Source organism: Microtus pennsylvanicus, chromosome 2, assembly GCF_037038515.1.
Source record: "Microtus pennsylvanicus isolate mMicPen1 chromosome 2, mMicPen1.hap1, whole genome shotgun sequence".
In the NCBI taxonomy this organism is placed as follows: domain Eukaryota; kingdom Metazoa; phylum Chordata; class Mammalia; order Rodentia; family Cricetidae; genus Microtus; species Microtus pennsylvanicus.
The window spans coordinates 142,782,145-142,916,799 of NC_134580.1; the positions used below are offsets into that span (position 1 = coordinate 142,782,145).

The 134,655-nt window shown below is 50.8% G+C and overlaps 2 protein-coding genes across 3 annotated transcripts; one reads left to right on the top strand and one right to left on the bottom strand.

Annotated features, from left to right (window-relative positions):
- Positions 1-1,124: 1,124 nt before the first annotated feature.
- On the top strand, positions 1,125-48,135 carry Ptpn1 (protein tyrosine phosphatase non-receptor type 1). Its single transcript, XM_075963145.1, has 9 exons — positions 1,125-1,327; positions 31,907-31,997; positions 34,425-34,525; positions 36,262-36,360; positions 40,635-40,772; positions 42,896-43,105; positions 43,414-43,575; positions 44,225-44,445; positions 45,208-48,135. Exons 1-9 carry the CDS (start codon positions 1,265-1,267, stop codon positions 45,419-45,421), a joined length of 1,299 nt encoding a protein of 432 aa, XP_075819260.1. The 5' UTR covers positions 1,125-1,264; the 3' UTR covers positions 45,422-48,135.
- An 898-nt stretch (positions 48,136-49,033) lies between these two features.
- Ripor3 (RIPOR family member 3) lies at positions 49,034-116,185 on the bottom strand. Of its 2 annotated transcripts, none has more exons than XM_075963146.1 (22): positions 115,696-116,185; positions 75,728-75,843; positions 69,744-69,890; positions 68,019-68,097; positions 65,647-65,670; positions 65,361-65,414; positions 64,167-64,316; positions 64,017-64,080; positions 63,670-63,713; positions 63,448-63,573; positions 63,226-63,371; positions 62,035-62,164; positions 60,218-60,766; positions 56,324-56,454; positions 55,501-55,624; positions 54,323-54,458; positions 53,736-53,897; positions 53,362-53,523; positions 52,711-52,913; positions 51,616-51,699; positions 50,160-50,250; positions 49,034-49,773 (listed from the first exon to the last, which is right to left on the bottom strand). In XM_075963146.1, the coding sequence occupies exons 2-22, from the start codon at positions 75,832-75,834 to the stop codon at positions 49,679-49,681; spliced, it is 2,808 nt and encodes a 935-aa protein (XP_075819261.1). In that variant the 5' UTR covers positions 75,835-75,843; positions 115,696-116,185; the 3' UTR covers positions 49,034-49,678. The 2 variants fall into 2 exon arrangements, with proteins under 2 accessions (XP_075819261.1, XP_075819262.1); XM_075963147.1 differs by having other exon boundaries at positions 49,534-49,773; positions 65,361-65,417; positions 115,696-115,862.
- Positions 116,186-134,655: the final 18,470 nt, after the last annotated feature.

A 134,655-nucleotide genomic window follows, 5' to 3' on the forward strand; every position in this document is an offset into this window, starting at 1 on the left:
TCTGGAACTCATCAGGTAGAACAGGCTGGCCTCAAACTTTGCCTCTACCTAGGGAATGTTGGGTTTAAAGGTAAGTACCACCACATCTGACTAGGATTTTCCTGAGAGGAAACTAGCACAGATCCCCTTCACTCATTCTTCCTGGGTAGAATGTTCATGAAATTCTCCTGTTTCACGAGAGCAAAGTGGACAGCTGGTTGTTGGCACATGCATGGAACCTGGGAGACCAGTGGATCGTGAGCTGGAGGCCAGCCTAGGCTACATAGGGAATTCCAGGCCAGCTCAGGCTACAGAGTGACTCACAGTCTAAAACAAACAAGATGCTGGGATGTGGCTCAAGTGAGCAGAGTGCTTCCTAGCATGCAAGAAGCTCTGTTTCCATCCCCCTGCAACACATGCCTGTGATTCCAAGACGTGGGAGGTGGAGGCAAGAGGATCATCCTTGGCCTGACAGCAAGTTAGGAGGCCAAACTGGTATAGTGGGAGGTGGAGGCAGAAGGATCATCTTTGGCCTGACACCAAGTTAGGCAACCTGGTATAGTGCAACCCTGAGTTAGAAATACAAAGGGGAGCCTGAAGTGGTGGCGAACGCCTGTAATTTCAACACTTGGGAGGCAGTGGCAGGTGGACCTCCCTGAGTTCGAGGCCAGCCTGTTCTACCAGGGTTGAGAAAACAGAAAAAACGGGACAGGAAATGCTGCTCCCCCTACACACACACACACACACACGCACGCGCGCGCACACACACACACACACACACACACACACACACACACCACCCCAACTACCACGCCTTCGCCACACCTTCGCCACGCCTTCGCCGCGTGACTCAACCGGCACGCTTGAGCCTCGAACTCGCGGTCCCGCCAATCCCGCCTCAGCCCACGCGCCTTGGGCGCGCCGCCAGGTGTCGCCTGGGCAACGGGCGCGCACCCGCCAGAGCGCGGAACCCGAGAAGCGGCTAGCGGCGCGCGCAGCCGTTCATCTCTTTCTAGCCCAGGCCTCTTCCACTAAGCTCCGCCCCGGCCCCGCCCCCGCGGAAGTGCCGGCGAGCCCTCTTGCTATTTGATTGGCCCTTCCGTAAAGAGGGCGGAGCTCACGGCGAGGTGGGGTGCGTACTTCCGGCTGCCGGCTTGACATGCAGAAGCCGCGGCTCGGGAGGCTGGGGCTGCGGTGGCGGCGGGCGGCGGGCCTTGGGGCGCGGAGCGACACGGCCTAGCGCGGCGGACGGCCGAGGGGACGTGGGCAGCCGTCCTGGCCCGCCATGGAGATGGAGAAGGAGTTCGAACAGATCGACAAGGCCGGGAACTGGATGGCCATTTACCAGGTGCGGAGCTGGGGCCCCTAGGCCGCGCAGTCTCCTCGGCCCTCCGGGAGCAGGAGACCCCTGTCTCGCTGCTCCGGCGTCTAGACCCCCCTCGGGGCTCGCACGTCCCCCCCTCCCACAGCCGCCTTCTTTCCGCCGACCGTGTCCTCTCCTGAGCCCCCACCCCCACCCCGACCCCAACACGGCCCAGCCACCCTTTGTCCCCACTGGTCCACACCCCCGCTGCTTCCTTGTCTGAACCGGACCACCTCAGGCCCTCTTCCTTTGTCTCCCGGGGAGGGAGGTGAGCTCGGCAACACCCCACCCCACCCCCGCACGTTTCCTTTGCTCTGGCCTCGGTGTGCGGTCGTGGAGGCCCCAGGATGACAGCCCCCTTACCCCTTCCTGTCCATTCATTTGTTGGTCGTGAGTTGGGGAGTCTGTTCGACTCTAGGCACCGGAGATGGTGTGTGTTGAACGCTACTGTAGTCTTACCCTGCCCCAGAGAGGCTTGGAGTAACAGACACTCAAATACAGATCATCGCAGCTGGTGACAAGTGTTGGGAAGAGAAAGACATGTTGAGGTGGGGGTGACTGAACCCAAAGGGTCTGCTGCCTTGGAGAGGGGGATTACGACAGGGTTGCTAGAGAAGGAGGCTTGCTCTTTGAACAGGGAGCGGCAAACCGTGAGATTAGACGACTAACCTAGGGGGACACGGAACCCATTCCTCCGGTTGCCAAACTCTTTCCCTTCCAGGCAGGGAAATGAGATGATTTTAGCGCTCTGTAGATGGCCGCGTTCTTTGATGAGTGTCTTTTATCCTTAGGTCGTGGGCTGAGATGGCCCTGTTTTCTGAGATCCGGTCTGCTTGAGGGTGTCTGGTGGTACATAAATAAAATATTATGAAAGTAGATTCTCTCTCTCTCTCTCTCTCTCTCTCTCTCTCTCTCTCTGTCGCTATGAAACAGCGAATTGAAAACACAAAGATGTCTTTACGAGCAACTAAGTCCTCTAAAGAAAATAAGTCTTCCGATTAAATGTCAGTGCGGGGGTTGTGAGGATTAACCAAAACCACACTCGCCCAGCATCTTAAATAAGCATGTGCAAAATAGATCCTGCTCCTTGTGTAAAGGGAACAGGCAGTTTATTCTGCTTTCAGCTTATGGGTTCAAAGGCAGCGGGTGAGACCCATCAGCTGGAGAATTGAAATCTATTTTGAGCTTCACTTGGAAAAGTAAAAAGCCTCAAGCTGCTGTGTGGTGTGCTGGACTGACAAAAGCTTTTTTTGGGTGGCCTTGATTTCCAGATTCCTTGACAGGGTTCTTTTTACTTGGGCTGTGTGTGATGTGGGTCAGCTTCTTTTGGGCTGATATTTATAGCTAGTGTAATCTGTGTAAGTAGAACAATCGATAGCAGCGTTTGTGTTCCAGGTCTAGTCTCTGAGACAGTTGGATGGATTCCACTAAGGAGTCAGATCTGTGGGCAGATTTTCCACATCAGATTGAGTGCAAGGATAAACCAGGATGACATGGCGTGGAAATTGCCGTGCCAGTCATTCTGAGTGCAGATGGTGTTCCTAAACCGACTGGCCCAAGTGGAGATAGTTGGGTCTTAAATACTGAAACAGACCGATCTGAACACATTTGTGCACTCTTAGGTCGGAGTGGCCCGCCTGGACATCTCAGCCTTGTTAAGGCTGTGTTAAGAATGCTGCTGGCTCGTAGTGGGCTGCCTTTGGAATCATTTCCCTCGTTCTCCAATTTCTCTACCACACTTAAGCCCCCACAAGTTAGTAAGAGGTCAGAGTCTCCACAGCTTGTTCCAAGTGTCCCCCCCCCCACCATGGGCTTTCCTGGTGTGAATATTTGTATTTTCTTAGATATGGAAGTATGTCCCTGTTTTACATTTTAAAAGTAGCTCTTTATCTTACAGTTGTACCTTTTTTGGTTGGCTGGTTGTTGCCCCCCCACCCCCCACCCCCCTGAGACAGCATTTCTGTGTGTAACACTCTGGCTGCCCTGGAATTCAAAGAGATCCACCTGCCTCTGTCTCCTGAGTGCTGGGATTGATTAAAGGTGTGTTGTCACTTAAAGGCCAGCTTACCCAAGCCATTATTTTTTTGAGTTCAAAGAAATGTGTTGAAATGGTAGTGAAGAAATTGGTAGAAAATGGAAGGATTTTTGTTTGTTTTGTTTTAATAAATGTTTGATAGTGTGTCAAAATAAGGGCAGCATTATCCAAAGTCCTACTTGAGCTTGTCACAATTAGAAAGGAGTGTGTGGCTTTGCTTACACTGCATAAGCACAGCAGCGAAATAATTTCTCCTTATTCTAATTTCTTTTCTACGTACACCAAAAAGATATACAGACTCTGTAACAAATGGGCAGAGAACAAACAGTAAAGTGGACTTTTGAGTGCTGGGGACTCAAAAGTGTGGCAGCCTAAGAAAAAAATATCTTCAGGCACCAAGTCTTGGGCGTTTCTCAACTTTACTGCTAGCTAACAAGTGGCTGAGGCTGTGGACTGTCTTAGGCCGGTAGAGTCGGGGTTGTTTGCATATGGAAATAGTCTTAAGAATTGCTTTCTACCGTTCAGAATTTGCAAATGTTTTAGTGGGAAACTTGGCTTGATTGTACAGAAGGAGTGTGGACACTGCCCTCCTTTGGTGGTCAGGGCTTTGAGTCTGCCGCTTCCAGTGAATGATTTGTTTCAGATGAAGAGCATCTCTCACCCCAGTAGCTCCTGACTTGAAGGCAAGACAACTCCTTTACAGGCAGGCATTGTATGGTGGGGCACTCTTCCCCCGACACTTGTTATAGCTGCCTCCATGCGAAAATACAACCCACTGGGTTAAAGTCCTGTTATATCTATCAGTAATGCCCTAAAATTCCTTACTGTTCTAGATAGCTTATGCTGTCATGCTCTAGGAGATGCCTTCCAATAATGTTTATTTAGACACCATTGACTTCAGAGGTAGGGGACGGTGTTTATAGTTTGTGTAGAAAAGAAAAACTTATACACCATGATTCATTTTGATGTATTTGTGTGGTGGGGATATGTGACATGGAGATTGGGAAGTTCTTATATTTTTGTTTGTTTGTTTTGTTTTATGAGACAGGGTTTCTCTGTGTAACAGTCCTAGCTGTCCTGGGACTAGCTCTTGTAGACCAGGCAAGCCTTGAACTCACAGAGATTTGCCTGCCTCTGCCTCCCGAGTGCTAGGATTAAAGGCATGCGCCACCACCACCCTGGCGAAGTTCTTAGACTTTGAGTGACCTCTGAGACCTAAATATTCTTGCTTGGCCTGGTTTGTATGAACTAAATTTAGGTTTCTGATGGGTACTTTGAGGAGATGTGAGACCTTTGAAATTGTCTGGGCTGGTAGGAAATCAGCAGGGAGTTCCAGCAGAGCCGGGAGGCGCAAACCCCCTTGGTTGCCAACCTGACTGCGTTTACAGTAGCTGGGCGCTCTGCGGAGTGAGTGGGACCCATTCAGTGTCTGATCCAGTAGCTGGGTAGTGGGAAAACAGGGAAGAGCAAATGGTTTTCAAGGACCAGATCCCTTGGCTAGGCTCCTGGCCTGCCTTGCTCCGTTTGCATTTTAGTAGGAACCACGGGACCTGGTATTTTTGAGTAATGGAATGAAATGCTGGTATACTGAGTGCTGAGATGGAAATGATGAGAGGCTCCCTGTGGAGGCTTTTTGGATGATAATCTACTGAGATAATTGTCTTTTCTCTTTGTTTTCTCTTTTGGTGGTGCTGGAATGGTACCTTATGCACTCTAGGCAAGCATTGTACCCCTGAGCCACCTCTCTGGCACTTAGGGATTTTGTTTGATGTTTCATGAGATGCATCTTGCAGTGTGGCCCAGCCTGGACTCTGATAGACATGAGCTGCCACACTCACCCCCCGCCCCCCAACAGTTTTCCTTTTCTAGTCTCTTCTAGAACCCTTCCTTCCTTGTGTATTTTGCCTTCCCTTCTTTCCTGCAGCACTGGTGCTCATCTCCAGCAGCAGCTAGTACTGGCAAGAAGACTGGGCATGTGCTAGATAGAAACCCAGAGTCCTGTCTGAGTCATTGCTTCTGGGATGACGTCTGCACCTATGGTGCCCTGAGTGGGTTTTGAGTAGGCCGGAGTGCTTGACTTGAGTAGCTCTGAGGGTCCCTCCCCTACCTTCCATTGCTTGGTCACCCTGTCACCCACCTTGGTGTTCTAAGTGCCCATAAGCCAGCCTACACTTACATGTCCTTCACACTGCAGAGATGACAAGCTGATTGCCTTTATTTTGTTGTGTGTACAGCCTGTGTGTGTTGTGTGTGTGCGTGCATGTGCACCTGGGCATGTATCTGTGCTATAGTGTACATGTAGAGGTCAGAGGACAAGCTTGGGTGCTGGTTTTGCTCTTCCATCTTGTTTATAACAGGCTGTTTCGCTGCTGCTTATGCCAGGATGTCTGGCTTATGAGCTTCTGAGGATTCTGGTCTCCAATCTATCTCATGTAGCAGCACTGGGGTTATAGGCAGCTCCCTGTCTCAGCTAGGATTCTGGTCTTCCATCTCATATAGTGGCACTGGGGTTACAGGCAGCTCTCTATCCCAGCTTTCCATGGGTTCTGGGGATCCAGTCCTCATACCAGTATAACAAGCGTTTTGCCCACTGAACCATCTTCTAGCCCAAACTGATTGCTTCCTAATCTGGCCTATCAGGTTCTTCACCCATAGACTCTGCAATTTATTGCTAATGTACTTTTTTTTTTTAATTCCCGAGACAGAGTTTCTCTGTGTAGCACCGACTCACCTGGAACTGGCTCTGTAGACCAGACTGGCCTTGAGAGATTCTCCTGCTGCCTCCCAAATGCTGAGATTAAAGGCATGCACCACCACCTCCTGGCTGACTTTACTTGTTTTATTAATAGCTCTGAAGTTGGGTCTGATGGTGCGTGCCTTTAGCCTTTAATCTGGGAGGCAGAGACAAGTAGATCTCTGTGAGTTTGAGACCAGCCTGGTCTACCTAGTGCATTTCAGGACAGGCAGTGCTACATAGTGAGACCCTGTTCAAAACACAGAACAATAGCACTGAGCCTGTCACTTCTGTGTGATTGCTTTGATGCTTTGATGACACCCGTTAAGTCCACACTCAGTGCTGTGATTCACACTTCATTTTAATTCTGGGAAATAAGACACGGTTCTCTGTCAGACTCCAGTCAGTAAAGGCAAGTGTTGTTCAGCCCATCTCACTAGACCATCTCAGTGTCAATCGAGGGAAGAGTGTAACTTTTTCCTCATCTGATGTTCTCGTTGGCTGACCGTGTGTTACAGTCTCAGCTAGAGCCAGGTGGCTCCCATCTTTCTGCCTTGTTTCTTCACTCCTCCTTTCTCTCCCTCCCTTTAATAAAAAGAACCTGAACTAGCTGACCATTAAATTCACCTTAAGTAATAAAAGTTCTTATTGTTCTTGAAATAACCCTTGTAAAACTGAAGACATCCACCAGCTCATACAGTTAGGCTCAGAAATTTATAGGCTTGCTAGTGTGGCTAGCAGCTTAAAAGAGTTGGTGGTTTTTTGGGTTTTTTGTTTTGTTTTTGTTTTTTCTTTCTTTTTCAAGGGACATTCAAGGTTCTCACTGAGAGGGCTCCCTGGAGTGAGCAACATGGGAAAGTGAGTGTCCCGCCACAGTTAGGCACCCTTCTCGAGTCAGTGCTTGGGTGGTTTTCCTGTAAAAGACAGAGGAACTGACTCTTGAGAGTTCACGAAAGCGGGGTGCACAAGGGGCAGCTGCCCTTATGTTGTAATTTTAGAGAGAGCCTACATCTGTTCTCAGCTTCATTTGAATAAGTTGAGAGTTTACACATCTGCTGGCCTCCAGGAGAAAGTACCTAAGTCCCCACCACTGGACAGAACCATTCACTCTGGAGACACCCTAACGTGCCACAGTCTCCCTTCCTCAGCTCTACTTCAGACACCTCAGCGGCTTTTCTTCTCTTCCTTTAGAGACAGAGTTGTAGGCATCCCAGGCTAACTAAGTATCAAACTGACCTTGAACCCTTATCCCCCCCCCTTTTCCATAGTGTGTGCTGCTGTGCTGAGTTTATGCAGTGTGCCTATGGTGGGGTATGAATCACAGGTCCCCTAGGCAAGCACTCTGCCAACTGGTCTTCCCTCCCCTCAGCCCCTAATTCTCTTTATTTTTGACACAGGTTTTCACTATGGAGCTCAAGTTGCCCCGAAGCTCACAACTCTCCTGCCTCAGTCACTGAATTCCTGGGACTACAGGCATGTACCATCATGTCTGACACATCCCAAGCCTTTGCTGACAGTCCATAGATTTTGAATGTCTGAAAACTGGCAACAAGGACTGCCATATCTCACAGGCTGCCTTTCCCCCTAATAGCTAGAGTCTAAGCCTGAGTCTAATACGCCTATGACTTTGGCACAGGTTACACTGTAGGTAGAACCATGCTCTCGTGTGTGAGTGGTGTCCAGCCTTGTATGTGATGGTGCAGTTTCAAATGCTCAGGAAACCATCCAGTCTGTGACTGGCGTTTCTTAGATGCCAATACTCATTAAGTAGTGAGTGCCTTAGGTAGACCTCAGTCAGCCCTTCACTGTGCACTCAGTCAGCATCAGCCTGTTGGCTGAGTGGTGGGTCTTGGTTTTCTCTGGGAAATATATCCAAGCCCATGCCACCTGGTAAAGGGGCCTGGGGGGCCAAATGGTCTCGTGTCCCCAGGTCCCTCTCTCTCAGCCAGATCTAGATTTTTGTTTGTTTTTTGTTGCTGTTTTGGGGGTTGTTGTTTTTGTTCGTTTGATTGGTGGGTTGGTTTTTTTATAGGGAGAAGCCTGGGCTGTGTCTGTGGCTTTTGTGGCTGATTGGTGGCACTGGCCTAGAGGATGAGTGCAGCAAACTGGGCTCCCAGAGTCCCATTCTGAAGATGCATTGATCAGAGAGAGGGGCTCCTTGCCACATCTCTGTCTGGAAACAGTTTCTTGTGCCTTTTTTCTTTTTCAGTGTTATGACACACCATTTCCTTTCCAAAGAGTGTTGTTTATTTACTTGTGTGTTCACCCATGTGTCAAGTCAGAGGACAGACTCAGGAAGTTGATTCTCCCCTTCCACTTTTGGGGTCCTGGGGATGGAACTCGGGTCACCAGCTTTGGCAGCAGGTGCCTTTACTTCTCAGGCCATCTCACTGCCCAGCACACCTCATCCCAAGGAGGAAGCTTACTTAAATAGTGACTGAATTCCAGCCACCAGTTTGCAGTTCATTCTGAGCAGACTGGCCGCTCGAAAGACATGTGCCATGGCAGAGTTGTCTACAGCAATGCACACGTCCGTGACGTCTCAGATGGAGTCCCTTCTGAGCACAGCCTTATTCAGTCGAATAAATAAGGAACTGACTGAGAGAGAGTGTGTCAGTAAGCTACACCCCCAGCCAAGCATTGTCGTGTTGTGGGTTTGCCCCTTGTAACTTGTGTACTGTTCTATCCCAGCAGAGTTTTTTGCTTCTAGAAGGATAAACACAAAGCAGGCCCTCTCTGAGTCAAACATGTGTGACTGGGTTCTAGAGAGAAGGGCCTGCGAGAGAACACCAGTGGTTGCTGTTTTTTTTTTTTTTTTTACAAGGTGTGTGCCTGTCTTCTTTCTCCATGTCTGGGTGCAGGTGAGCATATGTGTTGCAGGTTCCCACACAGGCCAGAAGAGGGCGTAATATTCCCTGCAGCTGGAGTTACAGGTATACCATGCCATTGGTGCTGGGCACTGTACTACAGGAAGAGCGGCCTGTCTCTCCAGCTCCTGGTGTTGCTGTGAGGACATTTTCTTGCGTAGTTATTACTTTGGGTGTTGCCATTGATTACTCCTTGGTGCAGCTTGAGTGAGACTCCTGCTGTGATTGCTCTCCTGTGCCTCCTGCCACCTTGTAGGTCGGTGAAGTCATGTGGCACTGAGGAGGAAGCTGTCAGTCACATGAGGCCACATCTCTGGGCAGCCCTAGTTACAGCAGGTGATTTAGCCTCACCAGCAGGTTCACAGTTCTTTTGAACTTGAGAATCCACCATTTCTTGAAGCTGGGTTTCAGAGGGTTCTGTGTCCCAGTCATGTGGTATCCCAGCCTTTCTAGATGCTGGTGTTACCAGCCTGTCCCTGACAAGACAGCAATGTCCATGGGTTGGTAAAGGGCAAGGAGATGGACCACTCCAGAGACAGTTTCAGGAACAGCATCCACTTTATTGTACGTGAGCAACCACTTACACCGTGGAAGCCTATCGGCTGTGATCTGATTTTAGCACATTACCTTGGACTGGACAGTGAACACTCATATACCAGGGTCTCTCTGCGGAAGAAGCACACTAGAGATGTGGAGAGTGCAGACTGGTCCACGGCTACTCGTGCTATTTTAGAATTGAGTGTTCTGACTTCAAGAGCATGATGTGCCAGGTAGGCTGGCTGCCAGGTGATGCCTGCACTAGCTACTGTGTCTTCTGTAGCACAAATAGTAAAAACCCAGAGGCAAATTGGGGTTCAACCCAAAAACCAGAAAAGCAAAGCAGTCAGGCCACTAGAGAATTCTTACCTCTAACAAGGCCGGCGACTCCAGACTAAACAAAGCTTCTCCTCTCATTACATTTTCCCTCTAGTGCTGGGATTAAAGGTGTGAGCGACCACCACTTGGAGTTGTTTCTGCATTGATTTTGTTTAGTCCAGGGTAGCCTTAAACTCACAGAGACCCTTCTGCCTCTATCTCCCAAATCCGCTGCCTGACCTCTAGTGGCTTTAGCTTTGCTTCTGGTCTTCAGGTAAGATTTCTTTATCAAAATACAAATAACATACCACTCCAGTCTTGCTGTGTTTCTCACGGGTAAATCCTAGAAGCATCAGCACCTCAGGCAGTGTGTAGTCTGTTACAGTGCAGAGGACTTCCCACATTCGCTCTTCTCTCTGCTAGTGGGAATGCTTTGCCAGTTTGGCTGACACCGTTGAAGCTGGCCAGGAGCAGACAGCAGGCTCTGTCTTCTTGCTTTATTCTTTGTGAACTTGAACCACCTCTCTTCATCCCAAATAAACGTATCACACAATTGATCAAAGCAATTATGGAACAGAGGGAATCACCATTCGAAGCCAAAAAGCAAGTGGCTTTTCATGAAGGGTTGCTCTTCAGCCAGTCTGCTTTTGCAACTTGCTCCACCCCTTAGTGGCAGCCACTATGGTCTTCTCAGTAAAGCTGTCGGAAGGTGTTGCTTTTGAAAGGTGGGAGTGCCCGGCCTTAGTAGACAGGCCTAGGGAGGTAAAGGAGCATGGCATTCCCCAGCTGCTGTTGCCACGCAATTGGAGATGGGTGTGGGCCGTCTTCCACAACTTCCTGTCTTAAGTGTGACGGGGTGGCGGTTCTCTAACCACTGAAGAACTGTGTGAAACGTGCTTTTTATTTTTCAGGGCAAACTGGGCTCTAATGGCTGCCCTTGGCTCACCTTCACATCAGTGAATTGCCACCCTTGGCAGTGTCCATTCAGTGTCCAGGGGCCAAGGCCCGTCTGGGCAGAGGAGGGGCAGAGCCAAGCCCTTCATCTTTCTTTTGCAAATGCCTTTACTGCTGGTGTTATAGATCATAAAGGAAGTGATGAGTATCCGTGGTCTATGCTAACTTTAGTCTCTTGTTCACGGCTCATTTTATGGCCTTCACCATTAAGGCTCACTTTCTAGAGACACATTTGAATGCAGGGCACTGCCTGTGTTCTGCCCTCGGCTCTGTTTCAGAAGCTGCCTTCTCGGTGCTCTGGGGCAGCTGCAAGTGGGAGCCTGGGGAGATTATTTCCACACCGACTCCTTTGCCCAGTGACACCCTCCTGTCCCAGCAAGTAGCTCTGCTCTTTGTCTGAAGTATGCAGCTTTTGCCAAGGGGATCAAAGGCAGTGTGCCACTCAGAGACTCTGCTGACTGATTGAGAGGCCTTCCTCAGCCTCCTCCGCATTATAGGCATTGTTTGTCTTTGGTTCTGGTTACTCTTAGCAGGACTCTGCGTGCCAAAGCTTTAGTCCCAGGCTGTGAGGCTCTTCTTCACCATCCACGCAGGACAAGCACTCCCAAAGATAAGAGACAATGAGATCAGGTTCCCACACAGGCTGCTCTGGGTCTTTGAGGAGTTACCTGGGGTCCAATCTGTGGCATGCAGGCTGAGAACAACCACAGCCTGACAGCATAGCCTGCATCTTTTGCCCCCAACTGTAGTCATTTGAATTAGAAGAGGTCTGGCATTTCTGGAAGAATGGAGACTTTGTGTTCTTACCCTGGGTTTGGCATCACTGTGGCTGCTTTGTGATCCTGCTCATCTCCAAGAGGGACATAAACTTTAAAATTTCACAATACCCCAGTTAGAACCATAAGAACCTTTTGTTCATCCTTAGAAATAAGATGTCCTTTGAGGTTGTAAATCAGTATGTTTTATAAATTCCTAAATGTAATGAATGTGAGTGAAGTTGCCTTTGACATTCTTGTGTCTGACGCTGCAATTGTTGGGTTTTGTCATCAGACCCCAGCCTCATTCTGCCTTATTCAGCACAGCACCCACCGTCTGAGTTCTCTTTGAGCCCAGGTTCTGTGCAGTGCCTTCCCACAGGGTTTGTAATAAGGAGTGTTTGTGGAAGACCGTTGGGTCATAGAGCCTCAGTGTTCTTCACCAGCTCCCCAGTGACTCCAGTCCATCTTTCCAGTTACTGTTAGTGTGGCCACTGCCTGAGCTTCCACGTGCACAGCCTCCCTGGGTCATCAGGATGATTGGATTGTAGAGCTGACTTTTGCCTGACTTTGTAACCTCCTACCTAGCTGTCACTAATTGACTACCCACAGTCATTTGTCGGTCTGCACTATTTTTAGAAAAAGGAGCCTAGCCGTTTGGTGGTGGTGCACGCCTTTAAACCTAGCACTCGGGAGGCAGAGGCAGGTGGATCTCTGTGAGTTTGAAGCCAGCTTGGTCTACAAGAGCTAGTTCCAAGACAGGCTCCAAAAACTACAGAGAAACCCTGTCTGGAAAATTAAAAAGAAAAAGGAGCCTATTAGGGGTTATATTTTGATGTGGCTATGGGGGAAGCATGATATGCCTTAGAACCAGGGTCCTGCTGTGTAAACTACCTTGGCCCTGGTCCTGGAGCCAAGGGTCACTGCTTCTTTGGTTGGACGTGTCTGCAGTCTTCACTTTGTCTCAGTCCCGTGGGCTTACGTTGTCCCTGGTGTTGTGTGCTGCCAGTCCTTGGGGCCTCGAGTCATGGCAGATTGGGGTTCTTTAAGTACATTGTTAGTGCTGGGACTGGCACGGTGTTTGGTTTGGAACATGGTTGGTGTGGTGTTACTAACAAAATCAGAGTAGAGGGGTGAAGGTGGCCCAAGGGGAGCTCCCCTGACTGCACAATACGGAGTAAGTAAGACCACTGTCTGCAGTGGCTCCTTTCCTGCCAGCCTCCCTTCATCCTCAGGTCCCTGCTACTTTAAAGGAAATTGGAAGCCATCATCACTGTTTTTCCAACACAGACAACTGAGTGTGGTTTTATTTTTGTCCTATATTCAGCTGTTTCCAAGAACTTTTTCTGTGTGCTTGTGGTGGTGTGTTTTATAGTCTCCTTGTGTAACCCAGAATGGCCTCACATCTCCTTATGCCTTGGCCTCCCCGGTGCTGGGATTGTAGTCCTGTGCTTGACTTCCAAGAATCATGTTTGGTGTCCAGTGGGCAGTTAAATTCGATGGGCCCTGTGGGAAGAGTAGTATGTCCAAGTTTGTTTGTGCTGAGAAATGCTAGACGCTTGTTTTAATGCCTGGCTCCGTGGCTTGTTAGGTAGAGTGCTGTGTGTCAAGTATTTGTGCTTAATGATTTCTCCAGTCTGTCCCCTCTGTCCAGGGGTGAAGTCAGCCTTGGAAGACTTGCATGGAGAGAGTAGTAAAAGCAACGACAGTCCCCTTAAGCAAATTATGGGACAAGCTTTCTCTGGAACACCTGTAACTCATAGAGATGTGTGTGTGCAACAAGAAAAAACAAACCATCGTTATTGGCAGTTCTTCACACTGTGAAACAGTTGGTTCTTTGTTCTGAGCTTTGTACCTTCCCTCACAAAGCAGAATCCCCGAAGGACAAAACCAGTTCCGCACTGGAGCACTCTGCACCACTGGGCAGATGGCACAGTCTCAGCTCAGGCCCAGCCTCAGGACTCTGGTGTTCTCAGCGGTGCTCTTCTAGCTCTAAGCCCCCGACTGTCAGCTTAGCTCATTGTCAGGTGCCCCAGCCGCTGGGCCCCCATGCTCTGTGATAGGCAGTGCTGGGCAGGAAGCTCCCTGCCCTTAGGAGCTTGTAGTCCAGGTGACAGAGTCCCAGGTCACAGTGAAAGGAACTCTGCTCCCATGAGAGCTAGGAATCCAAGTGGAGAACAACTCCTGTCTCTCCTTATGTGTTCACACACAAATGCCTTCTTATCTGTCCCCTCTGTTGGGGTGACATAATAGAGGTGCCAGCATTTAAAGACGGCACATTACTAAACAGGGCACCAGTGTCCATTGTGATAAAGTAGCCTCTCCTGCTACTCCCAGGAAGAATCAGGGCCTGAGGATTAGCTAGTCTAGTGTGCATAAAGCCCTGGGTTTGATCCCCATCTCTGCATGAAGCAAGTGTTGTGGCACATGCGTAGAATCCCAGTGCTGGGGAAGTAGAGGCAGGAGGAGCTTCAGCTCTACAGTGAGTGCCAGCCTGGGGTACGCAAGTTCCTATTGCAAAAGAAGTAAGTAAGACTTCAGACACTGACTGTCTTTTTCCTAAGAGTACACTGAAGGTGCGAGTGTTGTCGGCCCTTAGTCTGCAGCAGGCACTGTGAGTAAAGGTCTCAGGTGTTTGTGGGTTTTAAGGGATATTTTTAATGGTGTTGGGTGGCTTCTCCTAGCATATGGTCTGTTTACTAGTAGTTCTTGTTATCCACGTGGTTTTTCTTTGAGTGACTTTCAAGTATAGTGCCTTGTAAGAAGATTTAAGATCATTCCAGGGCAGGCGGATCTCTGAGTTCGAGGCTAGCCAGGTCTACAGAGCAAGTTCCTGGACAGCCAGGGATACACAGACAAACCCTGCCTCAAAAAATAAATAAATAAACAAATAAAAATAAATCAATTATAACCATCTATTTTGTTGTTGTTCCTATTATTACAGTGCTCTAGGTTGGACCTCAAGCTTCACACATGCTAGGCAAGCACTCTACCCCTGAGCTCTATCCCTAGCCCTCTTTCTGCTTCTGTATTTGGGTATGTATGTCTGTATCTGTGTGTCTGTGTGTGTCCATGTCTTCTGTGTGTCTCTGTCGTATGTATGTGAAGATCAGAGAACAACTTGCAGGAGTTGGTTCTCTTTCTGCCATGTGGAGCCTAGGAATCAAGTTCAGGGTGTCAGGCTAGGTGACAAAGTGCCTTTATATACTAGGCATTCTCCCCAATCTCCTACTTTTGTAATTTAGATAGAGTTATCTCACTTTGAATGTCTGAGTCACAGATGTTTAGGCATTTAACCCTTCACATAGGATTACAGCTTGTGAGACTTGTGGTTAAGTAAATTTAAAAACAAAAATTATCTCAAGTAGCTGTGGATAGCTTAGTGCTTACTGCCAGTTTTCTATTTACAGTCATCAAACTCCTGACCACATAGAAACAGTCAAAGCTCATTATCTACAGACACTATCCTTCTGAAAGCCTCGACTGTTTACTTTGGGGGTGTTGGTGGTGCTAGGAATTGAACCCATGGCCTCTCATGCGAGGCTAGTGTCCTACCACTGAGGTGTAGTCCCAGCCCTTCTTTCCTTCTTTTAATTCTGGTTATGAAGCTTATGTGTATGAGAAGCCGCAGAGCACATCACACTCTGTGTGTGTGTGTCTGTGTGTCTGTGCACAAGCATGCAGTGCCAAGAATGAATCCCAGAGCTTCTGCATGCCAGGCTTTACCACTGAGCCATATCCTCGGCCAGTACAAGTAGTTTTTAAAAAGCAATTCCTGCACCGGGCATGAGAACACACAGCTGTAGCCCCAGCACTTGGAAGGCTGAGGCAGGAGGATTGTGAGTTTGAGGCCAGTCTGGGTTACACACAAAGATGCATTCTCAGAACAGAAGCAAATGGCTGATTACTAATGGCTTGAAGACCTCAGAGAGGGTTTTCCCTACTGGTGGTGGACGACGACCTAGAACAAGCAGTGCTGCTTTGTCTTCAAGGTGAAGTGACTTGGGTTGTAGCTGTCCCCGTCTGGTTTTACTGTGCCTTCACATGTATGTCTGAGTAGTTATCTAAGCACATGTGGTAGAGCAGAGAAACTGTTCATAGTCCCACGCCTGTGGACCTGTTTGCGGAGACACATCTGTCCGTGGGCCAACACTGGCACTAGACAAATGCCTTCAGGAGAGCAATGGGGCTTGCACAGTACAAGCTCTGCCTTGCAGCCCAGTTCCTTGATTGCTCTCTGAAAGGAGAGGGAAACCCCTTGGGGTTGGAGAGGTGCGGGTGTGTGCGCTTGCCCACAGTCGTGGTTTGGGGCTCTTCTGAGTTGCTGGGCTGGGCTGGGAGTTTAGCCTGGCCTTGCTTGTGCTGCTTGGATTTTAAGCGTGCCCTTCCCATCGTTCTTTGTTCCTCCACTTTACCTGGCTCAGGGTCTGTCTTGTCTCCCTCTCAAGACTGCTGCACCACTCCTGGGCTGTGTCAGTGTCCTGGGAACTTTATGTTTCACATTTCCTTCCACATCTGGACTTGTAGCCCAGGTTGGCCTTAAACACAGGCCTTCCTGCCTCACCTCCCTGAGTCCTGTAACTGCAGGTAGATTTTGCAGTAAATTAGCACTGTACCCATTGTTCACCTTCCAGTTACTCCCAGGCACAGGGAAGCTGAGCTTCATGTTCCCAAGCCACTGACATAAAGTCTGACACAGAGGTCCTCTGTGCTAGCCATCTTCCGCTTTTCTCACCCGTGATGCTTCACATCCTGATTGAGCACCATTTAGTGTGGTTGACCTCTGTCTGCTTCCTCTCTCTCTCTCTCTCTCTCTCTCTCTCTCTCTCTCTCTCTCTCTCTTTTTCTCTCTGTCTCTCAGTTCTTCTGCCCCTCTCTCTTTTTTCTTTTTGTTTTGTTTTTGTTTTGAAACAAAATCTGTGTAGCCCTGGCTGTCCTGGAACTCGCTCTGTAGACCAGGCTGGCCTCAAACTCACAGAGATCCGCCTGCTGTGCCTCCAAGTGCTTGAATTAAAGGCCATTATGCTCTGCTCTGTTGTGTTTTTGACCATTGTCACTGTGGGGTTGGGCATTGCACTCCTCATGGATGTGGGTGGCACTGAGAGAGCACCCCAGAACTTCTTGAACATTGTCTTTGGTTCCCATAGCTTTCTTTCTCTTTTTTTTTAAAAATCTCTACCTCTCTGGTTTATCCTGGGCCTGGATCCTGAGTGTGTCCCTGTTTGTTCTTTAACTCCCCGATGTTGCCCCAGCCACTGCCCATCTCTGTCTCATATATATTTACCCTTAAATACTGGAGGCCTTGAATTCAGAGCACTGGACACAACATGCTCTGCCTTCCCCATATTGGGTGCAACTTCGAAGGCTCCATCCTGTCCTGAACTGATTCTGTCACTGTGAAACTTTGCATGTGCTGTCTGCCTTCCCTGGAGAGAATTCTCGTTCTTCCTCCCAGGTGCACCTGAGGCATCTCTCCCTGTACCCCCTCTGACTGCTCTTTCACAGATCTGTGTTGGGTGCCTGGCTCCTCCTACAGCATCAGTGTGACTGTGATGTGACTGATGGTTGGTTACTTACTGACGAGTCTGTCTGTGGTTTGTGTCTCTCAGGGGTAGCACATAGAAAGTTCCTAGGTGCTGGGCCAACAGGGAGGCCTAGGATTACTGTGTTCTGTGTGGTTTTTTTTCTCGTGTACATGCATATTATTAGTTTAGCCCCTACCAAGCTTAGAAACCCTTTCTATCTACACTTGTTGGTGACTCTCACAGAACTTTGCATGTGCCTACACTTCAGCTCAGAGGGCCCATCTAGGCCATGTTGATGTTCCTCTTTTGCACGCCCCTGGCACACACAGGCGCTGCCACTCCAGCTTTGTGTTCTAGGGCGCTGGCCCAGGGAGAGATGGCAGTGGTGGGAGCTGCGCTGAGCTGAGAGGAAGTGGAGGGACTGAGTCAGGCTGTCAGCCTGCAGGAAGCAGCTCCCTTAGCATATGAGTTTTGTAGCCGGGCACCTTCTAAACATGAAAAGCTAGTGAGAAGGGAGGCGTGTGTTCTCAGCATTTTGCCTATGTTATCTCTGTATTTTCATTTGTTTTGGTATTTCCTGAGATTTTGATCTTGCCAAAAAGTGCCCAGCAAAAAAGCTCTGGGCAGGCGAGGTGTTTATCTGCATTCGAAGTCTTCTCTCCTTTCTTGAAGTGTTGTCCTTGTCCAGTCCTGAAGACCAGTCGGTGATTGGCAGTTCTGGACTTCTTTCCCCAGGGCTTACGAAATGAGTGGTGTGAAGTGAATGGAGGAGAGGGAAGGCCTATAACAAGCTGGAAAGCCTTACTCTGTTGGGGGGTGGGGAGGGTGAGTTGTCTAACCAGTGAGGCACTCCAGTGTAGGAGGTTTTTCAGGGTGCTTGAGCCGCAGTGCATTTCAAACAAGGGGATTCCTATGTGATTGCCTTTGAAACAAAGGCCCTTACTGTCTTCTGCCTTTGGGATGAGCAAAACTCCTCCTGTGAATACCTGATACAGAGGAGAGCAGCTTGATCAGTGGGCACAGAGCAGGTGCTCTTCCCTGCCGGCGGGCAGCCTCTAATGTGCTGCTGCCCTAGAGCCTCAGGTCTCCTTTCTTTAGAGTAGCTGAGTACGAAGGGAGCAGACATTATCCGCTCTGCTGATGTGCCTGGCCAACAAGACCAAGCCTCTGAATCCTCAGAGCTTTGACGCCTAGAAGAGCCCTCCTTAGGATTCAGGCTGAAGCAGAGGTGGAAGAGATGAGAACTGAACTTTTGAGGACAGTGTTGTCACTGGGCCCACATAGAAGCCGGGCTAGGTTGTGCCTAATCCTTGGTGCCCTACCTAAAGTCCCCCTTTTTCTGCTGTTGTCCCATTCCTGTGGCCACTGCTGTGACCACTAGCAGTTGCAGACATGGAGGATGTTAGGGCTGCTTCCCTGTAAGAACACAAGAATGTGATGTTAGCCATGGGCATGGTAACTCAGCTCTGTGACTTCTCCTTGAGTGTATCTAGTAGTGCCTCACGGGCTGCAGGCTAGCCATAAGATGTTTTTTTGTCACTCTGGTCTGTCATGGCTTCTGTTTGCCTCTGTATTTGGGGATTCTCTGTACCCTGGTAGTGCCCATTGAAGGAGATGGCAGAAGCAAGCAGAGCTTATTGCCACAGAGATGAGGAAATGCCAAACAGGGGATGATAGCAACCTTCAGAAACAGATTTTAAATAGCCTTGTGCTGAGAGAGGCTTTGGTGAAAGCTGTGCCAGGTCTTAGTGTCATGGGATACCTGACCTGTGGGGCTCTGTGTCTATTACTTGCTGCACAGCACCTTAAATCTTACTTGGATCAGTTCACAAAACAATATTCAGATGGATTTTTTCAGCTGGCATAGGGTCAGAATGGTAACCATGCATGCAAGTCCAGACAGTTCTCATCCACAGATGTGTCACGCCCCAGGAGCTCAGACATTGGTTGGCATTCTGGCTGTGTTTTCCTGTAGAAACAGTGCAGGGAGTGGAGGTTACAGTACACACCCTGCACGCAGCTGTAACCGCTGCCGTGTACCTGAGGGGTTCTGTTACTGCCATAGGATTTCACTTGGCAATGGTTCTTATGAGTCAGCATCATTGGAGTTCTGCCTGGAGGATTGTGTCTGCAGACCCCTTCCCAGACTCCTAAGCCACTGGAGGCCATCTTCCTTCCTTCCTTCCTTCCTTCCTTCCTTCCTTCCTTCCTTCCTTCCTCCTCCCCTACCTTCCCTCTCTCTCTCCCTTCATCCCCCCTTCTTTATTCCTTAAAATCAGTGTGATGCTAAGGGATTAGAGTACAGGCTACATTTGGGGTGCAGGAAGTAGGTTTGAGCCCCAAAGACTATGCCATCAGGCTGGAGTTTGTAGGAGTGGAGAACAGTGGCAGGCCGTGCCTAGGGCATCTGCATGGCCTCCATACTTTCTGGATTCCCAAGTGTAGGCATCTTGGGTTGCCTCTGGTCTACAGAGACACCTGTTTCTGAAATATATGGTTTGTTTTGGTAGCCTAGTGCAGATTTAAGTGCTTTGCTAGGTTCTCACGAGTAGTGCTGCCATGAGGGCTGTGGAGCTCAGGTGACTCATCACAGACATGCATGAACTTGGTGTCATTCTCCTCCCTGGGGATCACATTGCACAAGATAGCAACTTTTAGAGGCAGTGTCACTGCCCTCCCCGCTGTTTCTTAAGTTTTCAGACAAAGCCCCTCATGAGAGGCCATGACACTACACAGGACAGGCACTCCCTACCCACCAGCGCTTGAGAGCAGCCAAGGCTGTAACTGGATAAGTCTCTGGGAAGCAGCGCTCCACTTCCTGATGGTTCCACTGAGCCCTGCTCGCAGGAAGCCTGGTAGGCAGCCTGTGACAATTTGATTTGTCACTTCAGTGCTCATCGCCCTCTTCCTGTACCCACAAATGGCCCAACTTCTCCTTCACCAGACATTGCCTGGGTCTGAGCTTCTGCTGGTGACCCCAACCGGCCAAGGTGTCTTTGGGGACCTGCTCTAAACTAGCTGGTAAAATGCTAGTTCACACAGGCATGTGTTTCCTGGCTTGGCATCTATCACTTCACCTGTCAAAGGATGGGAACACCAGAAGGGAAGGTTTGATGGACTGCTCCTGACAGGCCTGCCTGGGAGTGCTGCAGCAAGGAGGGGCCACTGAGGCCAGAGGGGACTGGTGTCCTGGGAGCACATATTGCTCCTAAGTATGCCTGGCACAGTGTGACAGAAGGGCCTTGGACTTTTCCCCACCTAATAGTTGTGATCTCTGAGGGGTTGGCTTTAGCTGTGTATGTTGTGTTCTGAACAGCACACTCTGCTGTTGGCTGATCCCTCCCCGTGAGTCTGGGTCTTCTCCAGCTCATGGCAAGTTTCTTTAAAAAAGTATGTTAGTCCTAGAAATCACTTATGTGTCCAGCCTTTAACCTGTGCAAACATTTCATAAAAAATAAAAATGTATAAGTCACATGTCCATAAGGCCCAATACATTTTCTAGTGCATGCTTTTTTTGGGGGGGGGGTTTGGTCTTAAAGACAGGGTTTCTTGTAGCTTTGGCTGCCTATTAAGTCAGTTTGTAGATCTTGCTGGCCTTAAACTCAGAGTTCTGGGGCTCCTGAGTGCTGGGATTAAAGGCATATGCCACCACTGCCTGGGTCTAGCACATTTTTTTTTTAAGTGTGGCTTTGACCCTTTTACCTGGGCGGTATTTTGTAATGGGCACGGCTCCTTATTTGTCCTGCATTAGGGTGGCCTGAGGAGTCTGAAACTCGGTGGAAACCTGTGGTGTTTGTCTTTGGCCATGCTAAGATCATCACTCTTTCATGTGTTTGCACTGCCAGTTGGTACCTCTCCTCAGCGTTCTGAAACTGATGCCCCAGAATTGAGCTGATGGCTTATACCTTAATCTTGCATTGAGGAGGCTGAGGCAGAAGAGTTGTTACAAGTTTGAATGAGGGCAGCTCTGGGTACAGAGCAAGACCCTGTTTCAACATCCACATCAAAAGAAAATGAATACCCAACCTCTGGCCCTCACTCCTGGCTGGTGCCCTTCTCATCTGGCCTTTAGTCAATCTCAGCTGGTGCAAATGCCTGCCTCCTCCCCCACATCAGAGGCCTTACCTGGCCTAACACAGGTGCCTGAAGCCTCATGGATAGAGGCCTTAGCTTCAGGCCCTCCAGGCCAACGCCACATCCTTTCCTTTATGGCAGTCCCCTGCCTCCCCTGGCACTGAGTGGTATTTTCCTCTAGTATTGCAGTTTAACTTTGCACCAGTTATGAGAAAGTTTAATTCCAGAAAGAGCAGCTCTGCTCTGATTGGGAGGGGGCAGGGGGCTCCTGCTCTCCGCTGTCCTGCTGAGCAGTGCTCCAGAACAGTTCACCCCACTCAGCGTCTCACTCCCTCCTCCTTAGCTGCCATCAAGCGCTACTGGAATTCGGGGTTGTCTTGCTTCCTTCAGTTTTATGTCTTGATTTGTGCCCCTGCTGCCTGACCTAGAGTCCCCTGTAGACTTGTCACTACAGGTACTTTCAGGTGTTAACTACACACCATCCCTTTTTCCTTTAATTACTGAAATGCTGATGCCAAGGATGAAACACGTCCCCCAGGGAAAGGGGGCTTCAGTGGGGCACTTTTTCTCTGACAGACTAAGGGGTCTGAGGCCTTGGGCTTGCAGCTAATTTAAGGAGAGTCATCTGGATATAATTGCATACAGTTTCATCTTGCAGCTGACTGCAGGTGTGGTGCATTTGAGATGGGATACCTCTGTTTCTGGAGACAGAGTATCAGGGTTCTAAGAACCCTTCAGAATGTCATACTGCAGCCAGAATAGGCCTTTCTCCTCTCAGCATTCTGAGCGTCATTTGCAAGTTCAAGTGCATTAGGTGGGCTCCTACGTCATTCACACTACATCTGACAGCAGTGGCTGGGCAGTGTGTTAACCAGGATCCTGTGTCGGAGGTCGCAGGAGAGACCCTGGGCAAGATGCAGAGATGAATGCTGGGAAGGAAAGGTAGGAGTTATGGTGAGCAGCTTAGGCCCTGGCTCCTCTGAGGGATCGCCAAACATTTGAGTGGTGCCTGGGTGTAGCCTGTGCTTTTTCTTTAGAAATAGCTTCAAGTACAGGCCAGGGAGGAAGGCGGGGTGGGTATGTGACCTGAAGAGTGAGTGGATCTCTGAGCATTTTGCCTCCTGACACTTCCTGGGGAAGTGAAGTTGCTCCTTTCTTTATCCAGACTTTTTAAGTGTTAAGAATTTTTCTTTGACCAGCTGATATTCTTGGGTACAGTGTTTTATACATCAAAGTCCCGCTGCAACCTCTTACCCCTGTTTAAATGGTGATGCACGCTTTGAGTCCAACACTCAGGAGGCAGAGGCAGGTGAATCTCTGGGTTCCAGGCCAGCAGCCAGGGCTAATCAGAGAAGTCTTGTCTCGAGCCCCCATCCCCCTTCCAAAAAAAGAAAATATTTTCTTGCCTTGTACTTCATCTTTCCTGTAGAAAAGTGATTGAGACCTTGACTCTGTTACAGCAGCTCCTCACTAAAGGTGTTTTAGTGTGATTCTGCCACTCAGATTTTTTCTGGAAATCTCAGTGAGGTCATTGCAGATTCAGTCGAGCTATGAAATAATGCAGGCTCCTTTCACCCTTCCTCCCCACCCCACCCCATCTGTGAAGCCGCAGCATGGCCAGAGGGGTGTGTATGCGTCTGTATGTGTATTTAGTGATTAGTAATGCATTTGTATATGTAATGCAATTGAGATGGTCTTACCATGTAGCCCAGGCTGTCATGGAACTCATACTCTTCCTCACCTGTAATCCCAGTATCTGTACTCAAAAAGTCCCTTGCCAGCCATCATGGTGAAATACCCTTTAATCCCAGTGTTAGGGAGAGGAGGCAGCAATTATAAGCATTAATCGGTGTCACCCTTCCTCTCTGATTTATGGGATGAATCCCAGCATCATAGCCAGTACCTTTTTGAGTCAAGGGAGTCATTATCACCTCCACCTTGGATTTGGGAAGGAGGGTAAAATCTCAAGGCCAGAAGATGCCTGGTGCCTCAGTTGCCAGGTGCATTCTTTGTGGGCTGGGCCTTCTGTCAGCTGGGGCAGCAAGCAGAGCTCAGCAGATTGTTTCTTAGTGCCACCAGTGCTGTGTTCCCTGTTGGTCTCTTAATCAGCATGCCCAGGCCTTCCTGTGGAAATCTTGTCCCATGTGGATCCACTTATTCCTGTTGGGCAGGGAACTGGAGGGAGCCCAGAATCTGCTTGTGTGGAATGTGGTCTTCAGGATCGTGCCCGTTGGAGGGGACAGTTCTGCAGCAGCAGCACTGAGGAAAGGGCTGGTCTGAGGACCTTCTCTCATGCCCTGCTGTGCCCCCAGGTGACAGAGCTGGAAGTGCTCATTGCTGCCATAACCCCTGAGCCTTCTGTGGCAGCCAGGGATGGTAGTGTCAGTTTGATCAGTGGTACATTCTCTTTGCTGCCTGTCATACTATGTATCCCAATCCACACCCTCCCATTGACTCTTTCTGACATCATTAGACCCCCACATGTTCCTTAACTGAGCCGTGTCCATGAGTAACAGCTCCTCTGAGTATGTGCCCTGTCTAGAAAGGAGAGGCAAAAAACCTAGCAGCTGTGTGTGCTGTTACAGACTGGGCCAAAGCTCACTGTCACGTGGCAGGGGCCCAGAGTGATGCTGTGGGGAAGGGCAGTCCCTGCTCCCCCTGGCCCTGTGTGTGGAGTTTCATTGAGCATCTGAAGCATGGCATTTAGTTAGTTTCCTGCCATAGGGACAGGCGACTTGTCACTGGTCTTCTGCACAGCCATTTTCAAATTCATTACTTTAGATTTCACTAACCAGCCTTGACACCTCCCTTCCTACACTACATACTCGTGACTCGCTTTCTGCACAGCACAGCGAGCTTGTGGTCACAGATGGTTTATGCCCTCACTGAGAACATGGACCTTGGCAGAGCCACCTGTCCCTTCAACACTTGACCCAAACTGAAGGCAGGGACAGAAATTGGTGGCAAGTTCATGACCCTCATGCACAACTGCTTCAGTAAGCACAAGTGGCTGCAATTCACTGCTTTCTCAGAACAACCTGCAGGACGTCACAGCCCTCCTGTGGCAGTGTGTGTGGCATTAGTATTCCTGAATTCCTTTTCCACCCTGGGTTTTAGGAGTCCTTGGCTCTTGCCAAGGACTGTCATCTCAGGCTTTGGAGAGTGATGTGTGCATTTTCAGAGGATGTTCATGCCACAGGAGTTGAGGGGACTGGGAGTGACCGGCTGGGGTCCAGCAGTGTGATAATGGGTATTACTTCCTCTGGAGTTTGGATTGTGGCATTGAGATGTGGAACAGCCCCTTAAGGAAGGGCCTGGCATCCTCCAGCTCTAGACACTTATGCAGGTCATTACATGTTGCTAGCGAAGGCTTGCTGCCTGTCCCCATTGTAAAATAAATAAATAAATATTTTATTTTTGTGTATATATAGTATGCCATATAACATTGTTGTGTATACATTTGGTGTGTGCATGCATGTGTGTGTGTGTGTGTTTCCAAGACAGGGTTTCTCTGTGTAGCCTTGTCTGTTCTGTAACTTGCTTTGTATACCAGTCTGGCTTTGAACTCAAAAAGATCCACCTGCCTCTGCCTCCTAAGGAATACCGTTGAGATAATATTTGACTTAGCCTGAACCAGAGCCACTCTGCCCATTCTTCCTCCAGGATTTAGGGTAGAGTAACTTTTCTTCAGCTTTCTGTGTGCTACTGTTGGCCTTGAAATTCTCTTTTCTTATCTGAAAGTAGCACACACCTTTACTCCTATAGCACTCCAGGGGCAGAGGCAGCAGCTGCACTGGGCCAGCCTGATCTACGTAGTGAGTTTCAGGCCAGTCAGGACTGTGCAGTAAAACCCTGCCTCAAAACAACCCTAGTTTTTTTTTTTCTTGACCTTTAAAAAAAATGTATATGAGTGTTTTTCCTATATATATCAGCACGTAGGTGCTGAGAACCAAACTTTTAACCACTAAGCCATCACCCCAGCCTGCAAGACAGTCTTACTATGTAGCTCTGGCTATCCTGGAACACTCTGTGTAGACCAGGCTGGCTGGCCTCAAGCTCACAGAAATCCTCCTGCCTTTGCCTTCTGAGTGCTGGGATTAAAGGCTATACCCAGCCCACATTTTCTTGAATTTTATTATCCCTAGTTTTCTTTATCTTTGTTTTACTAAAATGTTGAAAAAGTATGTTGAATTTAACATACTTTGTGGTTTGATTTGGTTTTAAGACAGGATCCTTCTATGTAGCTCATAAACTTGGCATCCTTCTGTGTCCTTCTAATGTTGGGATTGATTACAGGTGTGCACACCATGCCTGGACCCACAGTCCTATTTTCCACCTAGAAGTGAAAGCTTACCTCCACCTCTTCATGCAGGACTGAGCAGCTGAGGTCTAACGATGCTGCTCCAGGTCTGGGTACAGTGTCCGGATGAGTCGAGGCCTGTGTAAGCCTCACTCTTGTCTCCTCGCTTGGGAAGTCACACAGCTTCTCTGCCTCCGCTTGTGATTTTATTTTTGTGACTTGACAGATCCATCCCTCCCAGTGCTTTGAGCGTTGCCATTCCTTCCTCTCTGTCCCTCCTTCATCCTGGTTCCTCTCATGGCAGGTAGAAGTGTATGGCATCTAGAAGAAACTCTGCAAACTCATTTGACCAGTGGTGGTAGTGCATGTGCCTTTCTTTCTCTTGGTTCTCGTTAGCTTCCCACAGCTTTCCAAGTACTTGGGAAAGTCTTAACCAAAACCATTTCATTGTAATGAGCTGTTTTCTGCTCATTCATACTCCTAAATGTACGGGAAGCATCCTTCCCTTGTGTAAGGAGAGCAGTATCATTTCAAGGCAGGGATTTCGCTGGTGTCGTATGTTGCTTGTCCCCTGGGACCTTGAAAGGAGGAAACATGGTGGGCAGCCTGGTTCCTGCCAGGAAAGTTATGGACCTTGCTTTTGCAGATGCCTGCCAAGTCCTTGTTAGTCAACTGTCCCACTGTCCCCCGGCAAGCAGCCAGGAGCCGGGGTGAAGTTCTTACTGGCCTGATGGAAAGCAGAAGGTAAACAAAACAGAAGTGAAAGTCGATTTTTTTTTTTTAGCTCATTCTTTTACGGGAACGGTTTTGTGGTTCTCAGCACTTCAGTAGATACTGGTTCCAATATGTTTGATTGACATAAATTACTGTAAGTCTGATTCATTTTCTCACTATTGATTTCTGCCCAAGGTGAAATTCATGACATTTAACAGAAAACACAAGTGATTTTTAAAAGATGCTTGTGTCAAGGACTGTAAAAATTAGGGTCAAAGTCGGGGACACTTGAGAGTCTAAAGCAGGCACGTCATCCTAATTATTCATGTAATTCGTGTAAGGTAAGTGGCAGCTCCAGTGCCTGTGGGCTGCTGCAGTGAATTCAGAATGCTACTTCTAATTGCAGTGTAAGACCAAATTCATTTACCTGTATTAAGTCATTCTTTCCTAGTCACCCACTCACTATAGGGCCTTGAACCAGACTGCTCCCCCCCACACACACACAGGTGGCCTTCTCAAGGCTGTCATTCTCAGTGCTGAAACTACAGCCCTTAGGGACCAAGGAGTCATTGTTAACGAGATTATGAGATTGCGTACAGTGGCCTGTTCTTGTAAATGGCTTGGGGTCAGCAGCAGTAACAGAGGTCCCCGCTGGTATTTTAAGAGTTTGGTGTTTTGAACAGCTGTCCTAGCAGTAGGGCTGGGAAGTTCCTTCTAGGAGCTGCTCTGAAGCTGCTGCTGTTCTGCAGCTTTATCACTTTCTCTCTCTCTCTCTCTCTCTCTCTCTCTCTCTCTCTCTCTCTCTCTCTCTCTCATACACACACACACACACACACACACGGGGGGGGGGGGGTGTCTGCTGCTCTTGCAGCCTGGGTACCTGCCCCTGTGGTCACTTTCAGCCTCCTAAGCCTTGACTGTTAGGAGACTCTTCATTTCCTGCCTTCTTTGTGGTCGTAAGGCCCACCATAGACTGTGTGGAACAGATTGTATCTGGCTGGAGCATCGCTTGTCTGCTAGAGCTGGTCCTCTTCTGGAACTTTAGCAGGTCCACTTCAGATGGGTAGCCTGGGCTTTCATTTCTGCTGTGTCTCAGCCTAGACTATCTGTGGTTTTTCTAAATATAATTAACTGGCTGGCGCTTCATGCTCAGAGCAGAGGGTGCTCAAAGAGTGAAATTGCCTGCTAGTCCCAGCAGAGTTCCCTTTTAGCTTAGTGAATGTCCACTGCTGCCCGTGTTCCTACCTGGAGAGCTCTACAGCATGATTTGGTCTGCCTTCCCATGTCATTTCCACAACCTTTTGTTCTAACCCTGGTTCAGGGCTTGCTGGAACCTGTGCTTCCCTGCCTGGCATGTCTGTCCTTCCTCACTCTCTGCATTTGCTCTGGGAAGCCTTGGGGGCATAGGCTTTCTTCCTAGCATCTATTTTTATTCAATATGCTTATTTAAAATCACTCAGTGGCGAAGGGTGAGTACTGCAATTCCAGAGGATCCAGTTGGTTCCTAGCACCCACAGGGGTGAGACTTGAGCCACCTAAAAGTCCAGCTCCACAGGGATCTAACATACTCTTCTGATCTTTGTGAGCATCTGGATTCATACAGGACACACATAATTAACATAAATCTTTGAAATTTTAAAATCAAAACTGGCTTGGTGTTGATAGCTAATTGAGACTCTTACTGTTTAAGCGCAGTAGTTTGTATTAAAATATAGTTGCATTAAGCTCATTACCTCTTGCATATTTGTTATGTGAATGTGTAAATAAGGTAGAAATATATTAAAAGTGTGTGTGTGTGTGTGTTACTGGGAATCAAGCCTGGGGCCTCAGGCGTACCCAGCAGGTGGCCATTTAACTACACCATTTCTTAAGTCTTTACAGGAAGTTATATTGTTAACTTCTGTGTGTGAAGACTGAAGCAGGCTGGGGGTGGAGCTGTTGGTGGAGTTGCTTAGCATCATGAGAGCTGGGCCCCATCCCCATCACCCCGTGTACCAGGTGTGTTGGTACATCCTCCCAGGACTGGGAGAGACTGGAAAAATTAGTTCAAGATTATCCTCTGCTTAAAAGGGAGTTTGAGGCTAGCCTGGACTATAAGTTTTGTTTTCCATTCAGAAGACAACCTCTGGTAATCTGGGTTTTGGTTATACTCTGTTCTACGTAAATTTTCTGTTTCAGTTATAGTGAGACTGTTCTCTACTTGTTAATGTGAGGTACTTATACCCATCATAGGTGAGCTGGCCGGACATAAGCACCATCTCTCTGCCTCAGCCATGACTGCTCCTGGGTTCCAGGAAGTGCTTGCCTGTCAGTCACCACTGTCTGGTTTTTCTGCCCTTCCTTCAGTCTCTCATCTAACTATTTCTGAGAAACTATGGCTTCCCCCAGCACCTCAGATCAGACAGCCATTCAGAGAAAAGCCTAGATTGACCAGTGACAGAGACTTGGTTGTCTCTGGAGTTCTAATAGGTCACAGGTGCTGTTGGTGGCTTCCCTCTGTTAGACACATGGCACCTGTCGGGACACTTAATAAATAACCCTTCCTGCTGAAATATGGGTAGTTTGTGTTTGTTTTTTTAATTTCTTGACATACTTTTCACCCCTCAGAGCTGCCTTCAAAACCCTCTCCGCCTCCTACTCACCTGTCTTCCCAACAAGTCCCTTCTTCCATGTTTTGGGGTGTTGTTTTGTCTTTTGGTTTTGGTTTTGTTGTTCCTTGAGTTTAATTAGTGTTGCTTGCATGAGCTTGAGTGGGGGGTCACTTACTGGAATAAGCATCTTGCCAGTTGCTATACCACTGAAGAAATTTCTTTCTTTCTTTCTTTCTTTCTTTCTTTCTTTCTTTCTTTCTTTCTTTCATTCATTCATTTTGGGACAGCCCAAGCTGTCTTTGAACCCTCTATCCTCCTGCCTCAGCTTGCAAGTGTTGGGATTTCAGGTGTGTACTGGCTCACCCAGCTTCTCTGTTTTTACTCCCTGTGTTAGTAGCTAGTATGGTACTATCTTATCAGGAGGCTGTGTATGACAATTGCAGAAACCAAACCAAGCCCCAGGAGCTTCATTCTGTGGCAGCTAAGATGGGTTTGATGGGGTGTTCTCGGATGCATGCTCCCTCTGGGGCATTTCCACCCTGTGCCGGGAAGCATGCTGGTATGGAGTCAAAAGCCGTCCATTTACGGCATTAGCACCGTCCCTTCAGTCAGTCAGCAGGTTATGTTGAGGGCCTGCCTTGACCCCGGCCTGGCGTTAGAGGTGAGGACTTTACTCTTTTAACAGATTCCTGACACTTTCAGGCAGACTCCGCTGCTCTTCCTCATGGCAGATAGTTGTAAGCAAATAATGGATTCTACCATGGAGCCAGAAGCACACATCCGCTGTGTGGCACAAGACGAATGGGTAAAACCAGCACTGCTGTTCCACTTTGCTTGGTGCAACATGGAAGTATTTCTGTGTGGTCAGACTGGCTTTTATGCCTATTTGTTTCCAAAAGAAGTAGGTGTTTCAAGTTAGGGCGTGTCAACTGTTCATCAAAATTGGAATTTCTGACCAATTGGATGTACAAGACACTTAAGTACTGGTGGAAATGAACTTCCCAAAATACAAAACTATTGTTCTGCTTATTTTTTTGTTGTTTGTTTTGTTTTGAGACAGGTTTCGTTATATAGACTAGGCTGGCCTCAAGTAGTTCACAATAGTTCGCCCACTCGCCTCTGCCCCCAGAGTGCTGAGATTAAACTTAGTACTTACTATCTTTCTGATCTTTGAGAGGGGATCTCACTCTATAGCTCAGGCTGATCTCAACAGCAGTCTTGCCTCAGCCCCTAAGTGCTGGCATTACAGGTGTGTGTGGCCACCACAACTGGCATTTGGGCCTATTGTGCCCTAGTGGTTTAATGCTAGCTTTGTGAGCTGTTCAGACTCTCGGTTCCAGGTTTTCATGGAGGCATCCAGCTGCGAGCCAGAGGCCTGCACTTGAGTCTTCAGACCTGCCGTGCTTGACTGTCATCTAGACCCTAAAGAGTCTTATGTCTCAGTTGGACTCCCCTGTTGGCTGGATTCAGGTCTCACTTCCTCGGGTAGATTGATGTCACAGTTAGTGTGCTAGAGAAGGCAAGCTGTTGACACCGTTGTCTTGGTCATATTGGCAAGAGTCTGTCAGCCTTCAGTTTCCACGGAAGTTTCCTTTGCCATCATTTTCCATTTTGTTTCTTTCCCCCTCTTTTCTTGGTCTATTTCTCGTGCTGTGGAAAACCTATTGGAAAAGGGGTGGTGACTGCTATCTTTGGCTGTCCTTTGAAAGGGGGATGGGAGGAGTTCCTTATCTTTTCAACTGAGCTTGTCATTTTTGCTGTATTGTTTTACATTACAAAATACATTTTTATTTAGTATATATCCTGGCATCCTGTTCTTAGGAGAGCTTACTGTTGTGAGTGTGTTGGTAGTATTTGTTCTCAGGCTTTCTGAACTCTGCAGTTCGTGTCCTCTGAAGGGCTCTTTCCCTGGCCCTTGCTTTCCTGTTAGATCCGCTATCGGGGGCATCTGTGTGAGGGAGAGTAGAGGCCCACGGACAGAGCCCTGAGCAAACAGGCACACCCGGATGCTGGCATCCTTTGGTTCTTCCTGCTGTCTGGTCAGATCAGCTGAAGGCCTCCCACCAGGAAAGGAAATGGAGCTAGTGCAGCCCCACGTGTGCATCTGAAAGAGGGCAGGGCCCGAGCTTGGGTGTGTACTGCTTACTCGTGCCTTGGACCGGCCATTCGCTTTGCGCCAGCCCACTTTAGCTAGTCTAAAGGCCTGATTGACTCTTCCCGAAGGTCATCCTTTGATTTCTGCGGAAGTGAGGGCTGGCATAGCAGCTTGGAGGGAAGGCGAGTTGGTTGGGGTGGCAACTAGCCCTGCTCAGAGGGGGCTTCACCCACCCCCCACTGGGAGTCTCACCCTTCCTTCCAAGGTGACAGCCATCTACACCCTGCATGTCTCCTGGGGACTGTGGAGCTGCTCTACTGCTGAGCTGTCTGATTTCCAGCTTGTAGACTGCTGTCCCTATGGCCTCTTCTGTCCCCTTCTCACTCTGGTAAAGTCTACCAACCCCAAGAGTTTAAACTTTTTGTAGACGTACAGTTTCATGATGGTAGCACTTTCACAGTGCACATGCTCTTGTCATTGCTAATGAAAGCAGATTCCCCCCGACTGCTCCCTGAGACTGGCGGCATCCCAGCAAGAGCAGGGTGGGCCTGTGTGCAGTCTGATGAGCAGGAGGAAGCTGCTTCTGTTCGTGCAGGGGCGTGTTTGCCTCCAAAGACAGCAGTTGGATGGTGGAGTGTTTATTGACGTGTTCCTTTCCAGAAGGTTCTAGTTGGAACTCCCAGGCCTGACATTCCAGCACTTCAAGATCTAGCCTGCCCACCACATCCTCCAGCCATCTGCCATTCTTCCCCGCTGCCCACTCACTGTTCCTAACATAAGCCCTCTGGCCTCTGCTAACAGGCCCTCCTAAGTAGCACAGCCTTCTTCCTCTGTGTCCCACCAGGTCTGGGCCTGCTCAGCGTGTTCTGTTCCTGTAACATTGGATGTAGTTGAGCATCATCGGTTTGGCCTGCCCACACTGCCAGGCCTCTTTGATGTCTGGAATGATGAGTCCTTAGTGCCTGGCTCATCTCTGGTGCTCCATTAACTCAGCCAGTGCCCAGCTCATGTCTGGATAAATTCCTGGTGTAGATTCCAAAAGAGAACTCTTTATCCTTTTTATAGGATATTCGACATGAAGCCAGTGACTTCCCATGCAGAGTGGCGAAACTTCCTAAGAACAAAAACCGGAACAGGTACCGGGATGTCAGCCCCTGTAAGTACTCACTGTTCCCACTGCCCCATCACACTTCCCAGTTACAGCTGCCACTGTCCCGGGAGTGGTAGAGGTTGTGACCTCATTGTCTCTTGTTGTAAGCACAGGAGACACAGTGTCATAGCTCGCTTTCACTGTTGCAGACTCTGGGGCTCCAGTTTCTGGAAATCTGGTGGTTGAGAGCCCTTCTCTTTAGCTCTGTGTTGTGGTGAGTCATTTTCCTCCCCAAAGTGGAGTGGCTTAGGCTTAGTGCACTGCCTCTTCGGGGTGACTCAGCAGCTGTGCCCCTGGCTCTTATAAGCCCAGTTATGAGCCACAATGATGATCACAGGTACTCCACTCCACCAGATGGCCCTTCACTTTGACTGCGCCTGAGCCCGCCCCCTCTGCCTGGCTCCTGGTCTAGAAATACCTTCAGAGTAAATAACCAAATGTGTAAAGTGTGAAAAGCAAGAAAAGCCAAAACTGGATGCAGGATCTGAATCTGCCATTAGGACCCAGGGCTACCGACTCCACTTGAGGTCTGTAGACATTATTCTTCAATGAGGGTTGTGACTACCCAAATCTACATGGCTGCCAATCAAGTTCCTGGGAGATATAAAGTGGGTCTAGGGTTGGAACACAAAACTTGTGTCTCTTGGCTGGCCACCCTGGTGGCTCTGGTTGTCACTATGGGAGTCACACTCACCGTACAGGAGTGCGTGGAAGTGAAGCAGCAGTGTAAGCCACTAAGCCTAGTGCCCCTCAGATGTGCATTTAGTAAACACGAGCCATTTGCAGCGCACTTGTAGATCCCTAGGTGGAGGGTGACTGAGAACAAAGCGACACAGCAGAAACCCTTGCTGATATTCTGGAGTCCTGGCTGACCATATCAGACTGTCCCTCTCCCACTGCCAGGATGCCCTGGGATATCCACCAGCTGTCCTAGATGGGGGCCAGCACTGCAGTGTCCCCTTGCAGCACATGGGATCATTCTCAGCATTGCACCCCAAGCATATTCTTGTCTCTCTCTTTCTCCACATACTCTCATAGAAAAAAGAATTTTCTGTTCATGTTTGGGGCAGGAAAGATGGTTCAAAGTGAAAAGAGATCTTTCCAGCTCAGAGTGCTGCTGGTACCATGGGCGTTGTGAGTGCAGACCCTGCGCACCCCCAGGCTCCTCTTTTTTTACTAGCTTGTGTTCAGCAAGGAAGTTAACAAGATGAAGAGTTTGCCCAAGGCCAGCTAGTGTTGTTGGAGTCCTTGAGGTCATCAGTGCCTCTCACAAAGGTTTTATTGTTTGAGTATTGAGAAGTAGGATCCTGCAACCCAGGACAGACTGAAACTTGTGGTGCCACTAGAGCCGGCAGGCTGCTGTGCTCCCTTCCCCTCTAGGCTCAGGTGAAAGATGTGATTGAATCTTCCCGACCAGGTTCCCCTGGGCTATAGCAGAAAGAACAGGTTCCTACCTGCGACAGCTGCAGGGAAAGAATGGCAGCCCTTGGGAGCCACTGCTTTGTGACAAAGTAGTGAAGGAAACAGAAACAAAAGCACAGAGCTTTGTCAGGAGCCTGCGCAGAACTTCCCTAGTGAGTTTGTTCCTGGAATTACATCTGTGCACTTTTACTGTGAGAGAGCCTTTTATTCATTAAATCGCCCCCTGCTTGAGACAGGGTCTCACTATTCAACTCTGACTTTCCTGGAGCTTACTGTGTAGACCAGGCTGGTCTTGAACTCCTGGGTGCTGGGATTAAAGATGTGTGCTACCACTGCCCAGTTTAAACCCCCTTGTCAGTGTCTCAGATCAAAACATCCAAAGGGTTTTTCAAGACAGGGTTCTGCTGTAGTTTTAGAGCCTCTCCTGGAACTAGCTCTTGTAGACCAGGCAGGCTGGTCTCGAACTCAGGATCCGCCTGCCTCTGCCTCCCAAGCGCTGGGATTAAAGGTGTGCGCTACCACCCCCCGACCATCCAAAGGGTCTTGAATCACTTGATTGCACATGGCTCACTGCTGCACATGAGGTGGATACTCTCTTCTCTGCAGTGCTTGAGACTTGGGCCAAGTCATCATGTTGGTGCCTCCTGAGACATCTGTATGTGACAGCAAGCTGGGCAGCTCTTGGTGAGCTGCTTCCTTTTACAGCCTCGACTCTACCCTGGGAACCTGGATCGAGCATTAGGAAGGGGATCCTTAACGTTCTCCTGTGATCTGTAGACTGGGGAAGGGGGGGACCTAGGATCTGCCTTCCCAAGGAGGGCATGGTCTGGGTTGATGGCTGTTCCTGTGGAATGTGACATTTCTGGTACTCAGAGATGACTAGTGTCACTTGAATAGGGAGGCCCCTACCAGTGTGCACGCTCTTTAGACTGTGGGTCCCTCTCTCTGCCTTCCTTTAGAATGTAGGCACTTGGACCCCAGGATTAACCCAGCTCTGCTTTTGTCTTTCAGTTGATCATAGTCGGATTAAATTGCACCAGGAAGATAATGACTACATCAATGCCAGTTTGATAAAAATGGAGGAAGCCCAGAGGAGCTATATTCTCACCCAGGTAACAGGCTGTCTGGACTGTGCTTTTCATGTTACCTCAAGAGCTTGAGAGTGCTGTTGTGTTCTCATCAGATGAGATCAACATGTCCTTGAGAAGTTCAAGGCTCTCATTGGCCAAAAAGCAGCAAGAAAAGAAGTGTGCTCCTCAGATCATTGTGGGCACAGCGTCTGCCCTGGGCACTGTGAGGTGACACACTAAGCTGCCAGTGGTCTCCTAATGGGCAGGAGAAGACCTTAGACCTTGTGACTACAGAAGTGTGGACCTCGGCATTGAGTGCTTGTGGCAGCAACTAAGAGGGCTAGCGGTTGGCCAGGCACCTCTGTCCCAAGTGCCATTCAGTAGTCCTCTCTTAAAAGTCCCATAGCTCTGGGCTACCTTCTGAAAAAGCATGGACTTCCTGTAACACACCTAATGGTGTGTGACCAGAAGACTGAATGTCTGGAAAGAGGATAAAAGCTTATTCTCAATCTTTTCTTCAGTCTTAGCCTGTTACCAGCAGGTTGGTGTTGTTTATCTTAGTCTCCTTGGTCATTCCATATCACATACCCTGGGCTGTAGGGTATTTGAGCATGACCTCTGCCTGCTATGTGGAAATCAAATCCTAGTGAAGTCGGAAGCTCAGAGCCAGCACTCATCCATCACAACTCTTTTCCCTTTTTGTCCCAAGCCAGTTTGCCTGACCAAAAGCATCCCAGGTGTGTCCCTGTCCCGTACAGTCCCCTCCCTGTTCTCTCACCCTGGCCAATCAGTGTGTGTAGCGTCAATGGGCTGTTTTCAGCTCTGTGGATGCAGGACCAACCTGGATCCTTGTGCAGTGCAGAGGTTGAAGGACCTAGGTGGTCATCAGGTACCCTAGACATTCACCTGAGGGAAAGTCACCTGCATGACGCTGTTGTCAGTGTCCTTGCCTCACACTTGCAGACAGAGCACTCAGGGAAGAATGAGAAGATGCCAGGTGCTGGCGTAGGGAAGAAAAACATGCTGGGATTTACAGGGTAATGACTTGGATCAAAGTAGGTGAGAGCTGTTCTAGAAGAGGTTTCGGTCCAAAGATGTGGCCAGCCCTGGTGTGGGTTTTCCTGTCCCACAGGACTGAAGCGAGCTCCCAGTACACTGCCATTCTTCTATAGCTGTCCACTAGCACTAGGCGAGCTCGGTGCTCAGCAGGCACCAGTCATGCCCAGGTCTTCGACCCCTCAGGCCGCCTCTGAGATGCTTTGTGGCCCACATCTGTCACTTTCCTTGGTCCCGCTCTCAAGGCTGTCCATGCTCAGACTCCCCAGTGCTAGCTGTAAGAAGAAAGGCTGACTCTGCTCCATGTAGGTGCTGTGCGAGTCCTTCACCTGCAGCACCACTGCGGTCTGTGAACAAGTGCTGCCTTTAATCAGTGGTCTCAGGCAGAGACTGGGGTGATCGCCTGACCTTAGAAGGTCACAGTGGAGGCCCTGCCCCATGCCGCCTCTCACCCACACAGGAGCTTTGTTTTCTACCCCCATGCTTTTAGGCAAGGAGCCCAATAGAGCCCCTCAGCCACCATCCCAGACCAAAAGACATTCTGTGCTGAGGTGCAGAGGTATGACCTTCACCGTGTGATGGACTGTGGGACTGGGTGACAGACCACAGAGCAGACAACCTTGGCAGCCATTCTGCCTGAACCTCCAAACACTGTCCCTAGCTGACTGCATGTTGTGTTTGTGTGTCCAGTGTTGTAGAGTGTATATTTTGTGTGTTTGCAGGGCCCTTTGCCAAACACATGTGGGCACTTCTGGGAGATGGTATGGGAGCAGAAGAGCAGGGGTGTGGTCATGCTCAACCGTATCATGGAGAAAGGCTCGGTAAGTTCACCCCATGCCCCTTGCTGCGGTCTATGTGTGCAGTCCATAAAGCTTTCATTTCCCTGAGTTCCTATTTTCAAACTCCTTTACGTGACACCTTTTTACTTTAAAAACATAAATATTACATAGATACACGTTTGTTATGAGCAAGGCAGGTATGACGAGAGAGAGAAGCAGCAGGCCAGGCGTTGTGGTGCCTGAGGCAGACGCTCTGCCTCACTGACTCTGCTTTCTTGGTACTGCCTATGTAGTGAATACCAAGCCCACCTTTTTGACTGGCAAGACTATGCCTCTTGATGGCAGAGGTGGCTCCGCAGAACTGTGGGACACTGGCTTCTAGATTTGATGGGCCACCATAGCATCTGCTGGTGAGTTGTCTTCAGGACACGTGGCATTGTGAGTTCCCGAAACTCTGGGAACACCCCTCCTCAGGCTCTGTCCCTTCTGTCTCACACTTCCAGAATGGCCTGTGTCACTTGGGTCTCACTGCATGCTCACCTCTAAGGGCAGTCAATGATGCAGCCTGCAGACCCTGAGTGGCTGGACCTGTTACCTAGACCTGTCTCTCTCATTCCCCAAACCATAGCCTAGACAGGTCTCAGGTTTGTTTGTTACCCTGCCCTTTGGTCCAAGGGTCTGAGTCACAGTGACACTGTGTCTCAGATCTAGGCGTCATCAAACAACCAGACCTCCTGTCCCTTCTCTCTTCCCATTTCTGTGATGGGCACTGAAGTCTGATTTTGAGTGCTACCCAAGATCAGCATAGGGCAGAACCAGCTTCCTTTCTTCCCTCCCTGGACATGGTTGTCACTTAGAGACTTTCCAGCTCCAGAGGTTGAGGTCCCTGGAAAAGATGAACTGAGAATTGTTGGGACCAACTGGAGCAATAGCCAGGAGCAGAGAACAGGAACAGAATGTCCCAAGGTCTTTCCAGGCACAGGCTCTGTGCTGTCTGTTGCTCAACTGGGGTACTGCTCACTGCTGCTCTAGCTTCTTCAAGCTCTCAAGAGCATGAGGCTGCCAAAGAATCCTTCCATCCCCTCCGAAGACAGCAGTCACACCCGAGGGTAGAACCAAGTGCACAGAGTGAGGGCACGCATCACCAGCAAGTGGCACGCACCCACAGAGCCTAAGGGTCCCAGTCACTCATGCTAGCTTCCTTGAGGCTGCTTGACTCCATACTGTTGTCTGACTTCCACCTCCTGTTTTTATAGATCCTAATAACAGATGCAGAGCCTGCCAAGTGTGGTCAATTGACAAAACCAGAGGGCGGAATTTTAAATCAACCCATTATCACAAAATCATTAGATATGGGGGGCTGGAGAAATGATTCAATGGCTAAGACTGCTTACTGCTCTTGCAGAGGACTCAGATTCTATTCCAGCACCCACAGAGTAGCTCACAACCGCCTGTAGTAAAAGTTCCAGGGTATCCAGCAGCCTCTTCTGACCTCAGTAGATACCAAGCAAACACATGGAACACAGACATATGTACAGGCAAAGCATCCATACACATAAAAAGTAAATAAAATATTAAATCATTTTTAAAAAGTCAGACATGGCAGGATTTACTGTGCACGTGTGTAAGGGTACACATGCTTGTACACATGCTTATACATGTAAATGTGTGTTGCTAGGGGTCCTGGTGGCCCCTTGTAGTTAGAAGTTTGCATTAGAGCAGCTGTTGTCACATTCTAAGGTCTGCTCTGTAGTTGGATAACTGCCACCAGGTCTGGCTTTCAGTACCCTGGGTTTATCATAAGTAGAGCCACCACGACCACCTTCCCCAGGATTCCTGTGTTAGCCATCGGAAACACAGCCGGTCCTCTGGTTGCTGTATCCCATGGCAGCTTGTCAGTGGTCCTTTAGAACTATTCTGCTCCACTTAGGGCCGAGGGAGCAGTGTGCTCTGTGGGATGCGCATCAGCAGTCCCAGGGACGGGTAGAATCCAGGATGGTAGATGTGCTGCTCCCCTCACCTGCTTCCAGCCATCCCCATCCGCAGAGCTGGGTCGCAGAGGCCTGAGCTGCATGTAGACTCTATACTGTTTCCTCTCAGACCTCCTGCCTTCAGTACATGGACCAGGTGCTTATGAAACCAGCTATGCCATAGACAGTGTACATTAGCCTGGGGCTACCAGGGGCCAGAGTTCTTGTTAGTTCAAGAACTTAGTTGAAACTTAGCTTAGACGTGGCCACATGGTGTGTGCTGTGTGTAAGCGCAGGACTGATATTTATACAGTAGGAGAGGGTTAGGTGAATGTAATTTGTATTCCAAAACACAGCCTGTTTGTCTCGTAAAACCCTGTGAGAGCCAGAGTTGGGGTTCAGGCACTTGGTAGCCCAGGCTTCTTGTCTTACATCCTTTGGGGATGAAAACAGGCCACCCTGTCAGGAAGACAGCAGTGACTGTCATAGTTTCTTCCCCAGACTGTCTGGCTCTTGGTTTTGTAAGGACTTGCATGAGCTTCAGGCTTCATGGTGGAGAGGACTATAAACTTGGGATGCCAGCATACTGGCATTGCAGCCTTCCTGGATGGGGCTGGCCAGAGGGCCTTGGTGTCAGTTCCAGCGATGGCCTGCTCACATTCCAGGAAAAGTCAGGCTTCTGCTCAAGGCAGCGTGTGAATGCATGCCACCAGCTAACTGGAAGTAGGGATGGTGTGCTGTTTTGTTGTGTGTTTAAAAGCAGAAATTTTTATGGGAAATGACTGAGTGTGGTCCTATAGACACCTAATTAAATGTTAGTTGATGGACATTTGGCTGTGTGCCAAAATGCCTCTGAAATTGTAGATTTTGCTTAAGTAGAGATCTGTCAGGCTTGTTCTGGGTTTCTAGAAGTAAAAGTTAGAGTCTGCCTGCCTTGCTTCTAAGGTGAGGACATCCACCACCTCCTCTGTACTGACAGCCCCTTGGCGTTCTCCCTGATCATGGTGAGTACCCACCCTAGCATAGTGGCCTGGGATCTAAATTTGGGAACAAATGACTCATTCAAGTCTCTCTGTGCACAGTTCACTAGCACCTAGCCTTTGTGTTATGATCTGCTTATGCTGACAGGGTCGCCCTAGCTGAGGGGCTATCTCTCCAGTTGGTCTTTAAAAGTGGGATGGGTCATGGGTTGAGCAGGCCAGACCTTGAAACCGAGCTCTCTCCTTCCCTTGTTGGCGTTGTAGACCCTTAATTCCTATACTGCTTTCTCAACTTTTTGCTTTGGTTTGGGGGGAGGGCAGCACTGGGCCCTAGAAGAACAGGACCCACAGGTCTTCAGTTCTGTTCAGCTTTGGCTCTTCCCAGCCCCAGGTCCCAGTCCCACTGTGCTCTGCTTCCTTGTCTTGTCTGCTGCTTTCCTCTGAGACACTACCCTGTCAGCCATCAGGACCTTCTCTCCAAAGAGCCTCTTTGACCTCTGTCTTTGCTTGGCTAGCCTGAGCAATCCCGCTCCCCCCTCCCCCAGGTCATCTTTATTCCCAGTGTCTCCCCTCCATACTCTCCCCCATCCACCCACCCTGAGAGAGGGAACATCTCCCAGCAGACTAGGCCAGACCTGGAACAGGCCAGGCGTGTGAGCTCTGTGTGTTCTGTACCAAAGAGCAGCTTACTGCATTCCTTGAGGAGGTTCAAGGTCTCTGGGGTCTCCTCTGCCTGGGCACCCTCTCAGTCCTGCCTTGGAGAGCCAGAACAGCTGTCTGCTGCAGGACCATCGGAGCATCTGAACTTACTTCATGGGGTCTGTGAGATGGAGATCCAGCCCCGTCTCCTTTCCTAAATCCCAGACCAAATCTTTGAGTTCATCAAAAGCTGTAATTATCAGCATTTGAATGAAGATCAAGTGGTTTCTGAAGGTAGCAGAATAAAGGGTCAGGACAGTTGTACCTTCTGAACTGAACCAGACTGGAATGAACTGGTGAGCTGCACCTTGCAAATTGTCCTCCCACCTCTAGCTGGCTGACTGCAGCCTCTCAGCCTGATGAGGCTCCAACCCTCTGTCCTGTTGCTGTGAGTTTCCTTTTGGGGCTCTGGTCATATTGAGATGCTACTGAAGACATCTGTGAAGGGCACAGTTGTGTGGTGTGGTTTCACATCACAACAAGGACCAGGATCCTCTGTACTGTGCTGCTGTTGCTGGGTGGGAAGTGTGAGCCTTACAGGTCAGGGTAGGAACTGTTTTACCTGGGAGACTCCGGCCTCTGAGTTCTCATAGTTAGCAGACCGCCCTCCAAGTCTCCTGTCTCATGTAGCAGCCACTCAGGGTAATCTAGTGTTGTTTTCCCCCAGTTAAAATGTGCCCAGTATTGGCCACAGAAAGAAGAAAAAGAGATGGTCTTTGAGGACACACATTTGAAATTGACACTGGTATCTGAAGATGTCAAGTCATATTACACAGTGCGACAGCTGGAGCTGGAAAACCTGGCTGTGAGTATGGCGTGTGTGAAGTCTTCTAGAAATTGTTTGCTTGCTTTTGTCCTTAGTCCTCAGGTGCTGGTTCCAGCTGGAGTGTTCCCAGGAATTGTGAGCCCTGTACACAGTGTGGCCCCACACCATGTGAGCGGGTCTTGCTGCTCTATGAGCCTGTGCCCAGGCACCAACAAAGGACAAGATACAAGCACCTCCTACAACGCTCTCTCATGTTTGCACCAGTTAACACAGTTCTAAGGGGAAAAGGCAGCTTCTTACCTGAGAGTAGTCTGCTCTGCCTTTGGAACTGGAGGGCTAAAGCTGTGCTTGCAGGAGAAATGACAGCAAGTTTGCACCTTTTGTCTGGTCTGCCTTCTTAAGGAAGGCTCACATCACTGCCCAGCTCTCCTGTAGCTGAGACTTTCTCACCAGATCTTAGGTAGGCTTGCCAACAAAAGGAGGTTCAGGGGCATGGCAAGAGCCTGGAGTTAGGAACAGTAGAAGCTCTTTCGTACAGAGCTGTGACTGAGGAGGCCATATGAGTCCCAGGCATGGTGGAGCCACTGCTGGCCACTTTGCCTAATTGCTGAGTGGGTCCGAGGGACATCTCCCCATGTCTTTGCTTTTTCTAGTTTCTTTCAGACAGTTCAGAGCAAGCAGAAGTGTGTCTGTCGGCAGCAAAGCCAGGGCAGGAGCGCTGAGGCTTTGTCTAGGCTTGCTGCTTTGGGGTGGTTTCCTTGTAGCAGGACAGGTCTCAGGTCTCACTAGTAGTCCATTCTGGCTTCACATTTACAGTCCACCAGCCTTGCCTCCTGAGTGCTAGGATTCCAGGCACAAGGCCAGCTCAAGGGCTTCAATATTAGGACTTTTCTGGAACCTAGAACAGAATCCATTTGGAGGGATGGACAGGCTGGAGGAAGGTGGCAGATGAGGAGCCCTGTGCTCTTTGTAGGGATGGAAAGAAGACTTTTTGCATTCTTTCTTAGTTTTTTTAAACATATTTGAAACTCCTCCGTCTCTGCACCCAGTACAGGTGGTGTCTGCTTTTGCAGGGCAGTAGGCAGAGCCGCTGCAGGGTTTAAAATGGACCCCAGCTGTGCACACCACCCTGTGTCTATAGCCACACTGAGGGTTGGCCGTGTCTTTCATATGTTTGTACCACAGCAGGGACCTCCTGTACTTTGCAGACAGATGGCACCTTGGTATCACCAAGCCTAGCCTGGGCATCTGTAGCTGCTCCTTTCCTCTCACAGGCTGTAGCCCTCTGTAATTCTGGGGCCCTGCCTTCACTGGCCTCCTTTAAGAATACTGAACATAAATTGGGAAGTGGTGGCACATGTCTTTAATCCCAGCGCTTAGGGAGGCAGAGGCAGGCGGATCTCTGAGTTCAAGGCCAGCCTGATCTGCAGAGTGAATGCCAGGACTAGACAGAGATACCCTGTCTCTGTTTAAAAAAGAATGCTGGACTGTGGAGCAGGTGAGATAGCTCAGTGTACAAAGGCATTTGTCAGTGACCTGCAAGTTGTTTTCTGACCTCCAGATGTGCATGTGACATGTGGCACCCCTCACCCCCAAATATCTGTAAAAATTACTGGATCGTCTAGGAAAGGGCAGAGTGGAAGCAGTGCTGCAGGCCATTCTTTTTGCTCAACTGCAGGGCACCATGGGACAGTTCTACAAGTGGGTGTGGTCCCTAAGGTGAATGAGTGTGTGGCAAACCCATAGGCAGTTGCCACTGGAATGCTGGCTCGTGTACTGTATGGCAATCTGTCTTTGGAGACTTGAATTATCACAGTTTCTTCCAAAGTAACAGTTGCTTGACCCATCCCAGAGGTCCCCCTGAGCGATCCAGACTTGGTGCCAGCCCCCCACACACACACACACACTCACAGGAGCCCTTCCTGAGATGAGATTTAGGGTGCCAGTGCCCCCCCCCACAGGAGCTCTTCCTGAAATTTAGGGTGCCAGTGGTGACTTATAGGCTAAAACGGTTGTGGCCACCTGTGCATGGGTATGGAAGGGACAGAAAGATAAGAGGATTATCCACTACCTAAGAAGGCGGCTAGCCAGGAAGTCACTTGGTGCTCACGTGGGGTCTGTGCAAACAATGTGCCCAGCCTAACCGCAAGTCTCTCTTTTAGAACCAGGAGGCCCGGGAGATCCTGCATTTCCACTACACCACATGGCCTGACTTTGGAGTTCCCGAGTCACCTGCCTCCTTCCTCAATTTCCTTTTCAAAGTCCGAGAGTCGGGCTCCCTCAATCCGGAGCATGGCCCTATTGTGGTGCACTGCAGCGCTGGCATCGGCAGGTCGGGGACCTTCTGTCTGGCTGATACCTGCCTCTTGCTGGTGAGGAGGCTGTGCAAGCCCAGGAAGAAAGGGAGCGTCGTTGAGCCCACCCTGTCGCTATCCACAGACTCTTCTTGGGGGATGCTCTCTTGTAGCCTTTGCCTTCGCCAGTTCCCATGGCAGTGGCTCTGTCCCTTCTAGCTTTGTTCCCAGGGCACTCCCAGTTGTCACGGCAGCCAGCCATCCCAGAATCCCCATAGCTCATGTCTAGAGGGTCCCAGTTTGCTGCATTTTTCTCCCATTTTCTTGAGTCCTTTACCAGCCCTCTGTGACTTTCCTCTGACTGACCCAGTCTTCTTGCCTTGCAGATGGACAAGAGGAAAGACCCTTCTTCTGTGGATATTAAAAAAGTGCTTCTGGAGATGCGCAGGTTTCGCATGGGGCTCATCCAGACGGCCGACCAACTGCGCTTCTCCTACTTGGCTGTGATCGAGGGTGCAAAGTTTATCATGGGCGACTCCTCAGTGCAGGTCAGTGCTGTTCTGCTTAGCACATGTGTGTTGGTGTTGGGGCTCAGTTTGTAGCTGAGGATAGACCATGCAACCTGTGCACATACATCAAGACTTATCTTTGAAAGTAACTCCAGGTGTAAAAGATCCAACTCTGGGGCTGGAGAGATGGCTCAGAGGTTAAGAGCGCTGACTGCTCTTCCAGAGGTCCTGAGTTCAATTCCCAGCAACCACATGGTGGCTCACAGCCATCTGTAGTGAGATCTAGTGTCCTCTTCTGGCCAACAAGCATACAGACAGACAACACTGTATACATAATAAATAAATTAAAAAAAAAAGGTCCAACTCTGTTGAGGACTCCCTTTTGCATGTGCCATTGCTAGAGTCACTAAGTGGGCCGCCCTTCTGCCTGCCAGGTGCCCTGCAGAGCCCTCAGCAGAAGAGCAGGCTTGGTTCCCTAAAGACTGTCCCAGCCCATTGGAAATGGAGGCAGGATGGCAGGAGTCCAAGGCCTGCCTGGCCACCTGAGACCCCACCTCAGAAAGAACAGATTTACCTCCCAGATAATTGCCTAGAACCAAGACCCCCCAGAGCTGCTGCTGAGCTGTTGGCTGCTCACCTGGGGAGACCCAGAACAAGCACTCATGGGCTTCTGTCACTGTTCTCCCAGGATCAGTGGAAGGAGCTCTCTCATGAGGACCTGGAGCCCCCACCCGAGCATGTCCCCCCACCTCCCCGGCCACCCAAACGTATCCTGGAGCCTCACAATGGGAAATGCAAGGAACTCTTCTCCAACCACCAGTGGATGAGCGAGGACACCTGTGAGAACGAAGACAGCCTGGCCAGAGAGGAATGCAGAGACCCCTTAAGTGCTGTGCATAGCATGAGCAGGTGATGGAGGGGCCTCTATCCTGGCAGAAAGTGCCCATTGCCCCTGGGTGTCCCTATGCAGTGACAGGTTATAATGGGATTCCAGTGCCACCTTGTGGTGCTTGTCTGATCTGCTCAGTTTAAACTGGGCAGGTGTTGCAGCTTGCTTGCTCACCCTGGTTGAGCACCCACTGGTAACTGAAGCACTGAGCTGATAGTAGACCTGTGCTGCAGACCCTCCACTTGGAGAAGGGGCGTGTGCACAGCAGTGTGTGGTGGAGTAGGGAGGATAAAGTATGCGCCTGTCGGAAGTAGCACGTGAGCCAGCTCCTGGGGCAACTGTCTCTTTCCTAGAGGGCAGTTTGGAGGTGTGGCACACACGGTCTGGCTCTGAACACAGTGTAGAGAGGCGTGGCTGGCTGCACTCATTCTAGCATCCTTGGTCATAGAAGATAACAGCTACCAGTGTACCAGGACTAAGGAAGCCATGTTTCCCCTGTAACTGGGACATGGACCTGAGCTCATCTTTGGCTACAGCTAGGAGTTTCCATTTCTGATAAAGCACATACATTGGTGGGCTACAGGTGACTTGAATGAAGCCCAGCCCTGGCCATGGGTATTGCCCAAGGTCCCCAAGAGCTAGAAGACAAACAGGCTGCTGTCTGTGCTGACCTTCCCACCCGGTGCAGCATGAATGGCTTGCTTCTCCAGAATTCCTCCTTCGTGGTAACGCCCTTGTCCATCTTTTCGAGGTGAATAACCTGCCTCTTCCCCTCTCCCCAGCGTGAGTCAAGACACTGAAGTTAGAAAACGAGTGGTGGCTGGAGGTCTTCAGGGCGCCCAGGCATCTGCTCCCACCAAGGAAGAGCTGTCCCCAACGGACGAGGAACAAAAGGCACACTGGCCAACTCACTGGAAGCCCCTCCTGGTCAACGTGTGCATGGCCACGGCCCTGGCGACTGGTGCGTACCTCTGCTACCGGGTGTGCTTTCACTGACGGACTGCTGTGAGCGCGAGTGTGCTGGGCACTTCTGCTGCCCAGCTTAGGATTCGGTCTGCGGCGTCTGACCCACTGTTGGGAACAGCTCGCAAGCCTGTGGTGGAACTGGAAGGGCCAGCCCCAGGAGGGGCATCAGTGCACTGGGCTTGGCAGGAGCCCCATGGTCCCAAGAACAGTCTAATCTCAGGGCCTTAACCTGTTGAGGAGAAGTAGAGGAAATGCCAAATACTCTCACTCACTCGCTCTCACCTCACTCCTCCCCTTTCTCTCTCTGTTCGTTTGTTTTTGGAAAAAAAATTACAACACATTGTTGTTTTTAACATTTATAAAGGCAGGTTTTTGTTATTTCTGGGGGAAAAAAAACGCTAGGCACTCATGAGATTCTCTTGTGCCCTTTTGCGTGTGATTAGATTCATGATTTACATCGATTTCCCAAATGGTCAGGATGTAAAGCTCCTGCTGGCTTGGGCACCCCCCCCCCCCCCCCCCGCTGTGTACTCTGAGCTGCCAGGTGTCCTGGAGCCGCCCTGTTGTGAGGAGAGCAGCACAGGCTGCCTCTAAACAGCAAGCCCAGCTCTGCTTTGCTCAGGTGTCCCCGCTGCATTTCCAAACTCACCTGCACCCTCCCCCTCCTTGTGACAGCCATCTTGCTGATATCCCTGCCCTCAACATCCCATCCCTATAAGTGGGTTTCCCTGGGGCCCTGCCTCAGGGTCAAGTTCATCTTAGGTGGCTGCCAGCACTCACCCTGCGGTTTCCATCTCATTTGGGAAGTAAGCACCACTGTGGTAGAACCCACACTGCTGAGGTGCAAGCATGGCTGACAGGAGGAGGAAGGAGCCTTGGTGTCATGGAAGCCACCTCGCAGGACTGTTACCAACCTCTGAAACATTCAGTCCTGTGCCGGTGATCATCCTTGAAGGCATCAGCTGATTTTTGCAAGACTTTTTCCTTAGTGGTGCTTTTCAGAGTCAGGACTCATAAAACACCACCGAGCTTGCCATGGCTGCCTCCAGTGCTGTAGTGGCCAGGCTGTGGGGAGGCATGCGCTTTCATGGGGTTGCTACCCAACAGCACAGCTTGCCCTCCGGCCTCTTGGCCGCAGGCCAAGTGGCCATGCCGGGGAAGGAAAGCCACTAGCCAGCCGAGCGAGCTGCCGGGGAGGCTTGTTCACACAGAGCCACCACCTCCTTCAGCCATGTATCTCCCTTTCTGCTTTATCCTTCCTGGAGTCCCAAGCCCACGATGGTGAGGAGTGCAAGGGAACAGCAGAGCAGAGCACTGGCTCAGGCAGCATGAGGCCCCACACCTCCCTAGAAACCACCCCGCTCTTTATTTATTCACCTTTCCCAAAGGCGTCCTCACTGCGTGAGCACGTCCTTGAGCTGATGATGTAAGGTGTCAGCCTGGCACCTAGGGCTCTGTCAAGTACAGTATCAGATGAGTCCTGGGCTTGAGACTGACGGGAGCCACTGTACAGCCAGAGCTAGGGCCAGGAGCCGGGGCTGTAGGACATTGGGAGCTATTGAGCTTCAGGAACATGGGACAGTGTGGGCATGTGTAAAGGCCCTGTGGCTACTGATGTGATGTGCGAGAATGAGACCTGGGCTTTCTCCCCATGATCTTGTAGATCCCGTTCCCAATCTCCGCTTCCCCTGAGAGTTCGAAAACATGAAGTCTCCTGCCCTGGTGGTACCATGTTCTTGACATGGGGAATTTTGATGCTCACTCAATAGCAGCCCATGTCCAGCCACCTCTGCATACTCTGACCAGATGTGGCCATGGTTGAGTAACTGCCTCTCTGTGGAAGCAGTTCTGTCCAGTGCAGATACTGCCTCACTCCGGCAGGACACCCCAGGCTCGCTGGCCTGCCCTGCCAAGCCCCACCGCACCTCAGACATTCCACGATCACACCTCATTCCCAGGGCCCTTCCACCTCTGGAATCAGTCCCTCCATTCCAAGTTCACGCTCTTCTGGAGCAGGCCAGGATTGGAAGCAAGGGAACAGCGTGGGTGACAGTCCTTAGAACAGCTGCTGTCATCACTGGCCCGGGTCACCTTGCCCAGAGGCGTGTCATTCTTGAGCCTGGTAGAGACTGATGATGGTGCTCATGACTCTTCCTGTGAGGGACACAAGACCTCCACATTGGGTGGCTTTTTTACAATAAGAAGCGAAGGCAGCTGGAAATCCAAACTGCCTCTTGCCAGCATTTCACATTTTGCCTTTCACCCAGAGAAGCCAGCACAGCCACTGGTGGGAATGGTGGTGGCCTTGCCCACAGAGCCTAGGGAGGTGGCACAGCCAGGGTCCAGGCTGGGAGCAGTTGGCAGTGGACTGTACCTGTAGTAGTGGGGTATGTACAGTAGCCTTCTAGGTGGATGTCCTGGAGAACGGGCACGCTCCACCCCGTTGCCTGTGTTGGAGGTAGCAAGCTGCTGTATGCCTTAAACCAATATTTACTCAGCAGGTCATTTTGTTTTTTTTTTTGGATGGCCATAGAATAAACCATTTTTACAAAAATAAAAACGAACAACAACAAAAAAGTTTTCCGATATAGTACCTTTGCAGGTGTGTGGGGTGGTGCATGCCCCGGTGGGGGTGTCTCAGGGTCTTCTGTGACCTCACAGAACTGTCGGACTGCACCATTTCCAACTTGCCGAATCACTAATGGGTCTTCATTTTAGTTGCAACAATAAATGTTTTTAAAGAACATAGATGTGTTCTGTTTCTTTACCTGACAGACCTGAGCCAGGATGGGCAGCCATCTATCCGTCCCTGACAGCATGAGGTAGATGTCTGCCCTGCAGGGTTAGCGTGCTCTGGGTTGCGAGTGCTAGTGGCTGGCCAGCCTGCCTTCACTTGGGACCTCCATACTGTTCTTTCAGGAACCCGCTCTTTGGCACACATTGCAGTACTTGAACAAGGCCCACAGGCATCACTAGAGTCCCTGTTTCAGGCTCCACACCACACCTCGGCCAGCTGCCTGTCACACACCATGGTCATCCCTTCTCAGGACATCCATAATGCCACATTTGATGTATACATGACAGAGATTGAAATGAGACCCAAAAGTTCGTGTACAAGACTCAGCATATAGGGTCCCCAAGTGACTGTTTCAGTTCAGACTTTGCGATGACAGATGTGGTAGAAAGCACAGCCCTACCTTTAAAGCCACCACAAGAGGCAGAGAGATCTGTGTGTTCAAGGCCAGCCTGATCTACAAAGCAAATTCCAGAACAGCCAGGGCTACACAGAGAAACTCTGTCTCACCGCCTCCCCCCCCCCCAAAAAAAAGCAGAGCTCTGTACCTCTCAGTTTCACAATTTCTTGTGCAGTAAGTGGTCCCCGCTATGATCCTGGCACCCCAGAACCATGGAAGTGCTGTGCCCACTGTCCCAGCGGAAAGCTTCAGGTATGGGACAAACCCCATCAGGTAAAGGCTTGCAAAGGCCTGGGGTATTCTCAAAGTGTCCCCAGAGGAGGGCAGTCTGCCATGAGCATGGGAATCAAGTGCAGCGAGGATCCCCTTTGGGTTCTACAGAGTCCTGTGGTTTCTGCCACCCTCTCCCGCCTGGCTGTACAGACACAACCTTATCTACGTGGGCAGTACGGTAAACCATACACTACAGAGGTTTTAATTGAGATTTTAGAGAATGAACATGAATGAGACAAATAAATACCAAGATAAGTCAGCACACGTGGTCCAGCTAACTAAATGGGGTTGTCTAAGTCAGCCCTGAGAGCCACTCGGCCCCTCATGGACATCTCAGATGCCCAGTTTCAAGTGTTTTACCCACTCAAGTAGGAAACCCATCGTGTGCCTCCGTAGTCACCTCAATGAAAACCTCACCTCATCTCTGGCTTCTGAAGCAATTCATCTAACGGGCAGCAGGTTGGCATGCGTCAGAGGTGGGCCTGACCACTGGCTAGCTGTCACAGGGTGTGCAGGGAGCTCGCATTCCATGCATGTCTGTCTTGAACCCTTGATCCTCAGCCAGCACCAGCTGCCCCTGACACTGTACCCCAGGAAGGCAAGACAAGCAAAAACAGCATTTGGGGTAGGCCACATCCTTGGAGGTCCCACATACCCCTTCTTCCTGCTCTGGGAGTACAGCACTGTGCCCTTGGGCTGGGTGCTGACACAGCTCACACTTGTGAGGGAGTGCCTGGGGTGCTCAGTTCAAAACTCGCCCTATGGAAGCCGGGAAGTGTCAAGGAAGAAAGGTGCTGGATTGGAGCTCGGTGGTCACAGCTTAGAAAATTGTGATTTCAAAATCTGCTTCCTGGTAGAGTTCTTGTTCTGACTGGAGCTTGTCCATCTTCTCAAAAGCTAAGCGGCCCTCCTCACCTGGAACACAAAGACATCCATCACCAGCTCGTCACCACCTCGGTGTTCTGCTTCCAGGTCTTGGTGTCTCTAGAGGGGCAGGACAGTAGTCGGTGGGGGTCCCTTGCCCCTACTGTTGACTGAACCATCCACACCTGAAACAGCCTTCTATGCCGGAGGTCTCCTGAGCACTGGCCTGACTTTGCCTCTGCCCACCGCTTGCCAAGGACCATAAACTAAGTGGGAGAGGGGGAATTACACCTTAGCTGTCAACCTACTATGAGGGGACCCTGCACTACTGAGCAGGGGCTGCAAAGCACAGGTAGCCTGCAGCCAGGTCCCTAGCATCCCTGGAACCCCACTGTGCTGCCCAGGGTGGGGGTGGGGAGGCTTTGGCTGCGCTTTACCAAATGATAATGTTGCTTCCCGTGCTGCCACCCGCACGGCCTCCAGGTCCGACCGACACAGGCTGGCGATTTGTTCAATGCTTTCAATACCCTATGAGGTCAGGAAGAAGAAGATTTGTTAGGCAGCAGATAGACCGCACTGCATCATCCCTGCACGCCAACCCTGGTGTTCCTGGGGGGCCTGTCCTTCTCTAGAGACCTCCAGGCTTCCACACCCCAGTGCAGGCCAGCAAGCAAGGCCACCATCAGCTTGTCTGTCGACATCATCTAATACACCCTGACTGTCCTGTACTCTGGAGACCCAGGGCCTGATTGCCACACATCCACAGACACCGCTCCCATGCAACCTTTGACCCCTTCACCCTTAGCAGGGATCCTCCTGTTGGGGCAGTGCTGAGTGAGTGGGGGCAGTGGGTTTCCTCTACACTGAGCCAACTCGCATGTACAAGTAGGCAACAAGGTTAGACAAGGCGGATCCCCAGCACGGATGGAGGTGACCTAACAAGGTCCCCTTCACCTCGACCATGGGAGTGCAGGGACGGTGGGGAAGGCATGGCTCACAGGCTCGGAAGCTGTCCTGTGTCATCCGGCCCAGGATGAGCTGGAGCCCAGTGTGGCTTTTTATAAAACCTTATTTACAAAAATGCTCGTAGTGGCATTTATGAGACGGTCTCACTATGAAGCCCAGGCTGGCCCCGGGTCATGGGGATGTGCCCCCATACCTGGCTTTTTCCCCTCGATGCATGAAAACTGCATTTTTCTGTGGTTGAGTGCACATGTACGCTCCCCTGCACACACGATGTGAACAAAGTTAGAATTTACAGGTGCCATCCACACCATGTTTTGAGATGAGGCCTCTCCTAGCCTGGAGCTCACAAGTAAACTATGCTGGCTGGCTAGTCCCAGAATCCCCTGCTTCTACCTCCCGTGCACTGGAATGACAGGTGGGGGCCACCATTCGGAGCTTTTCTGTGGGGATTCCACTCAGTCCCTCGTGCTTGTGGGCACGTAGCCCTTGGCTCGTGTAAAGTTATGTTTCGTAGCAAAGTTCAGGGTACACATGTCCCTGCAAGCAAGAAGGATATGTGCCAGAGGTGGCCAGCTGTTCCTGCTGAGGTCGAGGGTGACTGGGCAGCTTTCCCATTCCTGTACCTTGTCTTTTTCTCATTCACAAGAATTTATCATGTTACAACCTGTGGAGCTGGGCAGGGAGTTCCTTGGTGTGGGACCTCTGCTGTTGGAGTCTAGGGGGGCTGGCTGTTACTAGGGTGTCAGTTGCTACTGGTATACCCTCTCCTACACACACACACACACACACACACACACACACACACACACACACACACACACACACACACACACGCTGTTCCAGTGAAAGTGTTTTGAAGCTGCTGCTGCTGCTCCAGCCCTCACCATGGGTGGCCTCCTGTCAGTCACTAGGGAAGACGGGACTCACCCCAAGCTGCTGCAGCGCCATGCACGCTGCCTGCTGGAGCTTGGTGTCACTGTCGTTTAAGGCATTGGTGTAGTACAGCAGAGCCTGGGGGAGAACACCAGGATTAGACAGAGGTCAAGGGCAAGCAGGTCCCCAGCTGCTTCAGTGACCCAAACTCAGCCCTTTGTCAGGAGGAGGGCTAACCCCAGACGGAACACTAGCTGGTTAGTAAGTGAATTCCACAAAACTTTTTTGGCTTTGATTTTTCAAGACAGGGTTTCTCTGTGTGGCCCTGGCTGTCCTGGAACTCACTCTGTAGATCAGTCTGGCCTCAAACTCAGAGACCTGCCTGCCTCTGCTTCCCATGTGTTGGGATTAAAGGCATGTGTAATCATGCCCAGCTCCACCTGAATTTGAACCTGCAACCCATGTTGTGGAGGGAGAAAACTGCCTCCTTCAGGTTGCCCTCTGACCTCCAGACTCAGGATGTGGCGCATACACTCACAATGAATGAATGAACAAACAAACAAATATTAAAATTTTAAAGACAGCCCTCAGAAAGATGCTTTGCAGGTCTGAGAGACCAAGCCCAGGCTGTGACTTGGTGCTGGGTATATTCTTCAACCTGTGGGTCTCAACCCATCTGGGGGGGGTCACATATTAGATATTCATATTATAACTCATAATAGTAGCAAAATTACAGTTATGAAGTTAACAATGAAATAACTTTATGGTTGGGGGTCACCACAACATGAGGAACCGTATTAAAGGGGAGCAGTGTTAGTAAGGTTGGGAACCACTGTCCTAGTGACTCCAGCCACACTTCAGCCTTCTTAAAGCACTTGACCTCAAATCTGGTAAGTGTAGCCCCCATCACCCACTTTATACTCTTTTTTAAAAAGATTTATTTATTAATTATGTCTACAGTGTTCTGTCTGCCTGTATGCTGCCCCAGGTCTCATTACAGATGGCTGTGAGCCACCATGTGGTTGCTGGGAATTGAACTCAGGACCTCTGGAAGAGCAGTCAGTGCTTTTAACCTCTGAGCCATCTCTCCAGCCCCTCCCACCTTATACTCCTGCACACCCAGCCAGAATGCCCATGCGTGCACCACACCTTTTCCCGGAAACGCCTATTCCTGGCTGCACTAGCCATGCGTGATCTGGCAGCCCTGCACAGCCTCGGCGGTCCATCCAGCTGCAGAAAGGCCCAAGCCTGAAGAGTCTGGGGCAGGGGCTGCAGCTGGCCCAGGCATTTCCCGTGCAGCTTCCTCAAGCCCTTGGCTGGACTCGCACCGTGCAGCTCCTCAGTGAGAGTAACTGAAAAGGAAGGGGAGGCCGGTACCATGAGCTGCCCTAGCCGCAGGGGCAGCTCCACGGCAGAGGGAGCATCGCCACATCCCGACAGACGCTTCTACAAACGGATCTGACATGCCCCTGAAAAATGAACAGAGCCACTGGCCAGGCTGGGCGTGTGGTACACACCTGTAATCCCAGCACTTGGGAGGCTGAGGCAGGAGGATGGTGAGTTTGAAGACAGGCTAGGCTACATAGGGAGACTCTGACTCAGAAAGAAACCAGACGGGCAGACTTTGCGGCTCCCATCTCCTCTCCCTGGGGCTGCTCTAGGTTGTTCACCTCCCACTTTTGGTTCTGACAGCTATAGGGAGAGCTGCATGCATCTGGTTTGTGGCCCAAGCCAGAAGGGACAAAGCCCCCAGGGTGGGCTGTAACTTGCTTCCAGGTCATCGCCATGGCCAGGCCCTACCTTCCTTGGTGAGCTGGATGAGGTGTTTCTCCAGGTCAGAGACACTCTGCCGCTGAAGGTAGCTGTGGAACTGGAACCAGGTGACCATCTGCTCTTCCTGGAGCCCCGCTGTGGTCAATAGCCCACCACAGCCGACTACCTGCTCCAGGAGCCTGCGACACACTGGCAGAGGGAAGGGCCCTGAGAGGAGCTGCACAGCCTCCTCTAACAACCCTTCAAGGTTTGGTGGGAGGCACAGGGATTCGCAGCCTGCTTTCCCAGGGGGCAGGACAGTGGGGATGTGCATGGAAATATACAGGGCCCGAACTGTGAAGACGCCCCCAGTTGTAGCACCACCATTTCCTGGAGAAAGTGGCAAGCAAGAAGGACTCTACCTATTTCAAGCTGGCCAGGGTACTTCCCTCGGACTCGATGTAGGAACATCTTCTTGAGCTGGCTGAGGAGTGTGGAAGCAGGGCAAGCCAGGACGCTGCCAGGCTGGGTACATCCTTGCCACAATGCCAGGCCACCCTTCCTGTGAGGAGTCTGTGGGATGACTGAGAGCGAGTAGCTGCTCAGCAGCCTGGCGGGAGCAGCCACAGGCACCAGAAACCCCTTCACCAGGACCCGAAGCTGGAAGTGAGGGCAGGAGACCCAATACAGGGACCTCCTCTCAGGCCCGTGTTGCTCCAGTCACCTTCCTTGTCCCCACTCATAATGTCAGCCACTCACAGCCACCCCGATGAACTAGGAAGCTGGACTCCCCAGAGAGGTCCGCAGGGGTAGACAAAGAACTGAGGTGACAGCTGTTGCTCCTTGGTGGAACCACCAGGATGTGGGTGGGGATGGCTTTGGTGAACCCGACAGTGGCCTCCCCAGTATACGGAGACACAAAGGTATGCAGAAGCCCAGCCAATCCACCCATTCATGGAAGGGGGAGAGAAGCAAGGCCGCCATGGGTATGAAGCTGGTTGCTACTTACTCTCTTCAACCGACCTGGCCTTGCTGACCTGCTCCGAGTCAAGGACTGAAATCATTTCCAGAACCTGCCTTTGCTGCTCTGCTTCCTCCAGGAGGCAGTTCTGGACCATCCGTGACAGATTAGGGGAGGCCAGCTTCTAGAATCAGCCGGGATGCTCCGGTTAGCCTGCCATGTACGTCTCTGCTCTCAGCTGCCCACACTTGCTCTATCCCAGAGGTGGCTTCTACCATGGCCTAAGCACCCTTCTCTTCGTTAAGCTGAGCCTCCAGGGTCAGCCTGCCCAAGTTCAGCCAACCATCACAACCATCATCACAACCACCATCATCACAACCACCATCATCACAGCCACCATCATCACAGCCACCATCATCACAGCCACCATCATCACAGCCACCATCATCACAGCCACCATCATCACAGCCACCATCATCACAGCCACCATCATCACAGCCACCATCATCACAGCCACCATCATCACAGCCACCATCATCACAGCCACCATCATCACAGCCACCATCATCACAGCCACCATCATCACAGCCACCATCATCACAGCCACCATCATCACAGCCACCATCATCACAGCCACCATCATCACAGCCACCATCATCACAGCCACCATCATCACAGCCACCATCATCACAGCCACCATCATCACAGCCACCATCATCACAGCCATCATCATCACAGCCACCATCATCACAGCCACCATCATCACAGCCATCATCATCACAGCCATCATCATCACAGCCATCATCATCACAGCCATCATCATCACAACCATCATCATCACAACCATCATCATCACAACCATCATCATCACAACCATCATCACAACCATCATCACAACCACCATCACAACCACCATCACAAAGCAGCGGGAAGACGGCCAAGCCCATCTCCCAGCATTTGGGCCCCTGGAAGTAGCATAGCCTGAAGCCCACCATGTTCAGTTCCTGGGGTTGAACCAGTTTGGACTGGTGTGGCACCTAACACGTGTATACCAGACCACCCTCTCAGTTCAGGGCTTGGCTCCCTGACACCCAACATGGCTCCTTACCTCCTGCCACAGAGTCTCCATGGCATCGGCTCTCAGAGTGGTTTCCTTTTACCTGACCCCAGACTTTTTTGCCACCTTTGAGCCCAGAGCCCACCCCAGCCAAGCCCTACCCTGACACCTGAAGCAAGGCCTTGCAGACTTGAAGGTGGACGGTGAGCAGTGTGTCCAGCTCCAGGACACCAGCTGTGAGCTCGCTGGGTGACACCTTCAATGACGGCCGAGGAGGTGGGGGACTGTCCTTCCTGAGGAGACAAAAGAAATGAGTGACCACTGGGTTAGCAAGGGAACCCCTTCCCTGACCGCCACCCCACCCCAGAGCTCCAGATCAGAGAGTTGGGCCCCAGGTCCGGGAGTTCAGTGGCGGGAAGGGGAAGAAAGTTGGCTGGAAATCCATCAGGTGTGGAAGGCAGTGCTACCCAGGGGACCCGAGGCTGTGCTCCTGGTTGGTCGCCAAAGCCTCATTTTGTTCTTCTGTGAAGTGGGCAGGAAGCCCAGACTCAGGGTGGGGATATTACGGCTCACAGGGCTGAGCTGAACCGCCGCCCCTCCCCCAAGGCCCAACTGGCTCATCAGACTTGGAATCTCCCTGTGGGACCACTGGAGAGAAAGAAATGAAGACTGTCCCCTTCTGTCTGGCTGAGGTCTGGGGAGAGAAGTGGCACTGGGCCATCAGCATAGGTAGCGAGGCCGATGGATGGTGGTCCAGAGTGAATGCTGGGCAAGACAGTTACTAGGGAGGGTGGTCGGCATGGCAGCCACTGAGGTCAAGGTGAGGGTTTTGCTGTGTGCTGCTGTTACTGCCTGAGATCACCTCAGTGGCCATTCTAGCTATGTGGGGACAGTGATATGGAGAGGAAACACCGAGCACAATAAAACTAGATGTGATGAGACCAGCATGGAGCTACAGCTGCCCAGAGGTGTCCCCATGGGTGTGCACTCACTCGGGAGCCTGGGAGCCCCCAAACAGGGACAGCTCATCACTGGCAAGGTCGGCATTCAGAAAGGCGAAGCTCTCCAGGATACAGTCCATCAGACTCTGCACTGACACCGGTTCCGGCTGCACCCCTCGCGGCTGTGGAAAAGCACCAGGATGACGGTCTTGCCCTCCCACAGCCATCCAGGATGTGACCGGCCCCAGCACAAGCCAGCTCAGCAGAGTGAGTCTGGGATGTGGCACTTCCAGTGTCCCACCAGCATAGCCTGAGACAAGGTCACCAGAGAGACAAACCTGTGCCCAACACCCTTGCGACAGACCACAGGGAGAGAGGCTCAGGTGTGGACTGCACAGGGCAGGGCTTCCCCAACAAGGAGGCGCCACTCCCTCCCAGCAGACACCTGCCCCTGTGCTGCTGCCCAATGGCTCAATGGCTCATTTCTCAGCAAATGTGGAAACTCACGCTGACAGTCACCCTGGGGGGATTCAGACAAGGACGGACACAGTGACAAGCACGTGTGTGCATGTATGTACACAGACACGGACGGACACAGTGACAAGCACATGTGTGCATGTATGTACACAGACACAGTGACAAGCACATGTGTGCATGTATGTACACAGACACGGACACAGTGACAAGCACGTGTGTGCATGTATGTACACAGACACAGACACAGTGACAAGCACGTGTGTGCATGTATGTACACAGACACGGACGGACACAGTGACAAGCACATGTGTGCATGTATGTACACAGACACAGTGACAAGCACATGTGTGCATGTATGTACACAGACACGGACACAGTGACAAGCACATGTGTGCATGTATGTACACAGACAAGGACGGACACAGTGACAAGCACATGTGTGCATGTATGTACACAGACAAGGACGGACACAGTGACAAGCACATGTGTGCATGTATGTACACAGACAAGGATGGACACAGTGACAAGCACATGTGTGCATGTATGTACACAGACACGGACGGACACAGTGACGAGCACATGTGTGCATGTATGTACACAGACACGGACGGACACAGTGACGAGCACATGTGTGCATGTATGTACACAGACACGGACGGACACAGTGACAAGCACATGTGTGCATGTATGTACACAGACACGGACGGACACAGTGACGAGCACATGTGTGCATGTATGTACACAGACACGGACACAGTGACAAGCACATGTGTGCATGTATGTACACAGACACAAGACACAGTGACAAGCACATGTGTGCATGTATGTACACAGACAAGGACGGACACAGTGACAAGCACATGTGTGCATGTATGTACACAGACAAGGACGGACACAGTGATGAGCACATGTGTGCATGTATGTACACAGACAAGGACGGACACAGTGACAAGCACATGTGTGCATGTATGTACACAGACACGGACGGACACAGTGACGAGCACATGTGTGCATGTATGTACACAGACACGGACGGACACAGTGACGAGCACATGTGTGCATGTATGTACACAGACAGACACAGTGACAAGCACATGTGTGCATGTATGTACACAGACACGGACGGACACAGTGACGAGCACATGTGTGCATGTATGTACACAGACACGGACGGACACAGTGACGAGCACATGTGTGCATGTATGTACACAGACACGGACACAGTGACGAGCACATGTGTGCGTGTATGTACACAGACACGGACGGACACAGTGACGAGCACATGTGTGCATGTATGTACACGGACGGACACAGTGACGAGCACATGTGTGCATGTATGTACAGACACGGACGGACACAGTGGGTGCTTATGAATTGAGCTAGTTATGTCAGCAAATTAGCAAACATTGAGCCATGACCCCAAGGCCACACTGCAAACTCCCAGCCTGTAAGTACAAGGCCCTCGTGTGCACTTTTGTTTAATACCTGTTTTTCTTTCCCGGTGTACGTGTGCATGTGTTGTGCATGTTGTACATATGTGCTTGTGCGTGCAGAGGGGTCATACAAGAACAACCTTGGGTGTCAGCCTCAAGAGCTGTCACCTTGTTTTACTGGTTTTTTTTTTTTGTATGTTTGTTTTTGAGGTCTCTCCTGCTGGGACCTGGAGTTTGCCAGTTAGGCTGAACTGAGTGGGCACTGAGCCCCAGGGAGCCTCCTGTCTCCATGTCCCCAGTGCTGAAGTGCTTGCCACCAGGCCTGCCTTTTTTTGTGTGGGTCCTGGAGGGTGAGGCCAGGTCTCCCCAGCCCTGATGACAGCGTAGTTAACAGTGTCGTGGCAATACCCTTGGGCTCCTGTCAGCGCTCTGCACCTCCCGCCTGAAGGAATCATCTAACTCTGGGATTTTTACCACCAGTCATGCCGGGGCATGTGCTCGGGACCACGAGCCCACAAACAGCCCTGCACATGGGGCCATGCACACAGCAAAACAGCACAGGTGGCCGAGCATGTGATGGTGACTGGGAAAAGGATGGCGGTTGCAGGGAGGCAGAGCAGCCATACGGTTGCCCTCAGCCCTAAAGGAGCACACTGAGCATCTTGAGGGTTTTCCTCAAAAAATGACAGCAGCAGAGTCTGTGCCTTCTTCCCATTGCTGCACACGAGTCTTCAAGGGTAGATGAGCTTCAGGAGGGTAAGGTCGACTGTGTGCACAGGCAGGTGTGTGTGTGCATGTGTGTGCACGTGAGTGTGTGTATATGTGCACTGCGCATGTGCGTGTAACTATATACACATGCATCTATGTATGTGTCTGAGGCTGGAGAAATGGCTCAGTGGTAAAAAGCACTGGCTGTTCTTGCAGAGGACCTGGGTTCGATTCCCAGCACCCACATGTTGGCTCATAACCATCTATAAGCCCAGCTCCAGGCTCTTAGCAACACTGAGCCCATTTCTCAAGAAGTCTAGGAAGGCTCTGGGTGACTCCCCTTTAGAATCCAAGCTGAAGGAGGGACCTCTCATTGTTTTTATTGTCTTTGGCTGTTTTCCAAAAGACAGAGGGTCTCACTGGTATTCTGAATAGCTGTGCTAGTTCAGAGTCGTACAAACTGTGCGCGGTTTTTGAAAATACAGGAGTGTGACAGAAGCTGTGTGCCTGAAACTCAAACTGTTCCACACGCAAACACCGGGGATGTGCAAGTAAAGGTGGCATCCTTCCTCAAGTTCTCCTTCCTGGAACGCTGGGGCAGGGCCTTTCGAAGGTGGCCGGCAGGCAGGGTGGGTTAAGAACTGGATAGAGACCATGAGAAGTGGCGCTTTCTCTCAGCTGTGCTGATGTGAGAATGTGTGAGGTCCAGGTTGAGAACGAAGAAAACAAAACAATATTAGGTGAGAATTTTTTGAAGAGAGGTTTGTGTTGGATCGTTCTAAGAAAACGTGTCATACCCAAGAATGGGCTAAAGAAGTTGGTGTGTGTGGTCTACATTTTATTTCATGTATTTAAAAATGTAAACAAAGCCATTCGTCGAGGCTAGCAGCTCTGAGAGCCACTGCGGGGGGCCGGAGGACATCCTGTGGCTGAATGACCACTGATGGGGAGGTACTGGGTGGCCATACAGACGCAGGTGGGGGGCAGGTAGCTGAAGGGCCCTCCTTGAATTCAGCTTGGTCTGGCCCAAAGTTCTTAATCCTAAAATGACAGCCCAGAGCACCCACCTACATCAGAAGATTCTCGATGGAGCCAGGTTCTGGCTGGACACAGAGCAAATTACTCACTGTGCGCTCCGGCCTCCCCTGGGTATTCTCCTCCTAGGCCTTGAAAAGTGAGGGAACTGAGGGCGAGAGAGGCTCGGCCCACCCAGGTCACATGGGGGTGAGGCTGGGATGCTCACGTGGGCTGCCTGGTCCCTGCACCTGCTCCCAGGCCTCAGGCGGGCAGCAAGGTGGTGCTGCTGTCCAGTGCAGGGAGGGCATACCTTCAGCCGGTCCCTGAGGCCGAGGACTTGGTACTCCAGCTCCCGGAGCTGGGGCTGAGCAGTGTCTGCAGACCGCAGCAGATCCAGGACCTCCTGCACAGGCCTCTCAACTCCATCCCTATCTCCTTCTTCCTGGTCCTTCTGGCTCTGTGGCAGCATGGGGCTGTGGACTGGGGCATCTCGCAGCAGGGTCAGCCTCTCTCCTCCCAAGTCCCTCCAGCCAGGCTGTTCCACAAGCACACCGCTGACTGGGTGAGCCAGGCCTGGCAGCAGGCCCAGGGGTGGGGGCTCCTTCTTGGTCCCCTCTTCTATGCAAGCCGTGGGTACCGCAGGCGTGGGCAGGAACCCCACATCTGAGGTGGATGCCGAGGTGCTGGTCTCAGTGTCTCTGGGGTCCTCAGAGCTGAAGGAGTCCATCTCAAGTCGCTCCTGGCTCCGGTTCCGCAGGCGAGGGCCCTGGAGCTCACTGTCAGACAGGTAGCCGAGGATGGACGTGGCCCTAGGCCCACCTAGCAGCAAGGCCTGCTGCATTGGCTGCTGGAGGACAGACTGGGAGGGGATGCAGGAGCAACCTCAGCAGCCACCCAAGGGACTGTGCTGAGCCCCTCACGTGCCCAGGTGCTCAGGGTGATGTCTATCTGCCAAGGTGACTGGCATCTGGAGCCGCGATGCTCCGTCATGCCCTGACTCTCCCCGGCAAACCTCAACTTCATTGTTTCATCTTCGCCAAGCTCCTGCCTCAGCTCAGGACCTTGGTGCTGATTGTGCTCTCTGCCTCAAACTACCCTGCACACATGCCCTCAGCACCGAGGGTCCCAGTTCAGATGCCACTGCTCTGGAAGCATATCCCTGGAGACCCTAAGTGCTCCAGTGGTCCCCCTCTGTGCCCAGAGATCGCTGTGCTCTGTATTGGAGAGATGCCGTGTGTCTCCCCACCTAAAGGGGGACAAGCCCTGGTGCCTGGGACCCTGGATGGGTGCAAGCTTGGGGAGAGATGTTCTTGCTGAAGATTGCTTATGGCCTGTGGACAGGCACAGCACAACACTGAAATTACCTCTATGTCTGTGGAGTGAACACAGTCACGTGTGGGGCAGCGTGGGGTGGGGGTAGCACATGCCTTTAATCTCAGGACTCAGGAGGCAGAGGCAGGCAGATCTCTGCAAGTTCAAGGCCAGCCTGGTCTACAAGAGCTAGTTCCAGGACAGGCTCCAATGCTACAGAGAAACCTTTTCTCAAAAAACTGAAAGAAAGAAAGAAAAGAAAGAAAGAAAGAAAGAAAGAAAGAAAGAAAAGAAAGAAAGAAAGAAAGAAAGAAAGAAAGAAAGAAAGAAAGAAAGAAAGAAGGCAGGGAGGGAGGGAGGGAGGGAGGGAGGGAGGGAGGGAGGGAGGGAGGGAGGGAGGGAAGGTCCTTGTGTGTGAGAGACTATCCCAAGGACAGCAAAAGAAATGCTGAGGGTGTCTGTGTGCACAGCTTTCAATGCCCCCCACCCAGAGAGGAAAGGACGGTCTCAGAGGGAACCTTGGCCCTGGGGGCATGGGGAGAAGGTTGCTTCTTTGTGGATGGCTCCAGATCACACACCTGGAAGCTCTAAGTCTCCTCAGCAAGGTGAGGCCAAGGCCATGGCTAAGCAGAGGACACCCTCCTCACACTCACACACACCCCAGCAGGTCCCAGACCCAGCCTAATTCCCATGGCCTCAAGCCGCAGAAGACTGAGCCCCACAGCCCTACAACCCCCAGGCTGAACCCCAAGCAGGCCGTTCTCCTCACTGCCCAGTCCCAGAGCATCTCAGCCTGCTGGGAACAGGCTCACTTACCAGGCAATATTTGTCCCGGAAGCTGGGGGTGCTAGGTGGTGTCCAGGTGTACAGTGAGCCCTTCCTGCTGCCCGTCGAGAACCTGCCAGTGGGGCTGGGTGACACCAGCCGGCACTCAGAGTCCAAGGGGCTACAGAGGAGAGCAGAGACCGTCTGGGGATGGGACCCAGTGCTCTGCAGTCACAGGCAGCTGCCTTGCCTTTCAAAGTAACCTGTGTATGCAGGAGCTCTGCTGATCTTCCCACAACCTCCACTAGGTAGTGAGTGCCTGGGTTATTAACAAGGAATGAATTGTGGGTGGCTGGGTTATTTGCACGGAATGAACTGTGAGTGCCTGGGTTATTTACAACTCTGAAATGATGGCTTGAGACAAGGAATTTGCTTTGACCAGCATCCCCTCCAATAAGAGAGGGCCAGAACCAAATTCACCCCACTTTTCTCTCGCCACAAAGCCTTCGAGTCAGTTAGGAGTGATGTTCATGCTATACACTTAAAAGTGTGGTGGGCGAGGCTCGGGGTAAAGGCCAGGTGGCCGCACGGCACTCAGCTGAGGAGAGTGCACCAAACTCACCAGGAGGATCCAGAGCCCAGAGGCCTGCAGTATCCACCCCACCCCCCAAGCCTAGGGTTGTGGCATACACTTGAGGGGATCCTAGGTAACTGGGTTGGATGCTCTCAGCTCTTTCCTACCCTGCCACACCCACTCAGGGGAGAGGCGTCCTGGAAATGAAAGGTGCCAACAACAGAAACTTTAGAAACCACTGGCTCCTGCGGCTGCAGAGGAAGCCTCAAACCCAAAACAGGCCTGAGCCTGGATGGACCTAACTGGTTGGCAACCTAAAGAAGGACCTCAACATTCAGCCCCAGACTGGAAGGGATAGGGGACAGCCAATGGCAGAAGGTAGTGAAGAGGAGGCGGTCAGAAGGGAGAGCCCCTGAGGAACTAAGGAGGAAAAGGGACCCAGAAAGGGTCCTGGTTCAACCAGCACTGTCACATGTTCCGAAACAGAGTAAAATTCAAGGTCACAGGAGGTGTGGGGGAGGAGGAGATGAGGCTGCTGTAAAGGTCAGGTAAACCTGGCTGTGGGCTAGATGGGTGAGGTCAGGGATGGCTATGCAGGAGCAGGTCTGGACTGCACCAGGAACAGGGGTGGCCTTGGTGAGGGCAGGGATGCCACAGCAGCCACTCACTTCCACAGCAGTTCCAGCTGCAGCTTGATGGTGCCCAGCTCAGTGATGTCCACCACCACAAGCTGGGGTCGGGCCGTGAAGAAGTCAGCGATGTCGCAAGTCACAGCACCCACCACCATTGAGCTCAGGCCTCGAAGCTCGGTCACCTGGCCGTGAAGGACAGGATGGTGGTGTCTGGCTCCAGCACCCAGGTGCCAGGTCCCACCCTGGGCCCTGTCCCACCTTGATCTCCAGGTTCTCGTGCACGGTGGGCACAAAGGCCTTCTCCTCCTCATCCCAGGTCTGGCTGTCATCCGGCTCTATCCGGCCCTTCAGCCGCCACCGCTGGCGGCCCAGGCGCATAAGTACCTGCGTGTGAACACAGGAAGGGTTCAGAGGCAGCCCCAGGGGAACCCCCTCACCGCCTACCCATGGACCTCCCTCCCAGGACCTTCTTGGGTGTACCTCATACTGGTCTCCGGGACAGAGGCGTGCATACCCCACCAAGCCTGGAACACAGAAATGGGCTAGTCTCTCTTGCCCCCCACCCTGCCCTGCTCAGGGATAATGGGGACCTTGGGGTACAAGGGTGTGCCTGGTGGCATGGGAAGGATAGGAGATTTTGATGGTCAAGAGGGTGGAGGGCATTGTAGATTGCACCCAGAGTGCAATGAGCCCACCTCCTGTCACAAGGGCACCCATCAGGGCTGGGCCTCTAGACCCTGGGACTCCGGCCTGCACCGCCCACCCTTAGTAGGCTCTCTTGGCTGCTGGGAAGAACTGATACCAAGCCCAGCTTTATTGGCGCTCACCTTTCATCTTGACATGGAACTCGCCCAGGTGAACTTCCAAGGCCCCCTCTATGAGACACATGTCCTGCAAGGCCCACAAGTGGATCAGTCATTTGCGAGCCCCACCCCGTACCCAGGAACCCAGAGCAGGGGCTAGAGAGGCTGGCCCACCTCCATGCATTCCTGCAAGCTGCGGCCCAGCTCCTGCAGGCTCTCCCGGGAGGCGCGGCTTTGGGTACCGTTGCTAAAGGCACGCTGCATGTTGGAGGCGCCATCTCGCAGACGCCACTGGATACAGTAGCATTCATAGAGCTCATCCACCTGCAGCAGACACGCAGGCTGTGGGCCACAACCAAGGGACAGCCTCTGCCCACCATCTATTCCTCCAAGAACTATCTCCTAGCCCAGCCTCGCCCTGTGGTAGCATGGCTCTTAGCCACCACCTCACTCACACCCTGGCACCTAGGATCACACACACAACTCAGCACAGTAGACACTCGTGATATGTCATGCACCAGTCTGATTCCCAACTGTGGAATGGAAAGTGAGCCACGGCAGTGCCTGCCCTGTGGGTCTGGGGAGGAAGGTGAGCTCTTGAAATTACTTGCAAATGGACTATAAGAAAACCTAAAAGAGGGCTGGAGAGATGGCTCAGTGGTTAAGAGCATTGCCTGGTCTTCCAAAGGTCCTGAGCTCAATTCCCAGCAACTACATGGTGGCTCACAACCATCTGTAATGAGGTCTGGTGCCCTCTTCTGACCCTCAAGCATACATGCAGGCAGAATACTGTACATAATAAAGAAATAAAATCTTTAAAAAGAAAAAAGAAAAGAAAACGTAAAGGAGCTGGGCATGATGGTGTGTGTCTTTAATCCGAGCACTCAGGAGGCAGAGGCAAGCAGCTCTCTGTGAGTTCAAGTCTAGTCTGGAGTATATTGTGACTTCCAGACTTCCAGGGCTACATCATGAAACCCTATCTCCAGAAGAAGAAGGAGGGTGAGGGAGGAGGAGGCAAGCCTAAGGGACTCGCTACTGGACTGTGAGCACATCCCTGTGGGTTGAGCCCCCACTTTCCTGTCTACACAGAGACCGAGCAGCAAGCCCTGTGTACTGACCCGTGACAGAGCCCCACCCCAGGGCTGAGACGCTGCTGTCAGTCACAGGAGCTCTGCCTAGCCCTCCTCTGTGCAGCTACCCATAACCACCCAACCTGGACACTCGCAACACCCTCATGACACCCCACGGTGGCTTGTGCCACCCACATGATGTCCAGTGACACCCTGTGGCTCCCTCTGACTCACAAGCGATACCCACATGACTCCCTGTGGCACCCCCATGACGCTCCGTGATGCTCAAGACACCCACCTTACTGATATGGAACTCCACCTTCCGGACATGTCTCTCTACCAAGCGTGTTTGCTTCTCCCAGGGGAAAAAAAAAGCTGCTTCAGAAGTGGCTGCGTTCCCACCGCCCCACCCCCTTCCCAGGATCAGGGCACTGGGCTCAGATCTCAGCGAAGCTCACATCAGGCCTCAGTTTCCCTGCTTGTAACATGAGAAGCCCAAGTGTTCTGCCCAAGGGCAGCTGGGATGGAAGGCCACCTCAGACAGTCTTGCCCACCCTGAAGACCACAAAGGGACATAAGCTCACCTTGTCCAGGTCATAGTAGAAAGCCTGCAGAGAGAAGGGGGAGGTCAGAATTCCAGAGACCCCTCACTACTGACACCTGAGCTCCAATGGCAACAGCAGTGCCTGCCCCTGCCTTGCTCGTGGCCATGGATGCCCAGGGGAAGAACGGCATGCACTGTGGGCAAGCCAATTCTAGGTCTGGCACTATTTCTCTGTGTGCCCCAGGCAAGTTACTCAACCTCTCTGAGCCTCCCTCTCTTCCTGTGTAATATGGGCATCCGTCACTGTAATGGTCAGTACCGACTGTCTGCTTGACAGCCTCTGTCCAGGATCACCTTGAAGATGAGCCTCGGATGGGAGGGAGTTTCTAGACGAGGTTTATTGAGATGGGGAGACCCACCCGAGGCTGGGGTTCTGGGCTTCGTGGCAAAATGAGAACCGTTTATTTAGCAGCTCCCATCTCTCTCTGCCTGCCGACTGCGGATGCAGTAGGCTTCCCGGCCCTCCTGATGTGCCTTGAGCCAAAACTAATCCTTCTCTTACATTACTCATGTCGGGCACCTTGTCACGACAAGGATAGAAACAGTAGCCACATGAGTGACTGCAAGGATCATAAAAGTCACACTTCAGGGCCAGCTGGATGGCTCATGGGTAAAGGTGCTGGAGTCTGGGCCCCACATGGTGAGAAGAGGGAACGGACCCCTGCCCCACAATTATCCTGACTCCACAGGGGCATTGGAGGAATGAATCCCTGCTTTGTCTCCCCTCCCTCACACCAACAAATAAATAAATATAACATTTCAAAATGAAATGAGAGCTGGAGAGATGGCTTAGTGGTTAAAAGCACTCACTGCTTTTCCAGAGGTCCTGAGTTTAATTCCCAACAACTAGGCAGTGGCTCACAACCATCTCTAGTGGGATACGATGCCCTCTTCTGGTATAAAGTTGTACGTGTAGATAGAGCACTTGCATTCTTAAATAAATAAATAAATCTTTTTTAAAAAAATGAGCGGAAGGAGCTGTGATTTTGAAGAGGTGTTCTGATACCAGCTTCTGGGGAACCCATAAAACACTCCCTGTGGGACCCAGGCACTCTGTCCTCATTGTGGGGTCCTTATCCTTCCAACACTGGTGTGACCAAGGTGAGCTGGGTGACGTGTCCCCTGGACAGCAGGTGGCGCCATAGTCTGCCTTGTAGAAATGAAGCCGGTCTAAGGTGTTGTCTCTCAATCTGGCTATCTAGTTATGGAAACAACAGATACCAGAGAAGTGGGAATGTCTCAGGAAGTTCACGCAAGGGGAGGAGGAAGAACTCCAGCCTGATGCGGAGGACTTGATTTCATTTCACACAGTTCTACAGGATGAGAGTGGAGCCCAGTTACAGTGGTGGGCGGCACCACGCCTTGACAGGACTGCTTAGATGTGCAAATCCCTGCCTCTATTCAAACTTGAAAAGACCAGTGGACTTCTGGGCTGTCTACTGGATCCCTTTCTTTCTCTTCTTCTTTTCTTAAATTGTTTTTATGGATATATATATATATATATATATATATATATATATATATATATATATATTTCCTTTCTTCCTCATCTTAACACATTGAATAAATCTCCTTTTTCTGCTTTCTGCTTTTCATTTGACTCTTTAAAAAAAATTATTTATTATGTATGCCTGAAGAGGGCACCAGATCTCATTACAGATGGTTGTGATTACAGAAGTGGTTACTGAGAAATGAACTCAGGACCTCTAGAAGAGCAGCCAGTGGTCTTAACCACTGAGCCATCTCTCTAGCCCTAACTTGGCTCTTTTTTTTTTTTTGGTTTTTCGAGACAGGGTTTCTCTGTAGCTTTGGAGCCTGTCCTGGAGCTAGCTCTTGTAGACCAGGCTGGTCTCGAACTCACAGAGATCCGCCTGTCTCTGCCTCCCGAGTGCTGGGATTAAAGGCGTGCGCCACCACCGCCCGGCCTAACTTGGCTCTTTTAATTGGCTTAGGAAGAACAGCTGACGGGACCTGACTTAGGATACAGGTTCTGACCCTTAACTTAAAGAAGAGTGAGAGCGATCAGAGGGGCCATTTAAGAGTCCGGGAGACCCACGCCATGAGCCCCACATCCTGGTATCCACAGAAAACTCTCACCTTGGACACAAGAGCATGAGGGCTCAACATGGAGCAGAGCAGGGCCGGGGATACTCAGAAATGGCCACTTTCCTGAGCCACATAAACTGCCTGGCTCAAGCCCTGAGGGATGGGGCCATATGCGCCGCTGCAGTGGCCTGACCACTCCTCCCAGAGCCCTGAGAGGGAAGTTCATGGCAAATCCCAAAGGCCTGGGGTGGGGACCACCGTCCTTCAGCTGCTGTGAGCAGCTCTGTTTTCATCCTGGACACTCACCAGCCTGGAGCTCCTCTGGGTGTCGGTGTGGCGACCGCACAGGTAATCCAGCTCAGCCTGCTGCTCACACAGGTGCTCCCTGTGGTAGGCAGTGGGTGGGTTAGGGGGTAGGATCCAAGCAGAAAGGAGGAGCAGGACAACTGACCAGGTACCCTCCCCCAGCATGAGGTTGACCATCTCACGATCTGGGGGTCCCTCTGTTACCCCAAGAACTCCACAAATCAGTCTAGCCATTACTAGGCATGTTGCAAAGATGCTTACACACGGATCCTGGTAGGCAGCAAGGAACTGGCCAGGGATGCCTGAACTGAGGAGGGCGTGGTGGATAGAGGGGGCAGAGGCTGTGAGAAGACCAACAGGGGAGGGAAATGAGACCATGGGCCCAGGGCCAGAAAGGAGGAGGACTCAGTGAGGAGCTGCAGAAGTGAGCGTGCAGCTGAGGGCCAGAGTGGCGTCGGAGAAGGGCAAGTTCCTTCGAGTGACAACCCAGGGCTGGGCTCACTCTTACAGTGGGCTCAGGCAGGGCTGCTGTCTGTCTGACCATACTGGTTGGACTCTGCCCCTCCTCCCTGCTCGAGATGAGAGGGGGACCCTCCAACCCCAAACCCAGGGTGCTTCAGGGGTTTGTAGCATCCTAGTTGGGTAACAAGGAAGCAGGGAGTCAGGCCAGTCCTTCCCCAAGGTTCCTTCCCTCCTCAAGGCCAAGGACACACACCTGTTTCAGCAGGGTCTACAGCCCAAGCAGAGCCTTCCAGAACCTTCTCTGAGCCTTAACTTCTTCTACTCTGAGAGCATTATCTAAGACAGAGTGAGGGTTTTGCAAACTGCTCCTTTCAGGGCACAGTGTGTCCTCTATCCCCTTGGGCAGAGCAGAGAAAGGGGGTGTGCCTCTACGGTCTGACATCTGGGGACTTAGGTTGAAAATGCCTCCTAAGGCCATTCTCTTGAGGGGCCAAGGTGTGTCCCTCCAGCTGTGACTGTTCCTGCCCCATCCACAGCATGGAACCCTTCCTCCACCCCTGCCCAGGTTTATCTTATCAAGGTCAGTTTACTGAGTGACAGTGACATCAGGTGCCCCAACACAAGAGGGACCCCAAATGGACTTGCTCATTTTCCTTCAAGCTTGACCTGTTCAGCTCTCCTAGCTGGGACACCAGCGCCTCCTTCAGGCCACACTCAGCAATCACAGGGTTAGCGTCCAGCTGCATCTATCCATACTCAACTAGACAAGCCTCTCTCTTGCCATTGTCTCTGGAGTCAGCTATCTCCTCTCTCTCTCCTTCCCATGCCTGCACCCTCACATCCTTCTCACCCCCCCCCCAAATGAGTCCACCAGCAGCTCGAAGCAGTCAGAGTTCTTGAAGCCCAGGCCCCAGAGCTTGAGCGCCTCCCTCACCACAGAACCTTCCATGGCTCCAAGCTCTCATAAGATGAACAGCCGAGGCCTCCACAGCTCACATGACTCTGAAGCATTGTCCCGTTGTCCCTCTGATGTCACCCTGTGTCCCTATGAGTCCAAAGTCGGAGACCTCTGGCCTTCTCATTATCCCCAAGGGCCTTACTTCTTCCTCTGTGGCTGTGCTGTGGCCGAGGCTGCCCAGAGCAGTTCCTTTAAAACCATGCCGACTCCTTCCTGCCTCACCCATTTTCCTCTGCAGCACCTACACCGCCCGACATACTTCTCAGTACTGCTGTCTGTCTGTCTGTCTGTCTCTCCCCACTCACCTGAGGCCTCTCTTCACAGCGTCAAAGATCTTCTTCACCTGCTGCGGCCGGGGGTCCAGGCAGAGCGAGCCCTTACGCAGTGTTCCATAAGCCCTGGAGGACTTGGCTGGCAGCCGTGACCTCACAGAGTTCCTGTTGATGGACTTTCTGTGGGAGGGGACAGAGAGTCAGGACAGCTGGCTGGGCTCCACTTCCATCACTTCCGAGCTGTGTGCTCTTCAGAAAGCTGAGGTTCTTGGAGCCTCAGTTTCCTCATCTGGAAAATGGGAGGCCTGGGTTTGAGGATGAAGAGGACAGTTACAAACCTTAGAACCAAAAACAAGCTTCTGCCGGGCAGTGGTGGTGAACGCCTTTAATCCCAGCACTTGGGAAGCAGAGGCAAGCGGAACTCTGAGTTTGAGGCCAGCCTGGTCTACAGAGTGAGTTCTAGGACAGTCAGGATTACACAGAGAAACTGTCTCCAGAAAGACAGACAGAAAAACAGACAAAAAGACAGACAGAAAGGACAAAAGAAAAAAGGGGCTTCCAGGGCATATGTAGTGAGCTGTCGGACTCCATGAAAGGCGTGCTCCAAGCACACACAGCAACATTGAGAGGACTGAATCCTAACCCCAGGGTTCCTGCAGGGTACAAGTACTGCTCAGCTCCAACCTCTTCTGTGTCCCCCACCAGGGACAGCTCCCCCCCAGATCTGCTCTGTCACCTGTGGATTTTAGAGAAAGCGATGGCGGTGGATAATTGTAACTATTGAACTGACATCCTGTGTGACCACCTGGCGGCCTGGGAAGGCTTGCCCAAATCAGGTTGATCAATGGGGCATGCTGTCTTGGTGACCTTAAGTGATGTGGGAAGAGCCAGCCTGAAAGTAGGCAGCACCATTCCCTAGGTTTGGGCCCTGGAATTTGTCAGAGTAGAGAAAGCTTGGCAGACAACACGCAAGGTTCGTTTTTCTCGCTCTTGACTATAGAAGCCATGTGACTGCCTCCGGATCCTGCCTTGACTTCCTCCTATGATGGGACTGGGACTGTGAGCAGTGTATTAAGACCCTGCCTTAAGAAAGGCACAGCCAGGCCTGGGGTACAGGCCTCTAATTCCACCTAGGGAGGTACAGGCAGGGGGCTAGAGAATTCTAGGGAATCATTAGCAACAGAGTTCAAGGCCAGCTCCAGCCACATGAGAGCCCATCTGCGTAACTGTAAGATAAATAGATAGATAGGTCCCCTCTGCCTCTGGGGCTCACTAGCTCTGGGCTTTTGGGGGTCACCCACACACTGAAGACATGGCTTTTCTGGGTTCTTTCTAACGTCCCTGAACCTTTTTTCATGGTTCTTTCCTTTTTAGATAGGATCTCACTCTGTCCTCCTGCCTCAGCATCACAAGTGCACTTTTAAAACCCAGGTGCTCAGGGCTTGTCCATCCAGATAGGAGCTCACTGAGCAGTCCCTGGTGGCCTGGGTCCCCCTGAGAGTCACAATCTATAGCGGGAGGCAGAGGATTGTGGGCGAGCAAGTCAGGCAAGGGGTGGGGCACAGGGACATGGCTCTGCTCTTTCCTCAGCCCTGGGAAAAGTCACTGGGCTAGTTCTGGCTGGGTGAGATGCTAAGCATTCCACAGGTGGGAGACACAACACAGACATGCAACTTACTCAAACTAGGTCTGCTTGTCACCCTGTTTTGGGACCAACCTACGCCCAGAGTCCCTGAAGCTGACAGCCCAGCACATACCAGCCCACGAGGGCCTTGTGCCCCTACTCAGCCCCTGTATTCAAACTGCAGTGGCAAGACTCTGAGCTCTTAGCCCACTCGGCTGGTTTCCTCACCTGTAGAGGGGAGGTAATGATGCCTGCCCCTCTCCTTGTCATGACAGTGACATGACAGACATTTGCTAAGTCCCTGCTATACAGATACCACCATTCCAGGGGACAGGACGGGACAGAGCCTTGACAAAGACAAACAAACGCCCGCCCTGAGAGATATAGGCCAGCTGGTGCGGTCAGTATCTGGCTCTCCCACTACCAAACTGTGTGGCCCTGGCCACTGATGGAGTCTCTCTGGGTTGGAGTTGTCTCTCAGTGAAGTGGGGGTCCAGGGCTGGGATTGCCAGGAGGGTTCTGGGGACTGATAAATACAAAGAACCCCAAGCCGCGTCTGGTAAACAGCAGGCACCACATGTTTGCCGAAGAGATAAGACTGGAACAAACCTATCCGACAGGACCTAACACTGAGAAGAAAAGAGAAAAAGCGAAGTGGGCAGGGAGGGGACGCCCCCACCCCCCAGCAGTGCCCGGGAGAGGATATGCCACCACTGCTTGTCTCTGGTACTGACATTCACAGATTGTAGTCGATGACTCTCCAAAGCCCTTTCTCCATCCCCTTCCTCTCTCTCCCCATTCCCCATGGCCACATCACCCACCTCTTGGACCGGGTCCTCCACAAAGTTGCCATCTCAGGCACAGACAGGCCACACTGCAGACAAGGGTACAGTGGGTTTCTGACAGATGAGAGTCCAGGCAGCCAGAGGGACAGTGAGGCAGGAGGTGGCTCTGGGTGGTGCTGCAGCTCACTTCAGGGGTCCACAGGCCCACCCCTTCCCTCTCCCTCGGGCTCTGGAGGTTCCAAGCCCAGCGCTGTCTCTGAGCCTCTGAGGACAGTGGCTCCGAGGGCTGGCACAGCGCAACCTGGTTGGTGAAATGAGGCTGCATGCTGCATGGCTGGCTGGTGTCACAGGGCTGGGAGCAGCCTCTGGGGGTGGATGTGTGTCACCAGCTTCAGGAGGACTCAGTAAATATTAAACAGCCCCAGGCCTGCCGGACAGGCTTCCAGGCACGTGCAGCCTGATGCCCGGTGATCACAGGCAATCAAACAGCGCTGACCGTCATGACTGTCCCCAGCCTCCAGGCAGGGCAGTCCCTGGACTGACCGCATAGACTCCTGACTGCATGCCCATCAACCAGGCTGGCCACGGTCCTGTGCCCCGTGACCCATGGGAGGACAATGACAGCTTTACCACGCTGAGGCTCAACTCCGCGTGCTTCAGACGCGCTATTCCATGGGTCTTTGGGTCGGTCACCAGCAGTGGTTTAAAACCAAGTTTGATGACCCGCCCCAACTCTTGGCGTCAGAGACACCTGCCCGACACTCCTGGGGAGGACAGCCCTGGATGCCAAGCTGCTGCTGTGCCTGTTGGTGGAAACTACTGTGGGCAGCTGGCACGGCTCTCCCACCCACAGAGCCTGCAAAAGGGAAATGCCTGTACGATAGCAACCATTCACGCCTTCGTACTAAGTGATCAGATAACTTCCCTAAGTGAATTTTGTATCTGTGGGGTAGAAAGGCCCGGTTGGTCAAAGAGCTGGGTGGGCAGGGTGCAACAGAGGTGTGTCCTGCCCTGAGTGGAGCCCTGCTGGGCTGTCAGGGTCATTCTGCCTTAGCCACCCTGGTGTGGCCCCTCACCTCTGGGAATAAGGGGCAGAGGTGAGACCTGAACCCCAATCCAGGTCAAACCAGTGTCAGACACTGGGGAGATGGACAGAGAAAGGAAATTAAAACAACCATGCAGGGGCTAGAGAGACCACTCAGCAGTTAAACAGCACTGACTCTGCTTACAGAAAACCTGGCTTGGATTCCCAGGACCCACACAGCAGCTCCTAAGTGTCTGTAACTCTAGTTCCAGATGATACAGTGCCCTCTTCTGGCCTCTGTGGGCACTGCATGCATGTGGTATATACACATGCAGACAAAACACTGGTATATACAAAATAAAAATAAAAGCTAAAAGAAACAAAAAACCCGCTACACCTCTTCACTATCACCATGGGCAACCTTCTCAATCTTAGGAGACTTCCCAGGCTGAAGCTAATGGGATCTACTCAGGACCTCAGGAGCAGCTAAGGCCCAAGCAGCCCTGGGAACCCAGACCCTCGCAGCATCAGGGCTCACTTCTCTAGGCCACACACAGACATCACAGGTATCATAAGAGAATTGAATCACCTCCATCTTCCAGGAGTCCAGGGGCAGCAGAGTTGGGGATTTCTGGGACTTTTTGGACAGAAGTCCTCATGGGGCGTGAGGGGACACTTCCCATGGATATGGGATGTTCTAAGACCTAAAAGCCAGCTGCAGGATGGAAATGTGGCATGTGATTGTCACCAGGTGGCCATGAAGAACACTTGGTCAATGCCTAGTGATGGCCAGCAGCCCCTCCTCTCCTCCTGAACCACACAGAGACCTCCGTGCCTCAGTGAGCCATCTGAGATGGTCCCAGGCTGTGCGTTCCTAGGCCAGCTCTACATACAGACCCCAAGGTCCGGTTCCAGGAGGCCCAGGCAGAAGCAGCATGGGAGGACCGATCTGAGAAACAGCATTGGCTCCTCTGGTTTGCACGTGCCCCTCCCAGCAGCATTTATGCAGCGCCTGCTGTGTGTCTTCCCCACAGAGTCACCCACTGTCCTCGCCAAAGCTCATAGTCAGCGACTAAGACCAATCACCATGGGTCTCTGCCAAACTTTCCCATCCAGAACTTCTGCCCAAGCCTTCACTGGTCCCGGACACTGAGGATGTGTCCCCTAGTGTTCCTTCCCTCTCTGACCACAGCCCACGTGCCTCGCAGCCTGCTCCTCGATGCCTCAGGACCCTCGCACTTGCTGTCTTCACATCCGATCACCGCCATCGGCTCCTGCTGAATGAAGCCTCTGCCGCTCAGGCCCTTGGGCTATACCACCTCCCTCTGCACCCTGTCTTAGGCCCAGCATAGCACCAGCCATGGCTGAGTTGATTTATTTTGTTTCCTTTTACTCCACTGATGGATCCAAGCGGGGCAAGGCCTGGGTCCCTCCCCACTGTTGCCTGCTGAGGAAGGAGGGCCCCCCTGAGACAGGCATGGACTCTTCTAGGGAGAGCTCAGATGGGACAGGCCAGGGCAGAGAGGAACCTGCAGGCAGCCTCGCAGGGCTGCTGTTGGGTGGATGTGAGTGAGGCACCTGGCTGGGCTGGGCCTGGAGTCTTCCCCAGGATATGCCGAGACAGCAGGGATAGGTCAGGGCAGAATATTCCGCCAGGACACACAGCATGTTCTAGGGCCTGGGAGAGAGAAAGATCAGAGTGGCTGAAGCTCGGGCTAAGTTAACTCAGGGCCCTGGCCATGAGGCCAGAATGACCTTGAGGTCTGAGGGTGGCTGAGGTCTTTAAGCACAAGCACGGGTGTGTGGCATTGTAGAAAATGGTTGCTGATCAGCTGACTAGCCATCGAGGCTCTGTGCCCATTCTGGTGGGGACCTGCCCACCCATCCACTCAGGTGCCTTTGGTGTTCCCTGGGGGCTTGTTCCGTGTCCACCTAAGACCACGGAACCTGGACTGGTGGGCCTGAGCTCTTGGGGCTCTGGCCCCAGAGGCAGAAGGGACTCATGGGGACAGGATGGAGGAGGCCAGGGTGGAGAGGCAGGCAGGGATTAATCCTCGAGGCCCAACCCACAAGGCTGAGCCAGCTGCTGTCATCAGAAAGCCCCACCCCCAGGCCCCAGTGTAGCAGCTGGAGCCAGTGGCCTGCCCAGTGTTAACTCGCCTTCACAACAACCGTACAGGAAGCCACGCCCCTTCTGTGTTCAAAAGTGAGAAAACCTGGGCTAAGAGAGGTGAAGTCACTTGCCCCAGGCCACAGAGCCAGGACAGGCGGGCCACACCGTCCAGACTTCTAAACAGGAAGAGCATTCCTTCACACTCCACCCCTAGGAGGCTAAGGCCAACTGGGAAGACAGTTTGCTGTGTGACCCTGGAGTCATGGCGCTACCTCTCTGAGCCAGGTTTCTCATTTGGTGATAAGCTCAGCAGGGGGACTATGGACACGAGACGATGTGGACCAAGCTGGCAGGAAATGACAAGTTTGTCCAGGAAAGGATGTACCCCCATAGCTGGCCGTCCCAGGCCGCTGGCTGAGCTCCGGTGCCCCAACCCCATGCACTTGCGCCCTCCATTCCCACGGCACTTACGAGACCCTCCGGCTTTGTGCACTGAAGCCTGCGAAGGAGGCGCTGCGGCCCACGGTCCCCACAGCCCCGGCATCCCCAGGAGACAGGAAGCGCAACCTCACAGACATGGCTGCCACCTGCGAGGAGAGGATGGGAGTCTCAGCCTGGACAATCTTCAGCAGCATCTGGCACACAGTGTGCCACCACTCCCATAGGAGCCGACTGCGGCTGCATGGGGGAGGTGTGGGGCAGCCGGGGGGGGGGGGGGCAAGCGGCAGTTGTGGGGTCTAAAGCCAGGCCTCTGTCTGCCTTCATGCCCAGCCCACTGGCTGTCTTGCTCTCCCTCCCTGCTGAGCCCCCTGCGGAGTCAGAGCCCAGCGCCTGCTGATGCCAGCTCTGTACTGGGCACACTGAGCGCACAACAAGACAGTAGCATGTGGACAAAGGTCCTGTGACACCAGAGCTGTGACCTGGAAATAGAACAGGGTGGCAGCCCCTGGTAGAACTGGGGGGGGGGGTGTGCAGAACACGGATCCCCAGGGAGCCAGGTCCCTCTAGGGAGGACTTTGGCCTCCCAGCTAGGCAGAGGTACCTAGGAGTCATGGGGTGGATCAGAAGCAACGGTGGCAGACGTCAGGGCTGCTTTGAACCTGGGCCCACTGCCTGTCTCGGATCCAGGTTGTAATGAGGCCAGCCCATGGAGGCCGGCATAGCTTCTCTTTTTTTCCCAAACCATCTCCAGGATGGAAAAATGGCCCCACATCCCTGGGGAGTACAGTACAGCGAGCTGGCATCTTCTAGAACAGGCAATCGGAAACTTCTTCATATCTAACCTAAATCTCGGCTGCTGCCATTTCATACTTTGCTCCTTAGCCAGGGTGGTACCAGCCTGAGGACTGCAGGGATGCTAGTGTCCACACACAGCCTAGGAATATCTCCACCCAGCAATACAGGTTGCCCCGTATTGGAACCCTGTCCCCGGCTTCTCTTTCACTTCCGCTCCTAGGCATGCTGCAACCTCAGTCCACAGCTCCCACAGCTGCCCAGTGCTGGTCTTGCATTTCGTTTAGAGTCTCTCTGTCAGTGGCTCAAAGGCCCTGTGCATAACCTCTGCACGCCCGCCTGTGCAGTCCTGCAAACCTTCCCTGCCTGCCTCCTAGCCCATGGCATCGCCCCACAGCACGGTATACAGGAAGGCATCTGAAGCACAAAGCCAGCCTCGGCTCCAGTCAAGGTTTGGCCAGGGCCTTGGTGGTTACAACTTTAAAATGGGCTCAGAGGTTCTCAGAGGAACCAAGAGCTAGATGTGCTGGGAGTTCCCCCGTGCACAAGGGTGTGTACCTGTATATGTGTATGTGCATGTCCGTGTGTGTGTGTGACTCACTGTGCACTGACTAGGGACCAGAGCCCCGAATGGATCAAAGGAACAACTTCTTGCCCTGGTGAAGGGGTCTTGCGGTGTCTGTTGAGTCCCTGCTGGCTGTCCAGGGGCAACTGTTTCCTCCACACAGATGGGAAAGTTGAGGCAGTGTGAGGAGGGGTGAAGCCCTGTGATAAATACAGCCGATAAGTTCCCCTACTCAATCCACCCTACCTCCTAAGAAGCAGGAGCTACTGATGGCTGTTGCACAGATAGGGAAACTGAGGGTCAGAGAGGCAGTGGAGACCTTCTGCGGACCCTAGTGGGGAACTGCAAAGCCAGCTTGGAGCCCAGGAGTGTATGTGTCTCACCTGGCTTCCAGGTACCATCACTAGAGACACAGCCCCCTCCCCAAGGAGAACGGCCTTACCCCTGCCATTGGCTTATACCAGCTCAGGGAGGCATTGGAGCCACTGCATCCCCTTCCTGGCTTCAGTCAGCCACAATGGGAATTATGAACACTCCAGCTTGGGCTGTCCCTCCTTCTATTGGGTCTCACCAACCCACCAAGTCTCCTACCTTCAGTCTAGTCTAGGATGGTTGTCACATTCTCCCACAGCCAGGCCAGGGAAAGAGGGAGCCAGGAGAGGGGCCACCCTGGGGTTCCCAAAGTCTTAAGTTTCTGTCCAGACGCTGAACAGTCCTAGTGTCTGACAGTGACAGCCACTGTCCCCTGAGGGCTCGGGACAGGAGGCTGGGGTCCCCACAGACCAGCGACAGCCACTATCCCCTGAGGGCTAGGGACAGGAGGCTGGGGTTCCAACAGACTAGCAACAGACACTCCCCTGAGGGCTCGGGACAGGAGGCTGGGATTCCCCACAGACCAGCGACAAGCCACTGTCCCCTGAGGGCTATGGACAGGAGGCTGGGGTCCCCAAAGGCCAGCAACAGCCACTGTCCCCTGAAGGCTAGTAGGGACAGGAGGCTGGGGTCCCCACAGGCCAGCGACACCCACTGTCCTCCTGAGAGGGCTCCCCACAAGCCAGTGCTATGAGGCCTTATGACCCCACTCATCTTACTGTGAGGGAGTCAGCAATTCAGAGACCTGCCTCTTGCTCTGCAGTTGCCCCCAAGGACTGGCTTCCTGGACAGTTCCATCCTCTGGCCCTGGCTACCTATCCTGGCCAACCTTCCTGGGTGTCTCCTGTATGGGATCTCCAGGTCTGGGCTGGGGTCAGAACCCTTTGTCCCCAGAATCCTTGGATCCTGCAGTCACCACAGATGGACCGTGGGGCTTGCCCTCCCCCTTGGCAAGGCTCCGTCAAGTGGCTGTTTGGGCTCAGGGGTATCCAAAAGATTCCAGTTCATGAGACCTGAGACCCACAAGAGAGGCTGAACCTACCCCCTAATACTCCAGCAACCCCATAGAACAATGACCACCAGGCAAGATAGGCAAAGGGAAGATGGAGGGTCAGGTGGGACACCTGCCTTTTCAGGCCGCACACATCTGTCAGCTTTGCTCAGCTCAGCCACTTCAGAACTAAAGGAACTTGAGCGATATGGAAATGAAAGGGTATGGCTGTGCTCAGGACTGCGTTACGGGTTTCATGGAGCCCAGGCTGGCCTCAGACTTGCTATGTAGTTAAGGCTCATCTGCCTACATCCACCTCCTGAGACGACAGGCATCACACACACACTCAGTGTGGTGCCAGAACCCAAGGCCTCAGAGATGCCGGGCAAGCACTACCCACTGAGCCACATCCCCAGTCACCAACGACACCATCACAGAACCAGTGCCTACTGGATTACTATTATCCCGGGCCCTGCTGCAGACATGGCCCTGCGACTGACTCCCACACCCACAGGCCTCACAGCCCACACCCTGCTCCCTGCCCGACCACCGTGGTCCGTTAACCCAACACAAGTTCTCTTACTAGCCCTCTTAGATAAAGAAGCTGAGGCTGGGGCCGGAGAGATGGCTCAACCGCTAAGCACTTGCTGCTCTTGCAGAGGATCTGGGTTCAGTTCCCAACACCCACACGGCAGCTCCCAATCACCTGTCACCAGTTTCGGGGCACCTGACACCCTCTTCTCGCGGACCTCCGAAGGCTCCTGCAAGCCCACGACGCACACACACACTGGTGACATGCGCTCAGGCACACATACACACATAAAATAAGAAAATCTTAGAAAAGAAACCGGAGTTGTCCCAGCACCTGGGAAGCTGAGGCAGAAGGATAGCTATGACTTCCAGGCAAGCCAAAACTACATATTGAGACACTGTCTCAAAGCAACAAGAGAAACAAAGAAAATAGGCTGGGGGGAGAGGATGGCTCCTCCAAGGTTGTTGACGGGAAACCCCAGAGCTGAGACTCCAGCCAGCACACTGCGCCTTACCCTGGAGCTGAGCTGCGCTCACCTCCCCAGGTGCACCGAAGAGCCCCCCACCTATGAACCCGCAGCTGAGGGGAGGAAAGAGCCTGGACTGAGCAGGGCTGGAAGGGACCCTGGCCACATAGCAACTGATCTGTGCATCCAGCAGCGCCCCCTCCTGGCCAGCCAGGTAAGAGTAGTTTCCCAATCCTAGATTGAGTTTGGGCTCCCTGGACTAAAACAGGCCAGCTCAAGATTTCATGAGCAGATGCTGACAAGCCCCAGGAACATTCTAGCATCCTTGATGCTTGCACACAGGGATAACAAAAGCGAAAAGCAAGACGGGCAACTGGGGCCCTTGGAGAACCCTTGGCCCCTCCAACTTCCTCTGCCGTGGCTGGCATTAGCCCTAAAGCTGCTAGCTGGGAACAGGAAAGCCCTGGTTATGCAGAGGGACCCTTGGGTGGCTCTGAGTCACCCTGGGCAGCCAACTGTCTGCAGGAGGCTAGGTGAGCAGTCAGGACCGACCGGACCCCTGGACAGAGGAGCAGGCACAACAGCTGCGGTTTCCAAACCTTTGGTGGCAGACAGGGCAACCTCTTCTCAGTCCTGCCCCTTGCTGCCTGGCTCTGGTTGGTGCCCGGTACTGCTGGGACCCTGCAGACCAGTTGAAGGCGGCTTCATGTGGACCTGCTTCCCCGACTCTGTGGGACCCTGGGGACAGTACTGGGCCTCTGCCCTTAGGTGCAGCCACAGGAAGCAGAAGTTCTGTCCACAGTCACCCTGTGTCACCGCCCACCAGAAACCTGCAATTTCACCTCATTGCGAGGCAAAGTGGCTAAATTTAGCATGGCAGGCTTGTGGGGCTCGGCTACTTTTATGCCTGAGTCCCTCATTTATGGCTCTTTTTCTCTCCTAAATGATGGCCGGGGCTCGAATTGCCTTTGGCAGTTTCTGAAATAGCTCCCTTGGTACGGCCTGAGAGGAACTGGTAAATCAGACCCGGATGGGAATAAGCCTAAACAAGAGGGGTGGATGACCCAGCAGAAGGCCTTGGAACCAGACTGTCTGACCCAGAGGGGCCCCAGAGGGAGCCAACCTCTCATTTTACCACATGCTCACGTGACTTGCCTGGAAGAGGAAAAAAACCTGACCGCCTCCCCAGCTGAGTGGATCCTCTGCTCCATCAAAGCCCTCCACTGGGGCTGCCCTTCTGCCAGCTTCCTCTTCTGCAGGGTCTTCCCTTGAAGCCTCCTCTAAGCCTTCAGGGCTCACGGCTGAGGCCACTTCTTTCCAGAGACATCCTTGAGCAAGCCCTGACTGGAGAAGCCTTATCCCTCATTCTGCCTCATACTGGCTTGCATAACTGTAGGTCAGGGCTCATTACATCCTTCACAAGAATCTCTGTTCCCAGACTGGACCATTTCTGTTCCATGCACACCTCTGGGCGTGACCTAGTGGTGACTTAGTGAATGATGGAAGGGATACTTCTGAGGTTTCTCCTTCCATCTGCTTGCTCGGTGAGGGTCTTACTTAAGGTTCCTATTGCCGTGAGGAGACACCATGGCCACGACAACGCTTATGAAGGATAACATTTAACTGAGGCTGGCTCACAGTTTCAGAGGTGTTAGTCCATCGTCACATGTCAGGACATGGTGGTGTGCAGGCAGGCGTGGTACTGGAGAGGAGCCGAGAGTCCTCCATTTCGATCCACAGGCAGCAGGAAGTGAACTGTGTCACACTGGCAGTCTTGAACTTATGAGACCTCAAAGCCGGCCCCTGCGGTGACACACTTCCTTCACCAAGGCCACACCTCCTAATAGTGCCACACATTCAAACCCATGAGTCTATGGAGACGATAGCTATTCAAACTCCACAGTCAGATATACTAAGTACCTACTGTATGCAGGCGCTGGGCATACAGTTGTCGCTGGCCACTAACTAGGCGTGCCAGTTCTACTAGACGAATTGGCCAGTGAACCCCACAAATATATCTGTCTCTGCCTTGCCAGAACTAGGGTTACAGATGCATGCTGCCAAGCCTAACTTCTGGGGGTCAAACTCTCAGAGAAAAAGTCTGGCTTCATTGGTGGTTTTGTTAAGTTTTGGGGGTAGCAGTGGTTTGATTTTGCTACTTTTTTTGATCCAAGGTCTTGCTATGCAGCTCCTACTGGCCTCTAACTTTCTGACTCCCTGCTGCTGGCTCCTGAATGCGGAGGTGGCAAGCATGTGCCACCACACCCGGCTGCTAAATTATTTTAAGGAAACCTCTGTTTAGAGCAGACTGTGTGTTTGTGTCTAACAGGTGTTAAACACAGGTCTCAGCTAGAGCAGAACTCCTGTCTCAGCCTGGCCCTGGCAGCCATGGGAGGAAGGATCAGGGGTTCTTCTGCCCAGCACAGCCCTGACACCTTCCTGCCCTGCTCAACCTGTGCCCAGCCCTTGACTCTCAAAACCTGCAGACTCACTAAGGGCCCGTACTGTGGATGGACAGGCGGGTCCCCCAAATGGCTCACACAACACCTTGCCCACTTTACAGAATGTGAGCATAGCTATTTCCAGCTGAACGTAGGAGAGAGGGAAAGGCAAGTCTGCACTTGGCCCTCAAAAGGAAAAGCGGGTGATCCTCAGAATATGGTGTAGAGGGATGGCTGACACCAGAAGGAAGAGTTTGAGTTCAAGATGTTGAGTGGAGTGGCGTGGTAGCTCTGTAATAACACGCTTGACTTGCGTACATGAAGGTCTGGTTCTCACTGCCATAGTGAAGAGACATTGTGGAAAACTTCTAAGGTCAACCTCTGGCCTTCCGTGCACACACACATGTGTGCATACACACACACAGGTGAAAACATATCCATGTGAACATGCCCATGCCTGAAAAGACACACGTGACCAAGCTCTCCTTTGTTCCCGCCTGTGTTTTAGGGTGGACAAACTTTTCCCCTCAGAGGGAGAGTGCCCTGCCAAAACCTACATCTCCTCGCAACTTTGCAACCAGCAGTGTCTCAGCCCCTGTCCCCTGCAAGAGACCATGACCAAAGACCCCCTTTTCTCAGACACACCAGAGTCCACCTCTTCGAGCCCAATCTACCCAGGCAATCAGCCACCCCTTCACCCTGGGCTATCCAGTAGCCAATGCGACTCTAGATATTGCTGTAGCTGGGGACATAGCTCAGCGGCAGAGCGCTTGAGAAGCTTAACGAAAGGCCCTGGGTTCTAGTCCCAGTACCACAAAAATAAACACAATAAAGTAACATAAAAGAGAAAGCAAAACAGCTGAAAATATAGATAAAACCAGCCACCAGCTGGCTACACCCAACCTGGGCAAGAGGCTTCCGTGCAGTCTGGTCAGGAAATCAGCTCCCCAAGTGATGGTCCTCAGCCTGTGATACACACTGCTGTCTCACCACCTCAGTGACCAGTTTCCAGCAGGGCCTTATCGGCCAAGATGGCAATTCCAGGAGGCGCCTCTAGGGTGTGCACTGGAGCAGTAGAGGAGGGCAGGCTCTCCACTCCCTACCCCTCAAACTTATTTTTATTTTAGATGTATAGTGTTTTGCATATACTTTTTTCTGTGTACTGTGCATGTCTGGTGTCCACAGAAGTCAGAAGAAGACAACAGATTCCTTCGAACTGAAGTTACTGAGCCACTGGGTTGGTGCTGGAAATCGGACCCAGATCCTCTGATAAAGCCAGTGCTCTTAACTGCCAGGCCGACTCACCAGCCCACCCTCCACCCATACTATCTTGTTTTTGTTTTTTTAGTTTTTGGTTTTCCGAGACAGGGTTTCTGTGTAGCCCTGGCTGTTCTGGAATGAACTCACTCTAGACCAGGCGGGGCTCAAACTCACAGAGATTCACCTGCCTCTGCTTCCCGAGTGCTGGGATTAAAGATGTGTGCTACCACCACCTAGCTTGTTTTGTCTATTTTGAGACAGGGTCACTGTATGTAGTCCTGGCTGTCTTGGAGCTTGCTATGTAGACCAGGCTGGCCTCCAGCTCACAGAGATCGCCTGCCCCTGCCTCGCAAGTGCTGGGATTGAAGGTGTGCAGCACCACACCCGGATCCATCCCGTATGCCTTAAGTGTTGGGCCACAAACAGGAACATCAGAATGATTAAAAAAAAGAAACCAAGATAGGATTGGGGTGTAGCTCAGCTTACTGCCTGGAATCTGTAAGATCCTGGGTTCCATCCCCAGTATCAAAACGAAAAACAGAGGAAACCCTTGAATGTGGCCAGGCAAGAAGGCTCAGGGGGTAAAGGTGCTTGCTGCCCACGCCTGGCGACCGGAACTTCATCCTGGATGGACTCGGGTGAAGGAAGGAGAGAACTGACTCCACAGAGTTGCCCTCTGACCACACACACATCATGCATGTGTGCCATGCCTACGGTGATAACAATTGGGAAAAAATTAAACCCTAGACTCAGGGTTATCTCAGTACAGTGACATGTAGCTATATACAAAATAAGACACTGCTTCTTCAAACATTCCCAAGGAACACTTTTGACACTAAGAATGTGATAATTTACATCTGTTTTTCTTTAAAAAAAAATACAATTTTTCTAGTCTTTTCCTGTGCAAAGAAATAATCACTGCCTCCCTCCCCTGGTTTTGTCAAGGCATGAGGCGGGATAACATGGTTATATGCACAAAAATGTTCATGGCAGGGGGATATTAATTGGTTTGATATATTAATATTTAAAGTATATTGAATAGGTATTTCTTTTTCCCTTTTTTTCCAGGGGGGTTATTTGCTTGGTTGTTATTTTGAAATAGGGTTTCTCTGTGTAACAGCCCTGGCTGTCCTGGAACTGGCTTTGTAGACCAGGCTGGTCTACAAACTCAGAGATCTGCCTGCCTCTGCCTCCTGAGTTCTGGGATTAAAGGCATGTGCCACCACCACCTGGCCCCTTTTTTCCTTTTTGAGACAGGGTCTCTCTACATAACCCTACTTATCCTGGAACTCACTATACAGACCCACCTGGAACTGAACTCACAGAGATCCAGCTGCCTCTGCCTTCCAAGTGCTGAGATTAAAGGCGTGCGTCACCATATCCAGCCTTTGATTAGGTATTTCTTATGATGAGAATTTTTGCAAGCCTGATGTGGTGATTCACACCTGCCTATGATCCCTGCACTTGTGAGGCAGAGACAGGCAGGAACGTTTAGGCCATCCTCCGGACATCTCAGAAAATTTGAGAGCAGCCTGGGTTACATGCAACCTCATCTCAAAGACTAAGAATAAGAATAGGAAGAAGGGGCTGGAGAGATGGCTCAGAGGTTAAGAGCATTGCCTGGTCTTCCAAAGGTCCTGAGTTCAATTCCCAGCAACCCACATGGTGGCTCACAACCATCTGTAATGAGGTCTGGTGCCCTCTTCTGGCCTTCAGGCATACACAGAGACAGAATATTGTATACATAATAAATGAATAAATATTAAAAAAAATAGGAAGAAGAGATAGGAGGAAGAAGAGGAGATAGGAGGAGGAGGAGGCAGCCAGGTTCTGCAATGACTCACGGAGGAACAGGACAAGACAGTCAAGAACTCAATGCCTACCAACCTATGTCCCTTTCTACTTCTCAAAAATAAAGTCACAAGGCCTGGGGGGAAGGCTCATTGCGTGCAGTGCACTCTGTGCCAGTGTGGGGATCTGAGCCCGGGTCCCCAGAACAGACATCCATCAGACATCCATCTGGCTACAGGAGCATCTGCACTTCCAGGGCTCCTACAGGGATATGGGCTGCATAGTCAGGCAAATCCCTGGAAGTTCAGAAGCCAGGGGCACACACAGCAAGAAACAACAAAGAAAGCCTGTATTGCTGGAGCAGGGTAGAAGCAGGGTGTCTTCTGACCTGTACACACAGACTGGAGTGTGCATGCCTGCACTCATATATGAAGACATACACACATCACACATACATGAAGTTACCACCAGGTCCTGTCCCAGTAAGGTGAAGACCGACATAAGACAGCCATTTCTGCCGACACTGGCCGTGAGGCCAGCAAAACCTAGAGCTCTGGGCTCCCCAGCCAGCCTGCTCGCTTGCTGACCAAGACTGTTCACAGCATGGGAAGGGACCAAGTGTTCAACCAGAGATGAGCCATCTGGTCACTCCACAACAAACAAGTCACGAGAGAGCTGCAGACAGCCTGCTCTGATTTTCCAAGTCCAGTGAGATGTTTCTCTTTCGTCCTAGCTCCTGGGGGGACACGGGCCGGTCCAGGACCTGGGTCCTAGCCCAAGCGCCACCCTGGCCCGCAGCGCTTCCATTCCCTTCTCCGTCCTTTCTCAGAGACTATGCCAGATGGTCGACTCATCTCCCCGACAGGGTGATTTCTTCCCAAAAGGACAGAATGTTTTCTAGAACCCAGTGTTCTCTCCCAGTGTGGAGGTGGTGGGTGTTGCTTTGGAGTGCAGGAGACAGAACCTAGAGCTCTACATCTGCTGGGAAGCGCTGCGGTCTATCTCTCCAGCCCTTAGAGCACAAACCTCTTTTCCAGCAAGGGAGACCCCTACTGGTCACCTTCAGAATTGCCTCCTTGCTTCACCAACAGGGATAACCCAAAGGAGCATGAGGCTCTGTTCACACGCTCAAAGTGAGGTCCGTGGGTCCCAAGCACCAGACAGATGTGTGTAGCTGACCAGTTTGGGCTTAAATCATAATCCTGGAATTTCCAAAGTATTGCAGAACATTCTAGGCTGACACTAGAGTGCGAACCATGAGCTGTTTATCAATTAGTCCACTGTTTGCCAAACATTCTTTCCTGAGTCTCCCGGGAGATGGTTTAGTTGGGAATGCATGGCAGTTGAATGGAAATCAGCAGAGGACTAAGGCTTGGCTCGCAGAGAAGCGGTCACCATCTGGAAGAGGTAGATCCATCAGGAGATAGATGGGGGGAGGAGGGAGAGGGAACTGTGTGCTGTGTGCGCGCACGCATGTGGTTGTGTGTACGAGAGTGTGGAGGTCAAAGGGCAACCTCTGGCTCCATCCCTTCCTTCCACTCTGAGACAGGGTCTCATCACCACTGTGTACCAGCTGGCTCATCAGCTTCCATCTCCACTGAGATGACCGTGTACACTGCCCTGTCTGACTCGACTTGGATTCTGGGGCTCCAAGCTAGCCTCTTCACACTTGTATGCATGCCATCTCCTCAGCCCCGTTACTAATGAGTTTCTGTGGAAAAGAAAAATGACATATAGGAGCAAACTAGAATTTGGGGCTCTTTGAAGACAGCTAATGACTCACGAAACAGGCGAGTGCCTCCCTCACCCACATGCGGCTGCCAGGAGACCCCCGGGTTACAGCAAAATCCTTCACAACTCCCAGCCAACCCACCTGGGGAGCATCAGGGAAAACAAAGAGCTGGAGCTGTGTCCGTGTGGGGAGGAGAGGAAGGGAGCAGCTTGAGGAGGGTTAAGGGGTTTTGTTTGGTTTGGTTTTTAGATAAGATCTGTGAAGTCACAGCTGGCCTGGAACTCACTAAGTAAACCATGCTGTGTGGTATACACATTCATCTACACACATAATAATAATAAGATTATAATAAGTGAAGCTCTGGGTATACCCACTCCCTTCTGTGATCCCAGAACTTGGGAGACTGAGGCAGAAGATTTGCATTGAGTTTGGGGTCAGGCTGAGCTATGGAGTGAGACTTTGCCTCAAACAACAACCAATAATAAATCAGACTGGGTCTGGCAGCCTAGCCTATAATCCAAGCTACTCCAGAGGCTGAGGCAGGAGGATCCCAAATTCAACAGTTTGGGAAATGTAGGCAGCCCCTGTCCCAGGAGAAAAATTAAAAGGAGGGATGCTGTGCGTCTTTCTTAGTAGCAGAATGTCTCGAGTGCACCAGACCCTGGACTCAATACTTGGTGGTAGCCAGGCTTCCCGGCACACGTTTGGAAAGTGGAGTCAGGAGTTCAAGGCCAGTCTGAGCTACATGAGACCAGTCTCAAAACAACAAAAGTCCCAATTAAAGGAAAAGAAAGAAATGAAAGAAAAGAAAGGGACTGAAGAGCAGGCTCAGAGGTTAAGAGCACTGGCTGCTCTTCCAGAGGTCCTGAGTTCAATTCCCAGCAACCACATGGTGGCTCACAACCATGTATAAATGAGATCTGGTCCCCTCTTCTGGCAAGCAGGAATACATGCAGGCAGAACACTGTATACACAATAAATAAATTAAAAAAGAGAAAAGAAAAGAGAAGGAAGGAAGGCTAAAGGGACAAATAAAGGAATCAGAAGGGAGCATGCTTCAATGTGCCGGGTATGAAATACAAGATGGGAGGGTCGGGAGCTAGGCAGCTACATGCCAACTCTGGCATGTGGTACCCAGAGATGTGTGATCACTGAGCTATTCTGATGCACCCACCCCAAGCCCACCCCTCCTCCGGTCCTTCCCCACACATGTTGCTCTGGTCCCATACCCTGGACTCAGCTGCTTTTCCTGCCTACGGACATGGACCCACTTGGCCCAGTGGCTGTTCCTGCAAATGCTGAGCTGAGCTGGAGTCTGGCCACCTCGTGGATGAGTTTCCAGGGATGAATGCCCTCGAGCCCAACCCCCTCCCACTGGCAGGAGGCGGCTCCTTCCCTTCCAGGGAGCGCAACGAGGGCCTGACTTCTAATGGGAGGCAGGAATGCTGTGGGTGCCAAGAGCCCTGGCCAGAGGCCTGCAGATCTGGGCTTTAGCAGCTCACTCCAGCTGTCTGTCAGAGACAGGCTCCTAGAAGGTGAACTGGGGACAGAATCATAACCTCATCCCTCCTCGCCACAGCCAAGGATTAGCCGCAGCCTCCCGAGGCTGGAGCATCTTAGGCTGCACGGATCCTGGACCAATGAGGCTTCTGTTTTACTGTCATGGAGGAAAACCACAGACCAGACCCCGACACAGTGGGGTTGGTGAGGAAGAGTGGCATTTGGTTCACATGCTTGTCAAGCAGTAGAAAGACAATGAACGATTCTCTGGAGGAACCAGTGTGGTGGTTCATGCATGCAATCCCAGCATTTGGGAGGCTGAAGCAGAAAGATTGAAGCCAGCCAGGAGGAGGTACATGGTGGTGGACAGGGAGAAGGCTTGGAGAGATGGCTCAGTGGGTTAAGTACTCCTGAAGACCTGAATTTGATTCCTAGAACCCATTATTTTAAAAACAGAAAAGAAAAAAGCCCAGCATGGTGGCAGTGTGCTTATAATCCGGATGCTAAGGAAGTGGAGACCTGTTCACTGGGGCTTTGTGATCACCCAGCCTAGTCCAAGCAATGAGTTCCAAGCCAAAAAGATGCAGGGGACAGCTGAGGAGCAACTGAGGTAGACCTCTGGCCTTCACATGAATGTGCACACACGTACACACACACCAAAACCCAGACTCATGCCAGTTATTCCAGTACTTTGTAAGTGGAGGCAGGAGGATCAGAATTTTAAAGTCACCCTCAGCCAGATAATGACTTCCGGGCTAGCCTGAGCACATACATACATGCAGCCCAAACACTCAAGATATAAATATAAACATAAATACAATATTTAAGGAAAAACATCCAAGGAAAAAATTTGCAGCATATGGAAAAAGGGAAGTAAAATAAAAGGATTTTCAAATGCGTCATCTTGGTGCGTACTGTCACTGGCCATGTGATAGGCTAGGAGGTTGCATCAATACATGTAGTCATCCTGATCAATAAACAAACAAGGTTTGGCTGTTAAAAATATTATTTTAAGCCGGGCGGTAGTGGCGCACGCCTTTAATCTCAGCACTCGGGAGGCAGAGGCAGGCGGATCTCTGTGAGTTCGAGGCCAGCCTGGTCTACAAGAGCTAGTTCCAGGACAGGAACCAAAAGCTACAGAGAAACCCTGTCTCGAAAAATCAAAAAAAAAATTATTTTAATATGTGTTACATTCAATTATGCTGTGGAATATTTGTTTAATGATGCAAAGATGTGTTGCATTCCTTTATGCTGCATTTGTTTAACTCTATAAAGTTACTGTGCCTGACTAAAACACCCGATTGGTCTAATAAAGAGCCGAACGACCAATAGCAAGGCAGGAGCAAGAGTAGGCGGGGCTGGCAGGCAGGCTGGAGAAATCTGAGAGGGTCAAGAAGCAAGAACGAGGAGAAGAGGACAGGGTTTCTCTGTGTAGCCCTGGCTGTCCTGGAACTCACTCTGTAGACCAGGCTGGCCTCAAACTCACAGAGATCCGCCTGCCTCTGCCTCCCAAGTGCTGGGATTAAAGGTGTGTGCCACCACAGCCCGGCCATAAAATAATTTTCTAAAAAACTTTTAAAAGCCGGGCGGTGGTGGCGCACGCCTTTAATCCCAGCACTTGGGAGGCAGAGGCAGGCGGATCCCTGTGAGTTCGAGACCAGCCTGGTCTACAAGAGCTAGTTCCAGGACAGGCTCCAAAACCACAAAGAAACCCTGTCTCGAAAAACCAAAAAAAAAAAAAAACTTTTAAAAGCAACCTGGGAAGGTCATGTGGGATCAGAGCTGGGCATGGCTGCCCACACAGGGAGCAGGGCGGCCCCCTCCTGTGGGAAGCAGACATCGCGGTCATGGTGTTCTGAGTGGGCATACGAGATCAATACCAAGCAGGGTCCATCCAATACAACCCAAGCCCAATGTCCATCTCTGGCCCCTTCTTGCTGGCTTTCTTTGGAACCATGGAGTTTAAGACATTCCTCCGCAGTCAAACCTCAGACTGCTGTGGCATGTCTGAGCCCTCAGAGGGAGAAGCTGACCGGGACATGTAGAGCAGTTCAGTCTCCCAGCTTTTTCCAGCATTCCAGGTGATCCAAACTCTTGATTGCCACGGGCTTGTTTATTATTGGTAACCTTGTTGGGAATCAACACTAATTGTGCTATCCGCTCACCTTGAGGAATTACCACCACCTCCTGTTGGACAGATGTCATAACTTTAATCTCCTCTTGATAGTCTGCATCTACTATCCCAGGATATATTTGGATCCCCTTTAAAAGGGTACTGCTTCTGCCTAATATAAGTCCCATGGTACCCGGTGGTAAGGGCCCATGTACTCCTGTAGGGAGTGCTTGCACTCCCATTTGTGGAGCTAAGACTGCTCTGGCAGAGGCACAGAGGTCCAATCCTGAGCTCCCTGGTGTGGCTCCGACAAGGTTTGCAATGCGAAAGGATTTCTCTGTGGAAGGAACTGGACACGGCCTCTGCTAGGGTACTGTCCCTGCGGTCCTGCGGTCATTGCTCCATGCACTGAGGTTTTGGGGCCCTGGAGCAGGGCCCTCTGCCAGTTTCCCTGCTGTTGATTAATGGTACGTGGCAGAGGTTTCCCATCTATATCTGTTTTAGAGAAACAGTCTTTTAGCCCAATGTGCTCCCCTTCTGCATCTAGGGCACAAGCCAGGTTTCCTCCTTCCCTTCATTATCAGCTGTGGGCATTCCTTTCAAAAATGATCAGGAGTTCCGCAGTTAAAACAATTACAGCCTCCGGCCCTCTCTCCCAGAGCTCTTGTGTTTCTCCGAGGTTGAATAGCTGCCACTATAACCTGGCCTTGAATGAAATTCCCATCTATATCTCTGCATATCCTGATATATTCATTTAAACTCTTTGTTTTGTGAGGGCGTAATGCTTCCTTACAATATCTATTGGAATTTTCAAATACAAGTTGTTTTATCATAGGCATGGCTGTTGTCTCATCTCCAAACCATCTACCTGCTCTTGTAACAGTCTATCTACACAATCTTGGAATGGTTCAGATGGTCCCTGTAGAACTTTTGATAATTGATCCCCAGCTGCTTTGTTAGGCAGGGCCTTCCACGCTTTAGTGGCAGCTGCAGCTATTTGGGCGAATGCTCCTGGATCACACAGAATTTGTTGCTGCAAATTGGCATAAGCCCTAGCCCCTGTTAACATATCTAAATTACATTGTGGTTGACCCGCTAGAGCATTTAACTGGGCCGTTTGCTTACAATTTTCCTGATATTCCCCTCGCCATAGGAAATAATCTTCCCCAGATAAGACAGCACGACATAATTGCTGCCAATCACTTGGTGTTAAATTCATAGCAGAGAAAGATTCTACCATGGCCAACGTGAAGGGTGCTTGAGCCCCATATGCAGCTACAGCTTCCTTTAATTGCTTCATTTCTTTAAATTTTATTGCAAAATGTTGGCGAATTATTTGCCCTAGGTTGTTGGTATCTGACACCTCCATCACTGGTGCAACCATGTGTACAGGACGAAAACAAACTCCCTTGTTTTGTTCAGTGCCAGAGCCCCTACTCAAATAAGACCAACCTTCATTATTATAAGCTGGTAGGGCCGAGGGAGTTGGATGTAAGTCTTTTTTTACTCTACGTTTTCTCAGCTTTTTAAAGAGATTTTTTAATTCCTTATGTATAATCTCTTCCTCTTCTTCTGATGAATCCTCCTCACTATCCTCCACTAGCTCTAAATCATCAAACTCCTATCGTCCGACTCTTTTCTGAACCAAGAAAAGATACCTCCCATCTCAATATGTCTCCGTCGGCCAGGAACGATGCTGTCTGCTTACCTCTCTTGGAGGGGCTTCCAAGGGCGGTCTCTCAGCATTCCCTTTTCCGATATCTCGGTGGGGACCTCCAAATGCCACGCACCACGCCCCCATGTTTGCGCTCTGTGCGCTAGCACCCAATTCCCGAGCTTTGGGCAAGGGGACTGGAAGTTAAAATACACAAACACACACGGACAGAGAGACAGCGACATGGGTCATCCTTGAATTCCCCAAGAATGCTCCCTTTATTGTGTTCAGGGGCAGATTATATAGAGATAGCCACGCCCCAGCCAAACCCACCAGAAACCACTCTCCTGCCATCAGGAACTCCCGAAGGTCTCGTGCTCAGAGCAGCTGTAGGCACTCAGATCAGGGGATTACAAGAAATTCAGGATCTGGGGTCTCACTGCTCCTAACACTGCATGTAGCCTCTTCAGGTCCCTCACACCCCCAAATTCTTCAAAGCTTCATATTCCAAGGCCTTCCTGACTCCTCTTTCTCCTTCTGTGTGAGCCAGCAAGTACCAGGCCCATCCATGTTTAAGACTGGGTATAGCAAGTGTTTCATGGATGCGGAGCCATAAAAATCCCAAGATACCTCTGGAAAGACAAAGGCTGGAGCCCAGGAAACAATCTGACCCAGCGATCCAGTAGGGATGCACCAAAGATAAACAAACAAATGCCCACGGCAGCCAAGAAAAGGACGCAAATATTCCCCAGCTGCAGATGGATAAGCCAGTGTAGACTGTCTATACTCTGGGCCAAGGCTCAGCCATATAAAGGAATCAACACCAACGGGTGCTGCAGCAGGGCTGATTGGGGGCATGGCTGCCAGGGAAATTCCTGTGCTCTAGCTTGGGTTCCCAGCACCCACATAAAAAGCTGGGTTCAGCAATATACTCTGGAATTGCAGCACTGGAGAGAGGCAGGTGGGTCCCTAGGGCTCACTGACCAGTCAGTCTCACTTAACCAGTACCCCAGGATCAGTGAGAGACTGCCTGGTTTGGGGGTGTAGTCCATCACTGTGGTTGAAGCATCAGGTCCATCGTGGCAGCAGCTTGTGGAGCAGACTGTTCACACCTCGATGGGTCAGGCAGCAAGGGCAGGCTATAACCCTCAAGCCTTGCCCAGAGGCAGCTACTTCTGCACCCACTGGGGAACCAAGTGTTTGAACCTGTGACCCAAATGTGGGGGAAACTTGTAAACCCTGCACGTTTGAAGCAGACACAAAAGGCATCTGGTCACATGTTTATATGACAGGCCCTCTGCATGGGGACAGAAAAAGGCAGGTGACATCTGGGAAAGGGGAGGAAGAAACAGGACAGTGACCATAGGAGGGTGTGGAGGTGAGTGTCTCTGGGTGACAAAGACATCCTGGAACTAGATGACAGTGGTCCAACTCTGTGAGGGCACTAACCAGTCAAGTGTGTATTGTAGGGGGGCAAAGGTCATATGAATTACATCTCCATTTTTTAACAAAGGTGTTTCTTTTCTGGTTGGGAGTTCTTTTTAAAATGCTTAATGTAAGCCAGGTAGTGGTGGCTCATGCCTTTAATCCCGGCAAAGTTTAATGTATTATTTTATACCGTCTGACTTTGTTCCCCTAACCTTGAACTCCTCACCTCTTGACTCCTTACCTTTCACCCTTGACTTTGTGCCCCCTGACCTTTCACCCCGTCTCAGCTCACGCTGCTTTTCCATCTGTAACGGGCTGCAAGATCCTCTTTCTGCTCCCCTTTTGTTTTCTGAGATAGGGTCTCACTCTGTAGTCCTGGCCTAGCCTCATACTCTCAGCAATTCTCCTGCCTCAGCATCCCGAATACCAAGATTCCTACTGTGGGCCACCACACCCAGCCACGAGCTCTCACCTGCAGCAGAACAAACTCACTAGCAATGAACCCCAGAGGCAGCCTCTGTGGGCGGCCCTCCTTGTCCTGTCAGAGCAAGGGGACAGCTCCCCTTCCAGCCATCCTGACAGGGGTACTGGCCATCATCCTTTTGTTCATTCCTGAGGGAGCCCAACTGTCACTCATTCACAAATGTCCCAGGCCTAGCACTACTGTGTCACAGGTCAACATGGCTCTTTAGGTCTCACCCCCCAAGCTCAGTGTGTCCTGGAAGGTGACATGTCATTGCTGAGTCAGCATCTTCCCACAGACAGCAAACAGGCTCGACACTGACCAAGCACGCGGCCAGCACCTACCCAGCCACCAGAGCCTCTGCAGTGTCAAAGGGGAGGACGGGTGTCTGAAGTCACAGTAACCATGAAGGGACTTTCGAACCGGCACTGTCAGGCCTGAAAGATCCTTGGGAAAGAGACTTAGGGGAGGGTGGTGGAGTCACTGGTAAATAACACCTTCCCATCGCTCTTGAAGGCCACGTTTTAACCACCGCTTTCTCAGGACACTATCCCTGTTCCTTATCTAAAAGTGTCACCACCCTGTCTTCCTAAAATTTTCAGTGAGCTTACTTTGTTTTACACGCCAGAGTTTCACTATATTGGCCCTGGATGGCCTTGAACTCAAGCAACACAGGGGATAGCGGGTGTGCATCAGGCCTGGCTCTGTGTCCCTAATTTAATTTCCTTTTAGTATTGAATTCCATTGGACACAGGTTGTCATGGGTGGCAGCTTCACCCACCGAGTCACCTCTCCTTCCCAAGCCTGTTTTAAATAGAGGTGGCTTAAAGACGTAGCCCCATCGGAGAATGCTTGTTCAGCATACACAAAACCCTGGACTCCACCTCTGCCGTTGGTGTGGTGGGTGGCACACTCCTGTGGTCCTAGCATCAGGAAGTGGGCACAGGAGGATTAGGAGCTCAGGGTTATCCCAGGCAACACAGCAAGCTGGAGGCCAGCCTGGACCACACGAGACCCCGTCTTTCTTGAAAAGAAAAAATTAGTGCAGACTTACCAAGGAAAGATAGTCAGGACCCCAAGAAATGGTTAGAGTGAGGAGCATCAAGGGCTTAGAAATTCTCCCCCAGGAGCAGCTCTTGTCCCACCCAGGGCCCCTGGGACATGGTGGAGAGAGGGAAAGCAAGGAAACAATGCATTGTGGTGGCCCAGGCACTTAAAGGACATCAAGATGGGCGCAGTGAGGCCAGCTGCAGGGAGCGAGGCTGGAAAGAGCGGGGTCGTTAGAGCTCACAGAACTGAGCCTCTTCTCACAGGAAAAATATTTATTTCACTGAGCTCTGCGTTTTGGAAAGCTGTGGCTGCAACAGCACACACATCGATTTCGCAGAGTTTTGGCTATGGCTGAGTTTTGTCTGCCTCCGGTCTCTGTCTGCATGGTCTGGGCGCGCGCCTGTGTGTGTGTGTGTGTGTGTGTGTGTGTGTGTGTGTTCATCCACAGCACCACTCCCACGAACAAGCAATCAGCTAAAGACAACCAGAGCACGCAGCCAGAAAACAAGGGCTGCGAACTGAGCAGCTTAGCCAGGGCCCTGCTGTGTTGTCCTCAGGAGCCTGTGGAGAAGCAGTTACTCCTGCCTTCTCTTTTGACCTAATACACTGCTTTCTGCCCTTCCCTCCTACCCCCAGGTTTTTTTTGGGGGGGGGCGGGGGAGTACAGCTGGGCTTGGTGGCACATGCTTTTAATCTCAGTCCTTGTAAATCAGAGTTAGGTAAGTCTGTGAGTTTAAGGCCAGCCTGGTCCAGAGGCCAGTTAGGGTTACATAATAAGACCCTATCTCAAAAACAATGCCAACAAAAACAAAGCAGAAAAACAGACAAACATGGGGAAGTCAGTAAAAACCGGGGCCAGATTCACACACCTATAATCCAGCGTGCTAGGCGTGGTGGTGCACGCCTTTAGGAAGCAGAGGCAGGCAGATTTCTGTGAGTTCGAGGCCAGCCTGGAGTATGATGGAGTTCCAGGACAGTCAGAGTTCACAGAGAAACCTTGTCTCGGAAAACCAAAATAAATAAATAAATAAAAACCCAGCACTCAGGAGCCTGGGGCAAGGGGCTGGGGGAAGCCATGGATGGCCTGCATTGTTATCAGAACCCTGTCTCAAAAGGCAGGGTATGAGGGACTGGAGAGATAGTTCAGCAGTTAAGAGCACTTATTTTTGCAGGGGATCTGGGTTCGACTTTCAGCACCCAGGTAGTGGTTCACAACCACCCATAACTCCAATTCCAGGGCTGGAGAGATGGCTCAGAGGTTAAGAGCACTGACTGTTCTTCTAGAGGTCCTGAGTTCAATTCCCAGCAACCACATGGTGGCTCACAACCATCTGTAATGAGATCTGATGCCCTCTTCTGGTGTGCAGACAGAACGCTGTATACATAATTAATAAATAAAAACTTAAAAAAACAAACCTTCAATTCCAGAGAATCCGACGCCCTCTCCTGGCATCTGTAGGCACTATATGCACACAGCTACAGACATACATGCAGACAAAACACCCATACATATAAAACAAAATAAATGACTCCAAAAGCAGAAAGGAAAAAGTCTGAGACTGTCAAGATTCAGTGAGCAAGGGCACTTGCCCCCAAGCCTGATGACCTGATGGAAGAAACAGCTGGTTCCTGAAGCTGTCCTCTGGTCTCCACAAGAGCCACGGCAGGCTGGACGATGGTGGCACATGCCTTTAATCCCAGCACTTGGGAGGTAGAGCCAGGCGGATCTCAAGTTTGAGACCAGAGCGAGTTTCAGGATTGGCTCCATAGCTACTGGAAAACCTTGTCTTGAAAGAAAAAAAAAAAAAACACGGCAGATACACACACACACACACACTAGGAAAATGTCTGGCCGGATCTGGCAGCACCCTATAAGTAGATCTTACTGTCCTCTCCACTCTTTGAAGGGTAGCAGAGCCTGGCTGGGAGCCAGACTCCCCAGCAGAGTTCCCATAGCGGACAGGTAGAGGACGCAAGATTCTATTCTACACTGCACTCAAGGACTCCAGGGCCTTCACGGCCAAGCTCACCAGGAAGAGCCTCAGAGGCTGAGTTGGGCTCTTAATGTACCCACTCCGACCTTCCTGCGGGTTCTAAATTTAGCCAAACAAGTTCTTCCAGCCCAGCCGATGACGCCGGTACACTATTAGAGGATCAAGCCTTTTCCTGGTGTGGAAGTAATAAAAGAATGCGGCTGTTTGCAGAAGCTGGCCTGCTGACTGCCATCTGACATGGACCCTCGGCCCCTCCTGAGATGGACGTGTGGTTATTGACCGCCTTCTTGGGGACAGTGATTAAAACATTTCCTGAACCGGAGTCTAAATGGCATTTGTGAGTGCGCCAGAAACAAACCCCTAAGAGTTGGGTATGGTAGCTCATGGCTGTAATTCCAACACTTGGGGAGTTGAGGCAGGAGGATTGCCACAGGTTCCTGGCCAGTTGGGGCTACATTGTGATCTTGAGGTCAACCTGGACTAAAGAGTGAAATGAAAAGCAAATTTAGGACTATCTGGAAATCAGTTGGTTTGTTTGTCTTGAAACATAGTTTCTCAGCTGGGCGTTGGTGGCGCACGCCTTTAATCCCAGCACTTGGGAGGCAGAGGCAGGCAGATCTCTGTGAGTTCGAGACCAGCCTGGTCTGCAGAGCTAGTTCCAGGACAGGCCACAGAGAAACCACAGAGAAACCCTGTCTCAAAAGACCAAAAAAGTAAAAAGAAAAATGAAACATAGTTTCTCTGTGTAGCCCTGGCTGTCCTGGAACTTGCTCTGTAGACCAGGCTGACCTCAAACTCAGAGACCCACCAGTTTCTGACTCCTGAGTGCTGAGATTACAGGTGTGCACCACCACTGCCCTGGATCAACATTCTAACCAAAGTCAAGCTTAAACTTTTCCTTAAACAAACAAGGAAGAAGTTAATCCTATTTTGGTAGAACACAGGCAGGGAGGCATCTCGGGGTCCTTGGGGACTCATTGGCTGAGTCCTGGGGGACTGACTGGCCTGCACCCCTGCTTAAAGCCTCCACTGTGAAACAGCACATGTCCCATGCACTCACTGGTCACAAACATGGCATTAGATGTCTGGTCCTAAAACTTCCTCCCTTGGAAACGTGACTCTGCAGTCAGGGAAGTATCGTGGTGTGGGGTATCTTTAGAGTGTGTGAAGATGTATTGCTGTGATTGGCGCATTAAAAAGCTAAATGGACAATAGGTGGGCAGGAGGTATAGGCGGGACTCTGGGAAGAGAAAGGGGGAGACATCAGGAGATGCAGAACAAGCAGGATGTGCAGGAGAAGTAACAGCCTTGAGCTACATGGCAGAATGTAGATGAATAGAAATGGGTTCATTTAAGTTATAAGAACTAGTTAGTAACAAGCCTAAGCGATAGGTCGAGCTTTCATAATTAATAAGAAATTTCTGGGAGCTGGCAGGACAGAGAAAAATTTGTTACAGGGAAGGGCATCCCAGCTGAGTCCATCCCTGAGACAAAGACCCAAGGTTTGGGAATGGGGTGCCCACTCTGAGACACACAGGGGGGGATATACACAGCAAAGGGGTAAGCGCTGTGGAACTTTGGGTTCCAGTGAACTACAAATGGCTTGAGCAAGCCTCCCCCCAAACCCAGTCTCCTCTCTGTTGCCATGACAAACACCCTGATGAGAGGAAGCACGGGGAAGAAAGGGTTTAGTTGGTTTACAGTCCTGGCAATTGCAGGAAGTCAAGGCATCAGAGGCACAGTGGAGAGCGAGAGAGAACAGACCACAGACCCTTGCTTTGTTTGGGCTCGGGTAGCTTTCTCCTCTTTTATGAAGCTCAGGACCCTCTCTGCCTAGGGCATGGTGCCGCCCACAGTGGGCTGGGTCTTCCTATATCAATTAACGACCAAGACAATCCCCCACAGACTGCCCACAGGCCAACCCAACCTAGATAATCCACCAAGACACTCTTCTTAGGTGACTCTAGATTGTGTCAAGGTGAAAGTTAAACCGACCAGCGCCCTCCCTTCCCCCACTCCTCGGATACTTGAACAAACTAGGTGTTCTTCTAGTGAACTTTGCTGAGGTTTCGGGCTTTCAGTGTTTTCTCTATCCCCAAGAAATATCTGTAGCCTCATGCAATGAACATAGCCCTTCTTAGCCTGCATGTTAGTTTTGTTTTTGATATATTTAAGTTTTATTTATTTATTTAGTGTGCGTATGCGTGTGTGCTTGTTTGTGTATGTACACCATGTGCGTGCAGATGCCCACAGAGGCCAGAAAAGGGCATCAGTTCCCCTGAAACTGAAGTTACAGATGCTTGTGAGCTGCTAAGTGGGTGCTGGAAACCAAACCTCTGCAAGAGCAGCTTGACTGCTGAGCCATCTCTCTAGACCCTGGTTTATTCTTTTCTTTTTTAGTTGTTCCTTTTTGGATTTGCTTGTTTATTTTGAGACAAGGACCACTTAACCCAGGCCAGCCTTGAACTCCTGATCTGCCTGTCTCTCCTTCCCAAGTGCTGGGATCAACAGGTGTGCCCCACTGTGGCTAACATGAACGAGAAGTGTGTCTGGGTGAATTTCTGACTCACGGGATACAAACAAACCTCACTGAAGTCAGAAAATGTTCTTGTGTGTCCCAAGTGACCTGACCCTTCCCGCTGCTGAGGTCACTTGAAGGAGAGACAAAGAAGTTTAGGAACAGGCTGTCCTCCGGCAACCTTCCCCGGCTTAGAATCAGTGTTATCATCGCTGTTTCTGGAAACCCAGGACAGAGGGTGAAACTGGGCATTCCTGAGATCACAGGGCAATGGGGAGAGGAAGGTGGTCCAGGCAGAAGCGTGTCTACCCTTCCCTGGGGCTCACGCAGCACAGGGGTGATCCAGGCAAGGCGGCTGTGGTGAGATTTGGGAAGGTGAACATGGTGACAACAGGGAGGGAAGGCAGTGAGCTTGCACCAAGCTTCACCTTAGCGAGCTTGGTGGTGAATGCTGGTGCTGGGTGCTGGGACTAGGACCTGGGTCTGCTGGACCCCGGCAAGCCCCCTTTCACTCCACACTAGCCTGGTCTGCTGCCCGCCAGGCCTCCTTGCCTTGCTCTTCCACATGCTTCTCCCATCAACGGTCCCGACAGACTTGACGGCTCAGGAGGCTCCTAAAGCTGACTGTGGAGGCGGAAAAGGATCAGCCACAAACTTTACCCATCTCCTGCCTCTTCTAGACCCCAGGGAAGCGTGGGTGGGTCCAAGACAACCCAGGAGCAGCTGCTTTGGTCATCAGAGGTACCAAAGACGAAAATCTCAGGGAAAGACAGAGAAACCAAATAGATTTGCAAGTAAACTTCCTGGACCTAGAGCCTCAGCCCCAGGGCAGAAGATACACAGCACAGTACCAGCCCCACAAAACAAAGAAAAGTCCCACATGCAATCAGTAGTAATCACCACTGACCACACCAGGAAAATCAGGTGTGAGTGCCAGGTACCAGGCTGTGCTGGAATTCCGTGAGGCTCACAGTATGGCTCAGAGGGGTGTGCCAGGGCTCCAGGAGGTGCCAGGTCACACTCGGTCATTCCTGGGCTTGAGTATTTGGCTTCACAGGTAGGAGAGCTATAATCCCGTCCTGTACTTGGGGCATGCTTCCTTCAGTGATGACATCTCTCACCTTGCATTTCTTCAGCTTCTGTTGTTCATAAAGACCAGGTCAGCCTGGTCTCCAACTCAGGGCAATCCTCCTGCCTCAGAGTAAGCTACCATGCATGGCTTAACCCTTCTTCTAATAGGTAAGAATTTTTTCTTTTTTTGATTTTCGAGACAGGGTTTCTCCGTAGCTTTTGGTTCCTGTCCTGGAACTAGCTCTTCTAGACCAGGCTGGCCTCGAACTCACAGAGATCTGCCTGCCTCTGCCTCCCGAGTGCTGGGATTAAAGGCGTGCACCACCACCCAACTAACCCATTTACTTTGAAGGTTGAAGCAGGAAGATTGCAAATCAGAGGCCCTGTGAGCTACAAAGTAAGATAGCTGACTGTAAAAAAATAAGGAATAAGGCCGCAGGTGTACTCAGAGATAGAGTGTTGCCTAGGGCAAGGCCCTGAGTCTACTCAGTGCTGAGAGAAAGAGGAAAAGGTGAGATGTTAATCTTCCTGCTGACCTATAGCTCAGGACAGAGCAGGGATGTCTGTGCTCAGCATGCTCAAAGCCCTGGGTCCCATTCCCAGGCCCCCAAAACAAAAGTTAAACCAGGCATGACGAAAGCACCTCCCTCTCCCTTCATCTCCCCCCCACCTTCTCCTAGGCTTGCTCAATAAAACAAAGCAAGCCATGCTGAAGATACCCTGAAGGCAACATACTCAAAGCACCTGCAGCCAGCAGTCTACAGAAGCTGAACCCGTGTGACAGTTAAGATTGTCGCTTGACTCGATCTAAAGCCACCCTGGAGACAAGCCTCAGGCGTAGCTGTGAGTGGTCACCTTAAAAAGGTTAGGAGGGGGGCTGGAGAGATGGCTCAGTGGTTAAGAACATTGCCTGCTCTTCCAGAGGTCCTGAGTTCAATTCCCGGCAACCACATGGTGGCTCACAACCATTTGTAAAAGAGGTCTGGTGCCCTCTTCCGGCCTGCAGGCATACACACAGACAGAATATTGTATACATAATAAATAAATAAAAGAAATATTTAAAAAAAAAGGTTAGGAGGTGGGAAGACCATCCCAAATGTAGGAGGCGTTCCAGGGGCCGACTGAATAAATGGGACACCAGGAGCTGAGGACTAAGTCTTCTCTCTCTGCCTCCTGACCGTGGGTGACATGGTAACAGGCTGCCTCATGCTCCTGCCACCAGGACTAGCCCGCCCTGGTGGACTGTGATCCAGAATGGACCCTTCCCTCCTCATTCAGGATGATTTTTTCCCTACTTCAGTTCCAGGATTTTGCCAGGGTGTTTTTTTCATGGTGACTGGAAAACATAGCCCAGTGCTCCCTCAAGAGAGCTGGGGAGCAGCCTCTACTGACCCTGGATACAGTTCCATGACAGTCTCTGAAGTGGGCAGCCATGCTGGTTCCCTGCTCCTCAGAGGGCATGCGGCAATAAATGCGTGTGGGGTCATCTGGTATTCAGCAGGAGACACGCCCTCGTTAGCTCTTGACCCTTGGACCAGTTACCTACCTGATATCCGACTGTGTCACCTCATCTAAAATTGGGCAGAGGCTGCAGCTCAGCAGAAGGCTGTGTGCTCACCACACTCAAAGGCCTGGGTTCCATTCCCAGCCCCACAAAACAAAAGTTAAGACCAGGCATGACGTAAGCACCTCCCCACAGGACCAGGCATTTTCTTGGTCCTGTGTTATTTTCATGAACATTAAATCACATTTAATGGTATGGTGGCATGTGGCCACTCTGTCATCCCTGGGCTCAAGAGACTGAGGCAAGAAGATTGTGAATTGGAAGTCAGCCTAGGCTACATCCTGAGACCTTTTCTCAAAAGAAAAGCCTTTGGGGAAATGGCTCCATCCATAAAGAGTTGGCATGAGCTCGGTTTGGTTCCCAGCACCCTTGTGAAAGCGAGGTGTGGCAGACACACTTTGTGACCCCAGGGCTGGGGAGACAGAGGTGGAAAGATCCCAGGGGTCGCCGGTCAGCCCACCTAGCCTACCCAGTGAGCTTCAGGCCCACCAGAGAAAGGAAGGTGTCTCTCCGAGGAAGTCTCCATCCTCACTCCACTGGGCAAACTCTTAGGGCCTCAAAGAACCAGCAGTTGTGATGGAGAAGGGTCATTTTTCTACCTGTTGTTTCATTGGTTAAGTAATAAAGAAACTGCTTGGCCTCTGATAGGACAGAAAATTAGGTAGGCCGAGTAGACAGAACAGAATGCTGGGAGAAAGAAGCCGAGTCCGTGAGTCACCATGATTCTCCCACTCCAGACAGACGCAGGTTAAGATCTTCCCTGGTAAGCCACCTCGTGGGCTACACAGATTATCAGAAATGGGTTAGATCAATATGTAAGAGCTAGCCAATAAAAGGCTGGAACTAATGGGCCAGGCAGTGTTTAAAAGAATACAGTTTCCGTGTAATTATTTCGGTAAAGCTAGCTGGGTGGTGGGACGCAGCCTGCCTTTAACTACACAGTTGGATCCAGCTGTGGCCTTAACAGGGCGTGGAAGGAGTGTGTCCGAGGCTCTTGGCCCTGCCCTCCTGGGCTCTGCCTTCTCCCTGCACTACGGACCTGGGACCCACTGTTGCCCACAAGCCTGTACTTAGCTTGGTGCAGACAAACAAATCAGCATTGTATAGCTAAAAATGCACCCTCATGGGGGCTTAGCTCCTTTACTGTCCTATTGTCTTATTGCTGTGAAGAGACACAGTAACCAAGGCAACTATTAAAGAAATCATTTAGTTGGGGGCTTGTTTACAGTTTCAGAGGGTGAGTCCATGGCAGGGAGCATGGTGGCAGGCAGGCAGGCATGGTGCTGGAGAAGTAGCTGAGAGTTCACATCTAATCCACAAGTTACAGATAGAGACTCAGGGCCTGGTGTGAGCTTTTGAAACCTCCACCCCCAGTGGTATACCTCCTCCAGCAAGGCCACACCTCCTCCAGCAAGGCCACACCTCCCTCAGCAAAGCCACACCTCCTTCTACCTCCCAAACAATCCACTAATTGTGAACCAAAGATTCAAATGTATGAACCTTTGGGGGCCATTCGTATTCAAACCTCTCCAGGGTGTCAACGCTAACTGGTCTGGGTTCCATGGTGCAGTCGAGGCTCACTAAGTGTGCAGGGGTCCCAGAAACAAAGTCTCTGTGGCCCCCAAACCCCAGGCTGAACCCACCACTCTCTACCTGTGCATCAGAGGCTTTCACTCAACCCCTCCTGCCCATGCCCCACAGGACATCTGTCTTCCCACCCAGAAGGGTCCAAGTGCCTGGTGGCTTGTCTCTTCTTCTAGACAGAGACGGACACAGGCCTGAGTTCCAGATGTGAGATGGGACCCTGCCCACCTCCACCCCAATCCCAGCTCCAACATCTCAGAATAGCAGACCTTAGCCCAGGCAGCTATATCCAAGACGGGGATCCATGCATGTGGGAATGTAAATTCCTGTCTCACCTGGTTGCTCAGTCATTTGTCTCTGTCAGGCCCTGGCAGTCCTGAGTGCTCTCCTCCATATCAAAGCAAAGGCCACATTCTTTCAGTGACTTCTGCTGGTCTGGCCCAAGAGGTTCCTGCTGCTGACCTGACAGAGGAACTGCTTCAGAGCAGAACAAACAAGTCACTTTTTATTTTATTTTATTTTATTTTATTTTATTTTATTTTTATTTTTGATAGGATCCCTCTACATAGCCCTGGCTGTCCTGGAAGAAGCTCATTATATAGACAGGCTGGTTCCAAACTCACAGAGGCGTGACTTGTGACCAGCCACAAATCACACTTTCAATGAGTCACTTTGTGTTGTGTAGCCCCAATACTGACTCCCCAAATGTTGCCAGGTTCATGAGTGCTGTGCACACTTCTTTCTACACATTGTAGCTAGAGGTTTCTCTCCTACCCACCAGCTCCCGAATGAACACTCAGAGGCTTAGATTAATTACAAACTGTTTGCCAATGGCTCAGGGTTATTATTAACTAGCTCTTGCAAATTAAGTCAACTCATTTCTATTATTCTATATTTTACCACGAGGCTTATGGCTTATTACCTTACATCTTGATTCTCCACCTGCTGCTGGCATTTCTCTGACTCCGCCTTCCTTCTCCCTGCATTCAGTTTGCCTTTCCCACCTAGCTCTATTCTGCCTTGTCATAGGCCAAAGAAGCTTTATTCATCAACCAATAAAAGCAACACATATTCACAGCATAGAGAAGGATATCCCACATCAATACATGGCTGGCATCTTTCTTTCCTTTTTTTTTTAAAGATTTATTTATTATGTACACAGTGTTCAGCCTCCATGTATGCCTACATGCCAGAAGAGGGCACCAGATCTCATTACAGATGGTTGTGAGCCACCATGTGGTTGCTGGGAATTGAACTCAGGACCTCTGGAAGAGCAGTCAGTGCTCTTAACCTTTGAGCCATCTCTCCAGCCCCTCCTTTTTTTTTTAAGGTTTATTTTGTCCTGCAGAGAGACAGTGTCCTCCAAGTAAGACAGATAGCTACCATACTCGTGAAATCTCACCAATATGGTGGCCCGAACAATAACCACACTGGTAACCATGCCAGTGTGGATGGGGGAAATTTCTTGAGGCCTCTTCCCTATATTAAAAGCTACAGACAAACGATGGCTTCTGAGAGTCAAGGAATCAACCCCAAGCTCATGTGCATATGGGCAACACCAAATGGACTCAGTCGTGTCTGTGTGTGTGCGCGCGCATGCGTGTGCGTATGTGTGTGTGTAATGGTAATAATTACAGAAACGGTTATGAATTTAAAAAGAGGGGGAAAAGAAGCAATGGAAATAATGTAAAACGTAGTACTCACGTGTGAAAGTCTAAAAAATATAAACATTTGGGCTGGAGAGATGGCTCAGTGGTTAAGAGCATTGCCTGCTCTTCCAAAGGTCCTGGAGTTCAATTCCCAGCAACCACATGGTGGCTCACAACCATCTATAATGAGGTCTGGCGCCCTCTTCTGGCCTGTAGGCATACAGACAGAACATTGTATACTAAATAAATATTAAAAAATATATATATAAACATTTTGTTTATGTGTGTGTGTCTATGTATGTGTGTGTGTGAAGCACACATACACTCGGGTGCCCTAGGAGAGGGCATCAGAGTCCCTGGAGCTGGAGTTACAGGCAGTTATGAGCTGCACACTGTGGATCCTGGGAATGCAATTCTGACCCTCTGCAGAAGCTCTTAACTGCAGAACAATCTCCGCTTTCCCACACAAATTTCCCCCTACACGGTTTTCTCCCCACAGGAAAGTGGCAGGACCAGCATACGGCAGGGAGAGGCACCTGGAAGATGATGCAAGCCAGGCAGGAAAGAATACATCTCTCTTGTAGGCGTCCCTGTGGGAGTCCTGACTCTGGGTGGGGTGGGAGGGTCTCAAAACCCATCCAGTTTCAGAGGCAGAAAGAAAAGTCTCCCAGATTTAGCATTTGCTGGCTGTGTGACTTTGGGAAACTGAGTTCACTTCTCTGTTCCTCAGAGGAAACAACACAGAATGGTTGCTGGAACAGAAGGGACCTGGACCACACTGGGCTCACAGTGTGAGTGAGGTCACAGGGGAGAGGGGACCTCACTAACAGTGGGGTCTGTCAGGGGATGAGCTGTGAAAAGCACTGAAGACCTGGGACCAGATTTAGAAATTGGTCTTTAAAAAAAAAAAAGGGTGGTGGTGGCACATACCTTTAATCCCAGCACTCGGGAGGCAGAGGCCAGCCTGATCTACAAGAGCTAGTTCCAGGACAGGCTCTAAAACTACAGAGAAACCCTGTCTCAAAAAACAAAAAAAAAAAGAAAGAAAGAAAAAAATGAAAAAGAAAAAAGAAAGAACGTAGAACTGGGCACCAGTTAGGAAGGGGTCAGGAACAGGTCAGCAAGAGCGGGAGGGGCAAAGAGGGGTAAGGGATGACTATGGTCAAAACACATTATATACAGTGAAAATGAAAATGCCATGATAAAACCCATTATTATTATCTGTGATTTATATGCTGATAGACGTGTGTATGAAGAGGTAACCGAGGTGATACCCAAGTCCAGTTAGCAGAGAGCATGATGGGACTCATAGCCAAAATTAATTTGTATTCAGACTATCAGGTCATAAAAACCTCCAAGAGTCAGCTCTGGGCCAAGCCAGGAGCCACTTTCTCATGCAGGCCTCATGGTACCAGGTTGTCTGTTCACATCCTGAGGATGAGGAAACAGAATGAGATGTTCGTCCTACATCGTGGGACTCGGGGATGGGCCAAGCAAGGTCTGTCCGACTCCCAGGCCTATGCCAGGTCACTTTGGAAAGTTCTGGTAGTTATGCTGGGAAGGCCATGGGATCCGGGTAGGGACAGTGGCAGAATTTCCTAAAGCATCAGTGCGACCATCTGCTCACTCACTCCAGGATCTCTGATAGCAGCGGTGGGGCTAGCATGGATGGCCCACCCCATACACTCAATTCTTTGGGTCTCTGAGCCCTAATATCTTTCCAGCGAGGAGCAGCGGGGACAGAAGGAGACAGAGGCAAGACCAGACTTGCAGCTGGAAGTGTTTTTCCACCAGGAAGCCGCCCGGTTCATCTGAGTTTTTTCACCCTTTGTCCCAAGACGCAAAAATGTCAGAAATGCTCAAGGGCTCGCTCTGCCACAGAGGGACAGAGGGACATCAGCTCACCCCATGTCCACTTCCTGCAAGGGGCGGAGGGTCAGGAGCTGCCTCTGGGGAGTGGGTCTGGCTTTGGCCTGTCACATTCTTCCCCTGGGATGGAGGTGGGGTGAAGCCCAATCCTAGCTCTGGCTTCTCTACCTTTGAAATGGAATGGCCATGCCCTGCTGTCCGTCATCTCACAGGTCACGAGCCACCTGTCCCTGTCCCAGGCTTCCTCCTTTATTCTCTTAAGTCTCAACTACAAGCCAGGAGCAGTGCTGAGGCAGGAGGATTGCCAAAGGCTCCAGGCCAGCTGGGCTAAAAACCAAGTGCCTGGTTTGCTGAGTTCCACAGGGACTGTGCCAGGGAGCTGCTTGGCAGGACAAACCCGGGAACCTGAGTTTGACCTCCAGAGCCCACACAAAGGTCAAAGAGAATCGGCCCCAGAAAGTTACCCTCTCACCTCCACATGCCCACTGTGGCATGAACACAAGAAGAAAAGGTAAATAAGATAGAATAACAAGACGGGCGGTGGTGGTGCACACCTTTAATCCAGCACTCAGGAGGCAGAGGCAGGCGGATCTCCAAGTTCAGGGCCAGCCTGGTCTAAAGAGTGAGTTCCAAGATGGCCAGGGCTACATAGAGAAACCCTGTTTCAAATAAAACTAACAGTGATAAAAATACAACAGCAACACAGGAAGTAATCAGTTCAGCCCCAAGGCCCAGGCTTACACCAGGTGCCCTCAGCTCTGCCAATCTGACCCTTTGTATTCACTGGATGCCAATTGCATGCATGCATGGAGGAATACCAACTCCTGATCAGTGCACCAACAAACCCCCATGGTATTTACCAGGACCAAAGCGGTGTGCTTTCTGCCTCATTTGATCTCATGCTCGCCCGGGAGCTCTGTGCTGTCAGTCGCCTGGTATCCCAGAACGCCCAGCAGAGCGAGAGGATTTGGCCAAGATTACAGAGCCCGCAATCTCCTCCCGCTCTGCTTCCTGCAGCCTGCAGGTTCCCGTCGTCCAGACATTCCGACAAGCTGGACATTTTCCGGCACTAGTTTGGATTTCTTGTGCTCCCCGTGTCTTAGACTGAGGCTCCCAGACCTTCCTGTGAGTTGTCTCTGGTGTAATTAACAGTTTCCAGGTTTTTGGATGAGGACATACAGGCTAGGGCTTTAGAGGAGATTGTCAGAGCTGAAATCAGCAACTCTGACCTCACATCTCAGGGTCTTGCTCTCCAGATATGAGGGTCTAAGTTGGTGACAGGTAAGGAAGAGGACACTGGGCCCTGGGGGAGGACTCCTGTGAAAAGAGGAGGAAAAGGGCATGAGCTAACCCCAAAGCAGGTGTTCAGGAAGGACGCTGCCTCTGCCCATGCACACTCAGGTCCTTCCTCACCCCAGGGACTCTTAGCATTCCTTCAATACACACTGAGGACCAAGGGGCCCAGAGCCTTGTGCAAGGCTCCTTCCTGGCTAACTGCTTGGGTGCTAAAGTCTGGTGCCTACTTGGAACCATCTCCCAGGCGTTCTGTGTTGCCAAGTGTTCCCCTCCTCTGCCAGGAATGCTCTGGAACCTGAACAGAAACCCTCAGCATCATTGTCCTATGTTCAGCCAGCCTGGGGAGCAGATGATGCTAGTGCAGGCAGCCAGGGCCTCCGCCTAGGGTGACAGAAATCACACATGTTCTCCACAGTCCCTGACGGCCTGGCAAGGCCATGGGTTTCTTCCTAGCTTCCAGAAAGTCAAACAATCTGTGGGACCCCTTCATCAGCGGTTGGCCCACTCATCAGCAGCAGTCTGTTTCATGGCTAGTCTGCAGGACTAGTATATTGTGTGTGTGTGTGTGTGTGTGTGTGTGTGTGTGTGTGTGTGTGTGCAGGGTGCTGACAGGTTCTCTATAAATCAAGGATGACTTTGACCTTTGCTGGTTTCTTTGTTTTTCTTGACAGGGTTTCTCTGCACAGCCTTAACTGTCCTGGAACTTGCTCTGTAGACCAGGTTGGCCTTGAACTCACAGAGATCCACCTGCCTCTGCCTCTGCCTCTGCCTCTGCCTCTGCCTCCCGAGTGCTGGGATCACAGCTGTGTGCCATCAAACCAGGTTTATGCAGAACCCAGGGCTCCTTGCATTCAAGGCAAGTGCTCTACTGACTGAGGCCCCTCCCCAGCTAAACCCACGTTTTTCCTGCTTTGAACTTCTGCTAAGTATAACTGGACCCTGGCAAGATTCTGTCTCAAAACAAAAACCAAAGGATCGGACTTCCAGAAGAGAGCTATTTCCACCTCAGATCTGTTGAAATTCACTTCCGGGAGCTAGAGAGATGGCTCAGCCACCGAAGAGCACTTGTTGCTCTTGCGGGGGACCTGGGTTCGATTCTCAGCAGCCATACGGTGCCTTACAACCATTGTATCTCCAGTTCCGGGGCCTCTGATGCCCTTTTCTGAATTTTGCAGGCACACCTTGGAGAGCTGAGTTCAATCCCTGGAACCCGCATAAAGGTGGAAGGAGAGAACTAACAACACAAAGCTGTCCTCTGCCCTCCACACGTACGTCATATCATGCATGTGCCCATATACACATACCACATCCCCATAATAAAATAATAACAATGACTTTTAAAGAGAACAGAGATGGGAAGTAATCTGCTCAGAGACACACAGCACTCAGGATCTGAGTCCCAGATGTATGACTGAGGACTTAATGACGCTAAGCTGCTCGATACAGTCACGAGTGGCATGAACTCAGGGTGGGGAGAACCAGAGGAGCTGGATGCACACATATTCTGTCACCTACAAGCCGTATGACTGTCACTGACTGTGCCTCAGTCTCCCCTCTGCGCAAACTCTTAAAGGCTCTGGTTTTAGGATCCAAAGGAAAAGTAAGCCTCCGAGTGTGGGATACGCGGCCAGTGCCTATCACAGAGCAAATATATGTCCTGTTCCCACAGCGTCCCCAGAGGCTGGTGCCATTGGGTCCTGAGTCTCTATCCTGACAGGTCACCTGGCCATTTAGCTGCCAGGGTCCCATCCCTCTGGGAGCAGCCATAAGACAAAGACCCAGGACATATGGTCAGTGAAAGCAGAGGACCCTCAGGGACAACACACTGGCAGTTGCAGCCACTACGGAATCTGAGCTCATACTCAGGTTGCCTTGGCTTTATCTGAAATAAGCAGGTATTGTTAGTTGGTTTTGAGGAGGACGGAACTCAAACCCTCCTGCATCGAGACAATTACCTAAGACCAAGCCTAGTCTGAGAAGTGGCAATTGTGCAAGACCTGGAGGGTCCAGGAAATGGGCTTCACCAGAGGAGAAGCGATGCTGGGTCCTGGGGCAGAGCCGTCCCTGGCCTGGCTGAGAGAGGCAGGCATGGAGAGGGTATGCTGACCTGGCCTTAGAAGGGTGTGGATCCTTCAGGCCTTGTGTTCTGAGTGACGGGGAGCCAGGCTGGGAAGAAGTAGGTACAAACAGAGGATGTGGCTTTGCTGGGACAGTGGAGGTGACCAGAAGCCATGGGTTTCTGGGTCGCTGTTGAGAACAGCACCACCATAGTTCCGTATTTTTACTGGAAAGTCGAAGCTGCTGGGCTCGGTATAAGTGTGTCCAAAAAGTATGGGACCTGGTTAGAGAGTGTTTGTCAAACTGTTTGACGACAGGTGGAATGTGTGTGTTCACACGCGTGCACATCTACACAGAAATAGAGGTGCAGAAACCACAGGACAACTCGTGGGAGTCAGTTCTCTTCTACCGCGTGAGGTTTGGTGGCAAGCACCTTTACCCACTGAGCCATCTCACCAGGCCGGAATGTTCAAATCTTGATGTGAAAAGCATCCAGGATACACGGGTCGAGCAAAAGGAAGAGGTGTGGAATAACATGGGTGGACCGGTCTCAGGGAGCGCTCATGCGTGCAATCCAGCCTGTGGTGCTGGGGATGGAATCCAGAGCCCACACAGGCTCGGCAAGTGCTCTGCCCCTGAGCTGCATCCCGCCCAGACAGTCACACGCCCCCTCTGAACACTTCCTACCGCACCAAATAATAAAGCATGACACACCTTACAGCCTTTTCAAATCACCTTGTGCCTAGCTCTGCTCCACTATCACAGCAAAGCAGCCAGCGTAGTTAACGCCCCCACCTGGGCCTCCTCCTTGGCCTGACAAAGGAGGAGAGGCGGGACTTGGGCGTGAGAAAGATTTTCCTTGCTCTGGCCGGCTCTGGGGCGGCTGGAAAGGGCCCACCTGGCTCCTAGGGTTTCTAAAAATAGAACACTGTCTTAACTCCTCCATAGGGCTGGCTTAGCTGTTCCTTTGAATTGCTCCAAGACATTGTTTCTATTAACACCGTCATTCAATGCACGGGAAAATAGAGGCTGGCAAGATCAAGACCTGAAATGGCACAGAATTAACCAGAAGCTGCCACTGAGGAAACCTACTCTGGATGTGCCTTGGAAGCAGAGCGTGCAGCACCAAAGATGCAGGGACCACAGGTGCAGAAGCCTAGACGCAAAACGCAAGAGTGCAGTGAACTTTGAAGTGCAGGTCCCTACTCTGATGACCCTGGAGGCAGGAGCCTGATGCCCTTCCTTTCCCGGGGCTGGTTCTCCTTGCTCTCACCCCAGGGCTAGAGCCAGAGAGGCCTGCAGGTTTGGTTGTTTGTCTCCAGTAAAAGAGAGAAGCAGAGGGTTTGGGTTTGAAACTCCTGGAAGGTGGAGGCCTGTCAGCGATAAGATCTCTGAGCCCCTGGGCAGTGGTATGTACATCAGGGAGCCAGTGGCGTGGGTCAAAGGCTAATCAACCAGCTCCCAGGACTCTGTGTTCTCAACTAACCTATGCACGCGCGCGCACACACACACACACACACACACACACACACGCACGCACGCACGCACACACGCATCAATGGTTGGCTATCAAGAATGTATGTCGTACATTTTTAAGAATAAAAATAAATTTTACGGGGAATGGAGAGATGCTCAGTGTTTAAGAGCACTGGCTGCTCTTGCAGAGGACCCAGCTTCAGTTCCCAGCACCCACATGATAGCTCACAACCATCTATAACTCCGCTTCCAGAGACTCAAGCCCCCCAAGGCCTTCTCCTGGCCTCCTTGAACACTGCACACATGTGATACACAGACATACATGCAGGGAAAGCAGGCAGACACACGAAATAGAAATAAATGCTTATTTAATGGCCGGGGTGATGATGCATGCCTTTAATCCCAGCACACGGGTGACAGAGGTAACTGGATCTCTGAGTTCGAGGCCAGGCTGGCCTACAGAGTGAGTTCCAGGACAGCCAGGGCTACACAGAGAAACCCTGTCTCAAACAAAACAAAACAGCATATTTTAAAAAATAAATAAGAATGATAATAACACAAGCCAAGCCTGACAAGGCATGCTCTGTCCCAGCCCTCAGGAGGCTGAAGCAGGGGCGTCACACACGACTTTTCTGAAGATCTCAAATGATCGGTTCATCTGCACAGAACCTCTCTGGCGTTTTTTATTCTGACTTGTGCATCGACAGTGGGTGAAAGAGTATGGCTTTCCGGGAATACTGGTGGGCAGTCCTTGTACCTCAGTGCTTGCGCCTGTGAGGGAACTCACTGGGTCACCAAGTGTAGGCAGCCCCTTTCCTGTGTGACTGGCAGAGAGAAGGCAGAGGCGGGGGACTGTGAAGTCCTTAACCAGTCACTTTCTCAAACCCAACAGCAGACAGAATAACAAAGCCAGGTTGGGCCTTTGGGCAATTTCCCACCAAAGCCCATTTCAGACTTCAGAGATGAAATCGCTGAATGTGGGATTGGGAAGGGCTGTGCAGTGACCTGCCGCCTTCTGTGTTCCTGCCATTCAGACGCGACAGGACGCAGCTTAGAGGCTTGGAACTGACACGGTGAGTTCCGAGGGACATGGCTCAGTGGTGGACGACACACTGAGCACTGCTGAAACCCTGGCTTTGTTCCTAGCACAAAGATGCTGGCTGCGGAGCCAGAGAGAGGATTGTTAAGGGACTGTTAAGGGCACCGGCTGCTTTTCCAGAGGATCAGAGTTCAATTCCCAGCACCCACATGGAGGATCACACTGTCTGTAACTTCAGTTACAGGGGATCCAGCGCCACACCAGGCGTGCATGTGGTGCATATAACATACCTACAGGCAAAACTCTCATATGCGTAAAATAAAAAAAGGGTGAGGGGGGGCCAGGAATGTAACTCAGTTGACAGAGTTCTTGCCTAATATACTCAAAGCCCTGGGTTCAAACCCCAGCACTTCATAAACTGGGCATAGTGACATGTGACAGGTGTGCCTGTAATCCCAGCTGGTGGATTGTGAGTCTGAGGCCCTTCTAGGCTTCTTGGTAAGACCATCTCACAACACCAAGAGCTGGCACTTGTCTGTTGTGTGCAAGGCCCAGACTCTGTCCCCACCACCACTAGTGGGAAAGACAAGTGAGAGCTATGTGTACTTGTTACCTGGTTTAAACGGAATTTGTGGCGCGTTTACATAATTCTGGGTTTAGCAAGTAGTTCTCACCCAATTCCTAAGAATCTGACAGTGGGCTTTCTCAGCAAGGCTTCCCCGCCCCTGTGCGGGAACCACACAGTAAACTTGCCTTCACAACTGGAGGCATAGCTCCATCTCTGGAAGCCACACACAGCAGAAGCTCTGAGACCTCCAGGTGAAATCGCTAGGCAGGAGCCCAGGCAGCCACATCAACCTTGTCCATCTCCCCCACTCCCCATGCTGTTCAGCCCTGAGGACTTAAGCCTCCAAGCCTGCAGCTCAAGCTTCCAAACCTGTAGCTCAAGCCTCCAAGCCTGCAGCAGATGGGACAGCAACCACGTCTGCAAGCCCACCAGCATTCCTGGCACCCCACCCTCCCGCTGCCCTGATGCTCTCCTGACACATCTTCATCCCCAGACGCAATGGACAGGAAGTACTCTCCAAGCCCCATCCCCGCCTGCCTCCCACACCCCGCCCCACCCTCACAGGTTGGAGAGGAGACCCAACCCAGGGCCTAGTACATCCTAGACAAGTGCCCTGTCCTGACCTACAGTATCCTTATCCTGGGAATGCTCCTGCCCAGACTCCCAGAATCCAGTTTACAGAAATGAGAAATTTCCTCAAATAAACCCATTGTTGTGCAGATGAGGAAACGGAGGCTAAGAGAAGCATTTGTTAAAGTCACAAAAACCAGGTTCCCAGCCAGGCAGTAGGGGCGCACGCCTTTAATCCCAGCACTCAGGAGGCAGAGGCGGGTGGATCTCTGTGAGTTCGAGGCCAGCCTGGTCTACAAGAGCTAGTTCCAGGACAGGCACCAAAGCAACAGAGAAATCTCATCTCAACAACAACAACAATAACAACAACAAAAACCAGGTTCCCTAGGAATGACAGAGTTTCTGGGCCCACAGCACAAGCCTCCACTTACCCTCAATGCAGGGGTTTCTAAGGCCGCCCAGAAAGGGAAGGAGGTGTGGGTCCACCCCAGGGTTGTTGCCCAGTGGAACATTCCAAAGGAAGTAAGACAGGCCACATCTGGGTGTAGACCTTCACCTCTGGCTGGGAGCCTGGCCCTGGGGGCTTCCCACCTGCCTAGCCAGGCTGCCGAGGACTTCCTGGCCCTGGAACGTAACTGAGCCTCCTTCCTAGCGCCCAAACTAACTTTGTCTACCACCCGCTCCCAGCCCACTGCCAGCCGCAGCAGCAGAGACGGGTATGCAAATAGCCTGCCATGGTATTAATACTAGATTCCCCCCAGGGGAGGCGTGTGGAAAGTGCTGGTGTGTTTCACAATTCTGTTTTGTCCAGAGGAGCCGCGCGGGGGCCCAGGATGATTTAAAACAGATTTTTGAAAAGGCAAAATAAAATTGGAACAAAACCTAGTCAAGGCATGAACCACACTCCCCACCCCCAGCTCTTTCTAACCCTCCCCCCTCCCCCCGACGGCAGCCCTTTTTCTCTCAAGTCTCTGGGGACCCCCTGGACAGCAAGGTTAGGCAGCAGCAATGGGCACTGTCCTCCCAGCCAGTACAACCACCGCCTTGCTGACAGCTGAAAGTGGCTTGAAGAACTGATGCTTGCCTCCTCTGCTCCTTCCTAAGGCAATAGATATCCAGTCTAGTCCACTCCATCCACACTTCCTCCCCTCATCCCACACCTGGTATAAAGACCCGGCTCCGTGGCTTGTCAATGGCACTGATGGGTTTTGTGACCTGGACAAGTCACTTCATCTCTGAGCCTTTGCACGCGAGGGGAGGGGATCATAATCTTTACAAGGGGGAACCCCCAGTATCCCCTAAATTTTCCTTGTACCAATCCGCTTCAAAAGTGCCCAGCACTATGTCTGAGACATAGTGTCATGCAAGAGCCCCTTAAGGATTTTCCGGATAACCACTCTCTTTAGAGACGGACAGGGACACACAGAGGCCCAGAGAGGAAAAGAATTTGCCCAAGGCTACACAGCAAAGTTCTCTCGGCTCCCTTCCAGACTCCTTCTCCTGGCCCTGCTGCTCAAGGTAAGTGCGAGGAAGCGGCCCCTCCCCTCTCCACCTGCACGTGCCAGCCTGCTGGGGACCGCAGTGACACTCACCCGTGGAGCGGGTCTTGATCTCCCGGACCGAACCCCGCGGTCCGGCGCCGGCTGGCTGTCACCGTCCGCGGGCGGGCGGAGCTCCCTGCAGCCCGCTGGCCACCACGAGTGCTGTTTCTGGGAATGCACTCGGTGGCCCCTGTATCCGGCTGTCCCCAGCTCTGGCCACTGCGATAGAGCTTATCTGGTGGGTGTCAGGGTGCAGCGGCCGAGGGACCGGGGTTCCCGGAAGCCTCCAGCCCCGGCCCTGCGCCCCCGGATGCCGCGCTGGCCCGTCGTGTCACCGCGCTGCGCGGACACTCCCCTGCCGTAGCTGCAGGAGGCCACCTCCTACTCCCATATCGGCTGATTCCAAGTCCGTGCAAGGCTCTGGCCCCCGAAGACTCAAACTAATTATGCCGGGGTCCGATGCTTGTCTGGGCTGGGAGGGAACCGAGGGGATGCCTGGAAGTTTCCGTTTACTGCGCTGCACGGGGCTACAGCTAATCACTCACAGGCAGGGTTGGAATCCCTCCCTCCAGCTTCTGCCATTTACCTCCTTCCGGGCCCTAGCCCCTTTCCTCCTTGCCAGGGACCCGGCTGAGCTGACCTGGTTTCCCAGCAGGGCCTCCCCCTCTGCACCACGCTTTGCGGTTGGGGATCCAGAGGGAGGGTCCCAGCTTCTGCAGACCCGGTTGGGTTTTTTTGTCTTGTCATTCATTCACTCACTCGGCTCACACACTTGTGGGGAGAGAGCACATGCCAGGACACACTTGGGGGAGCCAGCCCTCTCATTCTACCACATGGGTTCCAGGAGCCAACTCAAGTTGTCAGGCTTGGCAGCCAGCGATACCGGTTTTTTAATTTTTTATTTTTTTGAGACAAGGCCTCAAGTAGCCCAGGCTGGCCTCAAATTCACTGTGTAGCCAAGGACGACAGACTCGAGTCAACGATCATGCTCAACTTGGCAGGAACTTTGAACAACAGGAATGATCATCTCCAAATAGCAGAACACACACACACACACATACATACATATACATACATACACGTGTACATGTGCACACACATGTACACACATGCATATATGCACACATGCATGTACACACACATGCAAATGTGCACGTGCACATACATATACTACACGGCCCACACATGTACATGCACATACAGTATACACATGCATATACACATATGCATATACACATACACATGTACACACACATATACTGTAAACTGGTTGGTATAGGAAATGGAGAGCACTTACCTAGCCATTATGTAATAGTTGAATAAAATGGAAGCGAGGTTGGACTACGGGGCAGTAGGCAACCACTAGTTGGGTGCTGTGGCCTGTGCGTGTAATCCCAGCATTCAGGAGGCTGAAGTTAGGAGGTGGTAAGTGAGAGGCTAGCCTGGACTACATGACAAGACCTTATCTCAAGCAATAACAGCTACACAAAAAAGCCAGAGCCGCCAGCCTCTGAGACACACTACTGAGTGGGAAGGCCCCAGGATGGGCTGAGAAAGGAGCTCTGAGGGGAGAGAGCTGGTCTTGCACACTCTAGGACCTGAAGTCCCCCGAGGTCATATTAGTGACCTCCTGGAATACTGCCCTGGGAGAGATGGCAGTAATCATGGCTATGGCCAGCCCAGCCCAGCCTACATGGCAGCTCCAGGCCACTGGATGGCACCTGTCCTCGTTGAGGAAGGACACTTGTCCTCGTTCCCCCCTCACACGTGCACACGTGTAAACACGGATGTGGATGCACACACAATGGGAACAGAACAATGGTTTTTAAGTTGCTTGATTTAATTGACTTAGTCAATTGATTAGGTCACCTTTTGCAGTGTGTGGGCCTCCCACACGACAGGCGAATACTGTCCCAGTGAGCTGCACCCCAGTCTTCTTTTCACTGTAGGGGAAAGGATCTGTCCTGGTTGCTCAGACAATCTTCAACCTCAAGTTCACTCTGTAATTCAGGCAGGCCTAGAACTTGTCCTTCTGCCTCAGCCTCCAGAGTGGTAGATGTCTGGAATTAAGGGATTACAGTACCAAGACCTGACTCCGTTTTATGTTTTTAGCGCAGGGGTCTCAAGCCAGGAGTAGAAACTCACATATCTAATCCCAGCACTCAAGACGCTCGGGCAGGAAGACCAGGAATTCAAGACCAACCTGAGCTACACAAGACCCTGTCTCTAAAATAGAAAATCCAGGGATGGTGGTGGGCATCTGTAATTCCAGCATTTGGGAGGCGGGGGCAAGAGGCTCCGAAGTTCAAGGACATCTTTAGCTACTTAGCAAGCTGAGGCCAGCCTGGGCTACATGAGACCCTGATTCAAAAAGAAAATAAAGACTAAAGTCTTTAGATATTGTCCAAGCTGGTCTTGAACTCTTGGCCTCAAGTGAGACTCCCAAGAAGTTGGACTACATTGTGTATTCTGGTACCCAGCCAATATAATTTTGACTGTAGAGCATGCCCCCTAACATGCTAATGAAATGACATATGGTTAAAAGAAATATATAAAGCCAGAAAGAAGTCCTGAATGGCTGTAAACCAAGCTGAAATGCTTCCTCTTGGTGCACATATAAACATGCAGGCAAATACCCATACACATAAAATAAATAAACCTTAAAAAAAAAGTCAGCCGGGTGGTGGTGGCACACACCTTTAATCTCAGTATTTGGGAGGCAGAGGTAGATGGATCTCTGTGAGTTCGAGGCTAGTTCCAGGACAGCTAGAATGGTTACACAGAGAAAACTTGTCTGGAAAAACAAACAAAGAAAAAACAAAAGTCAAGCTGGGCGATGGTAGCGCACACCTTTAATCCCAGCACTCGGGAGGCAGAGGCAGGCGGATCTCTGTGAGTTCGAGACCAGCCTGGTCTACAGAGCTAGTTCCAGGACAGGCTCCAAAGACACAGAGAAACCCTGTCTCGAAAAACAAAACAATAAATAAATAAATATTAAAAAATTAAAAAAAAAAGTCAAGGCAAGCCTTAGGCTCAAACTTCACCTTTGAATTCTGTGAACTCCAGCTTGAGTCACACTGAGAGGGTATTCAGGAACGTGAGTAACAGTGAGCCACCACAGACTGACAGCCCTCCAGGCTGGACAGCAATTAATCACCCCAAGTAACTGAGTGTCCAAGGGTACCTCCTCAACCACAGGGTTCTGTGCTGGGCCGTAGCTCAGTTTCAGTAATGCTATCTTCTCAAGCTCATAAACCATTTGAAGGAATGAGTGCAAGATCAGAGGTCACAAGGCCCTGGAGACAGTCGATTTCGGTGTGACACCCCTTTCCTGTCTCATTTACTGCCCCAATGCTCCTGACCCTTGCTGAGCTTGTTCTGTGATATCACCGGACTCCTCCAGGGGGCACTGTCCCATTCTGCACTGGGCAAATACCTGCTGATGGTAGGAGCCCTGCAGGGCACTCACCATAGAAGACAAAAGACAGGCAGGCTCCCCAGTGCCAGCCCCGACTCTGTCCTCTGGTTCCCAGCATCACCAGAAGGCAGGGTGTTTCCTGTGGGGGAGTCCTACCAGGATGGGGCCATGCTGACATAAATGTCATGTGACATGGTGGTGTCCTGTAGACTGAGCACTCAGCAGCTCTGGGTCTCCTAGAGACAGAAGCACTTTCTCCTCAGGCAAACCTCTTTCAATCCCAATGGGCCTGGAATCTCCCAGGAATAGGCCTGGCTTTCACGCCTCTATGAGACTAGCTTATTTCTCTTCCTGTAGAAACAGCAGCCCCAGGCTCAGGTCCCTGCACTCACAGAATCTAGGAGGAGTCAAGTGGGCCAGAGATGATATTTTCCATAAACCTGACCCCTTTGTACTTGTGTTCATTTATTGTACATGTGTGTGCGTGCGAGCACGTGCATGCATGAATGTGTGTATGTGTATAAGTGTCGTCGTGTGCATTCAGAAGTCAGGGTGGGTTCTTGTGGGCCACAGGGATTGAACTCAAGTCACACTGGGCTTGGTAGTGAGTACCTTTATCCACTGAGCTATCTTATGGGCCCCCTTTTATAATATTTTAAAGTTTAAAAATGGATCCACCTGATAAGGGAAAATGAACGTAACCTGAAGGACACATGGAGTTCAGGTAGTGACAATGTGTTAATTTATCCCTCAGCTGTGCTGAGTGTCACACAGTGGTGAAAGTGGACCATGAGGGGACAATGAGACATCTATGCAGAGCCCTCCACACACAACGGCCACCTAGAAATAAAAATGAAAAGCTCACGGGGAATGGTGGCCCCTGCACCTGGGAGACAAAGATAGGAAGAGTTCAAGACCAGCCTGGGCTACATAGTGAGTTTAAGGCCAGCCTGGGCTAAATGGCTAAATGAGGCCCAAACAGAACAAATGATCATTTAAACATTGGGACTCCCACCCCCAGCTATTTTTTGACTGGCTGTGTAACCCGGGTTGACCTTGAATTCACTATATAGCCCAGGCTAGCCTCAAACTTGGAGAGATTCTCCTACCTTAGGCTTCAAGTGCTGTGATTTTGGAATACATTATCATGCCTGCCCTAGAATATTTTAAATATTTCCGTACTTATTTTGCAGTGCTGGAGATGAACCTAGAGTCTTGCACACGCTAGACAAGGGCTCTCACTAACCACACCCTCAACATTACAAAAGACCTTTAATAGTCCACAGTAGAGGGAAACTTTTTTTTTTTGAGACAGGGTTGAAGGTGAAGTTTTTCAACAGGACCACCAGTTAGCTCTGTCCCATAGGCTGCTCCCAAATAACCACACAGAACTTATTATTAATTATAAATGTTTGGCCAATAGCTTAGGCTTGTCTCTAGCTGGCTCTTACAACTTAACCCATTTCTATTCATTGAGGTGCTGCCCTGAGGCTCGTTTACCTCATCTGTGAACTCCTATGTTGCTTTTTCCCTGTCTGGCTCCAGACTGCTCAGACTCCACCCTTCCTCTTCCCAGCATTCTCTTTGCCCCAAAAGTCCAGCCTAGCTCTCAGCCAATGAGCTTTTTTTTTTTTTTTTTTGGTTTTCGAGACAGGGTTTCTCTGTGGCTTTGGAGCCTGTCCTGGAACTAGCTCTGTAGACCAGGCTGGTCTCGAACTCACAGAGATCCGCCTGCCTCTGCCTCCCGAGTGCTGGGATTAAAGGCGTGCGCCACCACCGCCCGGCAGCCAATGAGCTTTTTATTGACAATGAGAGCAACACATTTTCACAGGGTACAGAAGGATTATTTCATGGCACAGGGTGTCTACATAGTCCTAGAACTCACTCTGTAGACCAGGCTGGCCTCCTCAAACTCACAGAGATCAACCTGCCTCTGCCTCCCAAGTGCTGGGATTAAAAGCATGCACCCCATGCCCAGCTAAAATAGTTGGGTTTTTGTTTGTTGTTTTTGTTGTTTTGTTTTGTTTTGTTTTAGTACCGGCCTTTTCTTTGGGGCCACCAACCAGCTCCAAATCATGACGTGGAGACTTACTAGTTTCGAATACTCAGCCTAGCTGTTCCTCTTCATTTACCTTTTGGCTCCAAGCTTTTTCCCTTTTTTCCCTTCTGTATACCTTACTTTCACTGCTTCTGTGTCTGCTGTCTGGTGGCTCCCTCATTCTCTCCTCCTTCTCATTATTCTTTCTTTTTCTTCTTGAGCCTAGATTTCTCCTATTTATCCTCTCTGCCTGGCAGCCCCATCTCCTCCCGCCTGGCCACTGGCTGTTCAGAGACCAGCCTGGTCTACAGAGTGAGTTCTAGGACTATATAAACACCCTGTGCTATGGAATAATAATTTTGTACCCTGTGAAAATGTGTTGCTCTTGTTGTCAATAAAAAGCTCATTGGCAGCGGGGCGGTGGTGGCGCACGCCTTTAATCCCAGCACTCGGGAGGCAGAGGCAGGCGGATCTCTGTGAGTTTGAGACCAGCCTGGTCTACAAGAGCTAGTTCCAGGACAGGCTCCAAAACCACAGAGAAACCCTGTCTCGAAAAAAACAAAAAAAAAAAAGCTCATTGGCTGAAAGCTAGGCAGGACTTTCAGGGCAGAGAGAATGCTGGGAAGAGGAAGGGTGGAGTCTGAGCAGTCTGGAGCCAGATAGGAAAAAAGCAGCATGGGAGTTCACAGATGAGGTAAACGAGCCTCAGGGTAGCACCTAGATCAATCAGGTGCCTTATGCAAGCAAAGGAAAACAAATGTAACACATCTTTACATAGTTAAACAAATGCAGCATAAACAAAAGTAGCACACTTCTACATTAAAATCATATTCCAGGGGGCTGGAGAGATGGCTCAGTGGTTAAGAGCATTGCCTGCTCTTCCAACGGTCCTGAGTTCAATTCCCAGCAACCACATGGTGGCTCACAACCATCTGTAATAAGGTGCCCTCTTCTGGCCTGTAGACATACATACACACAGACAGAATATTGTATACATAATAAATAAATAAATATTTTAAAAAAATCATATTCCATAGCAACACAAATGTAACACATCTTTACATAGTTAAAATAATATTCTACAACATTTTTAAAAAGTTATTTATACAGACCTAAATAGAGAACTCTCAACAGAGGAATCTAAAATGGCTGAAAGACATTTAAGGAAATGCTGAACATCCTTAGTCATCAGAGAAATGCAAATCAAAACAACTCTGAGATTCCATCTTACACACCTGTAAGAATGGCCAAGATCAAAAACACTGATGACAATTTATGCTAGAGAGATTGTGGGGAAAAGGGAACACTTCTGCATTGCTGGTGGGAATGCAAGCTGATACAAGCCCTTTGGATGTAGGTATGGCGATTTCTCAGAAAATTAGGAAGCAACCCTCCTCAGAACCCAATAATACCACTTTTGGGTATATATCCAAAGGATGCTCAATCGTGCCACAAGGACATGTGCTCAACTATGTTCACAGCAGCTTTGTTTGTTATAGCCAGAACCTGGAAACGACCTAAATGTCCCTCAATCGAAGAATGGATTAGAAAAATGTGGTACATTTACACAATGGAGTACTACACAGCAGAAAAAAATGACAGCTTGAATTTTGCAGGAAAATGGATGAAACTAGAAAACATTATTTTGAGTGAGGTAACCCAGACACAGAAAGACAATTATCACATGTACTCACTCACAGGTGGTTTTTAAACATAAAGCAAAGAAAGCCATCATACAAACCACAATCCCAGAGAACTTAGACAACAATGCAGACACTAAGAGAGACTTACATAGATATAATCTACATGGGAAGTAGAAAGTAGAAAAGACAAGATCTCCTGAGTAAATTGGGAGCATGGGGACGGTGGGGGAGGATTGAAGGGGGGAGGGGAGAGGCAGGGAGGGGAGCAGAGAAAAATGTAGAGCTCAATAAATATCAATTTTTAAAAGTTATTTATTTATTTATTGTTTTATTTATTTATTTATTTTGGTTTTTCGAGACAGGGTTTCTCTGTGGTTTTAGAGCCTGTCCTGGAACTAGCTCTTGTAGACCAGGCTGGTCTCGAACTCACAGAGATCCACCTGCCTCTGCCTCCCGAGTGCTGGGAAAAAGTTATTTATTTTGTATACAGTGTTCTGGCATGTATACCTGTATGTTAGAAGAGGGCATCAAATATCGTTATAGATGGTTATGAGCCACCAAGTGGTTGCTGGGGCAACTTAGGACCTATGGAATAAGAGCCAATGCTTTTAACGTCTGAGCCATCTCTCCAATCCCAGACTGGGTTTTTTGGGTTTGTTGGTTTGTTTTTCAAGACAGGGTTTCTTATGTACCTTTGGAGCCTGTCCTGAAACTCTGTAGACCAGATTGGCCTCAAACTCACAGAGATCCGCCTGCCTCTGCCTCCCGAGTGCTGGGACTAAAGGTGTGTGCCATCACTGCAGGTATATTTTAAAATTTTATTTATTCATGTATTTTTGTATATGGGTACTTTGTCTGCATGTACATCTGCACACCAGAAGAGGGCATCACACAGTTGTGAGCTGCCATGTGGGAGCTAGAAATTGAACTCAGGACCTTTGGAAGAGCAGCCAGTGCTCTTAAGCGATGAGCTATCTCTCCAGCCCAACAATCATTTTATTTATTTATTTATTTATTTATTTATTTATTTATTTATTTATTACGTATACAATATTCTGTCTGTGTGTATGCCTGCAGGCCAGCAGAGGGCACCAGACCCCATTACAGATGGTTGTGAGCCACCATGTGGTTGCTGGGAATTGAACTCAGGACCTTTGGAAGAGCAGGCAATGCTCTTAACCTCTGAGCCATCTCTCCAGCCCCCCCAACAATCATTTTTAATAGACATGTTCATGAGATAAAATAGAAAATGAAAGTGAGCATGACAAAATGTTAGCAATTGGTACACAGATGGCCTATGGGTATTTTAAGTGCTGTCTTTTCAATTTCCCTTCAGGTTTTTAATTTGTCAAAATAAAAGTTGAAGTGAGAGCCGGGCAATGGTGGCGCATGCCTTTAATCCCAGCACTCGGGAGGCAGAGGCAGGCGGATCTCTGTGAGTTCGAGACCAGCCTGGTCTACAGAGCTAGTTCCAGGACAGGCTCCAAAGCCACAGAGAAACCCTGTCTCGAAAAACCAAAAAAAAAAAAAAAAAGTTGAAGTGAGGCACAGTGGCACACACCTGTAATCCCAGCCCACAGGCAATGGAGGTGGGCACGACCGCAGGGTCATCAGAAGTTTTAGACCAGGTGTGGTGGATTGAAAGGCAATGGCCATCAAAAGCAGTGGCACTAATGGGAGGTGTGGCCTTGTGGGAATGGGCGTGGTCTTCTTGGAGGAGGTGTGTCACTGTCACTGTGGAGTCTGGCTTTGAGGACTCATGCTCAAACCATGCCCAGTGAGACAGACCTCTTCCTGTTACCTATGAGTCAAAATATAAGAATTCTCAGCTACTCCTCCAGCACCATGTCTGCCTGCATGCCACCATGCTTCTCACCATGGTGATAATGGACTGAACCTCCAAACTGTAAGTCAGCCCCGATTAAATGGGTTTGTTTTTTTTTTTTTTTTGGTAAGAGTTGTTGTGATCGTGGTGTCTCTTTACAGCAATGGAACCCAAAGACACCAGCTTTGACTACATGAGACCCTGTCTTAAAACACCAAAAAAGGCTGGAGAGATAACTCATTGTTTATCCACTTGCCTTGTGGAGGACCCAGGTTTTGTTCCCAGCACTCACATGATAGCTCATAACTGCCCGTAACTCCGGTTCGGGGGATCTGACACCCTCTCTGGCCTCTGAAGGCACCTGCATACACACATGATACACAGCTGTACATTCAGGCCTACACACACACATACACACACACACACACACACACACATATAATATATATATATTATATATATTTGGTTTTTTGGGTTTTTTGTTTTGTTTTGGGTTTTTTTGGGTTTTTGTTGTTGTTGTTGTTGTTTTTTCGAGACAGGGTTTCTCTGTGGTTTTTGGAGCCTGTCCTGGAACTAGCTCTGTAGACCAGGCTGGCCTCGAACTCACAGAGATCCGCCTGCCTCTGCTTCCCGAGTGCTGGGATTAAAGGCGTGCGCCACCATCCCCCGGCTTGGTTTTTTGAGACAGGGTTTCTCTGTGAAACCCTGGCTGTCTTGGAACTCTCTCTGTAGACCAAGTTGGCCTTGAACTCAGAGATCCACCTGCCTCTGCCTCCCAAATGCTGGAATTAAAGACATTTTGCACCACCACTGCCTAGATTAAAAAAAGTCTTTTCTTTACAAACAAAAAATAACAATTTTTTTTAACAAGGCAATGTAATTAATTAATAAATGTACACCACCATCCTCATCCCCTAATGTTGCCCTTTTCTCCTCTCCCCACTGCTGAGGGGAGAGACCTTTACTGTCAACCCCCTGGCATGGTGGGGTCCCATGCCTAATTCCCATGGGAGGGCTGGATGGAAGCCAGGTGACCAGGTTAACTGAGCTCTTTGCAGTTTATCCCTTTCCTGAAAATGACAGAGACCAGAGTGTGACAGGAACCCCTGTGGGGGAGGGACTGGAGACAGTGACCAGGAGGGAAGCCCTTATCGATGGCAACTACTTTCAGCTCTGACCGGGTCAGATTACCTGGTCCACCCACCCTGGAGATAAATGTTCTAATGCATCAGCCCCTGTCACCTCTGGGTTCTCATCTGACCTCTCTGGAGCCTCGCTCCAGGCCCTTCTGACACCTCCTCCCCCATGACAAACTGACTGTGATCCTCTCGCATGGACCAGAAACCTCAGTTTAGCAGAGAAATGAACCGGCGCTGAAATCTGGAAACCTTATCAGTCAGGGGCGATTAGAAGAGGTCGAGGCCTGACCCTAAAGAAAGCCGGAGAAGCTCCACAACGCCCGGGTCCCAGCTCCACCCCTGCCCCAGCCCCCGCCCCCGCCAGCGTTAAATCTTTGCAGAAACCGAGTCCAGTTAAGTAAACTGTTTCCACACACAAGCACCCATGGGGCTTCTCTGGGGGCGTCTGGAGGGCCTGTGTTTCTCCACGTGCTGACTGTCAGTCCTGTGACATTCCACGGAGAGGGAGCCTTGCATTCCGGAGATGACTCCACCAGCTGAGGAATCCTGCTGGCCCCTGGTGCGCAGGACTTTCTGTGAGAGACCCTCAGCGGCATCTTTCGAGATCTGGTACGACACTCCTGTTGGGTCCCCGCCACCACCATGCATGCCTGTCTTTGCCACAGATTTCTAGTAAACCACTGAAATATGCACGTTCTAAATTGAACCCTGATGGCGGGGCGCTTGCTCCCAGGCCCCTCTTCAAAGCCCGATGGTTTACGTGGTTCTGGAAACAATGGGCCAAGTGCGCAGTTTATTTGGGTTGGCTGATTTCGTGCTTCTCGGAATCTGCTTGGGGTGGGGGGGTGGGGGGGACGACACAACCCCTGCCTGTGTTTAGATTTATAATTTATATCCCAAGCACAAATACCTCATAATGGGGCTGGAAATGAGAGCCAGCCAGGAGCAAGCCATTACAGGCTGGCTTTGCTAGTGTGTGGTTACATTAAGGGACCCCAAACTGCTTTCTGTAAGCCACTTTCTCAACCGACGAGTGAGCATGCAGTGGGCACGCTGCCAGCCCGGCCTCTGGACTGGTGTCCCCAGCCAGCTCTTCCCCACTGAAGGTGCCTGCTCAGTGCTCAATCCCCATGCATTCCCCACACCTTCCCAGCCCCCATAGGCATGAGTAGTCCCACTAAAATAAGGAGGAAACTGAGGCACAGAAATATAAAAGCTCACCCCAGTTCCTACACCTCAAAGCAGATAGACTTTAGGTGTTGTCTGTTTTGTGGTGCTGGGACTTGAACCCAGAGCTTTGCACAGGCTAGGCCAGTGTTCTTCCACTAAACTACACCCCCAGCCCTGGTTTTGTTTCCTTGAAATACAGTCTGACTATGTAGCCCAGGCTGTCCTGGAATTTAGGATCCTTCTACCTCCTCATCCCCATTGCTATAATTATAGATATGAGATCACACATTCAACCCCAAATAGAGTTTTCCATCATGCCAGGCAGTGGTGGCGCACGCCTTTAATCCCAGCACTTGGGTGGCAGAGGCCGGCAGATCTCTGTGTGTTCGAGGCCAGCCTGGTCTACAAAGCTAGTTCTTAGACAGCTCGGACTATTACACAGAGAAACCGTGACTCAACTCCCCACCCCCCTCAAAAAAGGAGTTTTCCATCAAAACTTGGCCAAGTGTGGTGCATGCTGGTAATTCCAGTACTTGGGAGGCAGAGACAGGAGGATCACTGCAAGTTTCAGGCCAGCCTGCCTGGTGTATGTAGTGAGTTCCAGGCCAGCCATGGCTACAGAGCAAAACCTTGTCTCAAAAACAAAACAAAACAAAAACAGCAACAATTCAAAAGAAAGAAAGGGGGGCTGGAGAGATGGCTCAGTGGTTAAGAGCACTGGCTGCTCTTCCAGAAGTCCTGAGTTCAATTCCCAGCAACCACATGGTGGCTCACAACCATCTGTAATGAGATCTGGTACCCTCCTCTGGCGTGCGGGCATACATGGAGGCAGAATGTTGCATACATAATAAATAAATAAATCTTAAAAAAAAAAAGAAAGGAAGGAAGAAAAAAGAAAGAAAGAAAGAAAGAGAGAGAGAGAGAAAGATAAACTAGGCTTATACCAGTGAGTCCAGCGCTGGGAGGCAGAGGCAGGAGGATTGCTGTAAGTTTGAGGTTGGCTACAAAGTGAGACCCAGCAGAAAGAAAGAAAGAAAGAAAGAAAGAAAGAAAGAAAGAAAGAAAGAAAGAAAGAAAGGGAAGAAGGGAGGGAGAGAAGGAGGCAGGGAGGGAGGAGGGAGGCAGGGAGGGAGAGAGGATGAGAAGGGACAGGATCGTCGCTAACACACCCTTAGTTCACTCACTAGGACACTGAATGTCCAATGTGATTTTGCTGCCATCATTCACTCAGGTGGCACAGGACTTTTGCTAGCTGTTCCGACGACAGCAGTGGCAGGTCGAGGGAAGTCTTTTTTATTAGGTGGGGGCAGAGCTTGACAGTGGAGCATATTCCTAGAGAGCAAAGGCCTGGGTCCTACAGTGATAATAAATAAATTAAAAAAAAAAAGACCTGGTCAAGAAATATTTTAGTCCACAGCGCTGTGTTAAGGGTTGTAAATAGAACGACAGGAATGTCACAAACCTAGACTGCTAGATTGACTGCCTGGGCAGGGTCTGTGAGGGATGAAGGACTTTCAGAACCTTGTGGGAAGAAAATGAGACGTTGCTAATGGGGTGAAAGGCGGGGCAGCTGCCCTGGTGCTGTGCAGAACATGCCTGGCCAGGGGTCAGAAAGGCTCGCTCGGGTCCTGATGCCTTTAGGGGGCAAGTAGAGTGAAGTGAAGCAAAAATGAGGTGGGGGAGGAACCTGTCCCACCCACCCACTCTGGGATCTCAGCAGGAACCAGGTTAATGTGGAGTGAGCTCCTCCTATGGAGAGGGGGCTTCGGTGGTGGCTCACTGGAAGACCTGAGTTTGGGTCCTCAGCAGGCAAGGGGCAGGAGAGGAGTCTCGGAGTCTCGGCAGTTAGCACTGGCTGTGCTTACAGATCTGGGTTCAGTTCCCAGCACCCACCTGAAGGCTCACAACTGCCTGTAATTTCAACTCCAGAGGATCCAATCCTTTTCTGGCCTCCGAAGGCACCATTCACACACATGGTGCACATATATACATGCAGGCAAACACACACACACACAATTTAAAATTTTTAACTCTTTAAAAGAAAGAGGAAGATGGGAGCTGCAGCGATGGCTCCGGGGTTGAGAGCAATCACTGCTCTTCCAGGGGCCCCAAGTTCAGACACAACACCCACATGGCAGCTTCCAAGTGTAACTCCAATCCCAGGCAACATGACACCCCCTACTGGCCTCAGGGAACACTGCATGCAGGTGCTACATACACATCCAGATAAAACATCTACAAATAAAAGAGAGAGCCGCATGGTGGTGGGCACACGCCTTTAACCCCAGCAGGGGAGAAGCAGACACAGGTGGATCTCTGTGAGTTCAAGGCCAGCCTGGTATAAAAAGAAAGTTCAAGGACAGCCAGAGCCGTTACACAAAGAAACCCTGTCTCAAAAAAAAAAAACACTAAAATAATAGACAGAGAGTGAGGAAGGTAGAGAGAGAAAAAGAGAGCTGACCAGTTAAGTGTCCTTTGTGTTCTCCCAAGTTTGGTTCCTAGCACCCATATTAGGTACCTTAACAATAACCTCTAACTTCAGCTCCAAGAGATCTGATGCCCTCTTCTGTCCTCTGAAGGGACCGCACCTACATGGACTGAATGCACACAGACTGCATATAAGCAAAAATAAAGAATAGGGGCAGGGACAATGGCCCAGTGTTCTGATGTGGGGTTCCCCTCTGTATGCCATGAATATGTTTTATTACCACTGGTTAATAAAAGCTGCTTCAGCCTATAGCAGGACAGACTATAGCCAGGCTGGAAAAGATAAGCCATATAGCTACCAAAGGAGACAGAGTCCAGAACTTTACCTGGTAAGCCACAGCCTTGTGGTGACACACAAAATAATAAAAATGGGTTAATTTAAGATGTAAAAGTTAGTTAATAAGAAGCCTGAGCTAATAGGCCAAGCAGTATTTTAATTACTACAGTTTCTGTGTGATTATTCCAGGGCTAGGCAGCTGGGAAATGAACGAGCAGCCTCCGCCTACAGCATTCTAAGTACTTTTTGTTTTTGCAGAGGACTCAAGTTCAATTCCCAGAATACACATGGCAGGTTACAGCCACCCGTAACTCCACTTCCAGGGGCTCCAATACCCTCTTCTCACCTTTGGGGGTCACTAGGCACACATGTGGTGCACAGACACACATGCAGGTCAGAGTGTCCACACACTTAAAACCAATAGCTACGTGGTGGTGGTCCATGCCTTTAATCTCAGCACTCAGGAGGCAGAGGTATCTCCATGAGTTAGGGGCCAACCTGGTCTACAGAGCAAGTTCTAGGACAGTCAGAGCTATACAGTAAAAGCCTATCTTAAAAACTGAAATAAATAAATTTTAAGAATAAAAATAAATTTAGCCAGGTGCGATGGCACATACCTTTAACCCCAACACTCAGGAAGCACAGGTAGGTGAATCTTTGTGAATTCAAGGCCAGCCTGGGCTACCTGGAGAGTTTCTGGCCAGCCAAGGCTACACAGGGAGACTCTGCCTCAAACAAAATAAAATACAAAAATAAGGAGGGAGATTAAGAAAGACACTGCCATCGACCTCTCCCTCCACACACACTCACACTTGCACGTCACCTGCACACCCACGTGGACAGGAATATGCCAAGCACACTTAGAAGCACAGAGAAGCCTCTGTGTGATTTGCACTGACTCTGCATTTCCTGGGAATTCTGGGACCTAGAAATTACATTTCCTGGGACTTAGGGAAGTCAAGAGAAGACTGCTCCATACTTGTTTAGAAAGTAGTAGCCAGCCAGGTGGTGGTGGCGGCGCATGCATTTAATCTCAGCACTCGGGAGGCAGAGGCAGGTGGATCTCCATGAGTTCGAGGCCAGCTTAGTCTACAAGAGCTAGCGCCAGGACAGGCTCCAAAGCTACAGAGAAACCCTGTCTTGAAAAAACTAAAAAAAAAAAAACTAAAAAAAAAAAAAAAAAAAAAGAGCTAGTTTTAGGACAGCCAGGATTGTTACATTGTTACATAGAGTAACCCTGTCTCAAAAAACCAAAAAAAGAAAGAAAGAAAAGAAAAAAGACAGAAAAGAAAAAACAGGCAGATCTCCATGAGTTTGAGACCAGCCTAGTCTACAGAACAAGTTCTAGGACAGGCTCCAAAGCTACAGAGAAACCCTGTCTTGAAAAGGAAGAAGAAGGAGGAGGAGGAGGGATAAAAAGAAGAAACTAGGGACAGTCCTAGGAACCCTTTGTAAACCAGCCCTGTCCTTGTGTCCCCTGCTCACAATTCACCCCCCCCCCACACCTGCACTGTCCCCACCACCTCCTGGGTCTAGCTATAAGCTCATTGCTTGGCTCCCTCATCGATACTTCCAGCATTATCAAGCGTGTGCTCTGGAGCTGCTTTCCCTGCACTTGTAGGCTGGGCAGGAGGATTATTTCCAGTGAAGGCCAGCTTAGCCTACAGAAGGGTTTCCAGTCTTCTCAAAAATATCCAGAATAGGGTTGCCTCAGGAACCGGGAAAACAGGCTGGCAAGATGATTCAGCTAAGACTGTGGCTTCAGCAGACAGCACTTGTAGAATTCAAGGTCAGCTTGAGAAGCACAAAACCCTGCCTCAGGGGTGCTGTGACAAAAAAAAAAAAAGAAACAGAGAAACAAACAAAAATGTGTGTGGCCAGGCATGGTGGTGCACACCTGGAATCCCAGAATCCCAGAATTTGAGAGGCAGAGGCAGACTGATCTCTGAGTTTGAGGCCAACCTGGCCTGCAAAGCAAGTTCCAGGAAAGTCAGGGCTGTTATATAGAGAAACCTTGTCTCAAACAAGCAAACAAAAAGGGAGCTATGGCACGCCCTTTTAATCCCAGCACTCAAAAGGTAGAGGCAGTTGGATGAATCTCTGTGAGTTCAAGACCAACCTGGTCACAAGAGAGTTCTAAGTCAGTCAGGGCTACACAGTGAGACCTTATCTATAAATAGATAGATAGATAGATAGATAGATAGATAGATAGATAGATAGATAGATAGATAGACAAAAATCTCCTTCTTCTTCTTCTTTTTCTTCTTCTTCTTCTTCTTTTTCTTCTTCCTCTTCTTCTTCTTCTTCTTCTTCTTCTTCTTCTTCTTCTTCTTCTTCTTCTTCTTCTTCTTCTTCTTCTTCTTCTCCTTCTCCTTCTCCTTCTCCTTCTCCTCCTCCTCCTCCTCCTCCTCCTCCTCCTCCTCCTCCTCCTCCTCCTCCTCCTCCTCCTCCTCCTCCTCCTTCTTCTCCTCCTTCTCCTTCTCCTTCTTCCCAAAAAATCCTAGAGAGGGAGCCCTGCCTAGTCTGGTGTATAACGACAGATCAGTCCCTTCGGGGCCACTTTGAGCAAAACAACGGAGATTAAATCAAGCTGGAGGGAAAACTACACACGCAGGTGGATGAGCTGCAGCCAGCCAGCTCCTCGACAGCACACTTGATTTTATAAGGAGGAGAACACTCTAAAATATTGACGGGTACAGCGCAGAAGCCACACAATGTAACCTCACAGGCCACTGTAGCCAAGTGTTGCAATTGTGCCTAATTACACGTGCTGCGTGTTTACCCTACAGCGACACGTGGTGTGTGCACCAAACATGTGAGTGACGAACTCCCTGAGCTATGGTGTCACAGTACACTCCTCACTGGGAGAAAGGGGATGCTGCTCCGAATTCCTGATGACTGATGCTTCCTTATGTAATGCACAGGCTTTGATTGACAGCCCTCAGCTCCTCATCAGCAGGGACTATGTGACGGAATGGATCTGGATGCTGAAATAAAAACCTTTCTGGGTTTCTTGGTGTTTGGAGACAGGATCTCATGGAGCCCAGGCTGGCTTTGAATTCTAGACTCCACCCTTCCGTGTGTGGAAATGAAGTAGAAAATTCTTAATTCCCTGCCTTCTGGGAAGGTATTCTCCTGCAAGGGGGTGGGGGGAACGGTAAGCAAATAGAGGTGGTAGTGATGAATACAGGAGGAGGAGGTGACAACTCTCAACAGCAGCAGCAAGCTGGGGGCAGATGGGGTGATGGTGGGGGGAGATGAGGCAAGTCAGGGAGTAGAGATCAAGAGTTGTCAGGCTCTCCTAACAGTTTACCCCTGACTTGGACAGAGCAGCTACTATGGAGGATGGACATCATCTGACTGGATTTTACCAGAATGCTGGCTTCTCATTCTGGACTGCAGTGGAACCGAGTGGAGAAGAAGCTCAAAGAAGAAGCTCGCTCAATGGTCCTTGAAGGAGGCGATGGTGGCTAGTTGAGGGTGGGCGCTCTGGAGGTGGACACCTGCAGCTCCTGCAAGCCATGAGCAAGGACGGTGCTGACTCTGCTTGGATCTTTGAAAACATGAAATGGCCGGTCAGTGGTGGCCTTTAATCCCAGCACTTGGGAGGCAGAGGCAGGCGGGTCTCTGTGAGTTTGAGGCCAGCCTGGTCTACAAGAGCTAGTTCCAGGACAGGATCCAAAGCTACAGAGAAACTCTGTCTTGATAAACCAGAAAAAAAAAAAGTGAAAACATGAAATGGTTGTTTGCTATGCTGCACCTGTAAGGCCAGCATGCAGGAAGCTGAGACAGGGGATTACCAATTACCATGAATTCTGGTACAGTCTGGCTCCAGAGTAAGATCCTGTCTCAAAAGAGAAAAGAAAACAAAAAGGCTGGTGTTGGAGAAGGGTGAGCCACTTGTTGGTTCCCGGCTGTTCAGCCCTGAAATAATCACACAGAAACTCTATTATTTAAATCACTGCTTGGCTCATTAGCTCTAGGTTCTTATTGGCTAACTCTTACATATTAATTTAACCCATCTCCATTATTCTGTATATTGCCATGTGGCAGTGGCTTACCGGCAAAGTTTCAGCATGTCTGACTCTGGCAGCCTCATGGCTTCTCTCTGACTCCGCCCTTCTTTCTCCCAGCATTCAGCCTAGCTTTCCCTGCCTACCTAAGTTCTGCCTTGCTATAGGTTCAAAGCAGTTTCTTTATTCATTAATGGTAATCACAGTACACAGAGGGGACTCCCACATCAAGCTGGGTCTTTGCACATCCATGTTTTAAAACTTCGTGGATTGGTTTCTTTGGAATATTTTAAAGATTTATCTTGTTTTTTTTGGTTTTTGTTTGTTTGTTTGTTTTCACTCAGGGTTTTTCTGTGTAGCCCTGACTGTCCTGAAACTTGCTTTGTAGACCAGGTTGGCCTTAAACTCAAAAGATCCATCTGCCTCTGCCTCCTGAGTGCTGGGATTAAAAGTATGTGCAACATCATGCCCAGCAATTTTCTCTTATTTTAAAGATTTATTTTTATCTATACGTTTGTTTTATACTATGTTGTATAGATACCCAAGGATGCCAGAAGACACACTTAGGTCTCCTGGAGCTGGCTGGAGCTACCGGTGATTGTGAGCTGTCTGTCTTAGGTGCTGGGAACTAACTCAAGTCTTAACCAGAGTCAGCTCTCTAGCCCTTGCCTCTCTGTGTAAACCTTATGTATGTATGTACCTGTGTCTGTGTGTGCCTATGTGTGTGCATGCTCACAAATGGGTGTGCCACTGTGCGTGTGTGCTCACGAATGTGTGTGCCTTTGTGTGCATGTGCCTTCGTGTGTGTGTGCTTCTCTCTGTGTGCCTCTCGTGTGTGTGTGTGTGTGTGTGTGTGTGTGTGTGTGTGCGCATGCTCACGAATGTGTGTGCCTCTGTGTGTGTGTATTGGTGTTTTGCCTGCGTGTATGTCTATGCATCATATGTGTGCCAGGCCAGAAGGCTAGAAGAGGGTCTCAGGTTCCCTGGAATTGGAGTTGCAG

Bases quoted from the DNA above. Each gene is read 5' to 3' on its own strand.
- Ptpn1 (XM_075963145.1), top strand. From the start codon at position 1,265: ATGGAGATGGAGAAGGAGTTCGAACAGATCGACAAGGCCGGGAACTGG. The intron at 36,361-40,634 runs GTAAGTTCACCC...GTTTTCCCCCAG, and splicing joins GTATCATGGAGAAAGGCTCG to TTAAAATGTGCCCAGTATTG. The intron at 40,773-42,895 runs GTGAGTATGGCG...TCTCTCTTTTAG, and splicing joins TGGAGCTGGAAAACCTGGCT to AACCAGGAGGCCCGGGAGAT.
- Ripor3 (XM_075963147.1), bottom strand. From the start codon at position 75,834: ATGTCTGTGAGGTTGCGCTTCCTGTCTCCTGGGGATGCCGGGGCTGTG. The intron at 64,081-64,166 runs GTGGGCCAGCCT...TGGGCCTTGCAG, and splicing joins GCTTGCAGGAATGCATGGAG to GACATGTGTCTCATAGAGGG. The intron at 60,767-62,034 runs GTAAGTGAGCCT...ATCCCCTCCCAG, and splicing joins TCCGGGACAAATATTGCCTG to TCTGTCCTCCAGCAGCCAAT.